The 144,179-nt window shown below is 42.8% G+C and overlaps 1 protein-coding gene across 1 annotated transcript; it reads left to right on the top strand.

Annotated features, from left to right (window-relative positions):
- Positions 1 to 55,149: 55,149 nt before the first annotated feature.
- Positions 55,150 to 138,844, top strand: GRXCR1 (glutaredoxin and cysteine rich domain containing 1; the record flags this gene model as incomplete). The annotated part of the gene is made up of 4 exons (XM_082249520.1): positions 55,150 to 55,548; positions 114,255 to 114,494; positions 130,506 to 130,571; positions 138,665 to 138,844. The coding sequence occupies 4 exons, from the start codon at positions 55,150 to 55,152 to the stop codon at positions 138,842 to 138,844; spliced, it is 885 nt and encodes a 294-aa protein (XP_082105646.1).
- Between the last annotated feature and the right edge of the window lie 5,335 nt (positions 138,845 to 144,179).

Here is a 144,179-nt window from a genome sequence, read left to right as displayed (position 1 = left end):
TTTACTCTGGTCAAGGTGAATAAAGAAATTTCTGTCATTTGTCATGTGACTCATAGCGCCTGAGTCAACACACTGCCTACAAAGATGAGGTGCGACTTTTGGATTGAGAAAAAAGTAATTAAATGAAGCAAAATCAGTTTCTTCCTTCACACTTTTGGTCTTTTGTAGTTTAGTTTTTTTTTTGCATTTTAGCTTTTAAGATTCTGCAATCTGCTTTTAAATTACCTTGTTTCTTGCATACAAAACATTCACGTGTTTTTTTTTCCAAGTTAGGCCCCTTTCACACGAACGATCCGATCAGATTTGCCTGTCAGTCTTTTAGGCGGGCCTGATTGGATCCTCCATGCATCCCTATGGGGCAGCGGATGTCAGTGGGGACATCTCCGTTGACACGCGCTGCTATCCGATTCCAATCCTGTCAGTGAAATCTGGACAGATGGAAACCCTATTTTCCATCCGTCCAGGGGATCAGATCGGATTAGATTGGATGAGAACGGACAGGCGGTCCCTTCTCATCCGATTCCCCCATGGAGGACAGCGGGGATCTGACAGCTCCGTCTCTGCACAGTGAGCGGAGATGGAGCTGTCAACTGCCTGCTCAGCGGGGATCGGTGGATCGATCCCCCCACTGAGCAGCACGGAGTCCGCCGATGGAGGCGGACTGTGTGAAAGGACCCTTACTGTTTTTATTCCTATTTTTATCTTTAACCACTTAGGACCAGGCATATTTCTGACACTTGTTGTTTACAAGTTAAAATCAGTATTTTTTCCTAGGAAATTACTTAGAACCCCAAAACATTAAATATTTTTTCTTTTAGCAGAGACCCTAGAGAATAAAATGGGGATTGTTGCAATACTTTATCTCACACAATATTTGCGCAGCGGTCTTACAAACGCAATTGTTTGTAGAAAAAACACACTTTAATTAAACATTAAGAAAACAGTACAGTTAGCCCATTTTTTTTCTATAATGTGGAAGATAGTGTTATGCCAAGTAAATAGATACCCAACATGTCATGCTTCAAAATTGCGCTCGTGGAATGGCGACAAGCATTGGTACTTAAAAATCTTCCCAGGCGACGCTTTAAAAATTTCTACAAGTTACCAGTTTAGAGTTACAGAGGAAGTCTAGGACTAGAATTATTGCTCTCGCTCTAACGATCGCAGCAATACCACACATGGGGGTTTGAACACCATTTACATATGTGGGCGCGACTAGTGCATGCTTTTGCGCGCAAGCTCAAAAGAAACAGGGCGCTTTAAATATTTTTTTTTCTTACTTATTTTTTTTTTACCTTGTATTTTTTATTTTTACACTGTCCTTTTTTAAAAAAAAAAAAATTGTAATCACTTTTTTCCTATTACAAGGAATGTAAACATCCCTTGTAATAGGAATAAGCATGACAGGACCTCTTTATTGCGAGATCTGGAGTCAAAAAGACCTCAGATCTCACACCTACCCTTAAAAGCAAATTAAAAAAAGTCCTTTTTTTTCTAGCCCTTTAAGGCTGTTGGGCGTAAGCGATGGGGTCATCGCTATGGTCTGGTCCTCCAAGGCCATAGAGTAGAGTGGAGGCAATCTTGCCCTCACTCGACTTCCTGCCCAGCACTTCAGAGGACCGGTGTAACGATAAAAAAACCATACCCCGTGGAGAAACCATACCCTCGTCACTTCCGGTCTGAAACAGCTGAGCAGCGCAGTAGTGCGCAGGCTCAGAGCCCCGGATACGTGATTGAAGAAGAAAGAATTTGAGAAGTGCGCATGCTCGGTGGGCATGAAATTATCACGGCACTGTCTCTAATGTTATACTTGCGGCGGGTACATTAAAACACTTCGGGTGCAACATAAATCATGTCCTCTCCTATCGCTGTAACTTCCCTCATCTCCGGTAATAAATATAAAAGCGGCGGCGGGTGTATGAGACGTAAATGTGACGGCGATCGCGGCTCCGTGATCCGCTTTTATATTTATTACCGGAGTTGAGGGATGTTACAGCGATAGGAGAGGACATGATTTATGTTGCACCCGAAGTGTTTTAATGTACCCGCCGCAAGTATAACTACCGTGAGAAATCCATACCCTCCGTAGCGGAACCGGAAGTGACGAGGGTATGGTTTTCTCACGGGTATGGTTTTTTCACGGAACACCGGATCATTTTCCCCGCCACTGACAGCTCCGGTAAGCAAGGAAAATGACTGGGAAACGAAGGGGGGGCACCTCTACCGCTGCCCATAAAAGTGATCTTGTGGCAAATCTGCCAATGGGACCACTTTTATGTAAAAGAGGACTGCCCGCCCTGTAAGAAAATACCAGGGTTATGTCAGCTATCTACTGCTATAACATCAATATTTAATGTCAAAGTAGTGACCTAAAACTGTGGCGGGCGGTCCGGAAATGGTTAAAGCAGACGCTGCGACAGAAGCACTTTCACTATTAACGCTTTCTGTATTATGTTTATATTCATCCACAAGTTTGTCCTTAGCATATTCCAATGTCAGTTCATCGTCTGAACGTGCATCAAGTGCTGTGACAAGCATTTCATAACTTTCTGGTAAGCCACTTAATAATAGTGCTGCGACATAAAAAGCTTTTATTTCTTCTCCTATGCATCCCAGGCCTTATGTAATCCTGCATATCCTGGCCTTTTATTAGCTTGGTTTGGTATAGCTTTCAGCTCAAATACAATTTATTGCAGAGATTAGCTCTTTTGTGTGCCTTTTGTAATCCTAACTATTCTTTAGAAGTTTCACAATTACATATATGTATAGTTTTATAGGTGTTCTGGCCTGACTTCATTTATACATTTTCACGTACCTTCTCTTATTAGCAGAATTTTCATCTTGAATTTACAAGACTTCTAGTTCTAGTTTGTCAGATTTGCAAATTAAAGATTTGTTTCAGCTGTGTTACTGGCCATTTTCTGTTATTCATGTTCAGTCTTCTTTCTGTTGCTGTATCTTGCACTGTTGCTGTAGCTGGCTATGACTAGGTTCTCACCTTTTCTCTGGGTGTCTGGTCCCATAAACTGTTAGAAATTTTGTATATAGCCCTACAGAACAGACAGACAGTACACAGTCCACATGGGCTTTGCTGCTTAACTGCAGACAGGAACAGGAACTTTATTCAGGGAAAAGACATAGCGTTTAACCAAAGAGCAGCTACAAAATTATAAACACTTCCATCTACTGGCTAGAATAGTTGTTGCACAAAATACATTAACAATGTATTCCAACACCAAGTCCATTCAGCTTGCAGTGTCAAGAACATGGGAGAGTGGTCTGGCCTGAATGTCCAAAGAGGAGCTCCAGTCAAGAACCTGTGGGCTAGAGAAAAAGTAATTCAGTCTACTAAAGGACTGGCATGCTGGGGAGAAATACATGTAGTTAAGGTCTTTACAATAAAGGGTCCACAACAGGTAAAGCAGTCGGTGGTCGAAAAGCTGTTTTGTGAGGGATTTAAGACTGCTTTAAGAGTGGTGGGAATGCTGGGAGTGTCTAGGTGTGGTTCCAGAACCAGGTAGAAATCATCACCTACAATAATTGTACCTTCCACAAAGTCAGCCAAAAGGTAGCAAGTCACAGCCACAAATTGGTCGTGATTTAGAATATAAAGGTTGGGTATCATGTAGCGTTTGTTCCATAGCTGGAACTTGAGGAAGAGAGAGTGTCCATTGGGATCGGCTACATGTTCCAAGGAGTGGGCAGGTAAATAATTATGGAGTGCAGTAGAAACACCCCTGGCTTTAGAGGGAGAAAGGGTACTATGGACTCATCTGGAATAATACCGACAAGAGCAAGTAGAGGTACGATTGGTAAACAAAATTGATCTTTTTGAAAAGCGCCATATCCACCTTAGATTCATGTAAGGTGAACATGGTTATTAAGACCATTCACATAGTAGGAACAAAGTATCAAAGCCGACATCCTGGGTGCCCTCTCTGGGACACAGTAGAAGCGAATAGGGAGGAAGACTAGATAAGGAGGGGGGTAAGAGGGATGAGAAAAAAGGGAGGGGGGAAGTTGGGGTTGGGGAGAGTAAGGGAGGGGGAAGTAAAGAGGTTACTCTCACCGGACCCTGAGCTACCCGAGGTCCAAAAATAGGGAGCAAAAAGCGAAAGAAAAGGAGAGGGGGAGTAGTGGAAACTATCCAACAAAAAACACTGATCCTTACCAGAGGGTTGGCGCTCCTACAGGAGAAAGTGGACACATATGTAGGACTCTCCCGGAAGAGATGTGGTGGCATGACAATACTATAAGCAATTGAACAACTTGACAAGCCAACCAACAAATGCGTAACAGTAAGTGCATCTCTAGGACCTCAGGAATTTGGGGTCATAGGGAGGAGGTATGCATACTTAGGAATGGTCCCTATAATGTATATGGGAAGGCTATCCAGGAAACCTTAAATAAAGTACATCAGACCGCCCAGCCCTATCACAGAAGGCATTTAAGTCGTACATGTAAAATGTAAATAAACTACTGAATACAACCACAAGCAAATGTGTACAATTTAAAAAGAAGTTAGAATGTGTAGTGGAGAACCCTGAGACCAAGCCTCTAATAAAAAAAGGGGTGACATACGGGGTAGGATACATGTTCTCAAAAAACACACATTCCTGTGCGAGGACAGAAAGATGGGGGGAGACCCCCCTGTGGGGAACAAAGAGAAGCGGCGACTGAACAATAACTCCATTGCCATAAGCCAAAACAAAATATGACAGGGCAGGTGGCATGTATCACACAATCGTTGGAGCATATGGCATCACGCCATATCCTAAGAAAAATAGAGGAGGGGATACTGCAGAACAGACCTTCATGGGGATTTTGAGAAGGAATAGGAATTCTTGCCATACAAGGGAAGTTAGTTCTCCAAGATGTTTGGAACAACCTATCTGCCAAGTTCTGTCAAACAATGTGTGCACAAGCACTATGTTTACCTAGAAGAATTCATTCTGGTTTGAAGCCAAAGAGCAGTTACACCAAATATTGATTTGATCTTGTTTTTTTCTTCTGTTCACTCACTTTACATTTTGTAAGCTGATAAAAATTTGAAAGCAGCCTTACTTTACAGCAATTCTTTACACACCTTGCACTCTGTGTGTATATATGTATATATATATATTGTGAGGGGGTTAGCTGGGCAGCGGGTTTGTGTGACCCCTGGATAAGTTCACTACACAAAATTAGGCACATCAAAACAGCATTGTAGGTGAAGAAAAGAAAGGTGCGGTTTATTTACATTATGTACAAGGAAAGAAATGGCAACAAAACAAAAAGAAATATGAAAAGAAACCCTTGCCAACTTGGCAACCTTTTACACACAGGTTCCCTGGCTATCAACTAGCTGTAACCTTGTGCTGCCCCCAGCACCTATCTCCCTGTTTAGGAGGATTTCTACAAAGGCTATGTCTCACTGCACAGGCAGGTATACAGCTCCCCAGTCTACACAGAAACAAAACTGGTTCCAGGATGGGGCAACTGTAAAAGCACGCTGGGAGTTTTTGAGGAAGCCCTACTGACTCTTAGCTCTTTCCCCTAACTGAACAAACAAACGGCTAGACACTCCTCCTCAATCGTGGCATAATTCACTTCGTAAGAATTCAATTTTCTGCTAAGGTAGATGAACAGGTGCTCTTCCCCCTTCCAAACCTGGAACAACGGTACAGATGGATCGGCGCTGGTTCAATGGCAATGAATAAAAAAGTCCTTATAAACTTGTAGTGTCCAGAAATTTTGGGCCACCATCAATGTATAAATCCACAAGTTCTTGGGCAGCCCCATCAGCAGGGGGGGGGGGGGGTAACAGAAGCGATTTTCCGAAAACATGAAAATGAAACAGATACAGAGGCGCCTCTAAATGCAGACTGTAAAATACACTTTAATGGTAAGTAGCAAGCTGATTAAAAATTCACATTTCCCATGTTTATGATAAGCCTTTTTAAAAACTATCCTAGAGGGACTATCCACACATTTTTTAAAAAGGCTTTTCATACACATGGGAAATGTGAGTTTTTAATCAGCTTGCTACTTACCATTAAAGTGTATTTTACAGTCTGCATTTAGAGGAGCCTCTGTATCTCTTTATTTTTCAAACCTGGAACAACACTGCTCCTAACCCAACATCTCATGCATTCATTTGTACAACACATTCCTTAGAGAAGTCAGGTGAGTACAACACTGGCTGGCTACATAAGGCTTTTTTTAAAGACTGGAATGCTGCTTTAGCCTCCGGGGACCATTTAACCATGCTACCCTCCTTCTCTTTTGTCAAGTTGGTTAGGGGCACAGCCAGAGGAGCAAAATCAGGCATGAATTGCCGATAATAGCCAGCAATTCCTAGAAATGCTGGTACCTGTTTCTTGCTGTTGGGACGTGGCGAACTCTGTATAACTTCAACTTTGTTGATTTGGGGTTTTATTACTCCCCTCCCAATAGTGTACCCAAGCTATCTGGTCTCTTCCTGTCCAATGGCAACACTTTGGTTTGGCCGTAAACCCAGCTTCCCGTAAAGAATCCAACAAGACTTGAACTTTAGGCAGATGTGAGGCCCAATCTGTGCTATGGACATTTACATCGTCCAGGTAAGCTGCAGCATACTTCTGATGGGGCCGCAGAATCGTATCCATTTTCTGCTGAAATGTTGCCACCACGTTCTGTAAACCAAAAGGTGTTCTTCTATACTGGAATGCCCCATCTGGGGGTTACAAATGCAGTTTTCTCCGTTGCCGACTTGGCTAGGGGAATTTGCCAATATCCTTTGGTCATATCGAGCGTAGTCATGTACTGGGCTGCTCCCAGTCGGAAGATCAATTCATCTATGCGTGGCATGGGATAGGTGTAAAATTTTGTAACTTTATTCAACTGTTGAAAATCGTTACACAATCGCCAGCTCCCATCAGGTTTGGGTACTAACACTATGGGACTGGACCAGTCACTATCACACCCAATTCAAACATTCTCTGTACTTCCTGTCATGGGTCTGCCACCTAAGGGTTAACTTAGTGCAGAGTCTGCAGACTAATTTCAGTGATTGGCAACAGGCTGCCATATTTAAACACCTCAGCAGCACTGTGTCTTTGCTGTCTGATCTGCAGCTTCCTGTGACCCCTGCTCCCCTTTACCTGCTTCTGTGATTGATCTCCTGGACCAGTCACTATCACACCCAATTCAAACATTCTCTGTACTTCCTGTCATGGGTCTGCCACCTAAGGGTTAACTTAGTGCAGAGTCTGCAGACTAATTTCAGTGATTGGCAACAGGCTGCCATATTTAAACACCTCATCAGCACTGTGTCTTTGCTGTCTGATCTGCAGCTTCCTGTGACCCCTGCTCCCATTTACCTGCTTCTGTGATTGATCTCCTGTACGATCCGGCTTGACTTTGGACTCCGCTTGCTTTCTGCATGCACCTGACCTCGGCTCCCCTCTGACCTTGAACCTGCCTGCTCCTTTGGATTCCACGCCGCCCGCCTGTTGTTGACCCAGCCTGTGAACTGATCCATTTGCCTGTGAGCCCCCAGAGTGAGTGTGGACTCCGGCATTCCGGCCTTCAGCTGACCCGCCAGGCCATCATACAATTCTGCTCTCCCATGCCACCTGTCTGCCAGGGGCAGTGAGTCAGATACGTAAGGGAGGCCTTCCTCTGCACTATCGGGCTCATCAGTCAGGTACATGAGAAGTTGACACTTCCCCACGGATTGCCTCCCGCTGGGACTCTGGTATTCGGGTTTTAGTTTCACCCTTTCACCTGGCGGGGTTATAATGTCATGCTCCACCCCCAGATGTTTGTCCTAGCAACTCAGAGAAAACCTCCTTGTTGAGGTGCACAACCTCTTTAACTTCCTGTTGTTGGGGTTTCGACAAGGTGACTACTATTTAAACCTCAGGAACCAAGCAATCAGACTGAGCTGGTGACAAACAGGTCTCTGTGACCAGGGATTCCCTATCTCTCCAGGCTTTCAACAAATTCATGTGGTATATTTGTTTGGGCTTTCGCCTTCCTGGTTGTCTGACCCTGTAGTTCATCTTACTCAGTTTTAAAATTATTTCATATGGGTCCTGCCATTTGGTTAGGAATTTGCTTTCAACTGTAGGGATTAGCACTTGTACCCTATCCCCTGGAGAAAATGTACAGGTCTGGGCCCCACGATTGTACACTCTGCTGAAATAACTGTGCTTGGGCCAAATGTTCTTTTACGATTGGCATTACCTGTGCAATTCTATCTTGTATCTGTGGGACATTCTCAATCACACTCCTGTGAGGAGAACTCTCACTTTCCCAAGTCTCCTTGGCGATGTCCAACAGCTCTCTTGGGTGTCTCCAATAGAGTAACTCAAAGGGTGAAAAACCCGTGGAGGATTGGGGTACCTCCCTAATGGCAAACATCAAATAGGGTATTAGACAGTCCCAATCCTTTCCATCTCTATCCACCACCTTCCAGCATTTGTTTTAGGGTTTTGTTGAACCTTTCAACCAACCTGTCTGTTTGGGGATGATACACGGATGTACGCTTTGAACAACTTGCACAGCTCTTTCTTAACCTGGGATATAAAGGGTGTACCTTGGTCCATAAGCAGTTCCTTAAAAATACCCACGCAACTAAAAACAAGAAATAGCTCTTTGGCTATTGTCATGGCAGAGGTATTTCGGAGAGGAACCGCTTATGGATAGCAGATGGCATAGGTGCCGACTTCTGACACACAGGGCAGGAGGAACAATAGTTTTCTATTTCCCTAATGACCCCAGGCCAATAGAATCTCTGCAATATTCTCTCTCTGTTTTTCTCTGCCCCCAAATGACCTCCAAGAATGTGCCCATGGGCCAACTCCAACACCAACTTCCTGTAAGTTTTGGGCACTACAAGTTGCTCAATGGTTTCTTCCGCCTTTTGAACAACTCGATACAAGAAACACAATAGATCCCTTTCCACAACGAAGTACGCGTAAGCACAAGTCTTATCTGGGTTCTCTAGTTTGCCATTGATTTTTACCACATTTTCCCATGCTCTTATCAGTATGGGGTCTTTTAACTGTTCAGTGACAAAGTTTTTCCTGTGAACCTCTAGGTCAGAAAACTCAACAGACAACATGTTTTCGTCTGATGATGTAGGCTCTTCCCCAGCTTCTGGAGTCTCCCCTGCTAATACTGACAAGGGGAATGCTGGAGAGTCCTCACCACTCTCAGAGGATTTCTGGGATTCACCGTCCTGGTTTAACAGGGCAACCGTGGGGTGGTCAGGACAATCCAGAGTTCCCAGAATTCGGAAAATCCCTCCACACAATGGCATCATGTGGTAAGTGAGACACCAACCCCACCTGATGAGATAGGTTACCTTTGGGGGTGTCAAAAGACACTGTAGCCACAGGATACTCTCTGGTGTCCCCATGCACACAAACAACAGCCTCCTTTTTATGCCCAGAGACCTCTGTTGTAACTAATTAAGCTTTTACCAATGTTACTAGGCTACCGGAATCCAGCAACACAACAACATTACTACCATTACTATACATTTGGCATAAATGTTTCTTAGTTCCCCGAATGGCAGTGCATGCAACTGTCGCAAACAGCAGCTGACCTCTGTCCCTTAGAAAGTCACATTGCATAGGTTCATCCACAACTGGGCAATTTGCTGCAATATGTCCCTCGGCAGCGGTAACAAATCTTTTTCGCTGCCTCTTGCGGCCTTGACTTCCCGGGCTGCTCCCTCCAGACATTAGGTAGAACCACCACCCTCTCACTATCTCCACCCTCACCTCATGGTATCATCTTACCAGCCGCTGGGGATGGTCTGGTCTTAGGGAGCAAAGTCCAAAAGTCCCTGGGAGAGGAAGACAGAATCTGTGTAACTAAGTACCTCTCAACCAGATCCACAAGCTTGTCTGCCATTTCTGGGTCTCCATGGCTTACCAACTTTTCGATGGCAGTAGGAAGAGATCTCAGGAACTGATCCATAACCACACATTCCACAATCTTTGGTGCGGTCAAAGTCTCTGGCTGCAGTCACTTCCTGCTCAGGTGAATGAGATCATACATCTGAGACCTGGGGGATTTCCCAAGCTGAAAAGTCCAGCTATGCACACGCTGAACCCGGACAGCAAAAGTTACACCCAGCTGTGTAAAATTTCTGTTTTCAGCACATTATAGTCTTTTGCGTGGTCAGGCTCCAAATCATAATAAGCTTTCTGTGATTCACCAGCTAATAATGGGGCCACCAGTTCAGCCCACTGATCCTTAGGCCAATTTTCCCTTTCAACAGTCCTTTCAAAGGTGGTCAAAACCCCCTCAGAATAATCCTCTCCAGTCATTTTTGGCAGTAAACGGCTCACAAAAAATGATGATGTATTAGTGGAACCACTTGCCTCACTGGTCTGCGGATGCTGTTGCATTAATGTCTCCACATGCTGTTGGAGTCCCAGCACCTGCTGCTGTAACAGGTTTTTGAAGCAAATCCTCAGATTGCTGCTGGGCTTGCCGCTGGGCTTCCAAAGTCTACTGGTGAGCTTGCTGCTGAGCCTCCAGACTCCGCTGCAACTGTTTATTTGCCTTTGACTGAGGTTTGCTTGTTGTTGATTGGCATTTGCCACAACAAGTTGTCTCATCAACTCTTCCATGCTGGTCTTTACTTACAAAACTTTCCCCGGCTTTCTCCACCAATTGTGAGAGGGTTAGCTCGGCAGCAGGTCTGTGTGACCCCCTGGATGAGTTCACTACATGAAATTAGGCACAACAAACTGCATTGCAGGTGAAAAAAAACAAAGGTGTGTTTTTTTTACACTATGTAAAAGGAAAAAATGGCAACAAAACAAAAAGAAACATGAAAATAAATCCTTGCCAACTTGGCAACTTACCACACACACAGGTTCCCTGACTATCAACTAGGTGCAGCCTTGTGCTGTCCTCAGCACCTATCTCCCTGTTTAACCACTTAAGCCCCGGAAGATTTTACCCCCTTCCTGACCAGGGGGTATTTTGCGATTCGGCACTGCGTGACTTTAACGGACAATTGCGCGGTCGTGCGACGCTGTACCTAAACGAATTTGACGTCCTTTTTTTCCCACAAACAGAGCTTTCTTTTGGTGGTATTTGATCACCTGTGCGATTTTTTGATCACGCGCTATAAACAAAAAAAGAGCGTCAATTTTGCAAAAATAACAATATTTTTCACATTTTTTTATATGAAATTCCCCCCCAAAAAAAAGTAAAAATCAAAATTTTTTAAAATTTTCGGCCAATTTGTTTTATGCTACATATGTTTGGTAAAAAAAAATTGCAAAAAGCGTATTTTGATTGGTTTGCGCAAAAGTTATCGCGTTTACTAACAAAGGGAAAGATTTTTGTCATTTTTGTTGTTTTTTTTTTAACGCGTAATGGCGGCGATCTGCGATTTTTTTTGCGGTACTGCGACATTGGGGCGGACAGATCGGACCCTTGACTGACATTTGTGACACTTTTGGGGTTACCAGTGACATTTCTACAGTAATCAGTGCTATACATATGCACTGTTACTGTAAAAATACACTGGTTGTGAAGGGGTTAACTTTATTTGGGAGGGAGGGGCTGTGTGTATCCCTAGGGGCGTGCTTTCTACTGTGATTGGCTGTGGCTTGAGCTGTAAGGACACTGATCAACGGATCTACATACTAGATCCGTTTGATCAGTGTCTTTACAGCGAGAAGAATGACAGGTGGCTTGTTTACACAAGCCGCCTGACATTCTCCCTCTCCCCCGCCGATCGCCGAGTGACCGGCGGACATCAGGTCCGCTGGTCACACGCGCGGGGGGTCCGTGACCACGCGGGAGCGGGAGCGCGCCTCCGGGGGCGCGCGCTGGCTCCCTAGACCCTCACAAGCTAGTGACGTAGCCCTACGTCACTTTGCCTTTGAGGGGCTGACTGCCGACGTAGATCGGAGTTAGGCAGTCGGCAAGTGGTTAAGAGGATTTCCCACACAGGCTGTCTCATCGCACAGGCAGGTATCAAGCTCCCCAGTCTACAGAGGCACAAAACTGGTTCCAGGATGGAGCAACTGTCTAAGTACACTGGGAGTTTTTGTAGAGGCCCTAATGAGCCAACTTACTTCAGCTGGGCTCATTACCTCTACCACTGAAGGACTCTCAGCACTTCCCCCTAGTGTAAAAAATCTGCATAGAGTCTGAATCCACAGAGTTTCTGCAACAAGGCTGTCACAATATATATATATATATATTGTGGCAGAGCGTTGCCCTGCCAGGGTCTAGAAAGCGATAGTGACCCAGAATTCTCAATCAGGCAGGTTGAGGGGCTCCAGGGAGCTTGTAACATGAAGAGGAAACTGGCTTTTCAGTTTCCTCTGTGTTTTAAAAAGTCCAGTTTGGGACCTGGAGCCTGGAGATTTCTAAGTGATCCGGGTGGGATGAAATCTCCACACCTGGGTCCAGATATTCAGAACAGCCAGCATAATAATTAGGCAGGTGTGTGCTGGGCCTTTAGTAGTAACCTGACCATGGTTCTGGGCTCCACCCCGGCAGACAGAAGGTCTGGCCCAGGAGTCAGGAGGGCTCCACGTGGGTGTCAGTGCGGCACGAGGCTGCTATCTGTGTGCACCCTGTTGGGTGAGCGAAGTCTGGAAGTCTGTGGGAGACAGACAAAGGCCTGGAGTTTGAGGCCACAGCAGCAGTGCTGCAAGTACAAGCCAGAAGGGCTGAATGATTGTTTATTTTGCTGAGGATTGAAATGCTGAAACCCCTGTGAGGGAAACCCTGTTATTTTTCTGCTCGATGAACTTTCCTTTAATAAACATGGGCGAGGAAAGCCCTTAAAAGAAAGAAAAAGTGAGTGGCAGTGTCCTTTTAATGCTCTACACTTGATGCGAGTCTCACAATATATATATATATATATATACAGTATCTCACAAAAGTGAGTACACCCCCCACATTTTTGTAAATATTTTTTTATATCTTTACATGGGACAACACTGTGAGTGACACTTTGCTACAATGTAAAGTAGTGAGTGTACAGCTTGTATAACAGTGTAAATTTGCTGTCCTCTAAAAATAACTCAACACAGTCAATAATGTGTAAACTGCTGGCAACAAAAGTGTGTACACCCCTAAATGGAAATGTCCAAATTGGGCCCAAAGTGTCAATATTTTGTGTGGCCACCATTATTTTTCAGCACTGCCTTAACTCTCTTGAGCATGGAGTTCACCAGAGATTCACAGGTTGCCACTGGAGTCCTCTTCCCCCTCCTCCGTGACAAAATCATAGAGCTGATGGATGTTAGAGACCTTGCACTCCTCCACCTTCCATTTGAGGATGCCCCACAGATGCTCAATAGGGTTTAGGTCTGGAGACATGCTTAACCAGTCCATCACCTTTACCCTCAGCTTCTTTAGCAAGGCAGTGGTCATCTTGGAGGTGTGTTTGGGGTCGTTATTATGTTGGAATACTGTCCTGGGGCCCAGTCTCCGAAGGGAGGGGATCATGCTCTTCTGCATGTCACAGTACACGTTGGTATTCATGGTTTCCTCAATGAACTGTAGCTCCCCAGTGCCAGCAGAAGTCATGCAGTCCCAGACCATGACACTCCCACCACCATGCTTAACTGTAGGCAAGACACACTTGCCTTTGTACTCCTCACCTGGTTGCTTCCACACACACTTGACACCATCTGAACCAAATATGTTTATCTTGGCCTCATCAGACCACAGGACATGGTTCCAGTAGTCCATGTCTTTAGTCTGCTCATCTTCAGCAAGCTGTTTGTGGGCTTTCTTGTGCATCGTCTTTAGAAGAGGCTTTCTTCTGGGACACAGCCATGCAGACCAATTTGATGCAGTATGGTCTGAGCACTGACCCCCCCACCCCTTCAACCTCTGAAGCAATGCTGGCAGCACTCATATGTCTATTTTCCAAAGACAACCTCTGGATATGATGCTGCGCACGTGCAATCAACTTCTTTGGTCAACCATGGCGAGGCCTGTTCTGAATGGAACCTGTCCTCGTAAACCGCTGTATGGTCTTGGCCACCGTGCTGCAAATCAGTTTCAAGGTCTTGGAAATCTTCGTATAGCCTAGGCAATCTTTATGTAGAGAACAATTATTTTTTTCAGCTCCTCAGAGAGTTCTTTGCCATGAAGTGCCATGTTGAACTTCCAGTGACCAGTATGAGAGAGTGAAAGCGATAACACCAAATTGAACACACCTGCTCTCTATTCACACCTGAGACCTTGTAACACTAACGAGCCACATGACACCGGGGAGGGAAATGGCTCTTTGGGCCCAATTTGGACATTTTCCCATAGGAGTGTACTCACTTTTGTTGCCAGCGGTTTAGACATTAATGGCTGTTTGTTGAGTTATTTTGAGGGGACAGCAAATTTACACTGTTATACAAGCTGTACACTCACTACTTTACATTGTAGCAAAGTGTAATTTCTACAGTGTTGTCACATGAACAGATATAATAAAATATTTACAAAGATGTGAGGGGTGTACTCACTTTTGTGAGATACTGTCCCGTGTGTGTGTATATATATATATATATATATATATATATATATATATATATACTGTGCATAGCATAATGGAGTACACTTCCTTTGAAAAGTAGGATTCTTATCAATAGCGCAATCAACACAAGAACAATTTCCGACAATTTTACAAAACAGCGTTTTATAGAACATTTGTTTAGCTCATTACATGAAAATAGTTAATATTATAACTTAGATTACAAAATCTTCAATTTTACTAAAATTAGTTAATGCAAAAATGAATATACCCCACAACAAAAACTGCTACATCTAGTGTTTTGTATGACCTCCATGATTTTTAAGAACAGCACCAAGTCTTCTAGGCATGGAATGAACAAGTTGGCGACATATTGCAACATCTATCTTTTTCCATTCTTCAAGAAATACCTCTTTTAGAACCTGTAATAAATGCGCTGATACTGTCCCCACACGGTGGCACTGTGGACAGCAAAATATGATGCACTATGCCATGTCCCTTAGATAGTCAGAAGCATTTGGAAATTGAAAAGAATGGACTTTATAGGCATGATTATATAAATGTATCATGTACAAATTGTATTTATAACAAAGATAATAGACATAGACAAATATATAAAAAACAGACATCAGTGAATGTAACTAAAAATACTGACCAGCCAACAGTCTAAGGGTCCTGTCAGACTCAATAAACTAGGCTGTGAGGACATAACATCCCTGAGTTTAGCAGTTTCCCCAATATAATGACATAGAAGGTAACCTGAATAGGCACAGTCCTAATTAGTGAGTCAAACACCCCCCCCCCCCCCCCCCGCGTTCGGTTTGCACCAGAACACTGCAAACAGAGGAAAAGTTTGTTCGAATAAACAAACCCCATTGAAGTCTATGGGACTCGAACCTCAAAAATCAAACTGCCTCATTTTGAAGGTTTAAATGCAAGTTATTGCCCCAAAAAGTGTATGGGGGCCTGGGTACTGATTTGGGGAACATGTAGCAATGAAAAAAAGTTTCTAAAAATGATTGTTTTTTAAAGGAGCACTGATTTACTGATTTTAATGAGGTTTAAAGTGAAACTATAAAAATGAAAAATTAGTTCAAATATCGTGCCTGGGGGGTCCCCTGAATGTGCCTCTAAAGTAGTGCATCTCTACGATGTATGTAGCCTGCTGCAGCAATACTGACATTTCTAAAGCAAAACATGTCATATACAAATATACATACAAATTTCAAATCACATGTACTTGTCATACGGGTGCAGAAAAATTGGGCCTTGGTTGTTAGTGGTGCCTGAACACCGTAACCCCTCACAGTTACTCTTGCTGGGCGCAGGAACGGGCCCTGCTGCTAAAAAATCCATACAAATTTCAAATTGCATGCACTTGTCATACAGGTGCCAAAAATTGGGCATTTGCTGTTGGTGGTGCCTAAACACCGTAACCAAGCCCTCGCAGTTACTCTTGCTGGGTGCAGGCACGAGACCTGCTGGTAAGAATTCCATGCAAATTTGAAATTGCATGTGCTTTACAGGTGCCAAAATTTGGGCCGTTTCTGTTGCTGGTGCCTGAACACCGTAAACCAAGCTCTCGCAGTTACTTTCACTGGGTGCAGGAACGGAACCTGCTGGTAAGAATACCATGCAAATTTGAAATTGCATGTGCTATACAGGTGCCAAAAATTGGGCCTTTGCTGTAGGTGGTGCCTGAACACCATAACCAAGCCCTCGCAGTTACTCTTGCTGGGTGCAGGAACGTGACCTGCTGGTAATAATTCCATGCAAATTTGAAAATTGCATGTGCTATGCAGGTGCCAAAAATTTGGCCTTTGCTGTTGGTAGTGCCTGAACACCGTAACCAAGCCCTCGCAGTTACTCTTGGTGGTGCCTGAACACCGTAACCCCTCACAGTTAATCTTCCTGAGCGCAGGAACAGGCCCTGCTGCTAAAAAAATCCATACAAATTTAAAATTGCATGTACTTGTCATACAGGTGCCAAAAATTGGGCCTTTGCTGTTGGTGGTGCCTGAACACCGTAACCAAGCCCTCACAGTTACTCTTGCTGGGGGCTGGCATGGGACCTGCTGGTAAGAATTCCATACAAATTTGAAATTGCATGTGCTTTACAGGTGCCAAAAATTGGGCCTTTGCTGTTGGTGGTGCCTGAACACCGTAACCATGCCCTCGCAGTTACTCTTGCTGGGTGCCGTAACGGGACCTGCTGGTAAGAATACCATACAAATTTGAAATTGCATGTGCTATACAGGTGCCAAAAATTGGGCCTTTGCTGTAGGTGGTGCCTGAACACCGTAACCAAGCCCTCGCAGTTACTTTTGCTGGGTGCAGGAACGTGACCTGCTGGTAAGAATTCCATGCAAATTTGAAATTGCATGTACTACACAGGTGCCAAAAATTGGGCCTTTGCTGTAGGTGGTGCCTGAACACCGTAACCAAGTCCTCACAATTACTCTTGCTGGGTGCAGGAACGGGACCTGCTGGTAAGAATTTCATACAAATTTGAAATTGCATATGCTATACAGGTGCCAAAAATTGGACCTTTGCTGTTGGTGGTGCCTGAACACTGTAACCAAGCCCTTGCAGTTACTCTTGCTGGGTGCAGGAACGGGACCTGCTGGTAAGAATACCATACAAATTTGAAATTGCATGTGCTTTACAGGTGCCAAAATTTGGCCTTTGCTATAGGTGGTGCCTGAACACCGTAACCCCTCACAGTTAGCAGGGCAGAGGGACAGGGCCTGCTGTTAAAAATTACATACGACATTTAAATTGCATGCACCTGTCATACAAGTGCAGAAAAATTAGGCCTTGCGGGTTGGTAGTGACTTAAACCAAGTAACAGAAAAATGGTCCCGGGACTTTAAATGAGGTGGACATATGTGGCCAGTGATATAGGATCAAAACAACAATATGAAATAGATTCCAGTTTATTGTGATAAAAGATGTAACATCATGCATAATAAACACATGAGAATGCCAAACTGATAAGTGTTATTACAGTACAAAATACCATCAGTAATGGGTTACATAATTGTATACATGATCCAATACATTTTAGTCTCAGAAGTATATACATAGTGACCTAAACCAAAAACATTTTTGGAAGCTAGCAGAATCAAGATAGAGGAATAGGATAGGCAGCATATGCAGTCTTCAAGGGATGGCAGACCCCTATCAAATTCAATCAGTTACATCAGCATCAGGGGCTTGATAGCTCTTGTTGATCCAGGACTGGTTCATTTTGATAAATGTCAGCTGGTCAACAGAGTCTTTGGCCAGACGCACTCTTTTGTCCGTCACAAAACCTCCAGCATCACTGAACGTCTGCTCGGAAAGAACGCTGGAAGCAGGACAGGCCAGTAGCTCCATTGCATATTGAGCAAGTTCTGGCCAGTGGTCCATCCTCAAAACCCAGTAACCCAGTGGATGCTCAGCTGGAAAGGTCTCCAAGTCTGCTCTTGCGCCTAGATAATCCTGCACCATATGATGGAGACGCTGCCAATGGTTGCTTAAACCTAATAGCCCTGGGTGCTGCTGAGGACAAAAGAACTGTTTGAAGGCATCGGTCAGCCAGCCGCCTTCTCCACAGCTCCTCCTTTAGCTGAGCGATGCCTCAGAAACATGTCCAGAGAATGTTGACCTCCCAGTGTCTGGAAAGGCAGTACACAATTTTCTTTTCAAGGCCTCCTTAAGATGTTTCATTCTTTGCTCCCTCTGCGAAAGACAGGATGAGCTCTGCAACTTTACCCTTGTAATGTGGATCAAGAAGGGTTGCCAACCAGTAATTATCGCTCTCCTTGATAGCACAAATCCTCTGGTCCTTTCGCAGGCATTGCAGAATCAGGGAGCCCATGCAATGTAAGTTGGAGGAGGCATGAGCTTCACTGGGTCACTAAGGATGACATTGTCAGCAGGAGCAACCTGTCCCCAACCACATACAACTCCTGGGGTTTCTGGGGAATCAAAACCATCCCTTCAAGACTGCTGTACTATGCTATGCTATGCTATGCTAAGACTATGCTATCCTCTTCCACTACATCCATGCTGCCAAAATCCTCCTCCTCCTCTTCCTCCTGTGTGTTTTGTGGCCCTGCAGGAATGATATCAGCATAAAGGGGGCCTTGTGAGGAAAGGAAGTCCTCCTCTTCCTCCCGCTGTTCTGCCTCAAGTGCCCTGTCCATGATTCCACGCAGCATATGCTCCAGCAGGTTGACTAGTGGGATAGTGTCACTGATGCATGCATCGTCCCGGCTCACCATCCTTGTGGCCTCCTCAAATGGTGACAGGACAATGCATGCATCCTTAATCAAAAGCCACTGGCGTGGCAAAAAAAAGCCAAGCTCCCCTGACCCTGTCCTTGTGCCATACTCACACAGGTACTGATTGATGGCCCTCTGCTGTGTGCGCAGCCGCTGCAGCATTGCCAATATTGAGTTCCACCTGGTGGGCATGTCACAAATGAGACGGTTGGTGGGCAGGTTGAATTCCCGTTAAATGTCAGATAGAGATGGCCTTGCGGTTTGCCCGGTGGTCGGTTCGCGGTGAACTTTGCTCATTCGCTGTCCACGGATCATGCGAACATATGGCGATGTTCACAGATATCGCATGTAATTCGGAGCGCACTGCTCCTAAAATTACATGCGATGTCTGTGCGGTGCAAATTCAGCCATACACTTTGTATGGCTGAATTCGCACCGCAATTGCAGTAAATACGCACAGGACCCTTTTTTTGGTCCGCAGCAGAATCGGATTGCATGGTGGTTCACACCAATGTGATCCGATTCTGTGCGAACTGTCAGATCGCACTGCGATATGCGATCTTAGCTGGGGGTGTCATTAACTTTGAATTGACACCGCCAGCGTACCGCATATGGCAGTGTGAACTGCCTGTGCTGCGGATGCGATGCGGGAACACGCAGATATATTCGCAGTGTTCCCACATCATATCAGTGTGACAAAAGTTACTAGAAAATATTTTTCATAACTGGTGTGATAAACCAGTGGCCCCCCAAAATGACAGATTGCAGCAGGGTGTTATACTTTCATAATAGTGTATTTGGGTACTGCAGAAGTGTTGCCTCTTTCACTGCGTTAACTCTGCTACACACAGTGACAAAAGTTACTAGAAAATATTTTTCATAACTGGTGTGATAAACCAGTGCCCCCCCAAAACGACAGATTGAAGCGGGGTGTTATACTTTCATAATAGTGTATTTGGGTACTGCAGAAATTTTGCCTCTTTCACTGCGTTAACTCTGCTACACACAGTGACAAAAGTTACTAGAAAATATTTTTCATAACTGGTGTGATAAGCCAGTGGCCCCCCAAAACGACAGATTGATGCGGGGTGTTATATACCTTCTTCCACATATACTGTGCTTCTCTAGAGACTTTTGTCACAGGGTAATTTAAAAAATGACAGGCAGAGGAAGAGGCAGGCCCTTCCGCAGGGGTGGTAGGGGTAGGGCAGAAGCACCAGGCCGGAGCCAAAGTGGGAAGTTGCAAAAGGTGTGTTTGATTACGTCAAAGGATGCACCAGACTTGGTAGAGTGGCTCACTCAGCCTTCCTCTTCTGCACCCTCCTCATCCTCTCTATCTGCACCCTCTTCACTCTCTGTTGTGTGAACCCCCAAAGACACCAACACCACCATATACCCCCCGCTTGAGTCACAGGAATTATTTTCCGATCCATCACAAGACATTTACGATGCGCAGCCATTCTTGGCATCGGATCAGGAAGAGGAGGTAGCAACAGCCGCCACTCAGCAGTCTGACGACAGTACCCAGATCAGACCAAGGAGGTTGGTCCCCTCTGTTGCTGCCTACTCCGAAATCTCTAATGTTAGTGGTTGGGAAGGTGACGTCGATGATGCAGAGGCAAAATTTCTGCAGTACCCAAATACACTATTATGAAAGCATATTGTTGTATAACACCCCCGCTTCAATCTGTCATTTTGGGGGGCCACTGGTCTATTACACCAGTTATAATACTTTTTTCTAATTGCGTTTGTCACTCTTTGTAGTTGTAGTATCGCTGCAGAACCACTCACCAGTCACAATGCTGCACAATACAAATCCACTATAATATGCTTTCTATATTCATCCAGCATTGCGACTTCCTCATCTTCCTTCTCCTGCTCCTCGACGGCTTGATCAATGACACAATGCAATGCACGCTCCAGAAAGAAGGGGTAAGGTACGATGTCACTGATGGCGCCTTGGCTGTGACTGACCAGTTTGGTGATCTCATCAAATGGCCGCAGAAGTCTGCATGTGTTGTGCATGAGCAACCACTGGTGCGGTGAAAAAAATCCAAGCTCCCCAGAACCTGTCCTGCCGCAGAGTTTGTACAGGTAGTCGTTAACTGCACGTTTCTGCTGGAGCAGCCTATCAAGCATATACAAGGTTGAGTTCCATTGCGTCTGGCAGTCACAAATAAGACGTATGATGGGCAGGTTGTGTCGCCGCTGAATGTCAGCAAGGCGAGCCATGGCTGTGTAAAATCTTCTGAAATGGGCCGAGATTTTCCTGGCCTGCCGCAAGATGTCTTGGACCCCAGGGTATTTGACAACGAATTGCTGCATGACAAAGTTCAGGACGTGTGCCATGCATGGCACGTGTGTAATTTTGCCCCGTTTCAGCGCGCTCAGCAGATTGGCACCATTGTCGCACACCACTTTACCAACTGTCAAATTGAGCGGTGTTAGCCACTGATCTGCCTGTGAACGCAAAGCTGTAAGGAGTGCAGGACCAGTGTGGCTTTTGGCTTCCAGGCACAACTGACGCAGCACAGCATGGCTATGTCTCACCTGACATGCCAATAGGTTCTGGGGATCTTGGGCGGCGCAGCGGAAGAGACGGTAGCAGCGGAAAAGGAGGAGTCAGCCGAGGAGAAGAGGGAGGATGGAGTAGGAGGAGGAGAAGAAGAGGCAGGCCTGCATGCAATCTGTGGTGGTAAAACCAAATCTACACGGGTTCCACGGGTTCCATGCTTGACGGTTGTCAGAAGGGTAATTTAGTGGGCAGTAAAAGTTATATACCTTCCCTGTCCGTGTTTGCTAGACCATGTGTCTGTGGTCAGATGTATCTTGGCACTGACACTGTGTGCCAGAGATACATTCACTTGCCGCTGAACATGGCCATATAGCTCTGGGATGCTCTTCTGTGAGAAATATTTCCTTCCTGGGACCTTCAATAGTGGTGTTCCAATGGCCACAAATTTTCGAAAGGCCTCCAAGTCCACCAGTTTATATGGCTGTAGTTGGCGGGCTATCAGTTCCGACAAGCCAGCGGTCAACCGTTGGGCAACAGGGTTATCCGGCATCATCATTTTTTTACCCCTGAACATTTGGGCCACGGAAGCCTGCCTTTTTCTAGAAAAACGTGAGGATGGCATGATGGAAGGTGGAGTGGAGGACAATTGTGAGGAGAGAGGAGAAGGAGAAGAGGCTGAACAGTGAGAGCCTGGAGTGTGGCTTTGTGGGTTCTGACGGCGTTGCTCCCACTGGGCTTGGTGATGGGAGTCCAGGTGCCTTCTTAGGCCCCTTTCACACAGGCATACCGTTCAGATCCGCCTGTCCGTTTTTTTGGCGGAACTGAACGGTCCCCCCATGCATGTCTATGGGGCATCGGATGTCAGCGGAGACATGTCCGCTAACATCCGATCCGTCAAATCTGGACGGATGGAAACCCTATTTTCCATCTGTCCAGTGGATCGTCCCTAGGTGAGTGTTGGGCTTACCGCGACTTATGCGTTGACTGCAAAGGCTCCAGCATCAGGGAACGCATAGACCGACAGGTGTCCGACTACATCGGGTTAAAGGCCGATGTGGACGCTCTGAAAAGTGATGAACCCCTGTAGTACTGGGTGGGCAGGCTTGACCTCTGGCCAGAGCTTGCACAGTTTGCAATGGAACTGTTGGCTTGCACCTTGTCCAGTGTCCGGTCCGAAAGGACGTTCAGCGCAGCAGGGGGGATCGTGACCGATAAGCTCAATCGCCTAGCTTACAGGGTTGACTACCCCACATTTCTAAAAATTAATGAGGCATGGAGGAATTCAACACATGTGACTAGTAGACCATGCTTGATTCAAATTCCTCATTAAGGGCCACAAATATCCGCCACTACCCATAACAATTCATGGTCCCTGCCTTAGGTAAATACAGCAGCATAAAAGGCCTTTTATGTCCATTGAATGCCTAATTGCTACAGTCTGTCCCAGCTCCACACAGCAACCTCTCCCTACACTGACAAAAGACTTTTGTGGACCTATTAGCTAGCGACTTGTGTCACTATACAGTCTGTCCCTGCTCCACACAGCAACCTCCAGCCACAGAATACAAAGTTGTTTGCTGTCAGGTGAACGCCTGTTGGCTAATTTTTGGGGCCTGTACTGGCCGACACTTACTTCTGTATCCTGTAAATGCCTAATGTATCTCCAGCCAGAGAATACAAAGTTCTTTGCTGTCAGGTGAATGCCTGTTGGCTAATTTTTGGTGCCTGTACTGGCCGACACTTACTTCTGTATCCTGTGAATACCTACGTTTTCAGACTGGAATTGAAAAGCAATGGGTCTGTAAACGTTCCGCTAAATTGTGGAATGGATGCAGACCTATTTTACAGACGTGTGAATGGACCCTATATGTATTTGACATGTATTTACCGGCTGCTGTCAGTTCTGGCTGATTTAGAAAAAAAAAATAATAATTTTTTGGCTAAAAAAAAAAATAGAAATTTATGGCAACTTTTCCAATAGCAATACTTCTGGTATGTCAGTGTCCATGTTGTGGGACTATGTGTGCACAGCTAGTAAGAAATGGCCACAGACTTTACTAGTCTGCCACAGGAGATATTGGAAGCCCGGGTATCTGCTCAAGAAATGCTGCACCACCAGATTCAGAAGATGTGCCAAGCATGGAACATGTGTCCCTGTCGGAGGGACAAAGGACATGGATTGCTGTAACCATGTCTACTGTTGTCTGATGAGACCAAGATAAATTTATTTGGCTTAGATAGTGTCAAGCGTGTCTGGTGGCAACCAGGTGAGGAGTCCAAAGACAAGTATGTCTTGCTTCAAGCATGGTGGTGGGAGTGCCATGGTCTGGGGTTGCATGAGTGCTGCTTGCACTGGAGAGCTACAGTTCATTGAGGGAACCATAAATGGCAACATGTACTGTGACATACTGAAGCAGAGCATGATCCCCTTCCTTTGGAGACTGGGCTGCAGGGCAGTATTCCAACATAACAACCCCAAACAGCTCCAAGATGAACACTGCCTTGCTAAAGAAGCTGAGAGTAAAGGTGATGGACTGACCAAGCATGTCTCCAGACCTAAACCCAATTGAGCATCTGTGGGGCATCCTCAAACGGAAGGTAAAGAAGCGCAAGGTCTCTAACATCTACCAGCTTCGTGATGTCGTCATGGAGGAGTGGAGGAAGACTCCAGTGGCAACCTATGAAGCTCTGGTGAACTCCATGCCGAAGAGGCTTAAGGCTGTGCTGGAAAATAATGGTGGCCACACAAAATAATGACACTTTGGGCTCAATTTGGACACGTTTTGCTTGGGGTTTACGCACTTTTGTTGCCAGCGGTTTACACATTAATGGCTGTGTGTTGAATTATTTTGAGGGGACAGTAAATTTACAACGTTATACAAGCTGTACACTCACTACTTTACATTTTAGCAAAGTGTAATTTCTTTAGTGTTGTCACATAAAAAGATATAATAAAATATTTTCAAAAATGTGAGGGGTGTACTCACTTTTTTGAGATATTGTAGATGTGTATATATATATATATATATATATATATATACAGTATATATATATATATATATATATATATATATTGCACTACCTAACTTTTTTTGTAGTATTTTTTTTTCTCTCTCTCTCTTTTTTTTTTTTTGCTTACGGCTGCATGGATTGCTTTACATAGGTATATGTATACTGTGTGCTATTTAGGAGCTTTCAATCAGCAGCTATGTTATCAAAAAATAAATCACCTCTTTTTATATAAAATAAATTACTACACAAGATTTTATTAAAAATTCTGAGAATGGGGGTTGTCTGTGACCCAATTTTAAAGGAGCATCAGTACTTTTTTTTTTTTTTTATCAGGCTCTGTTTTAGGTTATTTCTCTGCCCAATACCCTTTTCCAAAAGGCTAAATGTATGTTCCTGATGTTTAAAATAAAATGTCTTCATTATTATCCTGTTTTCTGACACAGGTCTTACGCTAACGTTTTCATAAAATAGCTTTATCAAGGAAGGCTAATAGTTCTGCCTATAGATGAGATCTTCACACTGGGAGCAAATGATCAGCAAGATAGCAAAGAACGGAATATTCCCCACATGCTGACAAACACTAATGTCCCACAGAGTCCAGGAAATGAGTTGTCAGTGAGACTTTCTATGTGCTATCACTGAAGTTTAAATATCACACAGAAACGACTGAAGATCAAACTGATTTGGTCCGCCTGACATGACACATGAGTAAGAACATTCTTAATAGTTTTTTTCCAAATCTGCATCTTTATTTATCAGCAGAACCCCAGACAACCAATGCACCTTTAATATCATGACTTATTATGTTTTTTGTCAGGATCAAATCACAATTTATATGCTTGTTTGTGCTATTCTGATGGCATGTTAGTTTAGTAGGTATAGCTCAATAGATCAGTGCTTTCAAGAGCTGCCATTCTGGCAATTGTTTGCATGACAGACAGCTACTGCCTCAGACCCCATGCACTAAAAACTTACATATCGCAAGGTAAGTTATAGGACTCATATTTTATGGTGCTGAGGCTGCAGGATCTGCCCGTATGCTGCTAAATGAGTTAAGCAAATGTTAAGTGATGGGAAATACAAATTTTTGCAGTTGTCACTGGTATCTAGGTGAAGGGAATTCATCCAATTTGGATACATGTACAGGTGACAGTTGCTTAAGATATGATATCTTTTCACTTGACCTGTCACCAGAAAAGAAGATGAAGGCAAACTTCTCTAATGAAGAGAATGCTTATTTTTAAAAACATTTTTTACCTTAACCCTGTACAATTTGGACCTGGGTAAATACATACTTTCAGCACCATGGAGAGCTCCAGATAACATGGTTACTGTTCTAATCTAAGTTAGTATAGCAGTTTGCTGTGCTTGTTATGACGTTCAGCCAGTCAAAAAGTACATATTTGCCATAGTACAAATGTGGCTATATACTTTATACAGTGCCTTGAAATAGTATACATAACCCTTGAAATTGTCCACACTTTGTCATGTTACAACCAAAAACGTAAAGGTATTTTATTGGGATATTATGTGATAGACCAACACAAAGTGGCACATAATTGTGAAGTGAAAGGAAAATGAAAGGAAAATGATAAATGGTTTTCAAAATGTTTTACAAACAAATATCTGAAAACTGTGGCATGCATTTGTATTCAGTTCCCTTTACTCTGATACACCTAACTAAAACCCAGTGGAACCAACTTCAATCTGCACATGAAGCAATATATACTGTACCTTCCATCCGGGTCTAAAAAGAGGTCTAAGAGTTTAAAGGGAAGAGATTCGTGAATCAATACACTCACACTCCTTGCAAAATTTGAGTACGTGGAATGGTAATGGTGACCAATCCACGGTTTCTTCAGAGATAGTGTCTTATTACCCACTAAGTGGGTTTCTTGGAGCACGCATATATGAGGAGCATAAGCTTTGAGAAATTTAAACACCAGGGATCTTTTAACAGGGGAGGTCAATCCCCTGGTGTTCAAAGATAGAATGTTAAGGGTAAGCATCGAGGCATTCAAGTAGTACTCAGAAGTGGAGATCACATATGAAGGGAGGCAGTGTGTATACACCCGGATGGAGGAGACAGTAAAGCAGGACCCCGCCTCAAGACGGATCGTACAAGTATAGGGGCAAAACGCAGCGCATAAAACAGAAAAAAGATAAACAATCAAACATAAACCAACAAAAACTGAAGGAGGAGGGTCTTCATCCCAAACTTGTCGCTGATTCTACAGTCGTGCTTGGAGGCAGGTGAACAAGAGACACAAAACTACCTTTCCAACAGAGATTGTCCACAGTCAGAGTAGGCATTCTGGCTAGAAGTGGTGGTGTAGATCACCCAGCAATCCAGGGACACAAAACCTAGTAAAACAGTTAAACTGTAGCCACAATGACTGGTATATAGTGTTGAGCGAACACGGACTGTATTATTCGTGTTCGTACCGAATAATTGGATTTTTTGTACCCGAACACGGACACGGACACTTTACTGTATGTTCGGGTAAAAATCCGTGTTCGGTCGTTTTATTTCCGGGTTTTGCATGCTTTGGCGCTCTTTTCATGGCGGGCTTTCAACAGCCAATCAACAATCGTTTAACTGGTGTGCCTTAAGCCATCCCAGCCATGCCTGCAAATGTCTCAGTAGCTGTGATTGGCCGTCTGAAGCATGTGACCAAGTCTTTATAAGTTCGAGGCAGCCGCAGCGGCGTCATTATGCTGCTTAGATTCAGGGACAGAGCACACATCAACGTGCTGGCTGCTGATTAGGGAAAGATAGGCAGGAAAAAACCATTTGTGTCCGGATAGAATTGAGGGACAGGTCGGAGTGTTTAGGCAGGGCGAGTTGTAGGCATTTTAGGGATAGAGTCTGCTGAATTATATAGGGTCAGTGTCTTCTACAAACTACAATCGATATTGCTGTGTGGGGGGTGGGGTCTGCACTCAATCCTGATCTACGATCTCTTCTCAATCCTGTTAGGGACAGAGTCTGCTGAATTTTAGGGAAACTGTGTTCTACAAACTACAATCGATATTGCTGTGTGGTGTGGGATTGGAGATAGGCAGGTGTCAGTGATCCACATCCATTTTTCTGTGTGTGAGCTGCAGTGAACACAATCTTTTTGGGCTGCAGTGAACACAATCTTTTTGGGCTGCAGTGAACACAATCTTTTTGGGCTGCAGTGAACACAATCTTTTGGGCTGCAGTGAACACAATCTTTTTGGGCTGCAGTGAACACAATCTTTTTGGGGTGCAGTGAACAAAATCTTTTTGGGGTGCAGTGAACACAATCCTTTTTGGTGTGCAGTGAACACAATCTTTGTGGGGTGCAGTGAACAAAATCCTTTGTGGGGTGCAGTGAACACAATCTTTTTGGGGTGCAGTGAACAAAATCCTTTTTGGGGTGCAGTGAACAACATCCTTTTTGGGGTGCAGTGAACACAATCTTTTTGGGGTGCAGTGAACAAAATCCTTTGTGGGGTGCAGTGAACACAATCTTTTTGGGGTGCAGTGAACACAATCTTTTTGGGGTGGAGTGAACAACATCCTTTTTGGGGTGCAGTGAACAAAATCCTTTTTGGGGTGCAGTGAACAAAATCATTTTTGGGGTGCAGTGAACACAATCTTTTTGGGGTGCAGTGAACACAATCTTTGTGGGGTGCAGTGAACACAATCTTTTTGGGGTGGAGTTAACAACATCCTTTTTGGGGTGCAGTGAACAACATCCTTTTTGGGGTGCAGTGAACACAATCTTTTTGGGGTGCAGTGAACACAATCTTTGTGGGGTACAGTGAACAGAATCTTTGTGGGGTGCAGTGAACACAATCTTTGGGGGGTACAGTGAACACAATCTTTGTGAGGTGCAGTGAACACAATCTTTGTGGGGTGCAGTGAACACAATCATTGTGGGGTGCAGTGAACTCAATCTTTGTGGGGTACAGTGAACACAATCTCATACTGAAGGTTTGAGGGTGCTGCCTGTTCCATACTCCCCCTACTCCTCATCTAGCCTTTTAGGGGTACAAACAATAGTAATTGGGGCCTAGTGTGGTTGTGTACGTGTGATATACATACACTTTTTTGGGATCATATTTTCTATTCCGCTATTTAATCAAAAACCTTTGGGGATCAGTTAAATTGGGGGATAGTCTGTGTTGGTACGTGTGAGAGAGATCCACCTTTCCAAGTTGTTGGGGTTCATCTCATACTTCTGAAGGTTTGAGGGTGCTGCCTGTTCCATACTCCCCCTACTCCTAGCCTTTTAGGGGTACAAACAATAGTAATTGGGGCCTAGTGTGGTTGTGTACGTGTGATATACATACACTTTTTTGGGATCATATTTTCTATTCCGCTATTTAATCAAAAACCTTTGGGGATCAGTTAAATTGGGGGATAGTCTGTGTTGGTACGTGTGAGAGAGATCCACCTTTCCAAGTTGTTGGGGTTCATCTCATACTTCTGAAGGTTTGAGGGTGCTGCCTGTTCCATACTCCCCCTACTCCTAGCCTTTTAGGGGTACAAACAATAGTAATTGGGGCCTAGTGTGGTTGTGTACGTGTGATATACATACACTTTTTTGGGATCATATTTTCTATTCCGCTATTTAATCAAAAACCTTTGGGGATCAGTTAAATTGGGGGATAGTCTGTGTTGGTACGTGTGAGAGAGATCCACCTTTCCAAGTTGTTGAGGTTCATCTCATACTTCTGAAGGTTTGAGGGTGCTGCCTGTTCCATACTCCCCCTACTCCTAGCCTTTTAGGGGTACAAACAATAGTAATTGGGGCCTAGTGTGGTTGTGTACGTGTGATATACATACACTTTTTTGGGATCATATTTTCTATTCCGCTATTTAATCAAAAACCTTTGGGGATCAGTTAAATTGGGGGATAGTCTGTGTTGGTACGTGTGAGAGAGATCCACCTTTCCAAGTTGTTGGGGTTCATCTCATACTTCTGAAGGTTTGAGGGTGCTGCCTGTTCCATACTCCCCCTACTCCTAGCCTTTTAGGGGTACAAACAATAGTAATTGGGGCCTAGTGTGGTTGTGTACGTGTGATATACATACACTTTTTTGGGATCATATTTTCTATTCCGCTATTTAATCAAAAACCTTTGGGGATCAGTTAAATTGGGGGATAGTCTGTGTTGGTACGTGTGAGAGAGATCCACCTTTCCAAGTTGTTGGGGTTCATCTCATACTTCTGAAGGTTTGAGGGTGCTGCCTGTTCCATACTCCCCCTACTCCTAGCCTTTTAGGGGTACAAACAATAGTAATTGGGGCCTAGTGTGGTTGTGTACGTGTGATATACATACACTTTTTTGGGATCATATTTTCTATTCCGCTATTTAATCAAAAACCTCTGGGGATCAGTTAAATTGGGGGATAGTCTGTGTTGGTACGTGTGAGAGAGATCCACCTTTCCAAGTTGTTGGGGTTCATCTCATACTTCTGAAGGTTTGAGGGTGCTGCCTGTTCCATACTCCCCCTACTCCTAGCCTTTTAGGGGTACAAACAATAGTAATTGGGGCCTAGTGTGGTTGTGTACGTGTGATATACATACACTTTTTTGGGATCATATTTTCTATTCCGCTATTTAATCAAAAACCTTTGGGGATCAGTTAAATTGGGGGATAGTCTGTGTTGGTACGTGTGAGAGAGATCCACCTTTCCAAGTTGTTGGGGTTCATCTCATACTTCTGAAGGTTTGAGGGTGCTGCCTGTTCCATACTCCCCCTACTCCTAGCCTTTTAGGGGTACAAACAATAGTAATTGGGGCCTAGTGTGGTTGTGTACGTGTGATATACATACACTTTTTTGGGATCATATTTTCTATTCCGCTATTTAATCAAAAACCTCTGGGGATCAGTTAAATTGGGGGATAGTCTGTGTTGGTACGTGTGAGAGAGATCCACCTTTCCAAGTTGTTGAGGTTCATCTCATACTTCTGAAGGTTTGAGGGTGCTGCCTGTTCCATACTCCCCCTACTCCTAGCCTTTTAGGGGTACAAACAATAGTAATTGGGGCCTAGTGTGGTTGTGTACGTGTGATATACATACACTTTTTTGGGATCATATTTTCTATTCCGCTATTTAATCAAAAACCTTTGGGGATCAGTTAAATTGGGGGATAGTCTGTGTTGGTACGTGTGAGAGAGATCCACCTTTCCAAGTTGTTGGGGTTCATCTCATACTTCTGAAGGTTTGAGGGTGCTGCCTGTTCCATACTCCCCCTACTCCTAGCCTTTTAGGGGTACAAACAATAGTAATTGGGGCCTAGTGTGGTTGTGTACGTGTGATATACATACACTTTTTTGGGATCATATTTTCTATTCCGCTATTTAATCAAAAACCTTTGGGGATCAGTTAAATTGGGGGATAGTCTGTGTTGGTACGTGTGAGAGAGATCCACCTTTCCAAGTTGTTGGGGTTCATCTCATACTTCTGAAGGTTTGAGGGTGCTGCCTGTTCCATACTCCCCCTACTCCTAGCCTTTTAGGGGTACAAACAATAGTAATTGGGGCCTAGTGTGGTTGTGTACGTGTGATATACATACACTTTTTTGGGATCATATTTTCTATTCCGCTATTTAATCAAAAACCTTTGGGGATCAGTTAAATTGGGGGATAGTCTGTGTTGGTACGTGTGAGAGAGATCCACCTTTCCAAGTTGTTGGGGTTCATCTCATACTTCTGAAGGTTTGAGGGTGCTGCCTGTTCCATACTCCCCCTACTCCTAGCCTTTTAGGGGTACAAACAATAGTAATTGGGGCCTAGTGTGGTTGTGTACGTGTGATATACATACACTTTTTTGGGATCATATTTTCTATTCCGCTATTTAATCAAAAACCTTTGGGGATCAGTTAAATTGGGGGATAGTCTGTGTTGGTACGTGTGAGAGAGATCCACCTTTCCAAGTTGTTGAGGTTCATCTCATACTTCTGAAGGTTTGAGGGTGCTGCCTGTTCCATACTCCCCCTACTCCTAGCCTTTTAGGGGTACAAACAATAGTAATTGGGGCCTAGTGTGGTTGTGTACGTGTGATATACATACACTTTTTTGGGATCATATTTTCTATTCCGCTATTTAATCAAAAACCTTTGGGGATCAGTTAAATTGGGGGATAGTCTGTGTTGGTACGTGTGAGAGAGATCCACCTTTCCAAGTTGTTGGGGTTCATCTCATACTTCTGAAGGTTTGAGGGTGCTGCCTGTTCCATACTCCCCCTACTCCTAGCCTTTTAGGGGTACAAACAATAGTAATTGGGGCCTAGTGTGGTTGTGTACGTGTGATATACATACACTTTTTTGGGATCATATTTTCTATTCCGCTATTTAATCAAAAACCTTTGGGGATCAGTTAAATTGGGGGATAGTCTGTGTTGGTACGTGTGAGAGAGATCCACCTTTCCAAGTTGTTGGGGTTCATCTCATACTTCTGAAGGTTTGAGGGTGCTGCCTGTTCCATACTCCCCCTACTCCTAGCCTTTTAGGGGTACAAACAATAGTAATTGGGGCCTAGTGTGGTTGTGTACGTGTGATATACATACACTTTTTTGGGATCATATTTTCTATTCCGCTATTTAATCAAAAACCTTTGGGGATCAGTTAAATTGGGGGATAGTCTGTGTTGGTACGTGTGAGAGAGATCCACCTTTCCAAGTTGTTGGGGTTCATCTCATACTTCTGAAGGTTTGAGGGTGCTGCCTGTTCCATACTCCCCCTACTCCTAGCCTTTTAGGGGTACAAACAATAGTAATTGGGGCCTAGTGTGGTTGTGTACGTGTGATATACATACACTTTTTTGGGATCATATTTTCTATTCCGCTATTTAATCAAAAACCTTTGGGGATCAGTTAAATTGGGGGATAGTCTGTGTTGGTACGTGTGAGAGAGATCCACCTTTCCAAGTTGTTGGGGTTCATCTCATACTTCTGAAGGTTTGAGGGTGCTGCCTGTTCCATACTCCCCCTACTCCTAGCCTTTTAGGGGTACAAACAATAGTAATTGGGGCCTAGTGTGGTTGTGTACGTGTGATATACATACACTTTTTTGGGATCATATTTTCTATTCCGCTATTTAATCAAAAACCTCTGGGGATCAGTTAAATTGGGGGATAGTCTGTGTTGGTACGTGTGAGAGAGATCCACCTTTCCAAGTTGTTGGGGTTCATCTCATACTTCTGAAGGTTTGAGGGTGCTGCCTGTTCCATACTCCCCCTACTCCTAGCCTTTTAGGGGTACAAACAATAGTAATTGGGGCCTAGTGTGGTTGTGTACGTGTGATATACATACACTTTTTTGGGATCATATTTTCTATTCCGCTATTTAATCAAAAACCTTTGGGGATCAGTTAAATTGGGGGATAGTCTGTGTTGGTACGTGTGAGAGAGATCCACCTTTCCAAGTTGTTGGGGTTCATCTCATACTTCTGAAGGTTTGAGGGTGCTGCCTGTTCCATACTCCCCCTACTCCTAGCCTTTTAGGGGTACAAACAATAGTAATTGGGGCCTAGTGTGGTTGTGTACGTGTGATATACATACACTTTTTTGGGATCATATTTTCTATTCCGCTATTTAATCAAAAACCTCTGGGGATCAGTTAAATTGGGGGATAGTCTGTGTTGGTACGTGTGAGAGAGATCCACCTTTCCAAGTTGTTGGGGTTCATCTCATACTTCTGAAGGTTTGAGGGTGCTGCCTGTTCCATACTCCCCCTACTCCTAGCCTTTTAGGGGTACAAACAATAGTAATTGGGGCCTAGTGTGGTTGTGTACGTGTGATATACATACACTTTTTTGGGATCATATTTTCTATTCCGCTATTTAATCAAAAACCTTTGGGGATCAGTTAAATTGGGGGATAGTCTGTGTTGGTACGTGTGAGAGAGATCCACCTTTCCAAGTTGTTGAGGTTCATCTCATACTTCTGAAGGTTTGAGGGTGCTGCCTGTTCCATACTCCCCCTACTCCTAGCCTTTTAGGGGTACAAACAATAGTAATTGGGGCCTAGTGTGGTTGTGTACGTGTGATATACATACACTTTTTTGGGATCATATTTTCTATTCCGCTATTTAATCAAAAACCTTTGGGGATCAGTTAAATTGGGGGATAGTCTGTGTTGGTACGTGTGAGAGAGATCCACCTTTCCAAGTTGTTGGGGTTCATCTCATACTTCTGAAGGTTTGAGGGTGCTGCCTGTTCCATACTCCCCCTACTCCTAGCCTTTTAGGGGTACAAACAATAGTAATTGGGGCCTAGTGTGGTTGTGTACGTGTGATATACATACACTTTTTTGGGATCATATTTTCTATTCCGCTATTTAATCAAAAACCTTTGGGGATCAGTTAAATTGGGGGATAGTCTGTGTTGGTACGTGTGAGAGAGATCCACCTTTCCAAGTTGTTGGGGTTCATCTCATACTTCTGAAGGTTTGAGGGTGCTGCCTGTTCCATACTCCCCCTACTCCTAGCCTTTTAGGGGTACAAACAATAGTAATTGGGGCCTAGTGTGGTTGTGTACGTGTGATATACATACACTTTTTTGGGATCATATTTTCTATTCCGCTATTTAATCAAAAACCTTTGGGGATCAGTTAAATTGGGGGATAGTCTGTGTTGGTACGTGTGAGAGAGATCCACCTTTCCAAGTTGTTGGGGTTCATCTCATACTTCTGAAGGTTTGAGGGTGCTGCCTGTTCCATACTCCCCCTACTCCTAGCCTTTTAGGGGTACAAACAATAGTAATTGGGGCCTAGTGTGGTTGTGTACGTGTGATATACATACACTTTTTTGGGATCATATTTTCTATTCCGCTATTTAATCAAAAACCTTTGGGGATCAGTTAAATTGGGGGATAGTCTGTGTTGGTACGTGTGAGAGAGATCCACCTTTCCAAGTTGTTGGGGTTCATCTCATACTTCTGAAGGTTTGAGGGTGCTGCCTGTTCCATACTCCCCCTACTCCTAGCCTTTTAGGGGTACAAACAATAGTAATTGGGGCCTAGTGTGGTTGTGTACGTGTGATATACATACACTTTTTTGGGATCATATTTTCTATTCCGCTATTTAATCAAAAACCTTTGGGGATCAGTTAAATTGGGGGATAGTCTGTGTTGGTACGTGTGAGAGAGATCCACCTTTCCAAGTTGTTGGGGTTCATCTCATACTTCTGAAGGTTTGAGGGTGCTGCCTGTTCCATACTCCCCCTACTCCTAGCCTTTTAGGGGTACAAACAATAGTAATTGGGGCCTAGTGTGGTTGTGTACGTGTGATATACATACACTTTTTTGGGATCATATTTTCTATTCCGCTATTTAATCAAAAACCTTTGGGGATCAGTTAAATTGGGGGATAGTCTGTGTTGGTACGTGTGAGAGAGATCCACCTTTCCAAGTTGTTGAGGTTCATCTCATACTTCTGAAGGTTTGAGGGTGCTGCCTGTTCCATACTCCCCCTACTCCTAGCCTTTTAGGGGTACAAACAATAGTAATTGGGGCCTAGTGTGGTTGTGTACGTGTGATATACATACACTTTTTTGGGATCATATTTTCTATTCCGCTATTTAATCAAAAACCTTTGGGGATCAGTTATGGGGGATAGTCTGTGTTGGTACGTGTGAGAGAGATCCACCTTTCCAAGTTGTTGGGGTTCATCTCATACTTCTGAAGGTTTGAGGGTGCTGCCTGTTCCATACTCCCCCTACTCCTAGCCTTTTAGGGGTACAAACAATAGTAATTGGGGCCTAGTGTGGTTGTGTACGTGTGATATACATACACTTTTTTGGGATCATATTTTCTATTCCGCTATTTAATCAAAAACCTTTGGGGATCAGTTAAATTGGGGGATAGTCTGTGTTGGTACGTGTGAGAGAGATCCACCTTTCCAAGTTGTTGGGGTTCATCTCATACTTCTGAAGGTTTGAGGGTGCTGCCTGTTCCATACTCCCCCTACTCCTAGCCTTTTAGGGGTACAAACAATAGTAATTGGGGCCTAGTGTGGTTGTGTACGTGTGATATACATACACTTTTTTGGGATCATATTTTCTATTCCGCTATTTAATCAAAAACCTTTGGGGATCAGTTAAATTGGGGGATAGTCTGTGTTGGTACGTGTGAGAGAGATCCACCTTTCCAAGTTGTTGGGGTTCATCTCATACTTCTGAAGGTTTGAGGGTGCTGCCTGTTCCATACTCCCCCTACTCCTAGCCTTTTAGGGGTACAAACAATAGTAATTGGGGCCTAGTGTGGTTGTGTACGTGTGATATACATACACTTTTTTGGGATCATATTTTCTATTCCGCTATTTAATCAAAAACCTTTGGGGATCAGTTAAATTGGGGGATAGTCTGTGTTGGTACGTGTGAGAGAGATCCACCTTTCCAAGTTGTTGGGGTTCATCTCATACTTCTGAAGGTTTGAGGGTGCTGCCTGTTCCATACTCCCCCTACTCCTAGCCTTTTAGGGGTACAAACAATAGTAATTGGGGCCTAGTGTGGTTGTGTACGTGTGATATACATACACTTTTTTGGGATCATATTTTCTATTCCGCTATTTAATCAAAAACCTCTGGGGATCAGTTAAATTGGGGGATAGTCTGTGTTGGTACGTGTGAGAGAGATCCACCTTTCCAAGTTGTTGGGGTTCATCTCATACTTCTGAAGGTTTGAGGGTGCTGCCTGTTCCATACTCCCCCTACTCCTAGCCTTTTAGGGGTACAAACAATAGTAATTGGGGCCTAGTGTGGTTGTGTACGTGTGATATACATACACTTTTTTGGGATCATATTTTCTATTCCGCTATTTAATCAAAAACCTTTGGGGATCAGTTAAATTGGGGGATAGTCTGTGTTGGTACGTGTGAGAGAGATCCACCTTTCCAAGTTGTTGGGGTTCATCTCATACTTCTGAAGGTTTGAGGGTGCTGCCTGTTCCATACTCCCCCTACTCCTAGCCTTTTAGGGGTACAAACAATAGTAATTGGGGCCTAGTGTGGTTGTGTACGTGTGATATACATACACTTTTTTGGGATCATATTTTCTATTCCGCTATTTAATCAAAAACCTCTGGGGATCAGTTAAATTGGGGGATAGTCTGTGTTGGTACGTGTGAGAGAGATCCACCTTTCCAAGTTGTTGGGGTTCATCTCATACTTCTGAAGGTTTGAGGGTGCTGCCTGTTCCATACTCCCCCTACTCCTAGCCTTTTAGGGGTACAAACAATAGTAATTGGGGCCTAGTGTGGTTGTGTACGTGTGATATACATACACTTTTTTGGGATCATATTTTCTATTCCGCTATTTAATCAAAAACCTTTGGGGATCAGTTAAATTGGGGGATAGTCTGTGTTGGTACGTGTGAGAGAGATCCACCTTTCCAAGTTGTTGAGGTTCATCTCATACTTCTGAAGGTTTGAGGGTGCTGCCTGTTCCATACTCCCCCTACTCCTAGCCTTTTAGGGGTACAAACAATAGTAATTGGGGCCTAGTGTGGTTGTGTACGTGTGATATACATACACTTTTTTGGGATCATATTTTCTATTCCGCTATTTAATCAAAAACCTTTGGGGATCAGTTAAATTGGGGGATAGTCTGTGTTGGTACGTGTGAGAGAGATCCACCTTTCCAAGTTGTTGGGGTTCATCTCATACTTCTGAAGGTTTGAGGGTGCTGCCTGTTCCATACTCCCCCTACTCCTAGCCTTTTAGGGGTACAAACAATAGTAATTGGGGCCTAGTGTGGTTGTGTACGTGTGATATACATACACTTTTTTGGGATCATATTTTCTATTCCGCTATTTAATCAAAAACCTTTGGGGATCAGTTAAATTGGGGGATAGTCTGTGTTGGTACGTGTGAGAGAGATCCACCTTTCCAAGTTGTTGGGGTTCATCTCATACTTCTGAAGGTTTGAGGGTGCTGCCTGTTCCATACTCCCCCTACTCCTCATCTAGCCTTTTAGGGGTACAAACAATAGTAATTGGGGCCTAGTGTGGTTGTGTACGTGTGATATACATACACTTTTTTTGGATCATATTTTCTATTCCGCTATTTAATTTAACTGGGCCTCCATGCGAGACCTGTGTGCCTTGTTGCGCTGTTTTGAGTACTCCACCAACATGGCCAGTGGCAATGACGCCGTTCTCAGCTTAACTATCCCACTTCTATGCCTCCTTGAAAAAACAATTCGGGCGATGATGGAAGAGGATGTGGCACAGGATGAGGAGGAGGAGGAGGATGAAGAGGTAACATTTCCAAGGCTTTCAGGGCAGTCATTCGCAAGGGGCTCCGAGGGTGGGTTCCTGCACACGCAAACGCCAGGGACGCAATTGTCCAGCAGGGGCACAGTTCTGGAGGATGAGGAGGATGAGGAGGAGGAGGAGCTGGAGGAGGAGATGGAACCATGTTCACAGCAGGGTGGCACCCAGGCCAGCTCATGGCCATCACTGGTGCGTGGCTGGGGGGATACAGAGGACACGGACCATACACCTCCCACAGAGGACAGCCTTTCGTTGCCTCTGGGCAGCCTGGCACACATGAGCGATTACATGCTGCAGTGTCTCCACAACGACCGCCGAGTTGCCCACATTCTAACTTGTGCTGATTACTGGGTGGCCACGCTGCTGGATCCCCGTTACAAGGACAACGTACCGTCCTTAATTCACTCACTGGAGCGCGATCGCAAGATGCGCGAGTACAAGCGCACGCTGGTAGACGCCATGCTGCTGGCATTCCCATCTGACAGCGGGGCCACAGTGGAAGCACAAGGCAGAGGAGGAGGAGGAGGAGGTCGCCAACGCAACCAGGGCACCGCCAGCACCTCAGAAGGCAGGGTTAGCATGGCCGAAATGTGGAAAAGCTTTGTCAGCACGCCACAACAAACAGCAGCACCAGCAGCTCAGATGGAACGTCTTAGCAGGAGGCAGCATTTTACCAACATGGTGGAGCAGTATGTGTGCACACGCCTACATGTAGTGAATGACGGGTCTGCCCCCTTCAACTTCTGGGTCTCCAAATTGGGCACATGGCCTGAGCTTGCCCTTTACGCCTTGGAGGTGCTGGCGTGCCCTGCAGCCAGTGTATTATCTGAACGGGTATTTAGCACGGCTGGGGGCGTTATAACAGACAAGCGCAGCCGCCTGTCCAGAGACAATGTGGACAAGCTCACGTTTATTAAAATGAACCAGGCATGGATCCCACGGGACTTTTCCGTACCTTATGCAGAATAGCAATGGATACCGACCTTACCCACCCATTGTTCCATTTTTGCTCTTTCTCACTCTTTTGGGGTGTACCCTCATTTAAAATTTGTGAAAAGAAGCAGTGTTGGCTACCTCGTCCTCCTCCTCAGGGCCAGATTAATGTAGGGGCTATTGGAGCTGCAGCTCCAGGCCCCTACCTTTTATATAGGCCCCGGGTTGGCCATATTCACTGTTACCGCTCTTCTGTCACTTGTAAACACAGAAGTCTGGCTTCTATGCTCGCTTCCCCAGGCAGCACCCTCAGAACCTCCCCACACAGCGTGAAGGCCGGACAAGGAGGGACAGTTGGCGATGCATGGATGTGTTTATGGGCTTCAGAGACAGCATCCCATGTTGAATTAGGCATGCATGGCTGCACCCTTCCTCCTCTGGGTGCATGGCAAGGCACGGCCCTAAGGCCCTTCAAAATCCTCAGCACCAAGCCCATGATGCTGTTAATCCGGCCCTGGTCCTCCTCCACCGCCGCTTCCACCTACACCGCCCATAGGTGTGCGCAGCCTATTGCATTAAGGTGTGCACCCCAAAGTTGAAATACACATGCATGTGTTTGCCAGCAGGGAGAGTAATGTATCGGGGCCATGTACCTGTAGGCAAGGAGAAATAGAGCAGAGCAGGTCCCAGGGAGATCTTTCCCATCTCCTCACTGGCAATGCTATGTGCCCTAGGTGATTAGGGTGTGCCCAGGCACACCCAGCACACCCTGTGCGCACGCCTATGTCACCGCCACATCCACCACCACCTTAACCTCCCTCCTACTCCATATGGGCCTCGTCCTTCAGAGATGAAGAAGAACATTGTTTTATTTTTCTGTTTTTTTTTGTTGTTTTAAGTTATTTCCCTATCCACATTTGTTTGCAGAGCACTTGCCATGCTCTTAATTACGTTTTGCTGCCATTTGCAGCACTCTAGCCCTTTCCTTTGGTGTTTTAGAGCCATTTTAGTGCCTTAAAGTTCGGGTCCCCATTGACTTCAATGGGGTTCGGTGTCCGGGAAAAGTTCGGTAAAAGTCCGGGACACGGACCCGGACTTTTTTTTAAAGTTCGGCCGAACCCGTCGAACACGGACATCTAGGTGTTCGCTCAACCCTACTGGTATATTGTTCAGAAGGGGAGTCTAGATAAATCAGCGCCAACAAGTAGGAGCCTCCTCTGTAAACTCCACAGGGCAATATAGGACTCCCCTGGAATCTCCATAGTCTGTCATTGGCCCTGTCTAATAGTAAAGGAACAAACGGCTTCTTACAGAACATAGCAAAGAAGTAGAGCAAAGGACTCATCTGCGAAAGGATTCCACCCACGAGGCTGCATCTTTTGGAGAGGTGAAGAACTGCATGCATTCGCTATCTTGAAATTTCAACTTGGCGGGAAATAACATGCTGTTCTTTAGGCTTTTCTCCCTCAGTTTAGCATGAACATAATCAAACAACCTCCTTTGCCTCTGGGTCTCAACAGAGTAATCTGGGATTATCAACAGCTTGGTATTTTCATAGCGCAGTTCGCCTTGATGACGAGCTTCTCGGAGGACAGCATCGCGGTTACAGTTATGGAGGAGCTTAAAAGTAAAGATGCGGGGTGGAGCTCCCTGAGGGCCTCTAACCACCAGCATGCGATGAGCCTGTTCAACAGGGAAAAATTATGTAAAGTTTTCCCTGGGCAGCAACGTGTTAAGCAGCCGTTCAGCAAAAGCTATTGGATCAGTTCCTTCTGCCCCTTCAGGTAGGCCAATGATCCGCACATTACTACGGCGACTGCGGTTTTTCACATCCTCCGCTCTGGATTCCAAGTGTTTGACCTTGATCTTTAAAGTCTGGAGATCAGAATGGTGTTCTCGCTGACTATCCTCTATACTCTTTTTTCTGCCTCTGACACCCGCTTGGACATGATCTATTTTTGAGGTGAGAGCTGCTTGGCAAGCCAAGATAGCGTGCATTAGGGTGTCAAAGCTGGCAGCCGCCTCCAGAGCAGTGGCAGGGCCCTCCGTTTGAGTCACCATGTTGCGGCTCATCGGTCTGACACTTCTACCTCTAGTCATCACCTGGGGCATCTGCAGGGGGTCAGGATAGTAAGAAATCCAGGTTAGCGTGGGTCTTACACCAGGATAAAATACAGGATCAGGGCCAGAATCAGGAGCTCTCTCAAAACACGCTCCCAGTGCCATCTTGGACACGCCCCCTTTTTCTAACTTTAGTCTGCCATTTCAGGTGTACAGGCTGGTATCACCATAACAAGAGAGCCATCATTGTAATGGACTTCTGCTATACCCCCCTAGTCTATGTGCCCTTCAACATCAGACAGGTGCTTCTAGTTGGCAGGAGGGACTCAATACTTTTTACTGATAGGCATTGAGTAACTCTACACTTTTGGTGCCTCATTTAGAAGATAAGTAAATGTGGGTGCTTTACCTACCCCAGTTTAAAGGATAAGTTCACCTTAGGGAACATGGTAAATGTTCCACCCGATTTTAGGGTTGAACATAAAAAATGTTGCCAATGCTGCAGCCGCCGCCCGTTGCCCCCCCTCCCTGTGGTAGCAGAATGGGGAGAAGTTCCCCGTACTAGCTGCCACTGTTTAAAAAACAGCGTGGCCGGAATGGGACTCATTTTCAGCCCTGGAGTTTCATGCCTTAGACCGGCCCACTTTAGTTCACGACTGACTATATTAAAATAATGTAATTAGAACCTCAGTGTATAAGTTTGCAATGGAGTGGGACTGCAGTAAAATAATAAATAAAAGAGCGGGGCTGCGGTAAAATAATAAATAAAAAGAGTGGGATGTAGGCGACATATTGCATACTGTACAGTCCTTAGATGTAGGTGACATATTGCATACTGTACGGTCCTTAGATGTAGGTGACATATTGCATACAGTACGGTCCTTAGATGTAGGTGACATATTGCATACAGTACAGTCCTTAGATGTAGGTGACATATTGCATACTGTACAGTCCTTAGATGTAGGTGACATATTGCATACTGTACAGTCCTTAGATTTAGGTGACATATTGCATACAGTACAGTCCTTAGATGTAGGTGACATATTGCATACTGTGCAGTCCTTAGATGTAGGTGACATATTGCATACAGTACAGTCCTTAGATGTAGGTGACATATTGCATACAGTACAGTCCTTAGATGTAGGTGACATATTGCATACTGTACAGTCCTTAGTAGGGATGATCGAGCGGTTTGGGTCGACCATCGGTTTGGCCCGAACATTGGCTGTTCGAGGTTCGGCCGAATTTAGAACTTTTTGCCCAAAAAGTTTGGAATTCGGCAACCAGAACCTATTAAAATGCAATGGGACAGGAAATGGACTTTAAAAGCCCATGATTAGACCAGAACCATTAGCAAAAGCCAATTGAGGGGGCAGAAGAATACTAGGAATGTGATTGGAGTGACTAGGGGGTCCATAGACCAATCATTAGTGAATACGCCCCCCAGTATATAAGATAGCCCCCGCCAAATTCCTAGCATTCTTATACGGGACATGGAAGAGAGTGGAATGCTGTTCTGTTACTTCTGTTACAAAGTGTTACAAAGTGTCATTTAGCAATTTTTAGTATGAGGAAAGGGATATCTAGTGTAGTTAGAGTGCTCTTTTACACTTTAGTTAGCTTTAAGTTATTCAGTTTCTGTAGGGAAAGTGTTAAGTGTAAGGGGACCGTAGTGTAGTGTAGGGTTAACTGACAGTGACTGCTATGGCAGGGTGACAAAACCCTTCCATATCAGGGTGACCGCTATAGAGAAAAGCTATTTTCTCTGAAGTCACTTTCGCTGCAGTAATATGGCTTCGCCGCCTTCAGCATTCTTTTTGGCTGCAGGCGTCCATAGGGATCTTTTGAGCACATGTTTGGAGTCAGACATGACATCTGAACATGTGTATAGGGGGTATATATACACACCCATGTATGTATATATACACCTAGACATATATAGGTGTGAAAGGAGCAGAAAAAACTACTTGCGCTAATGAAATAATTAACACCAATATAGTTACGCTCCTATCACACCTATATATATCTAAGTGTAATATACATATAAGTATGTGTGTATATATACCACTATACACAAGTTCAGATGTTTTGCCTGTCTCCAAAAACCCCAAAAAAATGCCTGCAACAACACACCTGGGCGTTTTTTTTTTTACGCTAGCGTTTTTTTGGGCATTTTTTGGGGTTCTTTGGAGGCAGGCAAAACATCTGAACTTGTGTATAGTGGTATATATACCACTATACACAAGTTCAGATGTTTTGCCTGCCTCCAAAGAACCCCAAAAAATGCCCAAAAAAACGCCTGCTACTAAACCGGCAAGGTGTGAAAAGCGAGAAGCCAACAACCTGTTCTATAACTGACCTAATACAAACAATCTTTTTTTTTTATGGTTCTGGACATGCTTTAGAGATGAAACTTCACAGGTACACCTTTTAGACCCCCCAGAACTTGTGTATAGTGGTATATAGTGGTATATAGTGATATATGTGTCACCTACATCTAGGAACTATACTGTATTACCTATGGGTAGAGAGTGCACAGTGTCACTGACACCTAGGGACTGCCCCATGGACACTGTGTCATCCATGCACCTTCCACCATGTTATACGTTGTCCCTTTAGAACATAAGATGTGAGCACACAGCACTGCAGACTGCCCAGTCCTCCTCTCACTGACATGTAACCAGCAGACTAGGACACCAACCACTCACAGGGTTAAAGCTGATATCTCCTCTCGCGCTCCCTGCACTCCAATCCTCATGTGCTACAACTTCTAGTAGTCACGTGACGTCAGCCAGGTACAGGGTGCTGTAGGGGACAAAAAAGCTATAGAGTTTAGTAGGCATTACATCAGCCAAGTAGTGATATCAGAAGGGGCGTTTACATGTTAGTATATTGTATGTAGTGCTCGGCTCCTGGTACTCTATTGTCAGAACTCAACTAGAAATAGAGAAAATATGAGAGATCTAGCTCAGGCTGCCATGTGAGAGTATAAGCTTCCATATTTCGGCCCTCGCGTCCAAAAAACCGACCAGCCAACCGGGAATTCTTTTGGTGCTTCCGATTAGCCAATCCGGGCCTGCCACACAGCCATGCCATTCAGACACACAGCTCTATGTGTCTGAATAAAGTACAAGCCCTGACATCCTTAGTGACTGTCAGCTTGTAGTTGTCAATAAACTAACACAGCGCTGTGAAGCGCTGTGGTAGTTCATTGAATGTTCCTGTCAGGGAGTATCGGCTACTAGGATGTACGGGTAACCCGATACACTGACAGTGTGCAGGAGGACCTGCATGGCATCAGTGATCTTTCCCAGCAAGGAGTATTATCTCCAAGGGTTAGAAAGGCTGGATTCATCTCTTTTTCATGGATAGTGTAGGCCCCACTGATAATGGGGTACTTTGATGTAGTGGTGGGCTTGAGCACTATATGGCCATATGGTGGGACCAAATCCCCATTTTTATTTATGGATTGTCTTCAAATTTGGTAGTAATTTCTTTTGCATGTGTGCGCTATTCTTTTTTAATATATATATACACACACACTTATACGTATATATACACATACACATATATAGGTGTGAAAGTAGCAGAACACTATACTTGCGCTAATAAAATAATTAACACCCATATGGCTCCGCTCCTTTCACACCTATATGTGTGTAGGTGTATATAGACATACATGTGTGTGTATATTTACCCCTATACACATGTTCAGATGTCATGCCTGACTTCAAAGACCACAAAAAATACCCCAAAAAAAGCCTGCAATAACACACCTGGGCGTTTTTTTGGGCATTTTTTTGGGGTCTTTGGAGTCAGGCAAAACATCTGAACTTGTGTATAGGGGTATATATACACACACATGTATGTATATATATACCTACACACATATAGGTGTGAAAGGAGCGGAGCCATATGGGTGTTAATTATTTTATTAACGCAAGCATAGTGTTCTGCTATTTTCACACCTATATATGTGTAGGTGTATATAGACATACATGTGTGTGTATATATACCCATATACACAAGTTCAGATGTCATGCCTGACTCCAAAGACCACAAAAAATGCCCAAAAAAAAGCCTGCAATAACACACCTGGGCGTTTTTTTTTTTGACGCAAGCGTTTTTTTGGGCCTTTTTTTTGGGTCTTTGGAGGCAGGCAAAACATCTGAACTTGTGTATAGGGGTATATATACACACACATGTATGTACATATACACCTACACATATATAGGTGTGAAAATAGCAGAACACTATGCTTGTGCTAATGAAATAATTAACAGGCATATGGCTCCGCTCCTATAACACCTATATATGTGTATGTGTATATATACATACATGTGTGTGTATATATACCCCTATACAGAAGTTCAGATGTTTTGCCTGACTCCAAAGACCCCAAAAATATGCCCCCAAAAAAAGCCTGCAATAACACACCTGGGCGTTTTTTTTTTGGCGCAAGCGTTTTTTGGGGCATTTTTTTGGGGTCTTTGGAGGGAGGCAAAACATCTGAACTTCTGTATAGGGGGTATATATACACACACACTTTGTATGTATTATAACTATGTATTATACACATACACACATATAGGTATGATAGGAGCGGAGCCATATGCCTGTTAATTATTTCATTAGCGTAAGCATAGTGTTCTGCTCTTTTCACACCTATATATGTGTAGGTGTATATATACATACATGTGTGTGTATATATACCCCTATACACAAGTTCAGATGTCATGCCTGACTCCAAACTTGTCCTCAAAAAAGCCCTATAAACGCCTGCAGCAAAAAGCAGGCTGACCGGAGAGAAGCCATATCGCCGCTCTGAAAGTCACATAAGAGAAAACGATCTTTTCTCTATAGCGGTCACCCTGAAATGGAAGGGTTTGGTCACCCTGCCATAGCAGTCAGTGTCAGTTCACCCTACACTACACTACGGTCACCCTGGCACTTAACACTTTCCCTACAGAAACTTGATTTTTGAAGCTAACTAAAGTGGAAAATAGCACCCTAACTACACTTGATATCCCTTTCCTCACACTAATAATTGCTAAATGACACTTTGAAGCAGAAGTAACAGAACTGCTTCCACTCTCTTCCATGTCCCTGTATTAAAATGGTAGAAATTTGGCAGGGGCTATCTTATATACTGGGGGGCGTATTCACTAATGATTGGCCTCTGGACCCCCTAGTCACTCCAATCACATTCCTAGCATTCTCCTGCCCCCTCAATTGGCTTTTACTAATGGTTCTGGTCCAATCACAGGCTTTTAAAGCCCATTTCCTGGCCCATTGCATTTTGGTCGGTTCTGGTTGCCGAATTCCGAACTTTTTCAGCAAAAAGTTCTAAATTCGGCCGAACCTCGAACAGTCAATGCTCGGGTCGAACCGATGGTCGACCGGAACCGTTCGATCATCCCTAATAGGGAGTAGTAGTGTTTGACCATTTTTTTTTCTTTACAGGAAGGGAAGAAATCTACAAACAGATACATTATAGATAATTGCGTTTTTTTTTTTTCATTCTTTGCATACCTTCTTTTACTCTCCATCTTCTCCTGGTGGCCATTTTCACTAAGGGCGGATACATCCTTCTCCCTTTACTTCCTGAACTCTGGGTCTGCCTCCTGCAACATGTGATAGGAACTAACCAGGATGCAACTGTAAAGCCAGGATTACAATAACAGTGCCTCACTCAACCAGGAAGTGGAAAAACAGTATTTGTAAGTAAAAGCAAAAAATGTTTGTGCTGATGAATGTAAAATGATTTTTATCAGCATGTGGAGCTGTATGCTGCAGTATTTTTTAGTGAAATGAGGAAAAGTACACTTTAAGTACAAGTGTTACCACAGTATACCTTTGTAATTAATAAATCGTGATCACTTTAAAAGACTGTGTTTGGTTCATGTCTCTCAGACTGTGAGTCCTGATGAGAGTTCGTTCAGTAGTATGTGCAGAGAGTGGAAGAGTTTGTCAAGGGGCTGAGTTACATAAATAGCTCAGAGGCTTACAGAGTGCCTAAAAACTTTGTCTATATTTATTAAATAAATAAATAGGCTTTACTTTCTAATGATGCTTGTATATTACTTATAAGGTCTTTGTAGACAATGACCCTCTGCAATCTCTAACGACAAACACTCACAATGCCAGGGATGAATACATTTTTACTTAATGATCATTACATTTTTACATAGGTAGTTGACATGACTGAGTTGTGTTTTTTATTTATTGCAAGAAAAAAAATACTTTTTACTAAAATATATTAAATAATTTGCTAGTTTTGATATATACCCTATCAAATAATGGACACTATCATTTTTCTTTTTATTAATGACAGGTTCACTTTAAGCAAAATCCTTCAGGATTTTCATATACTATAGAAGGCCCTGAACTGATTAATGATGTATTTGGTGTTAGCATTTGATATCATGTTTGGCAGATTTCCTTTCATTTCTTGTTGGAGAATATACAGTATATTGCTGACTTCTTCTAGGGAGGTAATATCCGTTGTGTAGTGATTAATAAAGAAATATACTGCTCTTTCTGACAGACACCATGAATCGTATTTGAATGAGTAATTCCCTTTGTTTGAATCTAAATGAAAAATAATGCATTTTATGCATGTTCCCAAATAGAGCAGCGTAGGTAGACCTTTTTCTTTTGTCATGCTTTCAATTAATGGCTCCAGAAGAGTAAATGGAGTACAGGTCAGCAGGGCAGCCATCAGAAATTGTTGGGCCCCTTACACAGCTTTCGGCCTGCCGCACTCTAAAAATGGAAGAAAAAAAAAAACGCTCCGCCTCTTCAGACGTTGTTAAAGGGGGCTTCCAGATTTCGATAAGCCCCACACCCACAGATGCCCACAACCACAGTGCAGGGTTGTCGGGAAGAGACCCTTGTCCCCATTAACATGGAGACAAGGTGCTTTGGGGGGCACCCAAAGCACCCTCCCCATGTTGAGGGCAAGTGGCCTGGTATAGTTCAGGAGGAGGGGCGCTCGCTCATCCCCCCCCCATCCTGTCCAGCCAGGCTGCTTGCTCGGATAAGGGTATGGTATGGATTTTGGGGGGGACCCCACGCCATTTTTCTTTTCAATTTTGGCATGGGGTTCCCCTTAAAATCCATACCAGACACTTTGGGTCTGGTATGGACTGGGGGGGACCCGTCGCCATTTTTTAATGTTTTTTTATCTGTATTGCTGGGAGCCAACCATACCTGAAGAGGTCATACTGACGAAACGCGTAGAGCGTCATCACGTCAAATCTGCCTGGTTGGAACGCATATCCGGTCTGTGGAACGCACGGAAGTGCGCGACCGCAATAGTGTATACCTGCCGATTGTTTCTTGTATGATTGTGAGTACCATTCTTTTAATTTAATAAAGATTTATCAGACGGTACTACCCTATGTGAGCCCTTTATTCCCCATACATACCCGTGGATAAACCTAACCCTAAGGATAGTGTGACGAGGACCCGGGCTGGTTACCGGACAGCACTCGTGTCCATTGGACCATCCAGGGAGACCAGAGGGGGACCCAGAGAATAATATACCCAAGGCTCGGTACCCCTGTAGGGGTGACTAACTCTGGTGAGTGCGGTCCTGGGGGTGCGGGGAGCACGGAGTGATCACCTGAATTTGGGGACCCTTAAAGAAATACCTAGAAGCACCTGCACCGAAGTCACTTTTTTCTGAAAATTTATTGCACTAATCATTTATGGACTATTCATAATTGTGGGATTATCAATTTCTAAGACTATTTATGGACTATTTATTTATTTGAGGTTCTGATTATTGCTGCTACGTTCATCCATGGTTGTCTGATTCATTTACAATTTTCCATATACCTGTTGTAAGGTTTCATATACAGTTCCCTGTTGGTTTACTATGTGCCAGTGGATTATATTGTAATATTTATTTGGTTGATATAGCTGTTCACTTTTATATATTCATTACCTAATTTATTGTATTATACGTCACTACTGATTTTATTTTCTGTCACCCATCTGTGACAGGTTGTGGCATCACCATACACTTGCCATTAATTTCACTAGCCCAATTTTGCACATTTTGGTTACTACATTTTTGGACTTGGTATAACATTTCATTGCACATATTCTTATTGAATATAGTCACCTACTATTTATTTCACTTTATTTATTTATTCTATTCGATCACCAATTTTACCAATTATTAGGATACACACAGCACAGAATTGCTGCACTTTGGCACTTTAAAGGCGTTTATAATACAGTCACCTGCTATTTATATCAATTTATATATTACTTCATTCCAGTCATCAACTTATTAATTATTAAGAGACACACAGCACATTTTTATTGCACTTTTTGAGATGTGTACTGAATACTAAGAGCACATTGGCAGCGCCATACATCTTCTTTTATTTCTTACCTTTCACTATATATCTTCGGAATATAGTTTTACAGGTGGGCTGCAGCCATTGTCTGCAGTGGCGTCACTAGGGGAGTGCGGTCCGCACCGGGTGACACCCGCCAGAGGGGTGACACCACCTAAGCCTAAACCGAGTCCAAACATTCCTGAAATGCCCGCAGCGTGTGCGGGCAGCGGGTTGTCTACACGCCGAGATGTCTCTCCAGCTGCCTGCAGTCTTCTCTGTCACTGTGTGTACGGAGTACGGACTCGGAGTTCACTCACTGAATCCGCCCCTCCTCTTCTTGCTGTGATCATGTTTACTTCCTGACTGAGTGTACAGAGGAGGAGGGGGGAGGAGGCACACCACACCACGCTGCTTGAATGGCATTCAGACTCGTCAGGATAAGAGAAGCTGGGACGAGACAAATTGCAGGTAACCCTTCCACTGCTGGCACATTATCACTGGAAGGGATCATCCATGTTCTTTTTAACTTCAAAAAAATTGAACTTCAACAGTATTTTACGTTTTAGGAGAGTGCTGCTGTAATATGTCATCTACTATGTATCCAGTCTCTTGTATACTACAGAAGCATGTCCGCAATCTCCAACACCCCTGTATAATGTCCGCAATCTCCAACACCCCTGTATAATGTCCGCAATCTCCAACACCCCCTGTATAATGTCCGCAATCTCCAACACCCCCTGTATAATGTCCGCAATCTCCAACACCCCCTGTATAATGTCCGCAATCTCCAACACCCCCTGTATAATGTCCGCAATCTCCAACACCCCTGTATAATGTCCGCAATCTCCAACACCCCCTGTATAATGTCCGCAGTCTCCAACACCCCTGTATAATGTCCGCAATCTCCAACACCCCTGTATAATGTCCGCAGTCTCCAACACCCCCTGTATAATGTCCGCAGTCTCCAACACCCCCTGTATAATGTCCGCAATCTCCAACACCCCCTGTATAATGTCCGCAATCTCCAAGACCCCCTGTATAATGTCCGCAGTCTCCAACACCCCCTGTATAATGTCCGCAATCTCCAACACCCCCTGTATAATGTTTGCAATCTCCAACACCCCTGTATAATGTCCGCAATCTCCAACACCCCCTGTATAATGTCCGCAATCTCCAACACCCCCTGTATAATGTCCGCAATCTCCAACACCCCCTGTATAATGTCCGCAATCTCCAACACCCCCTGTATAATGTCCGCAATCTCCAACACCCCCTGTATAATGTCCGCAATCTCCAACACCCCCTGTATAATGTCCGCAGTCTCCAACACCCCCTGTATAATGTCCGCAATCTCCAACACGCCCTGTATAATGTCCGCAATCTCCAACACCCCCTGTATAATGTCCGCAATCTCCAACACCCCCTGTATAATGTTCGCAGTCTCCAACACCCCCTGTATAATGTCCGCAGTCTCCAACACCCCCTGTATAATGTCCGCAATCTCCAACACCCCCTGTATAATGTCCGCAATCTCCAACACCCCCTGTATAATGTCCGCAATCTCCAACACCCCCTGTATAATGTCCGCAATCTCCAACACCCCCTGTATAATGTCCGCAATCTCCAACACCCCTGTATAATGTCCGCAATCTCCAACACCCCCTGTATAATGTCCGCAATCTCCAACACCCCTGTATAATGTCCGCAGTCTCCAACACCCCCTGTATAATGTCCGCAATCTCCAACACCCCCTGTATAATGTCCGCAATCTCCAACACCCCCTGTATAATGTCCGCAATCTCCAACACCCCCTGTATAATGTCCGCAATCTCCAACACCCCCTGTATAATGTCCGCAATCTCCAACACCCCTGTATAATGTCCGCAATCTCCAACACCCCCTGTATAATGTCCGCAATCTCCAACACCCCTGTATAATGTCCGCAGTCTCCAACACCCCCTGTATAATGTCCGCAATCTCCAACACCCCCTGTATAATGTCCGCAATCTCCAACACCCCTGTATAATGTCCGCAATCTCCAACACCCCCTGTATAATGTCTGCAATCTCCAACACCCCCTGTATAATGTCCGCAATCTCCAACACCCCCTGTATAATGTCCGCAATCTCCAACACCCCCTGTATAATGTCCGCAATCTCCAACACCCCCTGTATAATGTCCGCAGTCTCTGACTGTCTCCTGTATAAGGTCCACAGTCTCTAACCGTCTCCTGAAAAATGTCAGCAGTCTCTGACTGTCTCCTGTATAATGTCCGCAGTCTCTGACCGTCTCCTGAAAAATGTCCGCAGTCTCTGACCGTCTCCTGGAAAATGTCCGCAGTCTCTGACCGTCTCCTGTATTATGTCTGCAGTCTCTGACCGTCTCCTGTACAATGTCCGCAGTCTCTGACCATCTCCTGTATAATGTCCGCAGTCTCTGGCAGTCTTTTGTATGATGTCTGCAGTCCCTGACAGTCTCTTGTATCATGTCCGCAGTCTCTGACCATCTCTTGTATTATTTCCACAGTCTCTGACCATCTCCTTTATCATGTCTGCAGTCTCTGACCATCTCTTGTATTATTTCCGCAGTCTCTGACCATCTCCTGTATCATGTCAGTAGTCTCTGACCATCTCTTGTATGTGGGAGGAATTTTGCCCTTTCCTTACCCCTACACTGTGAGTTACACACCCCTGTCTCCTGCACTCTTTTTGTTTTGTACTCCTAATTTTTTTTTTTATACATTACACACTCCTGGGCCCTGCGTTCTGTGCATTATGTACTCCTGGACATGCTCTCTGTGTGTATCATGTACTCCTAAACCTGGAACTGGCTATAGCCCTCTGTGCATTACATTCATCTAAATCTTGAACCCATTGCATTACACACCCTGGACCCCTGCAGCCTGCACTATGTATCCTAAACCCGTCACTGGCTGCAGCACTCCCCAACCCCTGTGCTCTGCTTTACACACTCCCGCACTATATACACAATACTGTACATTATATACTTCTCACCAAAGTCTTCATTGTCTCAACAGTTGCTGGTTGCTATGCAGTCGCTGACTATTTTATTGAATTTATTCTTTAGGTAGGCTCAGACAAAGCAATCAAAGCATATTTTATAGGTACAAGGACGCCTGGGTTTTGTTTAAACATATCCCTTAAGCCCCTCCCACAATTTACCGCAAGCTAACATGCCGCAGGTCTTTTTACTACTCCAGTGTCCCTCATTGTGAAGTTAAAAAGTAGGGAGGTATGATTAAGCGGTGACAGCAGGCTCTTTTCCTCGCTCAGTCCACCAGAGAACAGGTAGCGAGCTGCGGGCTGTCAGTTTATCTTCCCCACTTCCCCCCTCTTTTCTCCTGTCAGCAGTGCAGGAGAAGAGAGAGCGGCTCTCATCTGATTGCCGCCCAGCTTACTGCCCGGTCTGTTTCCCTTCCCGCTGGCCACCGCGGAGGGCCAATCAGAAGAGACTAGGGGGCATCATGGGACATGTAGTCCCGGAAGATTGGCGGCCCCATTTGTTGTCCACAGGGAGCAGACCACAGCCCCAGAATGCACTCTGCTAGGGGTAGAGATTGAGGACTGGGAACCTGGGAAAAAGCTGAGGGAGGGAGTGCTACACCATAGAGAGAGCCACACTGCCCAGCACCACCAGAGAGAGAAAGACTGTGACACTGCCAGGGTACAGACGGGCTACACTACTGACCAAAGTCAGCCTGGTTAACCCAGAGGGAGCGAACGGAGGGATCACTGCTGCAATTTTGCTGGGTCTGGCAGGATGGCCTGTCAGCCATTATCCGTTACTGCTCCTAGGGACTGAGCCATTAGGAAGTGCCTAATCTGCTATCCTGTAGGCCTTATTGACCGTCGCAACCTGCTTCAAAAAACGCCAACGCTGAGCTGCTGCCCGGCCCGAATATAGGGGGGGGGGGGGGGGTGACACCATGTTTTACCGCACCAGGTGACACCAACCCTAGTGACGCCACTGATTGTCTGTAGAGATTCTAATATATCCTAAGCGCGGATTTCTCCATAAACCACACATTACAGCCATGAGCAAGTTTAAATTACATTTTTTCCTTTAGAAATGTCAGTATTGCTACAGCAGGCTACATACATCGCACAAATGTGCCACTTTACAGGCACATTAACCACTTGCCGACTGCTCACAGTATATTTACTGCGGCAGTCGGCCCCGGCCAGGCAGAGTGACGTAGGTCTACGTCGCTCGCCTGTCACTCCTTCTAGAGCCAACAGCGGGCGAGCATGCGCCCGCCGAGGCGCGCGCCCGCCTCGGCTCGTTCACGGAGGAGTGCGGGAGTGTGACTGGCGGACCCGCCTGTCAGTTCTCCCTGTGTAAAAATGAAGATCAGACGGTTCTACTATGTAGAACCGTTGATCTTTTTTTTTACACCAATAGGAATGTCCCACTACATTTAGAAGCACGCCCCTAGGACACACTTAACCCCTCCCTGTCCAATAAAGTTAACCCCTTCCCTGCCAGTGTCATTTTTGCAGTAACAGTGCATATATATAGCACTGATTACTGCAGTAATGTCACTGGTACCCCCAAAAGTGTCAAAAATGTCAGTCAAGGGTCCGATCTGTCCGCCGCAATGTCGCAGTACCGCAAAAAAAATCGCAGATCGCCGCCATTACTCGTTAAAAAAAAAACCACCAAAAATGACAAAAATCTTTCCCTTTGTTAGTAAACGCGATAACTTTTGCGCAAACCAATCAAAATACGCTTTTTGCAATTTTTTTTACCAAACATAGGTAGCGTAAAACAAATTGGCCGAAAATGTTAAAAAATTTTGATTTTTACATTTTTTTTTGGGGGAATTTTATATAAAAAAAAGTGAAAAATATTGTTATTTTTGCAAAAATTACGCTCTTTTTTTGTTTATAGCGCGTGATCAAAAAATCGCACAGGTGATCAAATACCACCAAAAGAAAGCTCTGTTTGTGGGAAAAAAAGAAGGTACAGCGTCGCACGACCGCGCAATTGCCCGTTAAAGTCACGCAGTAAAAAATTGCAAAAAACCCCCTGGTCTTTTAGCAGGAAAATCCTCCGGTGGTAAAGTGGTTAAGGGGACCCCCCAGGCACGATAGTTAAAGGAATTTTTCATTTTTTATTGTTTCACTTTAAGCAGCATTAAAAACACTGCTCCTGTAAAAACGATTGTTTTTAAAAAAATTTTTTTTGCATTTAAAACATTTCCCCCAGGGCAGTACCCAGACCTCCATACACTTTTTTTGGGCAATAACTTGCATTTAAGCCTTTAAAATAAGGACTTTTGATTTTTCATGTTCAATAGACTTTAATGGAGTTTGCATGTTCTAACAAACTTTTCCCCTGTTCGCGGGGGGTGTTCGGCTCATCACTACCAAGGACATATGTCTCATGGAGTCTGCACAGTCAGACCATGTTTTGGAGGGTTTTCACCAGCTGCTTCAGTTTACCTTCATAATCCGAAAAAATATATTGATAACATTAGTGTATGTGATTGGTTTATGTAAGCTCCTTAAGGATCACGTACTGTTAATAGTTTTATGGTCTTATTATGTTGGTAGCCTATCAAAGGAAGGTTAATAAAAATATTCTATGAGTTTATGTTTGCTTTACAACACAAACTACTACTACTACTACTAGTAATACTATTACTACTATTCTTACTACAATTCTACCTACCATATGTAAAAACTAATTTGCTAGTTTTTCATTTAGGATCACAATGCTACTTTGTAAATGTTCCCTTTTCCATTAGATTTGAAGGTTTGAGTGGATAAAAACACATAAAATACATTTTCATAACGATAAAACCAGAAAAAAATGTAATCTCCTCCTCTCTGCTTGTCATACTGCGCTTTTGACATACATAAAACTAAAGGTTTTTTTTATATAGTACAGCATACTTAATTCATGATCTTGTTGCAAAGCCAACTTTGTCTCCTGCTGTTTCATAATTCTGTCTGTTTTCCCAACTTAGCGTATATATTTTTCTAAGTCTTGCTTGCTTCCCTTTACCCTATCTGCCGTGAAAGTACACAAGAGTTCATACATTATTAATTGGCCATATTAATTTACAGGTTTTAGCTTAAGGGTAACCATAGCACACAGGAATTCATTATTTATCGCAGTTTCTGAGTAAGCTAGACATTTCCTTAGTAGACTTTATTTCCTTATGGGTGCTGATGTCATTAGTGGCAATAGGAAAGGAGTCCAGGAAACAAGGTGACACTCTGGCCCTGGACAATGTTTTGCTTTTACCCATGGATGGAGATTTGTTAAACATGGACATGAAGTCGGAAGGGGACAGGCAACCAAGGAAAGTCAGGTTCAGGATAGCGTCATCCTATAGTGGGAGAGTGTTGAAAGAGGTCTACACGGATGGGGATTCTGTGGATTCTGAATGTGCCAGCAGCTCGGAGACTGACCAAAACAGCATACCAAGTGAGACAGATGGGCACCACAATGGATTTTTAGGTTCAGAATTTGATGAAAGTGAAAATGAGCCAGACGATTTGTTAGTTCTAGCAAGAGCCACTAAGGACAGGGGATTTGCAACAAAACGAGTAAACATACTGAGTAAAAATGGAACAGTCAGAGGCGTCAAACATAAAGTCAGTGCTGGCCAAGCCTTGTTTGACAACTTGGCAAAAGTATTCCAGGTAAGCAAATAAATACTTTTATAGTTATTTATGCAGTTGAACTCCATTTATTTCACAGTTAATGCAGATATTGACTACAAACCTGAGTACTGGCCTAACCATTAAAAATAAACTCCTCCTTTTGGACAAAAACATACACAAATAACAGATTACACATGAATAAAGCAACAAACATGTATTTACCATTTTTGGAATAATTTGTACTATTCTGAACTAAATTACCTGTTGCCAGAATAGCAGATTTGGGAACTACTTATCACTGTATTGAATGTATTTTTAACTCAATTGGAGCATTAGATGTTCTCTCCCCCCTTGCCTTAAGTTACCAGTCAGGACACAGACATACTACTTGTTTCTACAATCATTTTAAAGCTTTGAAGTAGTTAATTGTAAGTGCAGAAAATCTCATTTTCAGCAGTTTATAGAGAGTGGATATCTATGATGTCTTTAGAACAGCAATGTAAATGGTACACCTTGGAAGGTGGGAGATCTAACCAAGATGTTTGACACAGGGAAAATCATCAACACCAAATATGAATCCTTTTGATTGTTTTTGTTATGGTTTAATATATATGTTGCAAAAAGAATATGTTTTATGATCACATGGTGGACTGTTATAACTTAACTTAGTGGTTCCTATATAAATTAAATAAAATACAAACGACCTGATATTGAAGCTTATAACAGCAATCACAATTGTTAGTACACCGTGCTTATTATTTTTGATTAATTCATATTTCTATAGCATTTTAACTCTCTAGGGACCTACAGCACTTTATCTGCTGCTAGGACAGATGGTGAGGCAGCCATCTTGGGCATACTTAGTATAATATTATAATAGGGCCAAATTTAGACAGGAGACAATTAACCTTCCAGCATGTCTCTGGAGTGGGGGAATAAACTGGAATACTAATAGGAAACCCATGGACGTTCAATGAGGATATGCAAACTACATGTAGATAGTGTCCCAACTATGACTTGAGCTGCAGACCTTAGTGCTGCACACTGGATACACTTCACGTTTTGATTTTTGCAATGTGCTATGGTAATACATGAGGTCACAGCAGCCCTGTACCATTTGATAGCTGTGTCCAATCACAGTAATCACAATGACATCACAAATGGATGCCAAACACAGTAATGACAGATTGCTTATACAGTGATCATCACTGTATAAGCAGTCAAAGTGTAAAAAAAAAAAAAAAAAAATCTTAATCAGTACATTGTCACTAAGATTACACTGCACCTCTCTGGTGATAGTATATATTCATAAAATATTCATACCCCCTTCACTTTTCTTATGTTATGCAGCCCGATAGTACAGTTCGTTTTTTTTCTCATGAATGTACACTTAGAACCTCATAATGACAAAAGGAAAACAGAATTTTAGAAATGTTTACAAATGTACGAAAAAGAAAAAATTGAAATTACACATTGTAATAAGTATTTAGACCCTGTGTAACAACCCCTAAAAATTAGCTCAGGTGCCCCCCATTTCTCTTTATTGTTGCTGAGATGTTTCTACACCTTAATTGGAGTCCACCTATGGTAGACCATTTTTGAAATAATTTGTACTGTTTTGAGTCAAGTTACCTGTTGCCAGAATAGCAGATTTTGGAACTGCTTATGACTGTATTGAATGTATTGCTAACACAACTGGAGGGTTATGTTTCCCCCATTGTCTGTACAAGCATTGACAGATGAGTTATCAGTCAGGAAACAGACATAATACTTGTTTTCCACATTTATTTTCAAGCTTTGAAGTAGTCCATTCTAAGGGCAGAACATGTCATTTTGGGGAGTTTATAAAGAGTAGACCCCTATGATGTCTTTAGAACAGCAATGTATATAGTACACCTTAGAAGGTGGGAGGTATAGCTGTGTTAAAAATAAATTGATTGGACATGATTTGGAAAGGCACACAACACTCTATAAAAGGCCTCACAGCTTACAATGCATACTGTATCAGAGCAAAAGCCATGTGGCCAAAGGAACTGCCTGCATAGCTCAGAGACAGGATTATTGCAAGACACAGATCTGGGAAAGGCTACGAAAAATTTTCTGCTGCACTGAAGGTTCCCAAGAGCACAATGGCCTCCATAATTTTCAAAAAGAAGAAATTTGTCATAACCAGGACACTTCCAAAATCTGGTTGCCCAGCCAGACTAAACAATCGGGGAGAAGGGCCTTAGTAAGAGAGGTAACTAAGAACCTGATGGTCACTCTGACTGAGATCTAGAGATCCTGTGTGGAGATGGGACAACGTTCCAGAAGGCCATCCCTGCAGCCCTTCACTGATCTGGACTTAATGGCATATTTCAAATGGCAACAAGATTCTCAGACTGGGCCGAAGGTTCACGTTTAATATGGCAATGATCCTTAGCACACAGCCAAGACAACACAGGAGTGGCTTAGGGACAGCTCTGTGAAAATTTCTTTCAGTGGCCCAGCCAGAGCCTTGACTTGAACCCTAAACATCTCTGGAGAGAGCTGAAAATGGCTGTCCAGCGACATTCCCCATCCAACCTGACCCACAAATCCAGGTGTGCAAAACTTCTCGCTTCATACCCAACAAGACTTAAGGCTGTAATTGCTGCCAAAAGTGCTTTAACCACTTACCGCCCGCCTGTCGTTAATTTACGTCGGTACTTTGACGCAGATAGCTGCCATAACCCCATTATTTTTCAAAATGGCGGACGGTCCTCTTTAAGATAAGGGTGGTCCCAGCGGCGGATTCGCCGCGGGATCACCCTGACGGTGCGGCGGAAGAGGTGCCCCTCCCTCCCGCCGTATCCCAGCAATTTTTTTTTTCTTTTTTAGTGTAGTTGTGAGGTCTGAGGTCCTGTCATGCTTATTTCTATTACAAGGGATGTTTACATTTCTTGTAATAGGAATAAAAATGATCAAAACATTTAAAAAAAAAAAACTGTGTAAATATAAAAAATAATAAATAAAATAAATAGAAAAAAAATAATTAAAACGTCCTGTCCCCGTTAGCTCCCGCGCAGAAGCGAACGCATACGCAAGTCCCACCCACATATGTAAACAGTGTTCAAACCACACATGTGAGGTATCGCTGCGATTGTTAGTAACTCTAAACTGGTAACCTGTAGAAATGTTTAAAATGTCGCCCATGGAGATTTTTAAGTACCAATGTTTGTCGCCATTCCATGAGCGTGCGCAATTTTGAAGCATGACATGTTGGGTATCTATTTACTTGGCGTAACATTATATTTCTCCTTATAGAAAAAAGTGGGCTAACTTTACTGTTTTCTTATTTTTTAATTGAAAAAAGTGAAATTTTCCCAAAAAAATTGCGTTTGGAAGACCGCTGCGCAAATACGGTGTGATAAAAAATATCGCAACGATCTCCATTTTATTCTCTAGGATCTCTGCTAAAAAAAAAATATATATATATATATATATATATATATATATATATATATAATGTTTGGGGTTTTTAAGTAGTTTTCTAGCAAAAAATAACTGATTTTAGCTTGCAAACACCAAGTGTCAGATATAGGCCCAGCCCTTAAGTGGTTAACAAAGTACTTGTGAAATTTCTGCTTTTTATTTTTAATAAATTCAGATATTTCTAAAATTCTATTTTCACTTTGTCATTATGGGGTACTGAGTGTAGAACATTTAAACAACTGTAGTATCAGGCTGCAACATAACAAAATTAAAAAAAGTTAAAGCGGAGTTAAAGCCTGGGAGGAAAAAAATTAAAAGTAAGCAACTACAAATGATAAAATAAATATTGCTAAATATAAAGTTGCACTCAACCAAAGTACACTAAATAGATAAACCAGAAAATAGTATAATAAATATAAATATAAAGTGCATAAGTGAAAATAAATTAAATAAAGTAAAATTGCAAATATGAATGCAAATAAATATATGTGACTTATGCAAATATGTGATCCACAATAAATATAAATAAATAAAAAATGACAGTCCACAGTATATATATGTGACTTATACACATGTGTGATCCACGGTGAATGTGAATAATTATGACAGTCCACATATTATATTAATTCAGTAGATGACAATCCATGGGATGAAATCCAATACCGGGTATTATGGATTGACAAAAAGACCAACTCTTGATGTGGATCTCCAACACCTCCACCAGAAAACCAAAAACACCCGGTGCACACTAGAGGCTTACCAGATGGAGCAGACCCCTTAGTTATAGGGGGTCAGTTCAGGCAGGGAATCACAGACCATCGATACCAGGTTTAAAATTGGCACCTCCTATACACCTCCAGATATGCCTCCTTATCGCTGATGATGGATTTCTCAAACACCGTAACCAGGAAAAACAATAAGGACTCTCATAGTGAAGTATGTAATAGGAACCAAATTTATTCAAAATCAGATGCACTTATATATATGGAAGACTTGTTTCAAGCATGAAAAATGCAAAGCCGCGGTCTCCGAGCGAAAACGCCGCTTCCGCGTTCCACCTGCATTTCTTCGGGACCCGGAAGTGACGAGGTAGCGTGATTGCAGTCCAACGTCCCTTTGGAACGCAGGTGGAACACGGAAGCAGCGTTTTCACTCGGAGACCGTGGCTTTGTATTTCTCATGCTTGAAACAAATCTTCCATATGCAAGAACACTTACCTGTACAGGGAGCCCACGATGTCGGCACCTGAAGCCGACCCATCCATCGGCTCCGGGTGCAGGTGACGGCATCCTTACTAAGGGAAACAGGAAGTGAATCTTTGCGACTTCACAGCCTGTTTCCTAATGCGCATGTGTGAGTCGTGCTGCACTTTCTGAATGGTCCTGCTGTCTTCTGGGACCTGTGTGTGTCTCCCAGAAGGCAGCGGGAGGAAGGAGGAGGGGCTGCAAATGATGTAGGTCTCCACGGCACCCTTATATGGAAGTGGGAGCAGGTACCTGTTTTTGACAGGTATCCGCTCCCCCCTGAAATGTGGCACCAGAGGAGGGGAGGAAGCACTTTTGGGTGGAACTCCGCTTTAAAATGGGTCTGAATACTTTATAAATGAACTGTATATAAACCATGCCTTGAAAAAGTATACATACCCTTTGAAATTTTCCACATTTTCTCATGTTACAACCAAAAAAGTAAATGTATTTTATTGTGATAGACCAACACAAAGTGGCACATAATTGTAACATGAAAGGAAAATGATAAATGGTTTTCAGAATTTTTTACAAAAAGTGTGACATGCATTTATATTCAGGCCCCTTTACCCTGATACCCCTAACTAAAATCTAGTGGAACCAATTGCCTTCAGTAGCCACCTAATTAGTAAATAGAGTCCACGTGTGTATAATTCAATCTCAGTATAAATACAGCTGTTCTGGGAAGTCCTGAGAGGTTTGTTAAAGAACCTTAGTGAACAAACAGCATCATGAACGCCAAGGAACACACCAGACAGGTAAGGGATAAAGTTGTGGAGACTTTAAAGCAGCGTTAGGTTATAAAAAAATATCCCATGCTTTGAACATCTCACGGAGCACTGTTCAATCCATCATCCAAAAATGGAAAGAGTGTGGCACAGCTGCAAACCTATAATGACATGGCCGTCCCCCTAAACTGACAGGCCGGGCAAGATGAGTATTAATCAGAGAAGCAGTCAAGAGGCCTATAGTAACTCTGGAGGAGCTGCAGAGATCCACAGCTCAGGTGGGAGAATCTGTCCACAGGACAACTATTAGTCATGCACTCCACAAATCTGGCCTTTATGGAAGAGTGGCAAGAAGAAAGCCATTTTTGAAAGAAATCCATAAGAAGTCTCACTTGCAGTTTGCGAGAAGCCATGTGGGGGACACAGCAAACATGTGGGGAACACAGCAAACATGTGGAAGAAGGTGCTCTGGTCAGATGAGACCAAAATTTAACTTTTTGACCTAAAAGCAAAATGCTATGTTGGTGTTATATGTGGTGTAAAACTAACACTGCACATCACCCTGAACACACCATTCCCACCATGAAACCTGGTGGTGGCAGCATCATTTTGTGGAGATGCTTTCCTTCAGCAGGGACAGGGAAGCTGGTCACAGTTAATGGGGAAATGGATGTAGCAAAATACAGGGTAATCTTAGAAGAAAACCTGTTAGAGTCTGCAAAAGACTTAAGACTGGGGCAAAGGTTCACCTTCCAGCAGGACAACAAACCTTAAAATACAGCCAGAACTACAATAGAGTGGTTTAGATCAAAGCATATTCATATGTTAGAATGGTCAGGCCAAAGTCCAGAACTAAATCCAATTGAGAATCTGGGGCAAGACTTGAAAATTGCTGTTCACAGATGCTCTCCATCCAATCCGACAGAGCTTGAGCTATATTAAAAAGAGGAAAGGGCAAAAATGTCATTCTCCAGGTGGGCAAAGTTGGTAGAGACATACCTAAAAAAACTTGCAGCTGGGGCTGAATAAAAATGCATGCCACACTTTTCACATATTTATTTGTAAACAATTTTGAAAACCATTTATCAATTTCCTTCCACTTCACAATTATGTGCCACTTAAAATTCAATAAAATAAATTTACGTTTTTGGTTGTACCATGACAAAACGTGGAAAATGTCAAGGAGTATGAATACTTTTTCAAGGCACTGTATATATATATATATATATATATATATATATATATATATATATATATATATATATTGTGGCAGGTCGAGTCTGTGTCACTACTTAAAATGGCAGTCTAGGCCAGATTTTGCAGGAAACAGGCACACTAATGATGTAGGTGTGTGTTGGGATTATGTTAGAGACAGAGTTAACCCCCGTACACACGATCAGATTATCGAATGATCTGTCGTCCGTTTTTTGTGGCATGCTAGTCTGATGTGGAAAGTGAAGAGGTTATTTTCATATGAATTTTCCCCTACGACAGAATTCTACTTTAGAAGTGATGTCATGTGTTGGATTGTTTTGTATGTGTTCTTTCGTCTCTGAGCATGCCTAGTCTTGCTCTTAAGAAAATCGGACGTTGTTTTGACGGACGACAAAAATTATATAGTCTGAACATCAGGATTTTGTCAGCCGAAAAGTCGGAGTCGGCTGTCGAAAGCACCATACTAACTATCCGAAAATCGACAGATTGGTCATCGGGCGAATTTTCCCTACAGATTTTCTTATCGTGTGTACGGGCCTTTAGAGGTGAGTGGCCTCACCCTCTCGAGGGGGTCAGTATGTGAAGGGAGCTGTAAGGTGCACACCGCATCATACTGTCCAGGCCAAGTCAGGTGCGAGCCTGTGAGGATGTAGCAGCTTGGAGCTGCAGGAGAAACAGTCACCCTGACAGAGGTACAGTATTTTGTGCACAAGCACTGGGACTGTGTGTTTGACGGTCTGGAGGACCAAGGCAGGAAGCCTGAGCAGTGAAGCTGCAAAAAGAGCCACGAGGCTGAATATTGTTTATCACATTATTGGTGAGATCCCGATGCGTGAGAAGACATCCATGTGAACTTTTGTGTTTCTTTTTGCTTTTTTTTTTTTACATAAAAGTGGGCAGAAAAAGCCCTGAAATGTACTTATCACCACCGCACCAGTCAGTGTCCCTAATCATAAAAGATAGAGGAAAGGCAGCCAGCGCTAAATAAAACCAATGTTGAAGCTGTTAGCAAAATAAGTGCAATAGACTAACATTCAAAAAAAAACATAAATCTATAAAGTGCAAATGTGCAAAATAGGGTTGCCACCTCCTCCCTTTAAACCAGGATACACAATAATTACACAGGTTCTGTGGCTGATTAAGGTGGTAATTAAACTCACTTAGTGCCTCATGTGCATTATATTAGCCTCAGAACCTGTGTAATTACCGTATTTATCGGCGTATAACACGCACCAACGTATAACACACACCTCAATTTTAGGAGAAACATTTCAGGAAAAAAGCTTAAATTTGAAATAAACAGCTTTGAACTCAGAACATTTTTTTTTAATCAAATGACGTCTCACCAGTGCCCATGAATGCAGCCTCATCAGCGCAGTGCCATGAATGCAGCCTTGCCAGCGCAGTGTCCATAAATGCAGCCAGGGCAGTGTCCAGCAATGCAGCCTCGCCAGCGCAGTGTCCATAAATGCAGCCTCGCCAGCGCAGTGTCCAGCAATACAGCCTCACCAGCGCAGTGTCCAGTAATGCAGCCTCACCAGCGCAGTGTCCAGCAATGCGGCCTCACCAGTGCAGTGTCCAGCAATACAGCATTGCCAGCGCAGTGTCCAGCAATGCAGCCTCGCCAGCACAGTGTCCAGAAATGCAGCCTTAAATGAAAGCTCTATTTGTCACAAAAAAATGATGAAAATTGAATTTGTGTACAGCGTTACGTGACTGATTAAATGTAATTCAAATTCTGAAAAATGGCCTTGACTGGAAGGAGGTGAAACAGTCTGGACTTGAATTGGTTAAAGCGTATTTCCCCCTTCCTCTTCAGTTTAGGAGTAAAATGTAAGATCAAGTATAAAGTCAAGCAGCAATTTTTTTTTTTTTAAACTTATGCTGTGAATGAAGACATGTTAAAATATAAAGTATGTGTTATCCCAATTTGGCTTCAAAAGTGTATATACACTTTAAAGGTTAAAAATGTTAAAGTAATATTTTTTCACTATTTATACAAAATATATAGTGTACAAATAAACAATTCCTACAGAATTCCTACAACACAGAATTCAGAGAGTACTATGGGATTTTAAAAGCATCCATAGCAGGAATGGTTTACTTTTAGACTCTCATTTTTTAATTGAAACTACTTACAGAGCCCATTTACAATAGCAGCAGAGAGGCGCAAGAATGCAGATAAGTCATTCCTCTGCTTAGAGCAGACCTTCAGTCATTTTTTTATCTTTCCATCTATTAAATCTTCTGCCCTTTTTTTTACTTTGGATAGTAAAACATTTTTTTTTCTGCCAGTAAATACCTTATATAGCCCACTTCCTCTTTATTGTCTGGTAATTAGCCTAGGCTAATGACATTATGCACAGCTCTCTCTCTCACTCTCGTGAGAGTTTGCCAGCAAGGGAGGAGGGATGAATCATAGGAGAGTCAAGAAGAGCTGCAGAGCTGGACGAGGGCAGAGATAACAGGAGACTGCAGAAATCCACAAATATTCATCAAGAGACGGCAAGCAGTGGTGTGAGTGTGTTTACCTGTCTGTATATATGTGTGTGTGAGTAGTATATATCTGTGTGTGTGTGTGTGTGTGTGTGTGTGTGTGTGCGTGCCTCTGTGTGTCTGTGTAAATCCAGGAAGTGAACAGGCAGCAGCTTCAGCTGCCCACAGTTAAAATGGCTGCAGCCAGACTTAGTGGAAGGAGAATTCTGCAGCATATTTGGCAAGTACAGAATCACAGTATATATAAAATAATATGCAAAGTGGTTGGAGGGAAGCTTCAGAATGGAAAATACATTTTTATTACAAATGATGTGAGCAGACTGAAGTTCCTCTTTAATTCAGTTGTGCGTGTGTGTAAATCTCAGATTTAGCTATTGAGATTTGTAAACAACATTTTTTTCAGTGACGCACAAAAGGAAATTCACTATGCTCAAGATTCTTACAACCTGCTTCACAAATGCATGTACAAAGTGAAACCCAAAACTGCATGTCAAAACATATGACGTTTATCTAGCCTTTAAAAATACATTGGCATTATAATAAAAATACGAACAAAGTTAACTTCGGACAATTCAATACAAACTTACTTGAACATCTCCTTCCATGTTGAGTGCTGCCTGTCTGTTGGCTGTCTATTCCTACAACTTTCTGTATTCCCTGCATGCTTTCTAGCTTCTCCTCTTCTGTTTACTTTCAATGTCTAAGGACTTCATATCCCATGGAACCTTGCTGCCTGCAAGCAGTAATTCCTATACTGACTCCTCCATCTGAAGCTCCTCCTCCCAGCACCCCTGTAGTTCAGAAGGCAGGCTCTGTGAAATGTGTGACACTGCAGTGCCAAACTCACAGGACATTGTAAATATGTATCAAAGAATTCAAGGAAGAAAATATCTTTGTATCTTCACAAAGTAAGTTAACCACTTGCTGCCCGCCAGCAGTACATATACTGCGGAAGGCTGGCTCTATTGCACGAATTGACGTACCTCCTGTACTTCATTTTGTGCAATAGCCAGTGGGGGGCGCGGGGGAGTCAATCAGCGGGCCAACCCCAAATACTCCCCAGAGACAGAATGGCAGTCTGCCTATGTAAACAAGGCAGACTGCTGTTCTGTCAGAGATGAACACGGGGATCTTGGGACACACTTAACCCTTTGATCGCCCCCTGGTGTTAACCCCTTCCCTGCCAGTATCATTAGTACAGTAACAGTGCATATTTTTAGCATTGATTACTGTAGTATTATCACTGGTCCCCTCAAAAGTGCCAAAAGTGTAAGTTAGGTGTCCGATCTGTCCGCCGCAATGTTGCAGTCCCGCTAAAAATCGCTGATCGCCGCATCACTAGTAAAAAAATAAATAAATAAATAAAAATGCCATAAATCTATCCAATAGTTTGTAGATGTCATAACTTTTGCGCAAACCAATCAATATACTCTTATTGGTAGCAGAATTGAGTCTAAATTGATGAAAAAATTCGATTTTTAAATTTTTTTTATTGGCTGTTTTTTTATAGCAGAAAGTAAAAAATATTGTTTTTTTTTTTTCCAGAATCGTCACTAGTTTTTTTTTTTTGTTTTATAGCGCAAAAAATAAAAACCACAGAGGTGTTCAAATACCACCAAAAGAAAGCTCTATTTGTGGGGGGGAAAAAAAGAACATCAATTTTATTTTGGGTACAGCGTCGCACAACCGTGCAATTGTCAGTTAAATAACTCAGTGCCCTATCACAAAAAATGGCCTGGTCATTAAGGAGGTAAAACCTTCTAGGCCAAAGTGGTTAACCACTTCTGGACCACCCACTGCATATATACTGTGGCTCAGCTGCGCAAAATCACATACATGTACGTGTTTTTGTGCAGGGGTTTTTGGGGGCGCACGCGCAATGCCCGAGTGCCGCTTCCGCTGTGATTGGACACAGAAGGAACCAATAAGCAGGTCTAGTGGGCCGCATTGGTCGCTGGAACCCGCCGATCGTTTGGCAGAATGACAGAACACTGATCTGCCTATGTAAAAAAAGGGGGACTGCTGTTTTGTCACATTGGAGAAGAGAGATCTTGTGTGTCAGCTAAGCTGAAACACAGATCTCCCTTTTCCTCTAGTAAATTCAGTCCCCCTACAGTTAGAAATCACACCCTAGGAGCACCCTTAACCCCTCGATTACCCCTAGTGTTAACCAATTTTATTTTGGTACAGCATCGCACAACAGCGCAATTGTCAGTTAAAGCAACGCGCTGCTGTATCCCAAAAAATGGCCTGGTCATTTACATGGTAAAAACTTTCGGAGCTGAAGTGGTTAGCAAACTTCAAGACTGTTCAAATTAACCACTTCTGGACCGGAAGGTTTTACCCCCTTAATGACTAGGCCATTTTTTGAAATTCGACATTGCTTTACTTTAATGGACTTTTGCGCAAACGTGCAAATCTGAACCCAAATAAAATTGATGTCCTTTTTTTCACACAAATAAAGCTTTCTTTTGGTGGTATTTGATCTCCTCTGCGATTTCTATTTTTTGCGCTATAAACATAAAAAGAGCGACAATTCTGAAAAAAAAACAATATTTTTCACATTCTGCTATATAACATTCCCAATAAAAAAAAAATGTAAAAATCAAATTATTCATCATTTTAGGCCAATTTGTATTCTGCTTCATATTTTTGGTAAAAAAAAAAAAAAAAAATCACAACAAGCGTATTTTGATTGGTTTGCGCAAAAATTATCGAGTCTACAAACTAGTGGAAAGAGTTATGTCATTTTTATTTTATTTTTATTATTTTTACTAGTAATGATGGCGATCTGTGATTTTTAGCGGGACTGTGACATTGCGGCGGACAGATCGGCCCCTAACATTTTTGGGGGGATTATAGATATGCTTTAAAACTCAATTTAACAGCTAAATATCTTCCAGGAACAAAAAAAAAAAAAAAAAGGTGTTTAACGTTTTTCTAATTGATTTTCTTTAGAAAGTAGTCACATCCTGAGTAAGAAAAAAATATGTCCCCTGCTGTAGAGAAGATATGTCCCCTTCTGTACTTTCCCTCAGTGGGGAAGTAGCGGCCTCTCTTCGGTGGTCCAACATGCCCCTGCTGTGACAACCCATATATAGCACCTCTGGCATAGAACCCTGCTCTACGGTCGTTCCTAAAGAAGCATGTGGCGGGAAACGCCCGTAGGGCAGGGTTATATGCCAGAGGTCCAGAAGCCACCATTCTTTTCAGTCTGGTGGCTTTATATGTAAGTGCTATATATGCGTTGTTGCACTGTATGGATCTCCATTTGTTTTTTTGAACATTGTTTTAATTATTTTGGTTATTTTAATAAATACTACACCATGAGGAGATCTTTTTTGTCTCTTGCCTGTTAATTCGCCATACTGGTTTTCTGGATTCAACATCTGAGGAAAGTATGTCCGGTGAAGGGATAAGAAGATCATTCCCTGCTTAATTTGTCTGGCTTCACCCTACATGCTTTCAGCTGTCCTGATAAGACAGCTAATGGGTCTGGTGAGTGTTCACTTTTTACTTTGGTGGAGGAACACTAGCTGGTGTCGGTATTGAATTACATTGACACAGAATATCGTCATCCGTTTGAATTTATGGTTCGATTGGACTTTTTGTTTCATTGATGGACTGGATTTTCACACACTTTTCATAATATTGGTTTAGCGCTGCAACCTTTATTTATATTGTAGATCCTTATGTGCCTATTTTCATATGCTTTATGTTAAGTTTTATTACTTCCTTTAATTATTAAATTATTTACAGTCTACATTTAGAGGCGCCTGTTCTCTTTCTAAAGCCTCGTACACACGCAACGAATTTCCGCCGACCGGTCGCCCGTCTTTTGTCCAGAGTGTGTGTCTGTTGGTTGGAATGTGCTCTAGACTGCACACAAATTTTCCCGTACGACAGAATTCTATTTTAGAAGTGATGTCATGTGTTGGATTGCTTTCTATGTGTTCTTTCATCTCTGAGCATGCCTAGTCTTGCTCATAAGATTTTTCCCCGTCGAAATCTGTACTAATGAGACGAAAATCGGACGTGTGTTGACGGACGACAAAAATTATATAGCCTGCACACCAGAATTTTTTTGGCCGAAAAGTCGGAGTCGGTTGTCAGAAGCACCATACTAACAAGCCGAAAATCGGCAGATCGGTCATCGAATGAAATTTCCCGGCCGAAAAGTTTCACCCTCTCCAGTAAACTTTGCAAATGTAAAACAGGGATTTTTTGTTCACACATATTGCAATACATGTTTAAGCTGCAACAAAGTAATCCCTCTTCTGACCAGTTCTACACTTTATGGGCTATAGTCTAATCTGGGAAGAAGAATAACAGCCAATCAAAGCTTTGAGAAAGATGAATCATGGTGTGGGTACATTTTGAGGGTCCCATACACTGTGGTGCGTTATAGCTGTTATGTTTACTGTTGAGTTTTATTCATCATGAGTTTTTAATGGGACATTTCTTCAGCTGCTCTTTTCGTCCAAACCTGATCTATTGCTGGATTCTATTCCTGTAGCACAAATGCCACCTAAAGACTTCTCTGAAATCTTTAACCACCTGTTGTCTATAGGCCTTTTATAAACAGCCTAAACTTTAAGACAAACAAGCTCTTAGCTTTTCAGTAAAAGTGATTCATTTTTATGGTGATAAGTAAGTGAGCCACCTACTGCCCCCCCCTCTTCCGCCACCTGTTGTGTTCCTATGCTTTCCTGTTCCTCCAGGGAACCCAGGAGTGTGGTAAAATCTGTCAGGATGCTAATCTCAGGGTACATTCCATGCCCAATCTTCCCTGTGACTAATGTGTGGGCAGATGCCTACTTTTCTGTATTGTATATGCTATGCCATGTACAGATGTTTTTTCTTTAAAATCTGTTTCATGCACTGTGTATGGCTGCCCCTGGTGCACAAAGAGTTCATATTTCCACTTTCTGTTGCTTAGTCATGTGGATCTCCAGTATTTACATGTTCTAGCTTTGGGAGGTTGTAAAAAAAGGAGATCGGCATAGGTAGGGGTTGTCAGGCTGTCAGTGGTAAGAGGACAAGTTTTGCAGAATGTAAGACATTTTTGTTCTACAAGGTACCTCCAGCAGGAATCCAGTTGGGGTTCTGAAGTATGGACTAAGCCACATATGGACTTTGCTAGTTTGAAGCATGATGGGCCAGGGCCACCAGGGGCACCACAGCCGTTTTTCGATGCAGTATTGACAAGTGGATATATTGGAGAGCCTATGTTTCTCATATGCTATGTTTAGAAGAAATTCTTTAATTAAATTAAGTGTTAAGTCTTTGTCTGGTGGTGTATGCAAGGTCTATCACAGAACACAGTATATAACGGTATGAGGTGTCCTAGGGACCTAGCCTGAGAGTTTTGGAAGAGAGAGGCCTTATTGATTAAAGTACAGTGCTGGGCTTCATGAAGTACACAGCAGTGCAATGCTAAACTAAAGAATAGAAGTGAGAAAACCAAGAGTCAGAGTCAAGTGTAATTATTAGTGTCAAAGGGAGAAGCAATGGGCAATAACTGGCGGAGTCCAGTGCAAGCTAGGCAGCATAGCCTCAGAAATGCTGAAGTCAAAGATGTTCTGCCGAAGTGTAAAACAAGTGGAGTGCAAAGATTTAAAGAGTTAAACTAAATGTCCATACAAAAATAGGTGTCGTCCATTACCTGAGAGTACCACCTTAATGCTGTTTAGGTAAACACCTCTGTTGGCCTCTAGGGGCATGAGCACACACATCTTCTGTCTCCACCTGAACCTGCTTACAGTTTGACCTGAAAGTGACAAGTTACTTCCAGGTTCAGAGCTGACATTCCTCAGTTACTGTGGCCAGGGAAGCAGTTATTTGAGTAATAGAATTCTATGGGAAAGCGTGGGTAACCCACACAAAAACTGCAGGTACACTGTGCTGCACCTGTGATGAGGCCAAACCACAGTGTGGCAGTGTGAAAGTGCTCCTAAAGGAGAGTGGTAGGGGTATGAAATTCTGTATTATATAGCAAAAGCTGACTACTTACATATACTGTATAATGCAAATTTAGACACCTAGGACTTTACTTAAAACTGCACAGTTTTCATTTACTTCACAATGTTCTTTGCATACTACTTTCTGACTGGATGAGCGCTATGTCAATGGCTTTGACAGGTCATCTGACCAAGTTTTTCTCCTTTTCCTCATCAGCTAAAATGTATTTAGCGTTGTTTGTTTTGGGACTTAGTGTATTTAGTTACCTCCAATCCCAGTTGACACATTCTGAGGGGAAACTCGTAGGGCGGAGTCAGCGGTGATGTCAGTGCATACAGACCGCACTTCAGGTGGCCGTACGACTACAATTCTCTGTTCTATTATACAAGAAAATAGTCTGTAAGTGCAATCTTTTTTATTAAAGTTTTTGTTTTAAACTACACATAGAAGAGCACTTCCACAACTCTGATCCCAGACGCATGTGGAAAGGCATCCAGTCAATCACAGACTATAAACCTACAGCTCAACTAACCAGCAGTGCCTTCCAACCGAACGAACTTAATCACTTTTTTGCTCGTTTTGACCAATGCATAGGACATTTTACACCAACCACGGACTCTGCTACTGCTTTTAGCTCACTTTCACTCTCAACAACGGATGTCTATTCAGTGTTTAGCAGAGTGTATGCACGCAAGGCAGCTGGCCCGGATGGCATACCGGGACGTGTTCTCAGAGCATGCGCTGGACAATTGGCACATGTTTTTTCTGACATTTTCAATCTGTCACTGGCCCAAGCCACAGTACCAACATGCCTGAAGACCACTACTATCATACCAGTGCCTAAGCACTCAGCTGCTGAGCACCTGAACGACTTTCGCCCAGTTGCACTCACCCCTATTGTTATGAAATGCTTTGAGAAACTGGTCCTGAATCACCTCACTGCGGGCCTACCACCTACACTGGACCCACACCAGTATGCCTATCACCCGAATAGGTCAACTGAGGATGCAGTTTCCACAGCTCTTCATTCTGCTCTCACCCACCTGGATAAGAGCAACACATACATCAGAATGCTGTTCATTGACTTTAGCTCTGCATTTAATACAGTTCTCCACACTGTACTGATCACTATGCTCAGTGAACTGTGTATCTGCACCTCCATTTGCAGATGGATTCTGGACTTTCTCACCAACAGACCTCAATCTGGTATCCTCAACCCTCATTCTGAACACTGGCATACCGCAGGGCTGTGTTCTGAGCCCACTGCTCTACTCCCTGTTCACCCACGATTGTGCTCCTCTGTATAAGTCTAACATCTTCATCAAGTATGCGGATGACACCACCGTGGTCGGCCAGATCGAAAACAATGACGAATCGGCCTACAGGGAAGAGATCCGTAATCTGGCAGTATGGTGTGCCACCAATAACCTGACTCTCAACGCCACAAAGACCAAAGAGCTCATTGTGGACTTCTGGAAATCCAACAGCGGGAGACATCTACCAGTCAACATCAATGGAACCGAGGTAGAGCGAGTCTCCAGCTTTAAGTTTCTGGGAGTTCACATCTCTGAGGATCTGTCCTGGCAGCAGAATACGTCAGCTCTGGTAAAAAAAAGCACAACAACGTCTGTATTTCTTGAGAAGTCTCAAGAAATCTCATCTGTCCCCGGGGATTTTAACGAGCTTCTACCGCTGCATCATTGAGAGCATCCTGACCAATTCCATCACTGTATGGTACGGAGGCTCCACTGTGTGTGAACGTAAAGCACTGCAAAGGGTGGTTAAAACCGCTCAACGCATCAATGGCACCCAACTATCTGCCATTGAGCACCTTCACCACAGTAGATGTCTGCGCAGAGCTCACAACATCATCAAGGATTCTTCGCATCCCAGTCATAAACTGTTTAACCTCCTTCCGTCAGGAAGGAGATACAGAAACTTGCGCACTAGAACCAGCAGGTTCAGGGACAGCTTTTTTCCATCTACCATCATATTATTGAACTCAAAACTACACCGTTAATCATTACAAAACAAACGCAAACAAAAGACTGTATGTAACCTCTGTCAGTACATTTGCACTATTTATATCTGTATTTTTATCATTACTGTACATTCTGTCCAACATTTCACACTCATTTGTGTATATAATGAATGTGTATGTATATATGTATATATATATATAATGTATATATATTTTTTAATCATGCTAGATGGTTATTTGCACTGTAAATATGCTAGATATTTATCTGCACTTTTGCACGACCGCTACATTTTGCACTTCTGGTAGATGCCAAACTGCATCTCGTTGCTGTTTACCTGTACTATGCAATGACAATAAAGTTGTATCTATCTATCTATCTATCTATATGGTAATGCACTATTCAGTCCTCCTTTCATTTTTACATCCACCTGTGAGCCGGGAGTCTGTGAGTTCCATACAGGCAGAAACACAGATCAGTGTTCTTCTTAGTTATAATCAGCATATATGTGCATTGAACCTTGGGATCTGGTAAGCGGCTATTTCATTACTTGAGCACGAAGGTGATGCACTGGGCATTTTGAAAGCTATTGAATGTCATAATTTCAGCACCAATTCAATACTATTTGGGACAGTTTGACTGGTTTTTACCAATCACCAATATACAGTAGCTCATTTGGGACTTTTTTTCTTGCTTTCACTTAATACTTTATACTATTTTTTATTTTATATTCATTGTGATGTTTACATGTAAGAATATTTGCATACAATTATGTTTTTGCATAACAGTTTCGTTAACATTGTGGAATCTTATTTGTGTTTTCTATGCACATTTTTTTAAATGTATCACTGATAGGAAGTGTGGTTTCTTCAAGGCACACGCTTCATTTATCTAACATTGTCTATAAGCCTTGGTCAGCTTGGCAGTGTGCAAATACTGAAGCAGCGCACTTTATTTTCATTTATCTTTTCATCTCTCTCCTGGTGTTCAGGGAGTTTCTGGTGCAGTGGTCTCTATATTTAATTGGCCAGTGCACCCTTAATCCATTTTTCCCATGTGTTTAGGCACATCGGTAAAGCCCAGCTCTGTCCTGGATATAGTAGTTTAGTCCTGTAAGGCCATATTGCTGATTTAGAAATCATCCCCAGATTATTATTACCATTGTTAAACATAAATAGATCCTTATAGCTTCTTAACTATAAATTGTTTTATTTTGGTGGCTTTTTTGTTTTTGCTCTAATATATAGGTGCAAAGTATCACTTGCTCTACAGAGAAAAAAAAAACAAAATAATTCACTTTGCAGATACATTATTTATGTAGATATTTACTTGAGACAGCAGGAGTAAAGGCAGCAGACAGTGATATGGTAATTTATCAGATTCTGTTGAACATATGTTGTCCTATCCTTGTAAATATTCATGAATGTAAACTCTGCATTCAGTTTGACAAATGCCATACAATTATAATTCCCTGGTTTGGAGGTCTGCATTGGGCCATGTTACCTGACACCCCTTAGAAAGATGAATAGAACCATCTCTCTCACTGACTATGCTGTATTTCCTCAGTACATACATATATTTTCACGCTGAGCACTAATTGGCTTTCTTTTGCCAGTTTAAAATAGTGGAATGTATTCAGCTACTAACATTATTAACATTTTGCAAACTGCATGCTGTATATCAACAAGCATTTATGAAGGGGTTAAGTTAAAGGATTGCAAAATATTCATCAGAAGTCAGTACTCTGATGATCCGATTATGCTGAATGCATGATAAATGTTCTGCACATTCTGTAGGACATAAACACAAGCTTTGATAATTATATGGTGGTGTATTTGCACAATGCCCAGCACCTTGTTGAATAGTACTGCTTGACTTTTCTGACAATTTTCATAATGAAAAGTGGGGCAGTGAGAAATAAAATTAATGTTGTAAACAATATTAGTACATATAGGAGATATGTGATGAGAAATACACTATATTGTCAAAAGCATTGGGACGCCTTCCTTTACATGCACATTAACTTTAATGGCATCCCAGTCTTAGTGCATAGGGTTGCAGGAGTAGCAAATTAAGTATTGCTTGGAAAGGGGAGCAAGGCGAAGTAGGAATGGGTGGAGGTAAGGGAGTGGGAAAATTCAATGGCAGAGTTCAGGGTTCCAAGGTGTCTGAAAGGGAAAGACATGTCTTTGATGTCTGCTAGTGGAGCATTGGTATTTGGTTAGCTTTCCAAAACTTTCACACCCAAGCGCTCACTCCAATGGGAAGAACAGGCATGCTGCTCTCCTCAGGCGGGGAACTCCAATCAGAAGTGCATAGGAAAGGAAGAAAGAAAGAAGGTGCAAACACCTGGTGCATTACCCTTGGACACCTTTTAAAAGTTTTAATTAAAAAGAGCTCTGAGGAAGGGAGTGTGTCTCCCAAAACGCGTTAGCGGTCCAACAACAGGGATGAATACCTCCACATGTGGTGGACTCATTCAATGCGATCTATGCTCTTCATGTCTGTGAGTATGTTTTTGGCTTTTTAATTAAAAGTTTTAAAAGGTGTCCAAGGGTAATGCACCAGGTGTTTGACCCTTCTTTCCTTCTTTCCTATGCATTTGGTTAGATTTGTAGGACCAGTACTCTGGTTTGGACATATAGGTGATCCAATAATACCAGGTGTTTCTGAATCTCTCCTCATGATGCTGAAGTGACTAGGTTAGGTCCTCCATACGCATCAGATTGTTGATTTGTATGAACCATTCACATATTGTTGGTTGTGGAGTGTGCTTCCAAAGGACTGGCTGCATTGACGAAATGGATCAGCATGTTTTTTTTTTCGTGTCTGGAGTTAGTTTTTAATCTACTTCTGTAAATGTAATCACTTGAAAGATATGTCTTCATCCATTTTGAGTCTATTTACATCACAGTACATGTGTGCGCATAGTACCCCATGCGATACTTTTCATGCGTTGGAGCGAATGCAATCTTATTGTTTAAAAACATATTAAGTTATAGCACACGGATGTGAATCATAAAAAAAAGCATGACATTTACAGGCAGTAAAGTGTGTGTGTTTTACTGCAGAAAAACAAACAACCGTGAATAGGTCCTAAAGGGAACTTGTGCCAAGTAAGCTTTTCAGTTGCCATTGTTGATCTCCCTATGAAAATACTAGCCTGATGGTTTTGTTGGTCCTGTGGCATCAATGTCGTTGAGTTGAACAAGTACATCACAGAAAACCTAGAGTTAATGTGTTTCTACACTTTCAGTGCAGTTACACTTAAGCTGGCAATACATGGATCAAAATTCATCCTAACCCTTCTGAACCGGCCAAATCTTGCTCCATGTACAGTGGTTAAACAGAAACAGAAAGGCTACAGGATCTGTTTCAACTTGATGTGCCACATCTAAAGAAATCATATAAACTTTTTTTTTTTGTAAATATAGAGGGCTTTTTTATGCACCCAAAAAGACACAAGAACCATAATTATAAAATGTTTTTTTTTTTATAGCAAAGACCAAAAAAATCATCAGAAGTAGTGCAAGGGCTAATCATGAAACATTGGGTCAAAGATGGAGAGTTAATGATCTCACAATACATAAACAGAATATACTTGATTTGACACTGTAATCCCGAAGATCACTGATGGGTACACCCATCCATCAAAATAAACCACTTTTACATGTAAAAACTATATAAATGTAGCACTGCTGAGAATTACACTTTCTGGATTACGCTGGGTTACCCTTATCAACCGACAGCAGATAAACAGCAATGAAAGTTCTTGGCTCAGGCTCGGTTCACACTATTGCGATGCGGGAAGGCTGCGAATTCGCAGCCTGTTCCCGCATCGCACACGCACCCCCGGCAGTTCACACTGCCATATGCGATCCGCTGGGGGTGTCAATGTAATCTTAACGACACCCCCAGTTTGATCGCATATCGCAGTGCGATCGTGCAGTTCGCACAGGATCGGATCGCACAAGTGTGAACCGCTGTGCGATCCGATCCTGATGCGGCAGCAAAAATGCCTCCTGTGCGTCTTTGCTGCGGGTGCGGTGCGAATTTAGCCATAAAAACTGTATGGCTAAACTCGCACCGCACAGCTGATCGCATGTCATGTCGGAGCAGTGCGCTCCGACATGACATGCGAACCCGGCACACGCAGTAGTGTGAACTTAGCCTTTGTTAGTATTCAATCCAGGGGATGTTGTTTTTGTGTTTTTATTTGGAACTGGGACAGGAGAAGGGATGAGTGGGATACTCCAACTATTAACTATTCACAGTCTGAAGGACAGCTTACTGTAGAATCTGGCAAGGCCGCTGCTTCACCTTCTCACTAAGTGAAGATACTTTAAATATTCCTGTGTAAACATTCTCTTCAGGGTTCTGAAACTGGCACCCCCTTTACTCTCAATGCTTGTGTGCTGACACCCATCTGCTGACCCTAGCTTCTGGACTGGTCTCCTTCCCGGCAGACCCCTGGGCAAGTTCCTCTGTACTCATGGACACTGTTTTTCCAGAGTCACCGTTGCCTCCAAACTCCACCTGTCAGCATCCACTGGACCTCTAGGTTCAGCCACACTTTCCAGTTCACCATGCCGAATGCCTGTGACCACCTTCCACAACTTCAGGAGAGGATACAGCCGTCACCCTCCTTCTGGGACTTGGCTTCCCACCCAAAGACACCCTACCACATGTGCCCTTGGCTTTTATAGCCCATTCCAGGATGCACCACTGTCTGTGTCATCCCACTGGGACAGCTACAAAAGCCTGTGTGTCACTAGTTGGGTTTCCTCCACTGTCCAAGAAGCCCCCCTATTGGACACAGTGGGGACACCCCTCAGCCCAGATGAATCACAAATGGATACATATAACAGGCCTAACTAGAAATCCTGCTCCCTGATAAGCAGAAAGAGCAACTAGGTTTTTCCTGCTTCTTTCCTGTTAAGCAGAAAGAGCCAAACTATGTCTGCTATCTAGCACCTGACTAGGAGGGTGCTACATAAACACCACTGACTAATCAGCAGATACAAATTGGACGAAATAACAATGTCATATAAGATGAATGTTACATTATGGATGCCTAATATAGGATCACAGCAGATATTACATACTGTATATACACACTTACATATACTGTGTCCATCCATCAGTTCATTGCAATACATATTCACTCAGCCAATACTAAAAATACAGAGGTCCCGGAGTAAGTGACAACCCTGCAAAGGTTACCCACCAAAGATAAACCACACAGGAATCCACATAAAACATCAACATAAATAGAGCAAAATTTAAGAAGTATAGTCAAAGCTTTTTTGGCTCTACTTCTATGGATCAAAGGATTGAAGCTCAATCTGCACTCCTGTGATCCATTTTCAGCCAGCCACAGGCTAAAACCCATTGTCTGCTGATGTCACTTTACAGTCAGGATCCACCAAAATGCCTGGACTGCCAGCTGGCTCAGCTCAATACTCTAGTGTGCACTGGAGGGGTAGAGCAGAGAGCTGGTGACTGACAGTCACTGCTCTCTGCTCGGAGCAGAGGGGAGAACTGAGCGATCAGTGGTCTTTGATCACTCGGCCAGGAATAGATGCAGCACAGGTTTTTTTTTTTGTCTTCTTGTAAACCTCTTATTTCTCGTTTAATACAATACCACAAAATGAAAACGAATGAAGCAAGCCATTGCAATATGCCACACCCTCTGTTGGAGTGGAGTGATCAAAAAACCAAACTGCAAATAATAGCTGCCAGCACAGCACCTTTCATAAGCCCAATATGCAAGAGGAGCTTACTCTAGTGAAGCCAAAATGGTGCCCAGAGCATGTAAGCCATGTTCAGCAAACAGGATGTGGGGAAGTCAACAACTTCCCTTAATGGTGGCGATCCATCCCTACTTCAGGCATCATGACATCACTTCCTTGCGCAACTGCTTAGTGGTGAGCACAGAGTGGTGAGGGTGCCAACATAACATGCGGTCCAATCCACCCGCCCAAAATGGGTGGAAGGGATCCGCCCTGGGAAAAAAGGCAACAGGTGATGGGGGGGCAAGCAAGCATGCTTTACTACAGCCCAGCTCTCACCATCCCACCCTAGGGCAAATGGACCACTAATGCCTGTCCCAATAGAACCATGAGGTGGGCCCATGTGTGTCGGGTGTGATCGTGCACATCAGAGAACCAGCTCAGAGTCCCCCTCAGTGTCCGGAACCCTGCAAGAGAAACAAAAACCTCTAAAAATCAAAGTAGACAATTATAAACCATTGGCACACATTTAAAGGGCTAGATACAGATAATCAAAAACCCAATTTACAACATACAACGGAAACATACAACACGCAGTAAGCAATAATATAAAGTGTGTCAAAAGACATTAACCATTGGGAAGAGCACAGATGGTTAGAAATTTAAAGGACTGTACACATAAATGTGCATATGCGTGTAAACGCACAGTAAACAGTAACAGGAACTATGTCAAACAACATTACTCAATAGAGAGAGTCCAAGAGGCTGGAAATTTGAAGAACCATGCACAAAAATATGCACATGTGTGTAGGTAAACGCACGCATGCAGGGGATTTAACATGTGCATCATTTACTCAGGTTTCTCAAATTAAACAGACACGAAACCCTCCAGATATGATTTGAAACTCATGGTCTCATTAATGCCTGGGGAATTTTGGCTTTTAACCTATATTTCCACTGAAATTCTCTCTGATTATTCCAATCATAATTGTGTTCAATCACCACATGTCTCCTGATGGGGTAATATCTATTTCCAATTTTCATGGCATGTGTGTGATCATTTATGTGGTGCCCAAATTGGAATTTACTCTAGTCAATATAAAAGACTCAACAAGAACATACAATCGGATATACAACACCTTTGATATTGCAATTGACAAAATGCTTTGCAATGAATAGTCTCCCATTCAATAATATCTGGGTCTTGTCTGTGCAGATATTTTGACAGAATTGCTAATCCCACATTTAATAGCTCCCATATCTTTGCAGGGATCCATATCACAATTTCTTTTAAAAGTGCTTTTTACCAGCCTGTTTCATAGAGATTAGGCTCTCCTAAACGTGATCTGCGGAGTTTCTGAAATAAATTGCCTTACCTTAGGGTCAATAATCAAAATTTCGAAGGATTTGAGTAAAAAACATTTCTCACATCAGCATGTTAATCAAAGTAATGATCCAAATAGAAACTTTCTCATTGCTTTAACCTTTATGATTAAAACATAAATAACGAGAGTGACCGGTTGCCCATTGAAAAGCCTTTTTAGAAAAAGTCTTGCTAGAGGCGATATCTGAGTGCATCAGCTGCTTCAACAATTTTTTTTTTTTTATCATCCTGACTCTTCCTTTTTAACAATTGGTACAGAATCAATCTTGTTAAAGGCTTGGGATGGAAACGATATTACCTCAATTTTGTTTGCCTAGCTGTGGGTTTGCGATGGAGAATACTTGACAGTGTACCATTTGATAGAAATCCAACGTCAACATCCAAAAAAGTAATCTTCTGTGAACTGTAGGACATAGTAAATTTTAGAATATACTCCTTGGCATTCAAAAAAGCCAAACAACTGTAAAGCAAGTTGGTGGAACCCTCCCACAGTTGAAAAATGTTGTCAATATAGCACAGCCAAGGGGCAGTGTGGGGCATGAATGTAGATGCTTCCTCACATAGCAAGAAAGCCAGATCCCACTTTCCCAGGTACAGGTTTGTGTAGGATGGAACACAACAATATGCTGCTGTGGAGAGGGGGGGGGGGGGCAGGCTGCTCTAGCTCCAGTGGCTAAATGACATGGTGGGGAAGTGAGGAAAGGTGAGTATATGCTGCTGTGGAGGGGGGTAGGCTTTTTTACTTTGCTCTGCAGGAGCAAATTAAGGTTCACTTTAATGTACTGGTACATGAATTGTAAGTGGCCTGCGCCTCTCTTGTCATCTGCATATGGTACAGTACAATCTCTGCCAAGCCCAGAGAGAGTGTTGATGGAACATAACAGTTTTGGATGCAACATAAGCATTATAAAAATATCCTCTATTTATTAGCAGGTATTTCAAAACAATTTAGGTTGACAATAAACCCTTACATAAGCCCACTGAAGTTACTAGCATCAGGTGATACACAGTGATCAATTCAATCCTCCAACACAGGCTGAATCTGTTTATCTGCACCTTTCTCTCCTCCACAGCCTTCCAAAGTACATATATTGATGGTATTTCTCAGATCCCAGGAGGTACTGTGCCTTGAAAAATCATTCATACAGTACCCCTTGAAACTTTTCACATTTTGTCATGTTACAACCAAAAATGTAAATGTATTTTTTTGGGATTTTATGTGATAGACTAACACAAAGTGACACATAATTGTGAACTTGAAGTAGAAGATAAATGATAAATGGTTTTCCCATTTTTTTTTTTTTTTTACAAATAAATATCTGAAAAGTGTGGCTTGCATTTGTATTCTTCCCCTGAGTCAATACTTTGTAGAACCACCTTTCACTGCAATTACTGCTGCAAGTCTTTTTGGGTATATCTCTACAAACTTTGTACATCTGGAGAGTGATATTTTTGCCCATTCTTCTCTGCAAAATAGCTCAAGCTCTGTCAGATTGTATGGAGAACATCTTTGAAAAGCAATTTTCAAGTCTTGCCACATATTCTCAATTGGATTTAGGTCTGGACTTTGACTGGGCCATTTTAACACATAAATATGCTTTGATGTAAACCATTCCATTGTAGCTCTGAACCTCTGCCCCAGTCTTAATTCTTTTGCAGACTAACAGGTTTTCTTCTTGGATTGCCCTGTATTTGGCTTTATCCATCTTCCCATCAACTCTGGTCAGCTTCCCTGTCCCTGCTGAAGAAAAGCATCCCCAAAACATGATGCCGCCACCACCAAGTCTCACAATGGGGATGTGTGTTCAGGGTGAAGTGCAGTGTTAGTTTTCCGCCACACATAGCATTTTGCTTTTAGGCCAAAAAGTAAACTTTTGGTCTCATCTGACCAGAGCACCTTCACATGTTTGCTGTGTCCCCCACATGGCTTCTCGCAAACTACAAACGGGACTTCTTATGGTTTTCTTTTAACAATGGCTTTCTTCTTGCCACTCTTCCGCAAAGGCCAGATTTGTGGAGTTCCATGCCTAATAGTTGTCCTGTGGACAGATTCTCCCACCTGAGCTGTGGATCTCTGCAGCTCCCCCAGAGTTACCATGGAGCTCTTGGCTGCTTCTTAACTTAATGCTCTCCTTGCCCGGCCTGTCAGTTTAGGTGGATGGCCATGTCTTGGTAGGATTTGCAGTCGTGCCATACTCTTTCCAGTTTTAAGTGATGGAATGAACAGTGCTCTGTGAGATGTTCAAAGCTTGGGGTATTTTTTTATAACCTAACCGTGCTTTAAACTTCTCCACAACTTTATCACTGACCTGACTTGTGTGTTCCTTGGCCTTCATGATGCTGTTTGTTCACTAAGTTTCTCTAAAAAACCTCCGAGGGCTTCACAGAACAGCTGTATTTTTACTGAGATTAAATTACACACAGGTGGACTCTATTTACTAATTAGGTGACTTCTGAAGTTCTGCAATTGGTTCCAATAGATTTTAGTTGGGGTCAGATTGAAGGGGGCTAAATACAAATGCACGCCACACCTTTCAGGTATTTATTTGTAAAAAAATTTAAAAACCATTTATCATTTTCTTTCAACTTCACAATTATGTGCCACTTTGTGTTGGTCTATCACATAAAATTCCAATAAAATACATTTACGTTTTTGGTTGTAACATGACAAAATGTGGAACATTTCAAGAGATATGAATACTTTTTCAAGGCACTGTAGGGGAGGTGGGGATCTGACATCACACACTGTACCACACAGAGCGTAGGGCTGAGTGTAACCTGAGGCCTGAGTGGAAGGAAAGGGCATAGCCCCCTCTGTACAGTCTCACAGAGAAACATGCACATCTGAGGATGTCAGTCACCTCCTGGGGAAATTTTATCCCCAAAGATTGCCTGGTGTCTGGAAAAACTGTCAGAATTAGCTTATGCAGATAGCAGAGAAATAACAGAAAAGACAGAAACCCAACTATAGAAGTATACACTATAGAAGAATATGCTTTGTTCATGTTTCATTTCAGAGGTTTACTACCACTTTAACCGCTTGCCGACTGCTCACAGCATATTTACTGCGGCAGTCAGCCCCTCACAGGCAGAGCGACGTAGGTCTGCGTCGCTAGCCTGTGAGGCTCTAGGGAGCGAGCGCGCGCCCGCGGAGGCGCGCTCCCGCTCCCGCGCCGTCACGGACCCCCCCGCGCGTGTAACCGGCGGACCCGATGTCCGCCGGTCACTCGGCGATCGTCGGGGGAGAGGGAGAAAGTCAGACGGCTTGTGTAAACAAGCCACCTGTCATTCTCCTCGGTGTAAAAACACTGATCACATGGTTCTACAATGTAGAACCGGTGATCAGTGTCCCTAGAGCTCAAGCCACAGCCAATGACAGTAAGAATCACGCCCCTAGGGACACACACAGCCCCTCCCTCTCAAATAAAGTTAACCCCTTCACTACCAGTGTATTTTTACAGTAACAGTGCATATGTATAGCACTGATTACTGTAGAAATGTCACTGGTAACCCCAAAAGTGTCAAAAATGTCAGTCAAGGGTCCGATCTGTCTGCCGCAATGTCGCAGTACCGCAAAAAAATCGCAGATCGCCGCCATTACGCGTTAAAAAAAAAACAATAAAAATGACAAAAATCTTTCCCTTTGTTAGTAAACACGATAACTTTTGCGCAAACCAATAAAAATACGCTTTTTGCGATTTTTTTTTTACCAAACATAGGTAGCATAAAACAAATTGGCCGAAAATGTTAAAAAATTTTGATTTTTACATTTTTTTTGGGGAATTTCATATAAAAAAATGTGAAAAATATTGTTATTTTTGCAAAATTGACCCTTTTTTTTTGTTTATAGCGCGTGATCAAAAAATCGCATAGGTGATCAAATACCACCAAAAGAAAGCTCTGTTTGTGGGAAAAAAAGGACGTCAAATTCGTTTAGGTACAGCGTCGCACGACCGTGCAATTGTCCGTTAAAATCACGCAGTGCCGAATCGCAAAATACCCCCCGGTCGTTTAGCAGCCAAATCCTCCGGGGCTTAAGTGGTTAACGATATGTTTTACAGGACAGAAAAATGTCAGCTGCCAATTCTGATGTATTTTTAGGTACATAGCATAGGGTTGTCATTCTTACCTTTCCTTCACCTCCTGGTAAATTTCTGACACAGAAAAGGCAGCAACACCCAATGTACACATACATGTTGCAGGTCAGTGACTTACCAAGCAGTGAAGGATAAGGATGACAGTCTTGGAGTGTCCAAATATGTCCGCAAAGACCATAATTCTTGCCTGAAAGGTTGATTTTAATTTTTCCCTTTCAGTTATCGGTCTTTTGTGTTCCTTGGCATCTTCTCTCTGTACACATAGAACAACTTAAACCAATACTTTTTTTGTGAAAATAATCTGTAAGGGTCAGCTGAAGTCACGTTTACTATCGAGTGTTTGAGATCAGACAGACAGGCGTATTGGATTACATCCCGAAGCACACACACTTTATTTTCAGGCATGGCACAAGGCTGAACCGATAATGGCTTTTGAGTAACTATAATACAAGAACAAAGACTCTCTTCGTAGAAAGCAACCGTGCTACTTACACACAATGTATGAGTTTAACTGAATAATACATATTGTGGGGATTAAGAACACAAAGCAGTGCACTACTTAGCATGCATCTGTTTGTCACACAAGCTAATATTTCTGGTAAGAAAAATGTTTCTCATTTATTATAATGACCTAATCTTTGAACTAAAGCAAAAAATACTGTAGGTCCAACTAGAAAGAACGGAACGTCTTCAGAAGGGCCAGTGGCTTGATGATTGGTTTTACATAAACCTTATAATGTTCTTTTTTATGTCATTGGATTAACAGGTTAATATTATATCTCTGCAGATATAATGCAACACTTTGTTTTTGTGCATTTTTCTTATAAAGAAGTGTTTTTTGATGGAGATGAGGAGTTTTTTTTGTTTTTTTTTATGGAGGTTATGACAAACGGCCCTCCCCAAGCAGGACATTGTGCTAAACATGTATTGTAGGTACAGTGCCTTGCTAAAGTATTCGGCCCCCTTGAACTTTGCGACCTTTTGCCACATTTCAGGCTTCAAACATAAAGATATAAAACTGTAATTTTTTGTGAAGAATCAACAAGTGGGACACAATCATGAAGTGGAACGAAATTTATTGGATACTTCAAACTTTTTTAACAAATAAAAAACTGAAAAATTGGGCGTGCAAAATTACTCAGCCCCCTTAAGTTAATACTTTGTAGCGCCACCTTTTGCTGCGATTACAGCTGTAAGTCGCTTGGGGTATGTCTTTATCAGTTTTGCACATCGAGAGACTGAAATTTTTGCCCATTCCTCCTTGCAAAACAGCTTGAGCTCAGTGAGGTTGGATGGAGAGCGTTTGTGAACAGCAGTTTTCAGTTCTTTCCACAGATTCTCGATTGGATTCAGGTCTGGACTTTGACTTGGCCATTCTAACACCTGGATATGTTTATTTGTGAACCATTCCATTGTAGACTTTGCTTTATGTTTTGGATCATTGTCTTGTTGGAAGACAAATCTCCGTCCCAGCCTCAGGTCTTTTGCAGACTCCATCAGGTTTTCTTCCAGAATGGTCCTGTATGTGGCTCCATCCATCTTCCCATCAATTTTAACCATCTTCCCTGTCCCTGCTGAAGAAAAGCAGGCCCAAACCATGATGCTGCCACCACCATGTTTGACAGTGGGGATGGTGTGTTCAGGGTGATGAGCTGTGTTGCTTTTATGCCAAACATAATGTTTTGCATTTTTGACAAAAAGTTTGATTTTGGTTTCATCTGACCAGAGCACCTTCTTCCACATGTTTGGTGTGTCTCCCAGGTGGCTTGTGGCAAACTTTAAACGACACTTTTTATGGTTATCTTTAAGAAATGGCTTTCTTCTTGCCACTCTTCCATAAAGGCCAGATTTGTGCAGTATACGACTGATTGTTGTCCTATGGACAGAGTCTCCCACCTCAGCTGTAGATCTCTGCAGTTCATCCAGAGTGATCATGGGCCTCTTGGCTGCATCTCTGATCAGTCTTCTCCTTGTATGAGCTGAAAGTTTAGAGGGACGGCCAGGTCTTCGTAGATTTGCAGTGGTCTGATACTCCTTCCATTTCAATATTATCGCTTGCATAGTACTCCTTGGGATGTTTAAAGCGTGGGAAATCTTTTTGTATCCAAATCCGGCTTTAAACATCTCCACAACAGTATCTCAGACCTGCTTGGTGTGTTCCTTGTTCATCATGATGCTCTCTGCGCTTTAAACGGACCTCTGAGACTATCACAGTGCAGGTGCATTTATACGGAGACTTGATTACACACAGGTGGATTCTATTTATCATCATTAGTCATTTAGGTCAACATTGGATCATTCAGAGATCCTCACTGAACTTCTGGAGAGAGTTTGCTGCACTGAAAGTTAAGGGGCTGAATAATTTTGCACGCCCAATTTTTCAGTTTTTTATTTGTTAACAAAGTTTGAAATATCCAATAAATTTCGTTCCACTTCATGATTGTGTCCCACTTGTTGTTGATTCTTCACAAAAAATTACAGTTTTATATCTTTATGTTTGAAGCCTGAAATGTGGCAAAAGGTTGCAAAGTTCAAGGGGGCCGAATACTTTTGCAAGGCACTGTAAATATTAGAACCAGAACCTTAACTGGATCAGTGGGTTTCATAATAAAGTTGGCAGTGCCTCCACCCAGGACATGGCCTCTGTGAACCTGGAAAAGTAGCCAGTAATATATTTAAAATAATTGTGAGCAGATAAACTACTTTAACCAGCATATAACATTAACCATTATTTTAAAGATGCACAAAAGTATGGCAATAATACAAGCTTCTATAACAAAAAAGATTAATAATAGTTCATACATCTGTAGCACCCTACAGGGTAGGTGCTAGGTAAAGTGTAGTAGGCCCTGTCTGCTTATCAGCAGGGCAAAGATTTTCAGCTAGGTTGTCATGGTTCCCAGGAGTGGCTGTTGAGACTAGGGAGTCTCCCCACTGTGCTCAATGAGGGCTCTCATTGGACAGTGGAGGAAACCCGGTCAATGGCACACCCAGGCTTATATCTACCCCAGAAAGGCAGATTCTACCACACAGCATTCTGGGAGTGGGTATAAGTTTGAGGGGAGCAAATGACGCAGCGTCTTTGGCGGGAAGCAGAGTCCCAGGAAGGAGAGCACGGCTGTCTCTCCTCCTGTCAAGAGGAATCAGGTGTCCCAGGCGGCTGGCCTGAGGGGACAGAGGGCTGAGCTGAGCTGCAGAGAGGATCCGGTGTTTAGAGGACCAGCGGAGCTGAGAGGGGTCGAGTTTCAGGAAAGCATTGCCAGTTGTGAGTAATGCAAACTGCCCCTGGGGGGTCTGCCTAGTGAGAGGGGACCACTCCGGAGAAGGTCAGAGGGATCCAGGAGCTAGCTAGCCAGTGCAGGAGCAAAAGGAAAGGGAATTACAGTGTTGACTCTGAAGAGTAAAAGGGGGTGCCAGTGTGGACCCTGAGGAGTAGAGAGGGTGCCAGCGGTTGGGCCCAGAAGTGTTAAGAGTACAGCATGCAGTGTACAGTAGAGTAAAGGGGGTGCCAGCGGTTGGGCCCTGAAGTGTTAAATGTACAGCGTGCAGTGTGCAGTGTTGAGAGTTGCAGCAGAATCAGTTTACAAAGGCTACCTAAGTCAGGAAGGACTGGACTGGAGGGAACAGTGCTAGACTTTTGAGCTAACCAGAGTGTCAGAAGTCAGTCTTCAGTACAGTGCTTGACTTTTGAGCACACCAGAAGTGTCAGAAGTTACACTCAAGTTCACAGACAGCAAGTCAGATTCACAAGTGCCAACGGGCATTGACCGGCATTCAGCCAATGTCAAGGCAGCGTCAGTAGGCATTTTTCTTCAAGAGTCCCAATTTGTACCTTGTTGAGCCAGAGAAGTATCCCACTCATTCCCTTCTCCTATCCTCATACAAAATAAATACAACAAAACAAAGATGCCGAACTTTACATCTCTGTATCAGACCTGACACTTGGGTATTCAGCTTAAATGGGCGGCTGGCGCTTCCGGTAACCATGGCAGACCCACATCAGGCCCAATGCCTTGAAATTCTGCTACACATCTAATGTACAAACAGGTATTATCAGCAAAAGGTCCAACAAGAGTCCTGGTGGAATTGTGCACATATACCTGGTGTGACGGTATGAGAGATAAGGTAGTAGTAATTGGTATATTTCACCTCGCATATGTTCTGTAGTAAGAGACTGAACTGAAATCTGGCCCGGGTTTTTCCAGCCTCTGTGACTGGCTAGGTTCCGGTCCGGAGATTGTGGGTCACTTGAGTCCATGCTCAGGTGGACTTCAAATGAATAGGAAGAGAGCACATGAATGCTCTGGCTTGAGACTCAAAAGTGAATCTGATAGAGGAGCTCTGTTTGGACTTTAAAAGAAAAGGTTTGCTTGACCATATGTTTTGTGGGTGATGGGGACCAGCCCCACACTGTATAGTGAGGAAAACTGCTGTATAGTTTAGCACCGGACGGCAAGGATTTACTTTACTGTTTTGTTGTTTTTTCATATTTCCAAACCTCTGCTAAATAAAGCTGGCAACCCACCAGACTTTAACCACTTTACCACCGGAGGATTTTGCTGTCTTCCGTCCAGGCCACTTTTTGCGATTCGGCGCTGTGCGACTTCAACTGACAATTGCGCGGTCGTGCGACGCCGTACCCAAACGAAATTTACGTCCTTTTTTTCCCACAAACAGAGCTTTCTTTTGGTGGTATTTGATCACCTGTGCGATTTTTACTTTTTGACCTATAAACAAAAAAAGAGCGTTTATTTTGAAAAAATAACAATATTTTTAACATTTTTTTATATGAAATTCCCCCCAAAAAAGATGTAAAAACCAATTTTTTTAAAAATTTTTGGCCAATTTGTTTTATGCTACATATGTTTGGTAAAAAAAATCGCAATAAGCGTATTTTGATTGGTTTGTGCAAAAGTTATTGCGTTTACTAACAAAGGGAAAGATTTCTGTCATTTTTGGTGGTTTTTTTTAACGCGTAATGGCGGCGATCTGCGATTTTTTTGCGGGACTGCGACATTGCGGCGGACAGATCGGACCCTTGACTGACGTTTTTGACACTTTTGGGGGTACCAGTGACATTACTGCAGTAATCAGTGCTATAAATATGCACTGTTACTGTAAAAATGACACTGGCAGGGAAGGGGTTAATTTTATTGGAGAGGGAGGGGTTAATGTATGCCTGGTGCTTACTGACGTGTAGGGGGGGAGGTGACTGTGTGAGTCATGGACAGATCGGATGTCCAGCTATGCTGAACAGTCCGATCTGTCACTCCCTGTCACTATGGAGATCCGCCCGCTGTGTTTACACACAGCGGGCGGATCTCCAGACTCGATCCCCGACGATCGGGTAAGAGCAGCGGCGATCGCCGCTGCTCCTCCCCTGGCCCGGCTCCCGCTGTGAATGAAAACAGCGGGATCGAGCCTCCGGCGGCGCGCAAGCGCCGCCCAGAAGGGGGAGTGTCTAACGACGTTAATACTACGTCGCTGGACGATAACGAACCACTCTGCCGCAGTAGTATTACTGTGAGCGGTTCTAAAGTGGTTAAAGAAATTACCTGCATGCTGGCCTTATTTTCCTGGAAAAGGTGATGCCTGTAAACGAATCTCCCACACTGGGTATATATAGTTATCATTAAAGAGACCGCCATATGAATTTTGCAGCATAATCCAGTTGCAGGGGCCCCTGAGGACAATCATGATTCAACGTTTGGTGTCGGAGACCTGAAGACAAGATCTGAATTGATAGGGAGACCCTCCTGCCATTGTCCAGGAAGTTCCATGAGGTACGAAGTAGTGAGGAGACATTACTGGAAGACACAGCAGAGGAGCCTACATAAAGGAGAAAGTACCCCCCATACTGTGGATCTCAAGCCACATCCAGCGGACCCCTGAGGCACAGAGGAACCCGGATATATATAAAAAACAAAGCGCAAGTTGATTCCTGCTGGCGTATGCCGCTAGGAATCTACAACATCTGGTAAGTGAGTTTTCTTACCATAATCAGCACGCAAGGTGATCGGTGAAGGGTCACAATTTTGGCATTGAAGCACGTTAATTAGATGAAAGACTTCTGCACTACAGCACTTTCCTTTTTCCACCAAGAAAAATAGGCTTCTGTGGAGACACAAGCCCACGTGAAATATAGAGGACTGTTTGGACAGCTATATTTATATATTTATATATTTCTATAGGCACTGTGAATCATTTCATGTTACATATGTGAATGTTTATTTATATTTATCCACCCATCCAATATGATATTAGCCAGTTTTTAAGGAATATATAGAGCATATTTGAACCTTTTATGCAAGTTATTTATATAATCACTGTATGCACTTTATTATGAAGGGTTAGCGCAGTTACATATTCTACACATTGTCCAACCAGCCTAGAAACTGTGATGTGACTCTGAAATTCAGACTATCTACTCTATGCTTAGTCCCTAGTAGCATCTAATCTGTTATGCAAACAGACCTCTACCTACCAAGTGGCTATCAATGCCTAATCTTACTCTAGCCTATGCTGGTAACTAAGCCCTGAGCTAAATTTAGCTATAGAATCCCAGACCAAAAGGGACAGGGTTAACTAGACTTAAAGGAGCTGCATATAAACCCTATTGAAAAAAAAAAAAAAAAAAGGTTCACCTACTTACATACAGCAAGGTGACCACCACACACACACACACTCGATCACACACCGAACTATCTGGTATATTGCATGTAAGATAACAACAAGGGAACAGATATACTTATGTCACCAGTCATTAAACTCATACATACAGTATATACACCCAGAAGCTATGGGCAATGATAGTAAATTATTAACATAGGAACACATGCCTAATAACCCCAAATTCTGTTTTGGAATAGCAACAGTTCCTCTATGGGGATATGTGATCTCAGCTCCTCTCTCTCTTCACTTTCTCCTTTTGGGGATTCTAACCCAGCTATGCAGAGACAGGAAATGATGTACATAAACAACTTTGTCATATTAAGAGTTATTTACAAATATAGACAGCAGAGGTAATGAATCCTGAGTGCCGGTTCACACTGATGCGGGTGCGCCGATCACATGTAATGTTGGAGAGAAAAATCCAAAGTCAGGGGTTTCTTCAATCCTTCAGCTCGGCGAAAAACACGTTGGGAGTTGCCTCCCTCAAGATGTATAAAACTGCAAGGCTCAAGCAGAAAGATATGGGACCCCAATAGCATAGCAATCCATAAGAAATACAATAGCAAGTGCAGAGTGACTTACAGTTCGGACCGATCACATCAGCCATAGACAGGACGCCGGGACGCTTCCACGTTCCATGGCTCCGAACCACTCAGACCGGAAGTGACGTATGGCTTACGCAGCTCCGCCCTACGCGTTTCATCATCAGACGTCAACTGGAGCGGAGGAAGCCTCCCCCAGGTTCAGGCACTGGGGGTAGGATACTGGTCTCTGGGGACAGGTAAGTAACTCCTCCGGTGACAAGGGTTTCTCTCTCCTTCCTCCTGGCTCTCTATAGCTGTAAGGTTCCCTCAGGCTGCTGGGGTCACGGATGCGCTGTTTTGGGGTGAAATTCAAGGAAGACAGAAGAGAGATGATCGGCAGGGCGGCTGCCCAGTTCCAAGATGACATAGAGTGACTTCCGGCAGCCGTGTGGCAGACTACCCTATCCAAAATGGTGCCTGGCCGACTTCCGGTCGGCGGAGTTGCATTAGGATGGCCCCAAGTGACTTCCGGTTCGCCGTTGGTGGCTGGGAAGCTCTGGGAGATGCTCAGGCAGCAATTGGGGGACACATGGAGAGTGGGCAGGACCCCTTCTCACTCCCTTTATAGTGGGGAGTACGAGACAAGCCAGGTGCACAGAACAGGAGAAGGTTCAAGCAGCTGAGGCCAGGTAAGGGGAGAGGATCCAGGGTTGCTGGGTGGTATGAAATGTGTGGTATGCGGGCTGTAAGAATCTTCCTTGTTTTAACAGCTTGTGCCTGTTTTGTGCCATTCCTGTTCAGAGCTCCTGTGGGGGTAAAACATGTCCTATTGATTACATGCAGGTGTGGAGATAATATGCTTAGTACAAAATGCAAACAGAGAGAGCAGTGCTACTACCCTTACAGCTCACAAATAAACAAACTCCCTGGTGCCCGATCCACAGCCGTTTAACTGAGTACATATGTAGAAAGGTGATCTGCACATCAGTAGTTGCTATTAAAAAATCTTCATCTTTATTCAGGAACCACAGAACACAACTGCTGATAAGATCAGTTGATGTGTTTCAGCCTATAAGGCCTTAGTCATAACTACATTTAGACACAAAACTTTGAAATATATAGTGACTCTACATTTCACAGGTTCCACCCATTCATTATCTCAATTAATTGCAGACAATTAGCAAAAAATTTGAATCAGTAATAGTATATACTAAGGAAACCCATGTATGTGCCACTTAATATCCACAAACTTCACAATGATAGTATACATAGATAAAAATAAAAATGAAAAAAATCTATAAAAATAATAAAGAAAAGTTATAAAGAGACCAGGAGGAAAGAGAGACACTGGAGAGAGACAGTTTAATGTATGTGCAGATCTAGATCCCATCTCAGGTTTAACCCCCAAGGTGATCTTGAATTAAGTCTAAAATTCCACCATGCCTCTCTTCCTAGTAACCTTCTCTCCCTATCACCTCCTCTAGGTGAGTGAGACAGCCGTTCTATTCTAAAAAAAGCTGGGTGATAAAGCATTTCCTAATGTAGGTGCTCTCCTGGAAAAATGACAGCCTGCTTTTTAAAATTACATTTAAACCTTTATCTACAGTATATGCAAAATAGGCAAATTCCTTTTTATTATTTTGATTATTTGTTGATATTCTTTAGAAAATGTAGTTATAAAGGTAACGGGTTGACCTGTTACATTGTTTCTAAAAGTATAAGGTTTATTTCTATTACCTTTTCTATTTCTGGGCATGTCTGCTAGCAATTCCTCTCTATTCTTCATTAGAGATCTTTCTAATCCCTGATATAGGTTGGGAAAACTATACCCTTTCTCCAAACGGCGATGATGAATGACCCTACACTCCTGTTCAAAGGCTGAATCTGCTGAGCAATTGTGTCAAGCTCGAATAAACTCCCCATAAGGGATGGCATTGATGGTGTGGGATGGATGACAACTATATGCAAACAGAGTAGTATTGCCGGAACATGACTTTCTGTAAGTACATGTAGATACATTGCCTGTAGTGGAATCACCCTGCAGTGTAATGTCAAAAAAGTGAATACCAAAAATGTTGTGTTCGATTGAAAAATATAGATTTAACTGGTTGTCATTAAGATACTCACAGAAATCATGTAATCCTACAGGGTCGCCATCCCACACCATCAGGAGGTCATCAATATAGCGAACCATAACACACAATCAGTCTGGAAAAACGATTGCTGGAGGAGAACAAAAAACATTCCTCCCACCAGCCCATATAAAGGTTCGCCATTGTACAACCTTTTGTTGCTGATTCTTAAAGGCATACCATGAGCCCTACCAGAGATCAGGCACACAATATAAGGTGAGAGTCAGGTAAGTAGGTATTAAATCCATTAAAAAAGAGCGCATGGTTAATGAAATGTAAATCTCTCTGGCCCTCACAGCCAGCACCGTTCCTTAAGACGTGCAGACAGAAGCCCTTCTATGGCTGCAAGCCATTCAAAAGCCCCCCCAAGAAGGCCGGAAAGGAATGGCGGAGACACAGGCTGAGGAAGGGGTGGAGGCTCAATGTTTGGGCAGCAGCCTAAAGGCATTACCTAGGAAGATATTAGGAAGATATTATGTGGTCTTGTCTGCTAGAAGCAGCAACGGATAAGGAAGCGGAAAAGGCAGATATGATTTCCCTAATTAAACAAACAGTTAAAGGTTCCCTACAAGAAATGGCGATTAAACCCAGCCAACCAGAGGCAGCAGGAGCCAGCCCACCATTAGCTAAGAGAAGCTCCTTAAGGGAATCATCAGCAACATCTGGTAAGAGCAAAAAGAGAAGTTCTTGAATGGGAGGAGGAAATCACGCAACCCGCAAAAACTAGAAAATATTATCCACAATTTAAAAAGTCGGTACTCTAATTTCCATTGATTGAGGAGGTGAAGGATATTATCTATAATGAATGGAAGAAGACAAAGAGAAAACCATCCTTATCCAACAGATTTGAGAAAATGCATCCCTTCAAGAGGTCCATGCACTGAAAGTGCCCCCACTAGTGGATGCAGCTGTCATTAGATTGGCCAGACATGTCACATTACCTATGGATGATGCAGTTTCCTTTCAAGGATGTTTCAGAAAGGAAGATAGACATAGAGCTAAAGAAAATATATGCATCGGCAGGAAGTGCCTGCAAGCCATCATTAGCACTGACATCAGTAGCCAAGGCAATAACAACATGGGCAGAGAGTGCAGAAGCAGAGTTATCCACAGAAACTGGAGGTGCCTCCGTACTGAAAAAACTGAAGAAAATCAAACTGGTGGGCGATTTTGTAGGTGATGCAACAATCGACACACTGCTGTGTTCAGCCAGAGTAATGCTATCATCAGTGATGGCGAGAAGCGCATTATGGCTCAAGCCCTGAACAGCAGACGGATTGTCAAAATCCAGCTGGTGCTGTATCCCCTTTGACGGAGCAGCCTTGTTTGGCAGCAAATTGGAAACCATTATTTCGAAGGTGACAGGGGGCAAGTCAGGGTTTCGTCATCAAGATTTGAGACCCAAACACCAGCACAGCCAGAAAGGAGACAATTTATGAGTAAGATAAGGGACACAAGATCCTTTAGAACAAACAACGATACCAAGAGAAGGTGGAAGAACCACCAGATATCGGTGGCTCGGCTGAACAAATCAAGATAGTGCACAACGCAGAAACCCTTTTAAAGGCCCCTCAGTCCAGACTGGTCTGGTTGGTGCCTGACTACGCCATTTTGTGCCAGTCTGGGCGGAGCAAATCAAGGACCCTTGGGCCATAAAGATAATCTGGGAAGGTCATCACTGGGAGTTTGTGGCTCCCCAGAGGTTTCCCACTTTACACTCACAAAGCTCCCTCAGTGTTGACAGAAGATACAGATAATCTTTGAATGTGTCCAATCGCTCCTACAAAAAAAGAGCCATATAACCAGTCCCTATGCGAGAAAGACATCAAGGATTCTATTCTCCTCTTTTCCTAATAAAAAAAAAAACAGGCGATCTAAGACCAGTATTAGACCTTCAGAAGTTGAATAAGTACATCCAAGTGCAAAGCTTTCGAATGGAGTCATGGCAGTCAGTCATACAAACCATCAGACAGGGGGAGCGGATGTTATCTTTAGATTTATAAGATGCTTACTTACATGTCCCAGTTCATCAAAAATTTCACAAATATTTATGCTTTGCTAGAATGGAAAACAATTTTAACTCATCTGCCTACCATTTAGCCTGTCAAAGTCACCGACGATATTCTCCGGTCATAGCAATGTTGCGCAGACAAGGTCTACAAGTGTTCCACTATTTGGATGATGTCCTCCTAGTAGCCCAAAACCTGCAAATTCTGACAGAACATCGGGGGATTCTGGTCCAAACCCTACTGAGCCTAGGATGGATAATCAAGTGGCAAAAGCGTGAGCCAGTGCCCACACAGAGAAAGCTGTTTCTGGGGGCAATCCTAGATACCTGCAGGAACACAGTAGACCTACCTCCAGAAAAGGCAACGGTGCTTGTCTCTCAACTATAAAGGATATCAACACTCTCATACCTCTTGGCTTCCCAATGTCTCTGACTGTTAGGATCGCTAGCGGCTACAATACCCATGGTGGGCATCCGCAAGTGGGCCCACTGGTAGTGATCAGATGCATCAACAATAGGCTGAGGAGCATATTGCAACAGGCATCTAGCCCAGAGCCTGGTGGAGAAAGGAGGAAGTCTCCAATGTATTAAAACTGAAGGCAGCCTTTCAAGCTCTAAAAGCATTTCAAGACCAAGTCAGAGGGACCAGGGTAATACTCCAGATGGACAACAGGGCAGCAGTCGCCTATGTATGCCGCAAAGGAGGAACGAGGAGTCAAGCCCTACTAGCAGAGATCACACCATTATGAACTGAGCTTAACAGAATGTGTCAAGTCTATAAGCCACTTACATCCCAGCACAACAGAATTACTTGGTGGATGCACTAAAACGGAAAACATTGCACAACAAGGAATGGGCACTGAACCAGTCAGTCTTCCAGTGGATTTGTAGTCAGAGGGGTCATCCAAACCTCAACTTAATGGCATCACCGACCAACAGGAAATTCAGACTCTTCTTAGCGAGGGCAAAATTCCCACAGGCGGAAGCGGTGGATGCACTCAGCTCCAAGTGGATCTGTACCCTAGCATACGTATTCCTGCTAACATCTATAATTCCCAGGTTACTGTACAGAATATGCAAACACCCAGGGGTGGTGATAGCATGGTGATAGCAATCATTCCAGGCCGTAATTCCCACTACTACAGTCTTTGGTGTTCGAACCCCCAATCCTACTACCCGGGATACCAGATCTCCTCCAGCAAGGTCAGTTTTGTCATGCAAATCCTACCAGGCTTTATCTTGCACCATGGAGATTGAGAGGAGAAGGCCAGGGGAAGCAGGTTGCTAGGCCTCAGTTATCGAAACCTTGCTGAAAGCAAGAGCGGAAACAACGAACAGTACCTTCTTGAGGATATGGGAAAAAATTGCCACCTTCGCTGAGTCCAGAGGATTCGACCCATTAGTGCCACGGGAATCACAAGTGCTAGAATTCCTTCATACAGGCCTTGAAGTAGGCCTACAGGCAAACACACTCAGAGTCCAAGTCTCAGCCTTGTCAGGTGTAAGATGGGCTACCCAGCAGTTAGTACACCAATTCCTGAAAGCTTGTAGTAGAGTTCGTCCTCAAAGAAGGTCGTTTTTTTTTCTCCATGGGAGTTACAGGTGGTATTGCAGATGTTGTCTCAACCTCCTTTTTCAGGTGACCAAGCAACCTCCTTGTGGAATATAAGGATGAAAGCAGTTTTTCTCACTGCCATTACATCAGGGAGAAGAATATTGGACATTCAGGTCTTGGGACACAAACCTTCTTATTGTTGCCACTTACCAGATAGAGTGATATTAAGAACTCTGCCACAACATCTGCCAAAGGTAAACAAACCATTTAATCGGAAACAAGGCATCGTTCTCCCATTGTTCTCCTAACAATGCGGAGAGGCACATCTAACCAGACACACGAGTTAGATATTGGGTCTATCTTGGAAGTATACATACAGAGAACAGCCCCTTTCAGAAGAATATAAAACCTGTTCGTCACCCCAGGTGGGACAAGAAAAGGGCTGGCAGCATCTACCAGAACACTGGCGTTGTGGCTGGCCAAGACCATCAAGAGGGCTTATGAGGCAAGAAGTTTAGAACCTTCAACTGATGTGAGGGCTCACTCGACGAGAAGCCTAGGGGCATCCTGGGTAGAATTCAAGGGTGTATCCCCAGAAATAATATGTAAAGCCACAACATGGTCTACATATAGCACTTTTTTGACTCAATATAAAGTACATCCGGCAGCCTTAACTACTGTAGAGTTTGTTCTGTACTGACTGGAGTTAACAATGAATAAAATACTTCTTCATACCCTCCCTTGTGTTTTTTTTTTGGGCGTGCTAAATTCCATACGTGTATGCGGTCATGCTTGTGTCAGGAAAATGGAACATTTTATACTTATCTGACGGTAATTTTTTCCTCTCCTGATGCATAAGCATGACAGCATACAGGTCTCTCCCTTGGGGGCTTCACATTATTTGAGTCTAATTATGAGAATGCCGCCTTGGGGGAGGTGATTTATTTATACAGTATACCCAGTCCTGATTGGGTGAGGGATGGAGCCTATACCCATACGTGTATGCTGTCATGCTTATGCATCAGGAAAGGGAAAAAACGTCAGGTAAGTATAGCATTTTCCATTTTCTGTCTTAGGGTATATCCACTCCACTGGAGGAGCAACAGAGACACCCTTGGATAGCAGCAATCTCAACCTGATGGACTTGACTCAGTGGCGTACCAATGGGGGGGGCGGGGGTGCGGCCTGCCCCGGGTGCTACACTCTGGGGGGTGTCAGCCGGTGTCCTGCCCGGTGTGTTCAGACAGATCCCGGAGTGTGAAGGCAGCTGCAGTGGCAGCTCCTTCAGTCTGCTGCTAGCGGGGGAATAAGGGGGCGGAGCCACGGCGGGAAGAAGGTGAGTGCCCATTGCCCAAGTGTGTGTGCTGGATAGGAGGGGGATGGGGCTGCTGCATATAGAGGAATTCATCTTTCTCTGTTCTTCCTGCAGCTGCCTGCTGAATAACTGATTCTCCTCTCCAACCCCTGGTTTTCCCTGCTCGCCCCCCATGTGCTCCCTGTCCCCCCAGTGCTCTCCACCCCCTGCACCTTCCAACCCCTCTACAATGCTTTCCAAACCTCCTCTTAATTCTCTCCAGCCCCCCCCCCCCACGTGCCCTTCTTCAGCTCCTCCAGTGCTCTCTGCTTCGTCTGTGCTCTCCGGCCCCCCTAGTGCTGTTCTATCTTCTATGATGTCCTCACTCCTCAGTCTCTGAGCATCTCTTGTATCATGTCTGTAGTCTCTGACCATCTACTGTATCATGTCTGCAGTGTCTGACCATCTACTGTATCATGTCCTCAGTCTCTGACCATCTACTGTATCATGTCTGCAGTCTCTGACCATCTCCTGTATCATGTCTGCAGTCTCTGACCATCTCCTGTATCATGTCTGTAGTCTCTGACCATCTCCTGTATCATGTCTGTAGTCTCTGACCATCTACTGTATCATGTCTGCAGTCTCTGACCATCTCCTGTATCATGTCTGCAGTCTCTGGCCATCTTCTGTATCATGTCTGCAGTCTCTGACCATCTCCTGTATCACATCTGCAGTCTCTGACCATCTACTGTATCATGTCCTCAGTCTCTGACCATCTCCTGTATCATGTCCTCAGTCTCTGACCATCTCTTGTATCATGTCTTCAGTCTCTGACCATCTCCTGTATCATGTCCTCAGTCTCTGACCATCTCTTGTATCATGTCTGTAGTCTCTGACCATCTCCTGTATCATATCTTCAGTCTCTGACCATCTCCTGTATCATGTCTTCAGTCTCTGACTATCTCCTGTATCATGCCCTTAGTCTCTGAGCATCTCCTGTATCATGTCTGCAGTCTCTGACCATCTGTTGTAATATGTCTGCAGTCTCTGAGCATCTCCTGTATCATGTCTGCAGTCTCTGACCATCACTTGTAGCACGTCTGCAGTCTCTGACCATCTACTGTATCATGTCCTCAGTCTCTGACCATCTACTGTATCACGTCTGCAGTCTCTGACCATCTCTTGTATCACGTCTGCAGTCTCTGACCATCTACTGTATCATGTCCTCAGTCTCTGACCATCTACTGTATCATGTCCTCAGTCTCTGACCATCTCCTGTATCATGTCCTCAGTCTCTGACCATCTCTTGTATCATGTCTTCAGTCTCTGACCATCTCCTGTATCATGTCCTCAGTCTCTGACCATCTCTTGTATCATGTCTGTAGTCTCTGACCATCTCCTGTATCATATCTTCAGTCTCTGACCATCTCCTGTATCATGTCTTCAGTCTCTGACTATCTCCTGTATCATGCCCTTAGTCTCTGACCATCTCCTGTATCATGTCTGCAGTCTCTGACCATCTCCTGTATCATGTCTGTAGTCTCTGACCATCTCCTGTATCATGTCTGTAGTCTCTGAATATCTCCTTTAGCAAGTCTCCAATCTCTTACTCAAACTTAAACACATTGCTAATATTAGCTATCTATATATGCTGAAGGTAGGACTGTGCAAGGGAGACAGAGAGTGCAAAAGGGGGAACTGTGATTAGAGAGATGGAGGGCAGACTGCAAGGGGCACTGTGATGGGGGCTGTGAAATTTGTGCAAAAAATATTCTTGAACACATTACAATTTTTTTGTGGGTGTTTTTACATTTTAAAGTTGGGGGGGGGGGGGTACCAGATATCGGATCCGCCCCGGGTGCCAGATGCTGTAGGTACGCCACTGACTTGACTAACACATTAAAGTCGAAATCCAGCTTACTCTTTTTAATCAGTTGCATCAATAGTTATTTTGTTTCTTTTGGGATAAAGGTTTTACATAAATGAATAAAAGCTGACCATTATATCAGCCATCGGTGGTAAATGTTTTGTCTCAACCCTCTAACTGCCCAGCCTGGTCTATTAAAAGAAGTTGAAAAATAACAGATTTACTGACCAGATCACCAGGTGAAAATAAAGAGAGAGAAGAAAACAAATGAAGCCACATCTAAGATTTGGTAAGTTATGATAACATCTTACGTTTTTGCTTTTGGGTTTGGATAGTCTTTAAACATCTATGTGTCTGTTTCTTTCAAGGAGTTGTAAAGTCAGGTTTGTTTTATCCTAATGCATTCTATGCATTAAGATAAAAAGCCTTCTGTGTGTAGCACCCTCTAATACTTATTTGAGCCCTATCTCTGTCCAGCAATGTCCACGAGTCCCTTGGCTATCCGGGACTCTCCCTCCTGACTGACTGAGACACAGCCATGCCCCCATTGGCTCCCACGGCTATCAAAGTCAGTTAGCCAATCAGGAGAGAGACGGGCAGGGCCAAACTTTCGAAGTAGTCCTTTCGATGACATCAGAAATACTATCTGTCTCTGCACTGCTAGCTCAGTCTATGATGAGAGACTCCACTTCAGGATTGCACCTGGCTGAAAGGTCACAGGTGCCTGATAAAGTTTGGGGCCTCTCAGTGTGTGTGAGAGAGTGCCATTCAAGGGATGCAGTTGGAGGCAGCAAAGGAGCAAGCCACACTAACTGGAATGGCCATGAGAGCACAGATGGAACTGTTGTATAAAAAAACACCTTGTGCTTGGTGAAAATGAAATTAGTGAAATAATGCAAAATGAATACATTCAAAGCGTGTAGTGGATGATGCCCACTAAAAAGTGTAAGGATACCAAAACACAAAAAAAAAAAAGTACAGTTAAACCTTGGATTGCCAGCATAATTCACATAAAGCAATCATTTATCAAAGTGAATTTCCCCATAAGAAATAATGGAAACTCAGAATATTCATCCCACAACCATTTATCCTTCAGTCTATAGTCCATATAAAATAGTATAAGTGTTAGAAGGATGCGCTACCCTATCTGATAGATGGCAGAACCTACGATTTCCTGAACACTGGGAGATAAGTAATTGTAAATAAGAAAGAAAACGAGTGCGCTATCTATACCAAATATGTAACACAATGAAAATGAGAATCTATGTGTCCATGCACACTATAGGCATTTACAGGAGAATGTATGTGTCCATGCACACTATAGGCATTTACAGGAGAATCTATGTGTCCATGCACACTATATGCATTTACAGGAGAATCTATGTGTCCATGTACACTATAGGCATTTACAGGAGAACCTATGTGTCCATGTGCACTATAGGCATTTACAGGAGAATCTATGTGTCCATGCACACTATAGGCATTTACAGGAGAATCTATGTGTCCATGCACACTATAGGCATTTACAGGAGAACCTATGTGTCCATGTGCACTATAGGCATTTACAGGAGAATCTATGTGTCCATGCACACTATAGGCATTTACAGGAGAATCTATGTGTCCATGCACACTATAGGCATTTACAGGAGAACCTATGTGTCCATGCACACTATAGGCATTTACAGGAGAATCTATCTGTCCATGCACACTATAGACATTTACAGGAGAATCTATGTGTCCATGCACACTATAGGCATTTACAGGAGAATCTATGTGTCCATGCACACTATAGGCATTTACAGGAGAATCTATGTGTCCATGCACACTATAGGCATTTGCAGGAGAATCTATGTGTCCATGCACACTATATGCATTTACAGGAGAATCTATGTGTCCATGCACTCTATAGGCATTTACAGGAGAATCTATGTGTCCATGCAAACTATAGGCATTTACAGGAGAATCTATGTGTCCATGCACACTATAGGCATTTGCAGGAGAATCTATGTGTCCATGCACACTATAGGCATTTACAGGAGAATCTATGTGTCCATGCACTCTATAGGCATTTACAGGAGAATCTATGTGTCCATGCACACTATAGGCATTTACAGGAGAATCTATGTGTCCATGTACACTATAGGCATTTACAGGAGAATCTATGTGTCCATGCACACTATAGGCATTTACAGGAGAATCTATCTGTCCATGCACACTATAGGCATTTACAGGAGAATCTATGTGTCCATACACACTATAGGCATTTATAGAAGAATCTATGTGTCCATGCACACTATAGGCATTTATAGAAGAATCTATGTGTCCATGCACACTATAGGCATTTATAGAAGAATCTATGTGTCCATGCACACTATGGCTTTTTCAGGAGTTTACAGGCATATGCTCTTACAGGCAGAAAAAAAACCCCACCAAACTTGTGTTTTTGAGAGAGGAGCTTTCGAACAGAAAAGACGCCTAAGTGCCCCAAAAAAAGTGCGAAATAGAACAAAAACGAGCGAAAGAGCATGAAAAAGCTGAAAGAAGCTGGAAAACACACAAAGAAAAAAATAGGAAAAATTAGCTGAGGGGAAGATTTGTGAAAAAAAAAAAAACGCTTATGCTCAAAAAAGCTCAAGGGATCACGAAGATTCTAAAAAAAGCTCAAAAATATTGGCAAAAGAGCCCAAAAAGTACAAACTTCTTCAAGCTGAAATAAAAGCTCAATTGCCTGTAAAAGCAGCTTTTTTTTTAGCTACAGTGTGCAGGATCCCTAAAGTCTATGGGCACAATTTGGATAGAAGTCACCTTGAAGTTGTACAGGAAACTAGTGCTAAATAAGACAGCGCTCATTGACTAAAATGGGACATGACCCTACCCATATTGCAAGACCTCGCTCATTTATGAAGGTAAAATTTAAACAAATATTTTGCTCATCTTGTAAAACACTCACAGACCAAGTTACTCGCAATCCAAGTTTTTACATTATAATAAAAAAAATAGATGCGCTGTCCCTTTAAATCATGCCAAACAACTTTTGACAAATATAGTGACATCATTCAGTGATATAACTGCTCAAACACAAAACAAAATAATAATAATTAGCATATAAATGCAATCTAATATTGTGAGTCTTTCTAATATGAGTACTTTAAGTGCCAGCAATCCACGATGCAGATCCAGTGCTACACCTCCAAAGACAAACCGCACCTACTTACCAGATTGAGTGACCTGAAAACCAAGAGGTCAACAGCACATGAGTAGCAGTCAGATCCTCTGCTCTCCAGCCTCAGGCACAATATCTGTGGCTCTTTTTTCAAATTTTTCTATGTCTTGTATTGTTTCTCCTCTTTCATACCTCCCACAATTCATCCTCACAGCACTGTCATAGGAACATACCTTTTACCCGAACTCAGAATTTAATTACAATCAGATATTTGCCAAAGATCAAGTTTTTGCTTCACTAGATCAACCAAAAATGTTCAGTAATGCTGCACCATATCATTTATTAACCAGTTCTGGACTGGAAGGATTTGTCCCCTTAATGACCAGGACATTTTTTGCAATTCGGCACTGCGTTACTTTAATGGAAAATTGCGCGGTCGTGCGAAGCTGTACCTAAATAAAATTGATATATTTTTCCCCCACAAATAGAGCTTTCTTTTGGTGGTATTTGATCACAAGCGCGTTTTTTTTTTATTGTTTGCGCTATAAACAAAAAAAGAGGGACAATTCTGGAAAAAACAAACAAACAATATTTTTCACATTCTGCTATATAACATTCCCCCCCAAAAAATTAAAAATCAATTGTTTTCATCCTTTTAGGCCAATTTGTATTCTGCTACTTATTTTTGGTAAAAAAAAAATCCCATTAAGCGTATTTTGATTGGTTTGCGCAAAAGTTATCGCGTCTAAAATCTAAGGGAAAGATTTATGTCATTTTTATTTATGTATTTATTTTTTTACTAGTAATGGCGACGATCTGTGATTTTTAGCGGGAATGCGACATTGCGGTGGACAGATCGGACCCCTAACTGACATTTTTGACACTTTTGGGGGGATCAGTGACAATACTACAGTAATCAGTGCTAAAAAATATGCACTGTTACTGTACTAATGACACTGGCAGGGAAAGGGTTAACCTAGGGGTGATCAAAGTGTTAGGTGTGAGCCTAGGGGAGTGTTTTCTAACTGTGGGGGGGGAGGGACTTGTGAAATGATCACAGAGACTTGTGTTCTTATATAGGAGGATCACATGAGCTCTGTGATCATTTCAGAAACAACAACGGTCTGCTGTGTTTACAACAGCTGACCGGTGTTCTCTCTCAGCGGGGAGCGATCGCGGGTGCCCGGCGGCAGTGGTAGCCATCAGTCCTGTGGATCGGCATCCCTGATGCCTAGTGGGGGTGGGAGCGTGCCACCGGGAGTGCGTTTGCCCCCAGAAGCGCTCTCGCGGTTCACCGTACAGGTATGGCGATTCGCGTGGCCGAGCCAGCCTGCTGCAGTATATATGCAGTGGGCAGTCGGCAAGTGGTTAAGATCAACCAAACTGTTTGGGAACTGATAAAGCTGTTCTTTGGATTCCTTACCAATTTACTTCCTCCATGCAGAACTTGCAGCAGATCCTCTCACATCCTGTGCATAGCTGCCAACTGTCCCTAATTTCGAGGGACAGTCCCTGATTCAGAACAAAATCCCTCTGTCCCTCTTTCTGACTTGTATCTTAGGCAAACTTCTGGGAAAATCAGTGAGCCAATCACACAAGCAGGAAATTATGTTTCTGGGGGATGGTAAGTTCACATTCTGTGTACAGAGCACCTCCAGATAGCCATATTATATTGCACTTTACAGAAAATTACAGCGACTGCAGATTGAAAAGGAAAGGTCATTTTTATTAACATTCAATGACCCCCATGGACTACATTTTTGGGGGATTGAAAGGGTTACCCCCTCTTGGAGGGGTGCAAACTGGGTGAGGGAACTATCCAAGTGTGAAACCAAGTGGATTTTCCTCACCCAGGCCCTGGACCCCAAAGGGCTGAACATTGACCTCAACTGTTTCATTAGTGATCAGTAGTACATTAAGACTCAGTTCACACTGGGGCGGCATGACTCTGTACTACTTCGGGGGCTACTTGTGCATTCCCATGCACCACAACTTCGGAGCGACTTGCATGGACTTCACATAATGGAAGTCTATGCAAGTCGCTCCGAGGTCGCCCCGAAATAGTACAGGACCCTTTTTCTAAGTCTGAGCGACTTGTGTCGCTCCTATTAGAGCGGGTCCTGTAGCAGTCAATGGACCGCGAGGGAGCGCGACTTGTCAGGCTGACAAATCGCCTGACAAGTCGGGCTGGTGTGAATGGAGTTTCAGGATGAACAGTGGTGGTCCTACTGTTGTGTAAACGAATTATGGTGCCATTTATATTATTCTTATTTAATGTTTGCAATCCAATATATGGGTTTGTAATAGGTTCCTTGTCTATTTATTTATTGTTTATATAATTTTTATATTTTATATTTAATTTTTTACTAAAATCTTTTAACTATATTTATGGAATTTCAGTTTGTTAGAACTGAGATTAATTAATTTATATCTTAATATGTGGTTTTACAATTAATAATCTATCACCATGGCAACATATTTATGTAGTGTTTTGATTATTTTTTGTATATGTAAAATTAGTTGATACACATTATGTATTAGTATTTAATATTGTTAGCTCATTTACGTCAGGAGGCAATTGCAAGATGATTTTGCATTTAGGTCCCGGACCTAAGACCCTTCAGTTCTAACTCCCCTGTGTAGTGAATTTTCCTTCTGCTGGCCAGGAGATGTAAAGACATACAGCACTTAAGCTTCATGAGGATACATCTGATTTATTTCATTTCGGCTCACATATTTATGGGACATTTGAGAGGGAAAAACCAGTTCAAACTAGTGTACAATCCATGGGTCAGTTTAACAATAGAATATATCTACTAAAACAATACATGAAAAGGCTTTTGTTTTTCCTAACATATTGCTGTAAATGTGGGGTGTAGTGTGTCTGAAATTGCTTTTGTGGAAGGGCCGTTCCGTCTCTGCTCAGCTGTCTGATGTGTTAATATGTAAGTAATTGTCAATGTGTCTGTAATCCATATGCAAAAGTTAAGTGTCCAGGATGAATGAGATGTGTTAAATATGTAAACACTTACCAATGTGTCTGTAATCTGTATGCGGAACCTAACTGTTAAGTGTCCAGGATGAATGAGATGTGTTTAATATGTAATTGCAAGGGACCACATTCCATTGGAAAGTGGGCACTAGCTGAAATGTATCATGAAATTTAATATTTCATTAAGGCACATTGATACACTCTTTCAAATATATAATTGTGTTTACTGGATGTGGCATATAAATACTGACACGCTGAAGGAGTCTGCTGAAAATGCACAATCTCCCTAGTTCTCACATATTAATAGCACAATTTTTGTCAGTGGACCTCAGGATTGGGCTCCTTTAATTGAATATTTTAATATTGACACGTATCTTGGTTATTATATTCTGCCCTTGTCATTTCCTTGCTGGGGCGGAAGTAACTCTGTCTATCCATACGCCTTAGGATATTAGCTTAAGGGGGCGTGCTATGCGAGAAATTAAACAGCAGCAGTGTCAGTACCTGCCTACAAGTTTCTGGACGCCACGCCGTGGGTTCACGCCCTTTGACAAAGTCGGAAATGACGAAACGCGTCAGTGCGTGAACCTACGGCGTACCAGAAGTCACTGGGGGACACGAGCGGAGCAACTCCAGAAGCCTATCATCAGCGCGGAGAGGGTGAGGGTTGGCGGTATCGCCCGCAACAGTGCTCCTTAGTGACCATGATGCTGTGCAATGCTGCATATGAAACAGGAGTTTGTTTGTGAGTGCATTTCTTATTGTTTGGTGTGATGAATAAATGTATTTGTTTTTAAGCAATATCACACTAGTGCGTCCTTTATCTTTTCTTGCTGCTGAGCCATTTATGGATGGTCGGATGAGCATGGACGTATAAAGGTGCAAGGATCCTCTGGCTGTTAAGATCCAGGGTTGAGACGGGCGAATAAGAGTATAACCGGCTTTTTGATTATCAGCATCCATACGCTTGTTAGCCTTACTTGTGAGAGCGGGTGGGCCACTATATCCGGTGAGTTGCCATCCTCACTTAATGTCACGGCGGTGGATGAATCAACTTTTCTGGTGTTTCTGGTCACACATCGGTGTCTAGTATTTTGGTGGATTGGGCTTTTGAAGTGATCTTGCTCATATGAACTTTTACAAGCATCTTTATTTTTGGAAATGTCATTTTATATGATCGACTGTTTTTTATAAATGAAGTGTATCATATGCTATCATTTGTGTCTGCGCTACTAATACTTTATTCTGAATTCCATTTGGGATTTGAGTGGAGTGTTGTGTTTGTTATATTCAATTACAATATGATTTGTGTCGCAATTGTACATGCTATATTATTATTATTTATTTATTTTTCCTATTTTTTTTTCTTCACATGAAAGTGGAGTTACTTTTCAAAGTAGAACTGAATGCAACATTTTTTCACTGTGGATCGAGTCCCATTTGGAAGACTTACCTTCACTTCCTGTCCCATAGCCATAACAGGAAGTGAGAGGAAATCCCTCCAAACTGAAAAAATCCCTGATAGTCACCAGGGTCAATTGATATATGTAATATTCATTCAGAACAAAGTCCCTCTTTCCTCACCATTAGTCCCTCATTTGGTTTGATCTGTATAGTTGTATATAAAATGCACTATTCATCTTTCAAAAAGTGTTTCCAAGTGCTAAACCTTTCATCCAATTTCTCAATTGCTGCATTTGTAAATTCCAAAATCCAATATAAATGAATAGTATTGATAAAGAAAAAGCACTTGTGGGTTTAAACAATCATTTTTTTTTTCTTTATATAATTCTCCTTTACGGGGGGGGGGGGGGGGGGACACAACATTTTTTATTGTGGATAAAGTCACATTTGGAAGACTTCCCTTTACTTCCTGTCCCATAGCCTTAACAGGAAGTGAGGGGAAATCCCCCCAAACTTAGGGAAATTCCTGATAGTCACTTGATATATGTAATTTTTCCTGTTCTGATGGCCACACAAAATCTCAATTTCTTTTTTACTTTCACCCCTGACACATTTTTGTGCTTAAAATTATTTTTTCGATATATAGCAGGTCTTTAAAGTGTGTCTATAAGTACAGACTAGCCAGATTTAACCATTGCGCAGTCGTGCGATGCTGTACCCAAATCAAATTGATGTCCTTTTTGTTCCCACAAATAGAGCTTTCTTTTGGTGTAATTTGATCACCTGTTTTTATTTTTTTGCGCTATAAACAAAAAAGAGCAACAATTCTGAAAAAAAAAAACATTATTTCTCACATTCTGCTATATAACATTCCCAATAATAAAAATTTAAAAATCATATTTTTTCACCATTTTAGGCCAATTTGTATTCTGCTACACATTTTTGGTAAAAAAAAATCCCAATAAGCGTATTTTGATCGGTACGTGCGAAAGTTATTGCGTCTACAAACTAGGGTAAAGATTTATGTCATTTTTTTTTTCAACTAGTAGTGGCGGCGATCTGCGATTTTTAGCGGGACTGCGAAATTGCGGACAGATCAGACCCCTAACTGACATTTTTTACACTTTTGGGGGGACCAGTGTAATTACAGTACTACAGTAATCGGTGCTAAAAATATGCACTGCTATTGTAATAATGACACTGGCGGGGAAGGGGTTAAGTAGTAAAAACCCCTTCTTTTTCTTTTTTGTCTTTTCTACCAGGGGAAGGGGTTAACCCAGGGGTCATCAAAGGGTTAAATGTGAGCCTAGGAGGTATTTTCTAACTGTATGGGGGATGGGACTTGTGGAATCAACACAGAGACCTGTGATCCTAAAGAGGAGGATCACAGGCTCTCTGTGTTTATTTCAGAGAGAACAACGGTCTGCTGTGTTTACAACAGCAGACTGTTATTCTCTCTCAGCGGGGAGCGATCTCGGGTGTCGGCAGCAGTCGCGGCCGCCGGTCCCGTGGATCAGCTTCCACGCTTCCTTATGATGTGGGGGGTAACTCATACGTTGGTTCGCACAGCCGAGCCAGCCTGCCGCCGTATATCTGCGGTAGGTTGTTGGCAAGTGGTTAAAGTTTAACTGAAGATAGAGGAGAATGAAAAGGGATAAGAACAGGTTTAAATTGCTGCCTGTGTCCCTGTTAGGGAGATTCACCTTCCCTATTTGTCTTTTTTTATGCATTCTTTATTTTTATTTTTTTGTTATGAAAAGGCTTTTTATGGTTTTTACATAGGGGCAAACTACCAAAATCAAAATACATTACAGGCCACCCGAAAAGTGGGTGTACAAAAAGTATGAACATAGAATCAGGGAGAAAAAAGCACCTTATATACAGGTGTAGCAGGATTCCCAGCCGTCGTGCTGGATATGGGTCCCCCTTGGCCATTGGGTGCAACAAAAGTACCCTAGTGCATGCTCCTTCAAGTGTGAGTGCTGAGACAATGATCAGTCCAGTATCTTTGGGTTTTTAGGTTTATTTGAGAACTTGGATGGGAGAAGGGAATGAGTGGAATACTCCTCTGGCTCAACTATGCACAATTTTCTAGGGGCAACTGAAAACACTTCTTGGCGCTGACTTGACGCTGACTAGATGCCAGTCAACGCCGGTTGACGCTGGTTAACGCTGGCTTGCTGCCTGTTAACTCCAAACCGACCTTGAACTGCTTTCTCACAAAGAAGTCCTTTTTTTTTAGCTCCCTAAGCACTCCTTGCTGAGTCAGCTACTTGTACTGCTGCTGCACTGCTAAACACTTCAGGGCCCACACTGGCACCCCCTTTCTCTCTCTTATCTTCAGGGATTCAACACTGGCACCCCCTTTCTCTAAACCTTCTCTTCAGGTTAGCTGGCTCCTGGATCCTGGACCCTTGACCTTCTGGAGTGGTCCTCTCTCCTAGGCAGACCCCTGGGCAGTCTCAAGTACTCACGATACTGCTTTCCCCAAAACTTCTGCTCAGCAGCTCCACTCGGTCTACAGCACTCTGGATCCCTCTCTGCAGCCCAGCTCAACCTTCGTCCTCTAGGCCGACCACCCAGGACACTCTCACTTGAGCTGACAGGAGGCGAGACAGCCGTCACCCTCCTCCTGGGACTCTGCTTCCTGCCAAAGACGCTCTGTCATGTGCCCCCCTCAGACTTATACCCCATCCCAGGATGCATTGCGGCAGAATCTGCCTTCTGGGATAGATACAAGCCCTGGTGTACTATTGGCTAGGTTTCCTCGACTGTCCAATAAGAACCCTCATTGGACACAGTGGGGAGACTACCTAGACTAGACTAGCAGACACCATGGAAAGCACATGACAGCCTAACAGATGATCAGACCCTCCTGATATGCAGACAGGGCCACCCATATGCTTCCCCCTAGCACCTACCTAGGAGGGTGCTACACAGGCAATTATGAAAATAATGTTAACACGGAACAATTAGCACCCGCCCAGTAGTGTAAATAACCAGTCTAGTCACCACCCACAACAGCAAGCTGTGAGGATGGTTCCACTTGTGTCTCCCAATGGTGACCACTTCCCTGTACCTTTCACCCATCTAAAGCAAAACTCAACATGTCACTCCTAGGTCCACAAACAAACAAAAAAGGAAAAACTAAATGGGAGGGGTATTGTTTTGGGTTGGGGTTGTGGTTGGGGTTGGGGTGGGGGGGTGGGGGAGGTTATTGGGCAGACTTCAGTGTCCACCTGTCAACAAACGGCTGGTATTCTCAAATCTGCTTACATGTCTGAATGGACCTCATAGCCCATTGTAAAAGAAGAAGACTGCCCTGAAAAAAATACATCCAAATTCGTTAGTGCAGGTATATTCAAGCCAGTAGAATCAGGTCCTATTATACCTATTTGTCTCGATGACCATTATCACCAAAGCAAAAGTGAAAAAGAATTTGAGATTTTAAGTTGCCACCAGAACAGGAAAAATTACATATAAGTGAAAAAGTGCATAAACTGTGCTAACCAATCCGTATATAAGCTGCTAGCACAAACAACTGACAAATAGGTTGATGAAAATATAAAAAGTGAAAAAAAGTGCAGCGCTATGATATAAAGGAACTGCAACAGTTCTCAATACAAAGGAAAATAACAAATAAGGTTAATAGACATTCAAGTCTGTAAATGAATGCAATTAAAAGTTCATAATGAAGTTCCAATGGTAAGTGCAAGTTTGATAATCCAAAACGAGAAGGTGAATCCTGATAATGATGTCCCGTCACCAACACCAAATAAAAAATGCGCTCACCAGACATTGTTGACCCAAAATACCATATAGCATGAGGGTCAAAAGAGCTCTTAGGTTGATGTAGGATTCCTTAAAGCGAACTGCAACCACGGATGTCTCCCAGGTGTGTATCCAGCAGGGTGAATGGAAAGGATGACTCACAATTATCCAGACCCATATGGAAGTAAACAAAAGGAAACAAACATAGTGTAAAACCCCAATAATAAATTTATTAAAAAAGGGAAGAAACACTCACAAACATTCCAGTGGTAGAGGCAGAAAAAAATGCAAGTCTGGCTATACAAGCACGATCCTGATGCATTTCGTCCCACAGGACATTCTCAAAGGATTTGACCAGCCTTTTTCTGCCTCTACCACTGGAATGTTTGTGAGTGTTTCTTCCCTTTTTTAATAAATTCATTTTAAGGAATCCTACATCACCCTAAGAGCTCTTTTGACCCTCATGCTATATGGTATTTTGGGTCAACAACGTCTGGTGAGCGCATTTTTTATTTGGTGTTGGTGACGGGACATCATTATCAGGATTCACCTTCTCGTTTTGGATTATCCAACTTGCACTTACCGTTGGAACTTCATTATGAACTTTTAATTGCATTCATTTACAGAATTGAATGTCTATTTACCTTATTTGTTCTTTTCCTTTGTATTGAGAACTGTTGCAGTTCCTTTATATCATAGCATTGCACTTTTTTTCACTTTTAACATTACATATATCAAGTGACCCTAGTGACTATCAAGGATTTCCCTCAGTTTGGAGTGATTTCCGCTCAATTCCTGTTATGGCTATGGGACAGGAAGTGAAGGGAAGCCTTCCAAATGGGACTGTATCCACAATGAAAAATGTTATGTTCAGTATTACCTTAAGTGCTTTATTCCTCATCATATGATGTAGCCATTTACTAATAAATGATGTTTCCAAAAATTTAAAATACTGAAAATTGTGACAGGTTAATAATTAAAGTGTTTGTAGCCCTTAAAAAACCCCCCAAAAAAACAGATCCTGTTCCCTTAAGCATAAATAACAGCATAGTGCTTGTGCTGTGTAATTTGACCCCTTCTATCACCTAAAAAACTTGGCTGATCCTGCCTGGCTTTACACTCCCCCCTGTAAACTGACCATGGTTTATCCTGGCTGCTGAGTCCTGACATCATGGTCAGATTATGTTCCTCAATCATCCGCAGCCCTGCTCTGTCCTCTCCTCCCCCCTCCCCCCCTGCCCTTCCCTCCCTGCTCGTCTGCTCTGTGTCAGAGCCGCCCCCTCCCGTCCTGCTGCTAAAATAACTACAATAAAAACATCCCAACCCCTACATTTATCTGACACTGCAGACTTATTCTCTGCGCTCAGACTGTCTCTGTGCTCCCCTAGTGTTGGTCTTGGATCTTCATGCATCATACTCCTGAGACTGGAAGAGAGCATTGTGGGAACTGTAGTGTTCTAAAAGATATTACTGCACTGCTAAACTGTTTGTGGACTACGCCTCCCAGCAGGCCATTCGCTCCAGGGGAGAATTGTGAGAGAAACTATAAGGGGATCTGCTAACCAGGCCCGCGCTCTCTTGCTTCCCGGGATCCATCATGTGTGCATCGGTCCCCCGCAGAGAGAGAGAGGACTGTGGCCTACTGCACGCCACCCAGCCACCTGCAGACTCAACCCAGGTGGGGCAGACGCTACGTCGTGGACATCCCTGAAGCATCACTGATCAGAGTCGCTGAGACTAACTGAATCAGCAGAGCACAGCCATCTCAGTGTCTCACAGCGTGAAGAGGTGACTTTGCTTGTTCTTCCAGGAGTTATAAGAGGGTCATTAGGATTGGTGAGAGAGCACCTGCTCAAAGTCTAGTTATCAATTGCTACAGCATCTCTTGAACACTGTATACAGACACCATACATTTGGATCAGTTAGTGGATTATGATTAATTAGAACCAGCTATCTTGCCTTGCCTGTCTCACGCTGTGCTACACTTGGGAATCATTTGTTCTTTGAGCTCCAACTGCCGGGTAAGATAATAGCAAGGCCTTGCATTGTGAACATTGATATTTTATTGCTTTCATAGGGGATACACTACTGGTATCTAGATTACCTCATCTCTGATTAGGATACAGGTACTATAGGCCAGCCTGGGGTTCCCCTCTAGTAGGAGTATTTCTTCTAGCAATTCATAGTTTTCTGAGAGATTCATTCACTTACTGTCTGATACTGTGTATATCGGTGTTATTTGCTTGTTACTATAACTGGTTATTTAACTGCTCTCTTAGTATTATTTCAACTAAGTCCTGGTGGTTTACCTAGAGCCTAGTTAAATAATATCTCATTTAAACCTTCCTTTTGAGTAAAGTAAATCTAAAGAGTTAAAACAGATTTGCATTGTGTCATTCAAAGGTATACACAACACGTCTGAATCTAGAGTGTCAGGAGAGCTGGACAGTTTACAGGGTCAAAGCGGCACAGAAGAACATGCAACTACAAGCAACCCCCAAGAGGGCAGTGCTACATATAAAAAATATGCCGATCTGTACCTTTATTAGAGCATCTCCCAGCGCTCATGCGACTCCTCGGCTCTCTCTCCTCCCCTCCTCTCCAGCTGATGTCAGCATGAGTGCTCCTCCCCACCAGCTATAGCTGTCAGCCGGGCAGAGGAGAGAGCCGAGGAGTCAAGTGAGTGCCGGGAGACACTCCTAGATAGGTACAGATTGGCATATTTATTTACAGTATATAACACAGACACAGGGGCACATAACGTTATGTTACAGAGGGGATTGGATGTTTTTATTATGTTAACACCACTTTAAGGTGAACTACACCTTGAATACAGAATAATAAAATGCCATGCCTAGAGCATATCCAGCCTATGCAGGCTATTAAATCATAATTTTGCATTTACTGACAATAGACATTAGCCTATACATTTTCCCCTTTTACTGGGTTAGAGCAGTTGAATAAACGCAAGATGGTTGACTATTGGCTACTGTGTTTTGTGCGTTATTCTTCTCTCTTATTGCATATACAGCATGTGTACTGTTCCTGACATTAGTATTGTTGATGTCTTGCAGGCCTCTACCACACTGGAATATGGGCGGATAGTGATCTACACTACCAGTCTGCGTGTGGTGAGAAACACATTTGAAAGGTGTGAAATGGTGAGGAAGATCTTTCAGAATCACAGAGTAAAGTTTGAAGAGAAGAATATTGCTCTGAATGGTGATTATGGAAAAGAGCTGGATGATAGATGTCGCCGGGTATCGGAATTGCCATCTCTGCCCGTTGTATTCATTGATGGTCATTATCTCGGGGTGAGTTGCTATAATGATAGTATGATTTTTGTTACGTTTTATGGCTTTTAAACTTTTTCACCCAACACAAGACAGAACAAATCAATGTATTTAAATTAAACTTTAACTATGTTAACCCTTGGAGCCGGTGCCTCCAGGCCCTTTAAGGGGTTTATAATCCCGGGAGGCAGGGCGGGGTTTATGATCATGGCACATGATTGGCTGTCTGTTAGCTTTCTGCTAGCCACCGGTACCTGTGTCGGGAGCCCGCAGGAAGCGCGCTCTCATAACAGCTGTATTTGCACTAATGCATGCAAATATACAGCCGCTCTGCGACACGGCCCACCCACCCACGGAGAAGCCTCATATTTGTGTGCGGTGGGTGCCAGGGGGGTTAGGCATTAAATAACATTTTTGAATGGTTTCGTTTTTTTTTTTATTTATTAAAAGGGACAGTGATAAGAAAGTTTGTAGGAGTAGGTTGAAACTATTTTTTCTAATTTCCAACAGTGTTCATCTTTTTTGTTCAGTAAAGTCCATTCATTTTCAAACTTGAATGGTATAAACAAAATTTTGAAGTACTTTTAAATAACATACGTCAAGTTATCGAATATTCGCAAAATCTATTTAAAGCAGAAGTACAGCCTAATACCTTAAATTTTTACCCTGCAATCATTCTTGTCAGCTGAGTTCAGCCTTATTTGTAAAATAAAAAAATCCCAGTTTTTCTACCTTTATTTTGCAGTATTTAGTGCTGTCACATGACTTCAATTCCTCTTCCTGCTGAGTCCAAAAGCAGCAAGTGGGTGTGGTTACTGAAAGCTAGTGATATCACTTCCAGTGATGCAACTGTCAGTGTAGCTGGAAGTGCTCCGGGGGCTCAGTTTGCAGTCTACAATGATCACTATACATTAAAGGAATAGTACATGCAACCACACTTACAGTATGCTGGCCATACACTAGCCAAAAAATCATTCGAAAATCTGTAATTTGTTCCGTTCGTTCATTTTTCGTCCAGTAAATGGGCACAAATATAAAATTGGTTTTAACTTTTTAGAGCTGAAAAATCAAAGGTTATTGTGTTTCTTGCCCAAACTGTTTGCACTAGGTATATGAGACAAAACAAATGAAACAAAAGTTTATAAGCTTTATCGCTAAATTAACCTGTTTCTGGATGAGCCGTCATAATATTTTGTGTGCATACAGTACATGGAAGTTATTGACACACACAAGTACTTTATATGCAGTTCTTCAAGATTTACTGTATGTGATTGTGGAGGTAGTATATTATCTAGAGGAGTTTTTACTGGTTGGTGAATCTGTTAGCCGCTTTTACAGTTTTGAAATTTAGAAATTGAAGGTTAATCCTTGAAAATGCAATCCTTGCAATTTCCTAAACTTATTCTGAGGGGTGCATTGCAGCAGAGAGAGAGACTTGGGACAGCACGATATTAGGAACAGTTTATGTGAGTTCTGAAATCAGTTAAAGAGATTCTGTGTGCCCAGAGGTTCCTGCACATGCCTACTGCATTCCTCTGTATCTTTGCATCTGGGAAATTACCTAAAGTTCCTGCACTATTATAATGACACAGTAAAGTATCTGGAATGGGGTGCACCACATTATCTAAGCCGTTAGAGTGAAAAAGAAACTAGCGCAGCTCTGCTTCTAATTAACAGAGGGAATACAAAAGTTATCCATATAGAAAACTGTCATAGATTTCCGCCAGGTGTGACCCCGGCATATGAGATGCAAGCTATAAGAAGACAGCTCCCACCCCTCTCTCTTTTTGTGCAGCAATTACACTACACAGGCAGAGTCTGCAGGGTTAACAATACTCTTCTGCCCTTCTACTCTGAGCCCAGCAGGGTTGGAGACCGCAGAGAGATTGGAGCATGCAACTCCAGCTCTCATGTTCTCTTTGCTGTCCATCACAGTTAGGTGGGATCAGAGAACTGATCACTACTAAATAAGAAAAGGGGGCTTCTCCCCTCTTTTGTTAAATAATATCAGCATCTGTTCAGTTTTTATGTTTGGAAGCATGGAGCAAGAATTTTCCATACCTTCTAATTGGCCAGTGAGGCCAAGGCCCCTTTCACATGGGCTTTCCAATCAGATCCGCCTGTCAGTTTTTCAGACCTGATCGGATGCTCCATGCACCTCTATAGGGCAGCGGATGTCAGCGGTGATGTTGGCTGACACCCGCTGTCCTCTGATCCGATCCTGTCCGTGAAATCCAGACAGATAGAAACCCTATTTTCCATCCGTCTGGAGCAGGCCCGGACTGGGACAAAAAATAGGCCCGGGCATTTTAGACAGCCTTTTTGTTTTTTTTATTTAAACCAAATTACAAATAATGACAGCTAACGGTTCCTCACTGTCTTTTAGTTCTATTTAGCCTGTTACAGTCACTGATTAATTGCAGTCACTGCTCACTGATTGCTAGAGGTTACTGCACATTTTTACCGCTAACCCATTGGTGACTGGGGAGGGGGGGGGTGTGATCAGTGGCAGTACTGGGGGGATGAATCGAGTGGCTGTGCTGGGGGGGAGGGGTGAATTCAGTGGCAGTGCTGGGGGGGAAGGAATGAGTGGCAGTGCTGGGGGAGGGGGTGTGAATTGAGTGGCAGTGCTGGGGAGAGGGTGTGTGAATTGAGTGGCAGTGCTGGGGGGGGAAGGAATGAGTGGCAGTGCTGAGGAGGGGGTGTGAATTGAGTGGCAGTGCTGGGGAGGGGTTGTGTGAATTAAGTGTCAATGCTGGGGGGGGAGGGGTGGTAAGGAATGAGTGGCAGTGCTGGAGTAGGGGGGGGGGGATTGGATGGGATCAGTGGCAGTGTGGAAGGAGGGTGGGATAAGTGGCAGTGAGGGGAGATGGGATGAGTGGCATTGCTGGTGGTTTGTTGGGATGAGTGGCAGTGCTGGGGGGGGGGGGGGTTTGATGGGATCAGTGACAGGGTGGGATCAGTGGCAGTGTGGGGGGTGGGGTGAGTGGCAGTGATGGGGGGATAAGTTGAGTGGCAGTGCAAGCCAGTAGTTGGGATGATTAGCAGTGCTGGTGGGGGTGATGGGATCAGTGGCAGTGCTGGGGGGGTGAAATCAGTGGCAGTACTGGGGGGGGGGTTGGATGGGATCAGTGGCAGTGTGAAGAGAGGGTGAAATTAGTGGCAGTGTAGGGGGGATAGTATGAGCGACAGTACAAGAGGAGGGTAGGATGACTGGTAGTGCTGGTGGCATGTTGGGATGAGTGGCAGTGCTGAGGGGGGTGAGATCAGTGGCAGTAATGGGGGGGATTGAATAAGTGGCAGTGTTGGGGGGGATGGAATTAATGGCAGTCCTGGGGGGGAGGAGGTTGGATGGGATCAGTGGCAGTGTGAAGGGATGGTGGGATAGGTTTAGTTCTGCTTTAACATATGTTTTTATATACAAAATGTTTCTGTGTAGATCACAGAAAAAAAGGAGGTTAATTAGTCAGCAATGACATGACAGGCTATTAATGTGGTGAACATAGACAACCGTGCAAGGTAAAAATGTTGGTAAATACAATCAGTGCAGTGACAAGAAACAAGACAAACAAGACATAAACCTAAAGTGACAAAAAAACGGTCGGTATGAATTAAATTACTTCAAGTAGTATTAATATACAATCAAGTGCTTTTTCCAGCGTAAATGTTCTTGAAGGGACTCCTTTATGGGCAATCGGTCGCCAATTAAAGTTGGTAACTGTGTATGGGTAATTAATGTTATCTGGTTGCTCCAGAAAAGCCACTTAAAGTGGTGTTGTTGATATATTCATCGTGAAGGAAGGGATGGGGGTTATTCCGCCCGAAATGTTCTTAGGTGGGACAGAAAGATTGTTTATAATGTTGCCGTATGGTAATGTGACATTCATAGGATAGTGTGCCTTAGCGGGGACTTATGCAGTGATCATGTATCAGTGCCTTGATCACTGACGGTGTGTTACCGTTGTTTCACCCCTAGGTGGTCGGATGTTGCTTTACAGATATGTGATGAATGTCATTTGAATGTAGGGGTACAAGCACAAGCTACCTTATTCATCGGTGGAGCAAACACACACCTACCAATCCGGGGACTATGCAATGATTTGACTACGGTGTCTAACTCATTGACGGCATGATGCCGTTTCTTCACCCCTATTTGGTAAGATGCTGCTCAGAGTTATGCGTGGTGTGGAGGATACAAGGTAGTGCTGGGGACTTGTGCAGAGCTGTCTTTATGTTTCCCGCTGACCGCACTTGAGGTATGTCGGTTCAGTACGGTTAAATGGGAAGTTTTTGCTCTGACGGCTTAAAGCCGTTTCTTCACCCCTGTAAAACAAGTGCTCGTTTACCTTCTGTAGAGCAGTGCATCCACCTCCGCCGTCTGTCTCCGCCGTCTGTTTCGTTCCCCCTTCGGTCTCCACTTTCCTTGGCAGTTCTGGGCGTTCTGGGCGTCCGGTGCTTGATTGGAGTGGTGGAGGAATGTGCCGCCGGGCTGTGACGTTGACGCGTTTCGCTTCTCTTGCATAGCTTCGTCTGGACGTCTTTTTATGCTTTTACTTTCCTTTACTTTCTCCATAAGTCAATAGTATATGCATAGCAAACACATGGTAAATGAATTAAAAGGCCAATGCAATCACAAATCTTTATGAAACATTTGTGCACACCAGCCCATAATAGAGAGGCAGCAATCTTCCCTTTGTTTCAACGTTTGTTCATAAAACTTTCTTATGTATGTCTTAAGGGAGAAAAAAGGGAGAAAATCAACCTTTTAACACATTTTTAAATAAAATCTAGCCCTGGTCATAAAATAAAAATGGTTTATTAGCCCACTGAAGTGCAAATAGTGTGCTTTTCCAACAGACCTGAAAGTCACTAACCCAGAATGGATCTGTTGTCACTTACTAAATGTCACAATGTCATCTGGACAATGACAAGTCAAATCTGGTGTATTCTGAAATGAAGCAGCCTTAGCTAGCAAACCATGAGGCTGCCACAGATATTTGTCCAAATTCTATTACATTTTAGATTGGTAAAGCAATTGAAACACTGCAGATGATTTAAGTATTTTATGATGTGCTATAGTGGGTAGCTTCTGAGTTCTGGCCTATAATGTCCTGCATGGATACACAGCACCACCTGCCTTTTAAACAAGATTAGTGTATGTGATGAATCACAGTTGAAATACTGGCAATAACGATGACAAATTATTAGGTATATATATGTACGCTTTATGTCTGTACATCACAAGCTACCTTAGAATGAAGACAATGAAAGGTGCCAGGACCATGTGTTTGTTGTCCTTTCCTGGTATCAGCATTTTGCCCAATGTACTTTAGAAGTTCAGCTCGCTGTAATATAATACCATTTAACAGATTTGCCCATAAGTCTGTACTGTAAAAACTGTAAGGTGAGGGGATTTGGAAACAAAGATTAACTTAATATACAGTATGTTGACCATATATAAAATAAAATAAATAACTAAATAACAGTTAGCAACTGAAAGCCTCCTCAAAATACATTCAATTTTTTAAAGTTATAATGACAGGTAACAGTCATTGTTTCTTATTGTAGTAATTTTATTTCTCATTTTTAAAGACTCCTTAATGACTGTTTTGGTACCAGAGCATTGGTGCAAGGCTAATGTGGTGCCTATTTATGAAAAGGGACCGAGGTCTTCACTGTAAGCTTAAGTCCCGGTTCACACTTGTGCGATGCGGGAAGGCTGCGAATTCGCAGCCTGTTCCCGCATTGCAAACGCACATCTGCCAGTTCACACTGCCATATGCGATACGCAGGGGGTGTCAATGAAATGTTAACGACACCCCCAGTTTGATCGCATATGGCAGTGCGATCTGACAGTTTGCATAGGATCGGATCGCACAAGTGTGAACCACTGTGCGATCCGATCCTGATGTGGCTGGAAAAAAGGGTCCTGTGCGTCTTTTGTGCGGGTGCAGTGCGAATTTCAGCCATACAAAGTGTATGGCTGAATTCGCAACCGCACATCCAATCGCATGTAATGAAGGAGCAGTGCGCTCCGAATTACATGCGATCGCCGCACTCGTAAGAGTGTGAACTGGCCCTGAAGCGGTTGTATCCTCAAAAAAAAAAACAAAAATAAAAAACAAACAAACCCTGCAGGCCAAAGGCATAATGAGCTACTATGCACCGCATACTAGCTCAACATGAAATACTTACCATAGAATGAAGCCCCGGCACGGTCACCCGGACATCGCTGAGACAGCTGACATCTTCCCTCTGCGTCTCTTCCGGGTTCAGCGACTCCGGCCCTGTGAGTGGCCAGAGCCGCGATGGCGTCACTCCCGCGCATGCGCACTGGAGTTCACTTTCCGGCAAGGAGCCGGAAAGGAGCTCTGAAGGTCCGCCGGACCTTCAGAGCACATGCGCTGCTGGTGTCAGCGGCTGCATGCAGGGCAAATATCTCCTAAACCGTGCAGGTTTAGGAGATATTAATTTTACCTACAGGTAAGCCTTATTCTAGGCTTAACAGTAGGTAAAAGTTAAAAAGCGGAGTATACTACCGCTTTAACTTATATAGTAGGGAAAATTTAAGGGGTTTGATAAACATACAAGAGTATCTGCTAGAAAACTATATCATAGGCAAAGGTTAGCATGGATATACAAAAGATAGAGGTTGCAAACAAATCTTTTTAATGAGCAAGAAAGCAAAATATTAGACAAAGGAGTGGCTGTGGATGAATTTAGCTAAAGCATTTAACACCATTTCCCACAGGTGGCTAATGTGTAAGTTGAGAACTATAGGCTTATCAAACTTAGTCTATAACCACTAGCCGACCAGCCGCCACAGATATACGGTGGCAGATCAGCAGGTTCCCGCAAATTGCCGTACCCATACAGGGCTTCGTGGGAGCAATCGTGGGCACCCATTCGCCAGCAGGGAAGCTGATCTGCGGGGCTGGCCACCACGATTGCCGCCAGGCACCCATGATCGCTCCCCATGGAGACAGAACGGCGGTCTGCTGTTGTAAACACAGGAGACCGTTGTTCCGTCAGCAGTCAACACAGGGCTCCTGTGTTCCTCCCATTTAAGAACACAGGTCCTTGTATTGATTCCATGAGCCCCCCCCCCCGCAGTTAGAAAACACCCCCTAGGCATTCATTTAACCCTTTGATCGCCCCTGGTGTTAACCCCTTCCCTGCCAGTGTCATTAGTACAGTAACAGTGCACATTTTTAGCGCTGATTACTGTAGTAATGTCACTGGTCCCCCCCAAAAGTGTCAAAAATGTCAATTAGGTGTCCGATCTGTCCGCTGCAATGTCGCCTTCCAGCTAAAAATCGCAGATCGCTCCCATTACTAGTAAAAAAATAAATAAATAAAAATTACATAAATCTTTCCCCTAATTTATAGACGCTATAACTTTTGCACAAACCAATCAAAATGCGCTTATTGGAATTTTTTTTTTACCAAAAATATGTAGCAGAATACATATTGGCCTAAAATGATGAAAAAATTTTGTTTTTTAATTTTTTTTTTTTACTGGGAATGTGATATAGCAGAAATTGAAAAATATTGTTTTCTTTTTCAGAATTGATGCTCTTTTTTGTTTATAGCGCAAAAAAATTAAAATCGCAGAGGTGGTAAAATACCACCAAAACAAAGCTCTATTTGTGGGAAGTAAAGGACATCAATTTTATTTGGGTACAGCGATGTACGACCGCGCAATTGTCAGTTAAAATATCGCAGTGCTAAATTGCAAGAAATGGCCTGGTCATTAACCACTTTAACACTGCTCACTGTGCTGCTACTGCGGCACAGTGGCTCATTACCAGACATTCCCCTCGCTCCCGCTGTATTCAGTCACAGCGGGAGTCGGGCCAGAAACCTGCGATCTGTGTCTGTGTCACACAATCCCCTCCCCCCACACACGTTAAGGCATACATTAACCCCTTGATCACCAATAAAAGTTAACCCCTTCCCTGCCAGTGTCATTTTTAAAGTAACAGTGCATATTTATAGCACTGATTTATGTAGTAATATCACTGGTACCCCCAAAAGTGTCAAAAATGTCAGTCAAGGGTCCGATCTGTCCGCCGCTATGTCGCAGACCCGCAAAAAAAATCGCAGATCGCCACCATTACTAGTTAAAAAAAAAAACAATAAAAATGACATAAATTTCCCGTAGTTAGTAGCTACGATAACTTTTGCGCAAACCAATCAAAATACGCTTATTGCAATTTTTTTTACCAAACATATGTAGCAGAAAACAAATTGGCCTAAAATGTTAAAAAATTTAGATTTTTACATTTTTTGGGGGGGGGGGGGATTTCATATAAAAAAATGTGAAAAATATTGTTATTTTTTCAAAATTGTAGCTGTTTTTTTGTTTATAGCGCAAAAATAAAAAATCGCACAGGTGATAAAATACCACCAAAAGAAAGCTCTATTTGTGGGGAAAAAAAAGAACGTCAATTTAATTTGGGTACAGCGTCGCACCACCGCGCAATTCTCCGTTAAAGTAACGCAGTGCCGAATCGCAAAATATGGCCTGGTCAGGAATGGGGCAAAATCCTCTGGTCTTAAAGCGGTTAAAAATATACTCATTGAGAATTTTCTTGTCAAAGACATGTAGCTAAATACATTTTGGCCTAAATATATGACAAAAATTGAATATATTGGATATTTTTTAACTGTCAAAGTTGAAAAATATTGTTATTTTTTTCAAAATTGTCGCATTTTTTTATTAATATCGCAAAAAATAAAAATCACAGAGATGATCAAATACCACCAAAAGAAAGCTCTGTTTGTGGGGAAAAAAGGATGTAAATTTTGTTTGGGTACGGCATTGTATGACCGCGCAATTGTCAGTTAAATTCGCACAGTGCCGAATCGCAAAAAGTGGCCCAGAGTGGCCAATCCTCCGGTGGTAAAGTGGCTAAGGGAAAAATCTTCTGGTCCAGAAGTGGTTAAATAGATACTTCCACAAAAATTACATACCTGTAATAGAGGACTGTCAGTACTAACCTTTCCTTCTGCCCCTACCTTTGGAATGCTGCTGTATTCATGAGAAAACCAGTACTTCCGGGACTGTTGATACTCTTGGTCGATCATAACGTTTTTTTTCCTACTTCTGCATAAAAGACTAGTATCTAGGAATGGCCCAAACAGGGGAACTGTTTTAACCCCAACGGCGAACCCCATTGAAGTCTATAGAAGCCGAACAGGAAAAATCAAAAGTGCCCATTTTACAGGCTTATATGCAAGTAATTGACCATAAGAGGGGTATGGGGGTCTGGGTACTGCCCTGGGGGACATGTATCAATAAAAATGTTTTAAAAATAAAGTGTTTTTTCAGGAGCAGTGATATTAACCAGTTCTGGACCGGTAGGATTTGCCCCTTAATGACCAGGCCATTTTTTGTGATTCGGCACTGCGTTACTTTACCGGAAAATTGCACGGTCGTGCAACACCATACTGAAATAAAATGAATGTCCTTTTTTTCCCACAAATAGAGCTTTCTTTTGGTGGTATTTGATCACCTGTGCGATTTTTATTTTTTGCGCAATAAACAAAAAAAGAGCGACAATTCTGAAAAAAAACAAACAATTTTTTTCCCTTTCTGCTATATAACTAGCTACAGCTATAGCTATATCTGCTATACAACAAATAACCCTTTTGTTGAGGAGAAAACATTCCCCTCTGGGTGATGTACATTGCACGAATTATAACAACCTTTGTTGCAGATTCCTACCTTTTGTTATTCTGAAGAAATCCCTGTTTGTTCCTCTGTGCCTCTGTGCTGAGTGGGTCTAATGGGAGGGGTTTCATAATTATCAATCAGCTGTGCAGCTGCAGGAAACTAATGAGGAAATCTGCTGCGTCTGCATCCCTTTAGGCGTGTTCCTATTGGGAGTGCAAAATATAAGAAAACGAGGACCAGTGCGCTACTCAGAGGGGTCTGATTCTATAAAAAGTGAGAATAAACACGAAAAAGCTGCCAATCTTAATCGGTGTCCCCACCGTGAAATAGCAATGTGTATTGTGAACAAGATCGGCGCTAATTCAAATAAATATGGTGTAGAATGAATGTGCTAGTGAACAAAATCCACACTGGTAAACACAATGACAAACTGCTGAAAAAAACTGAAAATCACTCAAATCCAAATGTGTATATAAACCCAATGTGAAACTTCTGAAGATATAGCTGAAAATGGCTCAAATCAAATAGTGCTGTATTCAAAACAATGTGAACCCATAATACTGACAATAAACGTGACACAATCCAAATCAATACATATGTAGTGTCAGTGAAGAATATTAAATGAATAAATGCGAATGAAAGTCCAAAAAATTATGTGCTGAAACACAAATCCTATATGAGTGTAGAAGTCTTCAATATGGCATCAAACTAGGTGGTCAATTGAATAAATACAATAAAACAATCTTCTTATCGTTCCAATATCGATAGGTGTGTAGTGGCCGCTTACCTCAATACACACCAAAGAGCGCGTGTGTGTAATCCAAAAGGCTCTATAAACACTCTCTCAGGACGGATGGATGATAGACTCCCTGAGGCAAGTGGTCACAGATCTCCTCCACTATCCAGCCAAATGTGGGTCCTCCGCTGTGCAGGCGTATATCAAAAGCACCAATCTAGCCTCATGGGGATATAAAACAGGACGCTCATGGTGCAGTAACTTCCAATAGAGTTTAATGAAAAAAAGTAATGCACTTACACTTAAACGAAAAAGAACAAGCAAACACCGCTGAGAGCGGTACACTGTTGGACTTCTTAGCATACTACTGTGCTTGGAAAACACACCCAAAACATCAAACAAGGATTTTCCAAGCACAGTGTTTCTAAACACTTCGCTGAAAAACATAATAAAGATCCAAAGCTTTTGAAATTTTGGGGGGGTTGAGAAATATAAAGTGCACTGGAGGGGTAGCAACAAGATCAGAACCCTTAGTCAAGCTGAATCCAGATGGATATTTGAGATTCAGAGTTTTATCCCGCAAGGTCTTAACATCAAATTTGACCTAAATTGTTTTATTTCTGATTTTTATTATAATATCTTATATTTATGACCACGTCCTTTTTTTTTTTGCACAACATCTCGGTGTATTTAGACATCCTTGTAGACACATTTTTAATATTGTATTTTTATCTATTTTATTAATTATAGGTATTTTATTGGTGTTTTATTCATTTATTGTATATACACTGTTCCCCTGCTGATATGACTATTTATTTATCATTATTTATTCATTGGCCGTCCGCTCCAATTGCACCAAGAAAAACGTTGTATATAGGATTTGGATATACAAGTGTCAGATTGTGGCATTATGTATGATATTCGATTGCATCAAGTGTCCTTCAATGAGACATCTATATTGTTAATTCGATTGGATGGAGAGCGAAAGATCGGCTGAGAAATAACCTATGTATTCAGCCTAGGGCTTTCATTCCAATGTTAATTTAAATAGGTGTCCAATATCGGCAGTGCAACGGTTAATCAAATCTAGCTTGAGGTTCCTATGGTAACCGCTATGCTATGAATATCGGCAACCAGCCACCCACGCTCCTATCCCTTGAGAAAGTCACATGCGTAGTGATGCAACGCGTCGGGAGGAGCCGGGTGACGTCACTTCCGTGTTCACGGCCGTAACCGGAAGTCCAACAGTGTACCGCACTCAGCGGTGTTTGCTTGTTCTTTTTCGTTTAAGTGTAAGTGCATTACTTTTTTTCATTAAACTCTATAGGAAGTTACTGCACCATGAGCGTCCTGTTTTATATCCCCATGAGGCTAGATTGGTGCTTTTGATATACGCCTGCACAGCGGAGGACCCACATTTGGCTGGATAGTGGAGGAGATCTGTGACCACTTGCCTCAGGGAGTCTATCATCCATCCGTCCTGAGAGAGTGTTTATAGAGCCTTTTGGATTACACACACGCGCTCTTTGGTGTGTATTGAGGTAAGCGGCAACTACGCACCTATCGATATTGGAACGATAAGAAGATTGTTTTATTGCATTTATTCAATTGACCACCTAGTTTGATGCCATATTGAAGACTTCTACACTCATATAGGATTTGTGTTTCAGCACATAATTTTTTGGACTTTCATTCGCATTTATTCATTTAATATTCTTCACTGACACTACATATGTATTGATTTGGATTGTGTCACGTTTATTGTCAGTATTATGGGTTCACATTGTTTTGAATACAGCACTATTTCATTTGAGCCATTTTCAGCTATATCTTCAGAAGTTTCACATTGGGTTTATATACACATTTGGATTTTAGTGATTTTCATTTTTTTTTTCAGCAGTTTTTCATTGTGTTTACCAGTGTGGATTTTGTTCACTAGCACATTCATTCTACACCATATTTATTTGAATAAGCGCCGATCTTGTTCACCATACACATTCCTATTGGGAGTATCTCACCAAAAAAATGACATTTTTGGTGCAAGAGATGCCTGAAATCTGATTTTTATCTTAGACAGACTTCTGGGAAAATCAGTGAGCCAATCACACAAGCAGGAAATGATGTTTCTGGGGGGTGGTCAGTACACATTCTGTGTAGAAAACAACTCCAGGAAGCCATTTTACATTGCATTTTCAGAAAATGACAACAGCTGCAGATTGAAAAGGAAAGGTAATTTATAATAACATTCAATTACAATATGATTTGTGTCGGAATTGTATACGCTATATTGTTTTTTCTTTATTTACTATTTTTTCCCCCACAAAAGTTGAGTTACCCTTTAAATATAGTGCCTGGGGGGTCCCTAATGTGCCTGTAAAGTGGCACATATGTAGCATGCATACAAAATGACATTTCTAAAGAAGAAAAAAGCGAGTCAAATCCCATGTAAAATGACTCGCAGTTACAATTGCCGGCACACAGCTATTGAAAAAATAAAGAAAAAAATGGCCCCCCAAAATCTATACCAGACTAGGGATGATCGAACTTTTGAAAAGTTCGGTTCGACCAGAACACCTGAATTTCCCAAAAGTTCGGTTCGGATTCCAGAACCCTATTGAAAGCAATGGAACCCGAACTTCTGGAATAAAAAAACACCATTTTGAAGCCCTAAAACCCAATAAATGCCCCATAAAAAGTGCCTAGGGTTCTGGGTCATGCCCCAGGGACTATTAATCACACAAAAAAAAGTTCTTAAAAATTGTCGTTTTTGATAGAGAGCCAATTATTGAAAAAATTATTGAAAAAAAATGAGATTTATTTGGATTTAGTGTCTGGGGGGTCTAAAAAGTGTACCTGTGAAGTTTCAGCTCTGTAGCATGTGCAGAACCAGAAAAAAAAGAAAATTTGTCTTAGAATTTCAGTAGCGCAGGGATGGGGTTACGCTCCTTTCACACCTGGGCGTTTTTGTTTCAGGCGTTTATTGGGCGTCTTTGGAGGCAGGCATGACATCTGAACTTCTATATAGGGGTATGTATATATATATATATATATATATATATATATATATATGTGTGTGTGTGTATATATATATGTATATATATATATATATATATATATATATATATATAATCAAAAAACACAATTTTGAAGCCCTAAAACCCAATAAATGCCCCTAAAAAGGGCCTAGGGTTCTGGGTCATGCCCAAGGGACTATTAATCACACAAAAAAAGTTCTTACAAATTGTCGTTTTTGATAGAGATATATATATATAAATATATGTGTGTGTGTGTATATATATATATATATGTATACAGTATATATGGAATAGAAAAACACCATTTTGAAGCCCTAAAACCCAATAAATGCCCCTAAAAAGTGCTTAGGGTTCTGGGTCATGCCCCAGGGACTATTAATCACACAAAAAAAGTTCTTAAAAATTGTCATTTTTGATAGAGAGCCAATTATTGAAAAAATTATTGAAAAAAAAAAGAGATTTCTTTGGTTTAGTGTCTGGGGGGTCTAAAAAGTGTACCTGTGTAAGCTCTGTAGCATGTCCAGAACCAGAAAAAAAGATAATTTTTCAGTAGCGCAGGGATGGTGTTACGCTCCTTTCACACCTACTGTATATGTGTGTATGTGTATATATACATGTGTGTATATATATATATATGTGTGTGTGTGTGTGTGTATATATACCCCTATACAGAAGTTCAGATGTCATGCCTGCCTCCAAAGACGCCCAAATAACGCCCAATAAACGCCTGAAACAAAAACTCCCAGGTGTGAAAGGAGCGTAACCCTATCCCTGCGCTACTGAAATTCTAAGAAAAATGATCTTTTTTTGTGGTTCTGGACATGCTACAGAGCTGAAACTTCACAGATACACCTTTTAGACCCCCCAGACACTAAATCCAAAGAAATCTCATTTTTTTTCCCATAATTTTTTCAATAATTGGCTCTCTATCAAAAACGACAATTTTTAGGAACTTTTTTTGTGTGGAAAAATAGTCCCTGGGGCATGACTCAGAACCCTAGGCACTTTTTAGGGACATTTATTGGGTTTTAGGGCTTCAAAATGGTGTTTTTTGATTCCATATATTACGGTCACCCTGACACAGAAGAGTTCAGTCACCCTGGCATAGCAGAGTCAGTTCACCCTAAACTACACTACGGTTACCCTGACACTAAAACTTTCCCTACAAAAACTTGATTATTGAATCTAACTATAGTGGTATATAGTACCCTAACTACACTGCATATCCCTTTCCTCACACTAATGATTGCAAAATGACACTGGAGCAGCAGGAGTAACAGAAATGCTTCCACTCTATTGCACAGCCTCTCTATTACAGTGCTAGAGATTTGGCAGGGCTATGTTATATACTGGAGGGCGTATGGGGGGCGTATTCACTCCTGATTGGCCTCTGGACCCCCTAGTCACTCCAATGGGCTTTTACTGATGTTTCTGGGCCAATCACGGGCTTTTAAAGCCCAGTTCCTGTCCCATTGCATTTTGGGCGGTTCTGGTGGCCGAATTCCGAACTTTTACCGCAAAAAGTTCGGAATTCGGCCGAATTTCGAACAGCCAATGTTCGGGTCGAACCGATGGTCGACCCGAACCGTTCGATCATCCCTATACCAGAGCCTTACATGGGTATGCGGTCTGGCAAGTCAGGAAAGGAGGGGGGGCGAGCAAGCCAAATACCCCCAGCAGGCCACCTGCTCTCAACATATGGGGTGGGTGCTTTGGGGCAGGGGGGTTCTGCCCCCCTACCCCAAAGCACCTTGTCCCTGTGTTGATGAAGACAAGGGCCTCTTCCTGACAACCCTTCTGGTTGTCAGGGTCTGCAGGCGGGGGGCTTTTCGGAATCTGGAAGCTCCCTTTACTATAGGGGGCCCCTAGATCCCGCCCCCCCATCTGAATGGGTATCAGGTACCCCTACCGATTCACCAAAAAAGTGTACAAAAGTAATAACCACATGAGACTTTTTTGACCAATCCTTTATTAAAAAATAAAAAATAGTGTCCCTCAATGTAAATCCATCGTCAATCACTCCGCCCACCGACCCAAAAAATAGAAAAAATGAAAAACGCTTTGCATCCTGGGAGGCCTGTTGCCGTATGCCTGCTCTGGGCTTTGACATTTCTTATATAGGCAAAGAACGGGGCCACCTGGCTACGTCATCTTATGGCACTGCCCCCTTCTGACGAGATGTCAGAAGAGGGGAAACCAATTGATGGAGAAACCTATCGACAGCTAATGACTCGGTTGTTAGGGACACCATGGCCGGGTTCCTGGCCCCACTCCTTAACAACCAGCTTACACTGCGCCTTGACTGGGCAAAGCTTTGTCCAATCAGGGCGCAGAATGCGCACTGTACAGCGCTCAGTGTATTGCAAGGTGTTTGTCAGGGCGAACACCCTGCATATTCGGGTGTTCGGCGAACGGCCCGACAGGCAGATGTTCGAGCCGGAACTTATGCTTGGGCGGACCCATTCACCCATCCTTACTAGTAACACGTGAAATTTTAATTTGCAGGCTTCAATAACTTACAAGTCAGTATTTGACCATATATACTGCAATTACCAGAATTTCATGGTTATGTTCTATTACAGGGTGCTGAAAAGATACTGTCAATGAATGAATCTGGAGAACTTCAAGATCTCCTAATGAAGATTGAGGTAAATAATCCTTTCAAAAATAATCTTTGTATTAATTGTTGAATGAAAATTATTGTATGTGAACGAAATGCACATGTACTGATTTAACATAGATTTAGATATGTAGCGACCCCCTGGTGGAAAAGAAAACCCCCCAGAGTCAATACATTGCTGAAATGAAGAATTGAAAAAACATATGGCACCAGTCTCTTTCTTGTCTTTTTGAAAGAATTTAGGTTCCAGATATCTCCAGCAGCAATTCCAGACTCTGGTCCCACTCTCACTATCACAGTGCCTAAAAAGTAAAAGGGACCACGGTGCAATGCAAAAAAGGACCATACAGCAAACACTGGCAGCACTGTCTTTAGAACTCCACAACAAGGCAGTATGTGCCTCCATGCTTCCTCTCCAAGGAAGTACCAGGTTTCTCTGAGGGTCTGACTTATTCCCTATGGGAGGCAATCCTCTGCTCGCTCGGCACCTTGGATGCTGTGTTCCCCTTAACCAAACAGGACAGTTTCAGGATTCTGTGCTAGACCCTATGGACAGCACATCCTATTACACAAACCTCTCAATACCAAAACAACCCCTCACCCAGCTAGTCCCCAAATATACTTAGCCCTCCCCTACATGCACCCTTGGCAAAAATACTTCCTAGTGGTTGGGAAGGGGGGACATTCATATTCATGACCCAGCATTGATGCAACTTCCCTACAGTATACAGTATCTCACAAAAGTGAGTACACCCCTCACATTTTTGTAAATATTTTATTATATCTTTTCATGTGACAACACTGAAGAAATGACACTTTGCTACAATGTAAAGTAGTGGGTGTACAGCTTGTATAACAGTGTAAATTTACTGTCCCCTCAAAATAACTCAATACACAGCCAATAATGTCTAAACCGCTTGCAACAAAAGTGAGTACACCCCTAAGTGAATATGTCCAAATTGAGCCCAATTAGCCATTTTCCCTCCCCATTGTCATGTGACTGGTTAGTGTTACAAGGTCCCAGGTATGAATGGGGAGCAGGTGTGTTAAATTTGATGTTATCACTCTCACTCTCTCATACTGGTCACTGGAAGTTTAACATGGAACCTCATGGCAAAGAACTCTCTGAAGATCTGAAAAAAATAATTTTTGCTCTACATAAAGATGGCCTAGGCCAGTGATGGCAAACCTTGGCACCCCAAATGTTTTGGAACTATATTTCCCATGATGCTCAACTACACTGCAGAGTGCATGAGCATCATGGGAAATGTTGTTCCAAAACATCTGGGGTGCCAAGGTTCGCCATCACTGGCCTAGGCTATAAGAAGATTGCCAAGACCCCAATCAGACCTGCAGCACGGTGGCAAAGACCATACATCCGTTAACCAGGACAGGTTCAACTCAGAACAGGCCTCGCCATGGTCGACCAAAGCAGTTGAGTGCACATGCTCAGCGTCATATCCAGAGGTTGTCTTTGGGAAATAGACGTATGAATGCTGCCAGCATTGTTGCAGAGGTTGACGGGTTGGGGGGTCAGCCTATCAGTGCTTAGACCATGCGCTGCACACTGCATTAAATTGGTCTGCATGGCTGTCATCCCAAAACGAAGCCTTTTCTAAAGATGATTAACAAGAAAGCCCACAAAACAATTTGCTGAAGACAAGCAGACTAAGGACATGGATTACTGGAACCATGTCCTGTGGTCTGATGAGACCAAGATAAACGTATTTGGTTCAGATGGTGTCAAGCGTGTGTGGCAGCAACCAGGTGAGGAGTACAAAGACAAGTGTGTCTTGCCTACAGTCAAGCATGGCGGTGGGAGTGACATGGTCTGGGACTGCATGAGTTCTGCTGGCACTAGGGAGCTACAGTTCATTGAGGGAACCATGAATGCCAACATGTACTGTGACCTACTGAAGCAGAGCATGATCCCCTCCCTTCAGGAAACTGGGCCACAGGGCAGTATTCCAACATGATAACGACCCCCAAAACACCTCCAAGATGACCCCTGCCTTGCTAAAGAAGCTGAGGGTAAAGGTGATGGACTGGCCAAGCATGTCTCTAGACCTAACCCTATTGAGCATCTGTTGGGCATCCTCAAACGGAAGGTGGAGGAGTGCAAGGTCTCTAACATCCACCAGCTCAGTGATGTAGTCATGAAGGAGTGGAAGAGGACTCCAGTTGAAACCTGTGTAGCTCTGTTGAACTCCATGCCCAAAAAGGCAGTGCTGGAAAATAATGGTGGACACACGAAATATTGACACTTTGGGGACACTTTGGACATTTTTACTTAGGGGTGTACTCGCTTTTGTTGCCAGCGGTTTAGACATTAATGGCTGTGTGTTTAAATGATTTTGAGGGAACAGAACATTTACACTGTTATACAAGATGTACAACCACTATTTTACATTGTAGCAAAGTGTCATTTCTTCAGTGTTGTCACATGAAAAGATATAATAAAATATTTACAAAAATGAGGGGTGTACTCACTTTTGTGAGATACTGTATATTGTCAAAGGCCTGAAAAATTGACACATAATGACAGCAGCCTGGGACATCAGCAACACTGAGCCTATGGGAAAACCAGTGAGATGCTACAAATTAGCTTGGGCCGATTACTACTTGGCAGAACTAAAATTGCCCAGTCTCTACTGCCTAGGACACGGGGGCTACAGATAGAAAGAAAAATAGAAGGAAAGAGTGTAAGAAGGGGGACCAAAGAAACTATGTTTATGACTTTTGTGCTGAAAATACTGTGTGAGCCTCATGACTTGTGGCATTCAGGGGTAAGTCTCGAGGGAATGTAGGTTGTTGTAATTTTTTAGGTGCCTGCAAGGAGTAACCAAGGACCACTACAATACCCCCAAAATTAATTCTCTTAGTCACTTCCACAGACAGGTTTCAGGACTTAATGAGGTGTTCACTAGAGCGGGCAGATCACATGAAACATGTTGAGGATTATGAGAACTCCTCCCCTCTTTTGTCTGCAAGGATTTTGTGCTAGTTTATGAGTTGTAAGATTTTATGCCAAAAATGCCCTCATGTCATTGAAATGTGAACTGATAAAGGTTTTTTTCTATCATTTTGGTGGGGTGAGGTAATTTTTCAAAACAATTTTTCATTTGCAATAAAATAAATCTAGGTGACACAGTTGCAATTCCTGTTTTTTAAGAAACATTGTCAATACTACACCAGTTACCTCTAAAATTCTTTTTGTACCCATACTGCATAGCAATAAGGAGTATTACACATAGAAGTCACAGTCAAAAGACAAATCCATTCATAGATTTTAAACCTGATTGGTTGCTGTGGTACAGTAAAGACTATCTAAGACTGTTAATTCCCCCCAAAGCATTCATAAGCAGGGCATCTGTGTGGTATTTGTGTAGTATGTTAAAGTGTTAAGTGTTAAAGATATCGTGGCTGCAAACATATTTTTTTTTAGGTCTTTCTCCTTTATTGTCACCTTGGGATCCTGCCAGCAACACACTTCCTGTCCTTAGGTGATAACACTCACTCAGTGTAATGTATCTATGACGGACGGACGGCTGCTGCTTCGTCTTCCTCTCTTTTATCTCAAACATCCCCTCTTTTATTTCAAGCTTCTTTTTCATCTTAATTACATGGTGGGGGGTTAGTAAGTCATTGTAGTAATTGTTGATTTAGAGAAATCCTTTGGATGGAATAATATCATTAATTGGGATTTCAGTTCAATTCACAAATTCTAAAAAATGGAACTGTTGGTTTTAGGATGGCTTAGCTCCTAAAAAAGACTGTATATAGTTGAGAAAACAATGGAAATACCACAAACTGAAAGTGGAGTTCCAGTTTTTTTAAAAAAACACCTATGTGATGTTCGCACAGAATCATATACATAGCGGTATGATTACTAAGTGTATATGTTCGCATTCCTTTTCCTTTTTAAAAGCTTACTCAGCTCTCCCCAGTGAGCATGCTCCAATCTACAGTGTGGGCATCTGAAACCCACTCATTTCTTCCAGGATACGGTGCTGCTGGCTACCCAGCATGCACCTCCTGATCTCGTGCATGCGCATATGTTGTATAACGGTTACGTGATAGTTTAAGTTCTTTTAAAGTTTTTTTTTTTCAATATGTGCAAAGAGTGATTACACAAATACTTAAAAGTATAACATTTATTAAAGATAATGACAGATACAAATAAAGAAAATATGACAAGAATTCTTAACTAAAGATACTGTTTCCGCCATGGAGTTCCATTTGCTGTTACGCAACATGGCCAGATGATCAGATCGGACGGTTGCATGATTGCATCTTACCAGGTGGGCTGTGATAATATGGAACTTGAATGTAAGGAAAAGACCACCCCCAGCCAACTACCTTTGCAATATGACCCCTCAAGGACTTTGTCAGTTAACAATAACATTCTTTTGGTATAATGTAAAGCTATGCTTATGTCCTTATATGGCTTCCTTAACCAGGATATTAGAGGCTTTATTAGATATTTGTGATGCCAACTTTAATAAGGAATATGAAATATGCAATTTGCCTATCACTATATTGTAAAAATTGAAGCGCACAAATTGTGTTGCAGACGCTGCAATCCTACTATATTAATGAAATCCCAAGACTGCTCTTGCCACTGCTGCCGCCACCAATCCGATCCCTTCACCACAGACGCTGGTAACAATGGCGACAACAAACTGGTTGCCCTTTTTAAAAATGGAGCTTATCCCTGCCTTGCATCGTATCATTTTCTGTTAGGAAATACCACAATGCTACAAGTGGAGGATGCCCATTGACTCTTGGGATTGATGAACCTTATATACCAGGAGCCAATGTGCAGCCAGACATGCCGTATCTCGGGCAGGCGTTCCCCTGTGCAAATAAGGTACATTGATTACTGAAAATTGTAAAGCAATCACGAATGGGGAAGAGGGCGGGGGGGGGGGGGGTTGGGTGGTTAAGCGCAAAATTTGAAATATGGATGGAACTCTGCTTTAAGATTAGTTATTTCAAAGACAGCAGCTCAGGTTTTGGTAAATGCTTATAACTCCCTGTGAATTGAACTGCAATATCAATTAATGATATCTTCCTTCCAATCTATCTTCTGTCCTTCAGTATCTATATTCCATGGACGATATCTTTTATTTAAGGTTTCAGGATAGGAAGTTACAAGCTTCTACTGAAAACTGAACTTTTGGCTTTATAATAACTAAATGCTTAAGCTTTTGTTATTTCCATTGTTTTCTCTATTACATCCAGTCTTTTTCACCGTCTTCCCCTGATTCAGTGTTGACATTAACATATTCCAATAAGATTTTACTGAAGTAAAAAGACCCAGGTATGGTGATATTGGTCTGGCAGATAGCATCTGCTATTATTGGTATTGGAGGTGTTGTTTGGCTGATGATCAGCCTTTGTATTTGTTGACATACGTATATGTTGGGGGACAGGCTTTATATAGTAGTTAAAAAAAAAAACAGGGTGCAACTGGCCATGTAATGTAGTGTGAGGACAGTGGCTGGTATATTTAAGAATGTTTGATTCAGTAGTATACATAATCAATGGTAATGGCAAAGTACATGAAAAGTATTATTGTTGTTATTTTTATTATTATTATACAGGATTTATATAGCGCAAACAGGTTACGCAGTGCTTTACAATATAAAAGGGAGACAGTACAGTAACAATACAATAAAATACAAGAGGGTTAAGAGGGCCCTGCTCACAAGATCTTACAATCAAATAGGGTGGGGCAAGTGGTACAGAAAGTTGTAACTGTGGGGGATAAGCTGATGGAAGTGATAAAAGATTAGCTGGAGGCATGATAGGCTTCCATAAAGAGTTGCGTTTCAGGGGTCACCTAAAGACAGCCAGATTAGGAGATAGCCAGACAAATTGTAGAGAGTTCCAGAGAATGGGGGAGGCTCTGGGGAAGTCTTGGAGATGAGCATGTGAGGAGGAGACAAGGAAGCCTGAGAGCAGGAGGTCTTGAGATGAGCAGAGAGGACGGTTTGGATAAAATTTTGAGACAAGATCACTGATGTAGCTCGGGGCAGAGTTGAGAACGACTTTGTATGTTGTTGTTAATATTTTGAATTTAATTTGATGGGTGATCAGAAGCCAGTGTCGGGATTGGCGGAGAGTTGTGGCAGACACTGAGTGCTTGGTAAGGTAGATAAGTCTGGCAGCAGCACTCAGGATAGACTAAAGAGGGGATAGCCTATGGAGAGTCAGGCCTATGAGAAGGAAGCTGCAATAGTGAAGGCGAGAGATAACAAGGTAGTGAATGAGTAGCTTGGTGGTTTAATTAGGTAAAAAAGGGCAAATTTTAGAGATGTTATGGAGGTGAAGTCTACAAGCTTTTGACAACAACTAGATTTGGGGCTGAAAGGACAGGTCAGAGTCTAAGATTACACCTAGTACTCTAGCGTGAGGGGAGGGATTGATGGTTGCATTATTGACCGCAATATAAAAGTCATGGAAGGGGGCACAGGCAGGGGGGAAAGTTATTAGCTCAGTTTTAGAGAGTTTTAGCTTGAGGAAGTGGTTTGACATTCATTCTGATATGTCCATTAGTAAGTTAGTAGTGCGAGAGGAGACTGAAGGAGTGAGGTGAGGACTGAGGAGTAGACAGGTAGATTTGGGTGTCATCGGCATAGAGATGGTATTGGAAGCCATGGGAGATTATTAAGTGACCGAGGGAGGAGGTGTAGATAGAGAAGAAAAGGGGTCCAAGAACAAAGCCTTGGCGGACTCCTACAGAAAGAGGAAATGGAGAGGAGGAGACAAAGTTGTAGATAACACTGAAGGAGCTCTGTGATGGGTAGGAGGAGAACCAGGATAGAGCAGAATCTTGGAGGCCAAGGGAACAGAGTTTATTGGGAAGGAGCGGGTGAACAACACTATCAAAGGCCACAAGGTCAAGTAGTAGGAGTATGGAGTAATAAAGATGGAATGACTTGTGGTACTATGGTAAATAATATCACCTTGGGCTTTACCTGGATTAATCCAGAATATAGAATACTGTTTAGACAGTGCTATGAAATCATTTAACTCATTTGCAGGTCCTTTTTTTTGAAAAGGATGATCTATTTATTGATACCATACACATACAAAGCAAATTGGCTTTGAGAATGTCATAGTTTTTTCCTTTTCTAGTTTTGTTTGCTGATCATTCCGAAAAGCAGCAATCAACATTTATTACTCAACTAGTTAAAGCTTTATAGTCACCCATAAAGTATTTGTAGCGTTCAGTTCAGATAAACATTCACACATTATGTTATTCAGGGTTATGAATTATCCATGTCATTTGATGGCTTTTTATCCATGGCATGGTGACTTCAGATTACGTAACACTGCTGTTACAATGAGCTGACATAATGGCTTGCTGTCCTGCATTATTGTTTGTTCTAGTTGCTCTTCAGAGAATCGTTAGCGCTGATGGAGGCTCATGCACAATTGTGAAGATGTTATGCTAAACAATTGGATTCATGCCAAGTGAGCAATTCTGCTGGTTCACATATTGCCTTCGAGAACACACCATACTTCAGAAGAGGAATATGCAGCTGTTTTACAGAAAGATCTCCTGAACATCTGCAGATTACAGAGTAAAATCTGAATTACAAAATTCAGTTCAGTTGAACTGTACTGGGGCTCTACATTTGGCTACTGTACTGTTCACTGGACCTCTTCTGCTGTTGGTTGTGATAAACACTGGCTTCTTTTGTAAATCATTTATTAAAAAGCATGGAGACAGATACAGGAAGGTAGTTGCAATGCGTAGTTGCTCAGTAGCACAGCCAGCCATCAATGTAGTGGTGCACTTGCATGTTGTGTACTATATATATGCAAGCAATCCATGATTGACTGAAATCTGGTCAACCTGTAGCAGATATGGCCATTAAGGAAGGCCAAATAAAGGAGATATGGACATCTATATTTTGTGTGTGTGTGGAGGGGATATGAAATAAGTCATATGGGGACCAAAAAGTAGTGATGCAGCTATCATATAACCACATCCTCCATTTAATATCCTTATTTGGAAATAAGGTGGAGGGCAGCCCAATTTAAAATATTTATATAGCCAGCCCAACAGCATAATATAATAATGTGTGTTTCTTTGTTTTTTTCCTGCAGAGAGTTCAGCACCCCCATGCATGTGCCTCCTGTGGGGGTTTTGGCTTTGTCCCTTGTCTAGTGTGCCATGGAAGCAAGATGTCAGTGTTCCGGAACTGCTTCACGGACTCTTTTAAAGCTTTAAAGTGCACAGCCTGCAATGAGAATGGCCTACAGCGCTGTAAAAGGTGTACTGTATAAGACAAGCAAAGCTTCTTTGTAAAGCCTCATTTTACAATTGATTATTTCTTGCACATTTTTTAAGGTGACATTTGCATCAATAAAATGAATTTCTACATACCTTGACCTCTTTAAATTTAATTTTATCGTAAGATGCAGTGCTAGTATATAGAAAGGTTAAACACAATACAAATTAGCCATATTGATCCCCAATTGCTTACATTTAAGGGAGCTTTTGATTGGCTGTGTGTTTGCGCCAAGGGCACAAGTCCCTTCCACACTTCTTCCAGACAGAAAAACAACCCTCCTGCTTGAGGTCTCACACCTCAGCCATTGTGTGCGCATTTCCATGACAGAGTGTCACATACCTAGTCGGAGGCTGAAGTGCTGAGAGGGCTTCCATTGCAGCTGAGTGCAGGACACCCCTGAAGGTGGTGACAGGGAGTGCCATGCCAAAAGAAGCAGGGGTTGCCAGCTGCGACAAGCTGAAGTGGTGAGATTTTTGTTGGATGGTGGCTGGATGAGCAGGATGCACTGCTGGGCAGGAGTTCCTCAAATGTATTAGATGAGACTTGGCAGAAGGGAGAGCCAGGAGCAGAGTCAGGAGCCAGGACAGTAGTCATGCATGGAATATCAGGCAGGAGTAAGGCAGCAAGCAGAGTCAGAAGTCAGCTGGGGACATACATTGGGAATCAGGCAGTAGTGGAGTCAGAAGAGGAAGCCAAAGGTCATTCATGGATCAGCAGGCAAAAGCAGAGTCATTGTAGCAAAGCCAGGGTCAAAGCCAGGAATGGAGACAAGACAGGTCAAAGGCAATCCGGGTTGGTAACAGGGAATCCAGAAATAACAGAGACAGGAACACACAGGGAAGCTGAAGATCATCCAGCAACTTGTGGTTTAGCCTGCTGGCTTTAAACAGGGCAGTGGACACCAGGATCTGTCAGGCCATGGCGATTACACATCAATGTTTGCCACTGTTTGCGACTGAGCACACATTCGCACTGGCAAATGCCTGAGTGCCTATAATCTGAGAACTTGCTGATTATTATTATTATTAGATGTGCCCTTTCTTCTTTGAACGATTCTCTGACACAGAGGCCTTCCGATGACATTCCTGGCCATTAACCTTTATATCTCAAGGAAGGAAGATCCACACAAAAAGATATGGATTATATGGATTTTACTGATGTTACATTAAGATGGCAATTACAGTCAAATCACGCAGATTTACTATCCTGAATCATTTGATAGCATTTTGTCAATAACTCACAGTCACATGTGAAAGCAGCACACAGTACATTTCCAGCCATCTATTCTTGCTCACTCTTTCTCCACCCATAGTCATTAGTACTCAGAGGGCTCCGGTGTGCCTTAGGCATTCTATGTCCAGCTCACAACTTCTTACTTGTAGCCTCCTGAGACAGGATCACTGCAATTCCCCTCTGCCTTGGGTACACTTCTCCCAGATCCTCCAGAGGGATAGCTTCACTTCAGGGAACATTTGGCCTGGCCTAGTCGTCAACATCATAAGAGACAGGATGACTACAGCCTAAGTTCAGCTCTACCTCTCCCTGTCCTCCAGCCCTTTCTAGGGCTTCCTCTTGGCTGGCTACACCTGCATGCTGGTGGAAATTCTGATTCCCATGCCCCAAATGCACTAGGGCTCCTCCCAAACTGGTTTATATGTGAGCACTGACTTAATCATGACATCACTACAGGAGGACTCTAACTAAAAGGGACATAGCACCTGATTACTCTATTCTCTGTTGCCAACACTTTTCTTGGGCACAGCCACCTAGTGGCATACTAGCTAACTGTGCCTGCTTACATAAATTTATATTTAACAATCAGTAAAAGTGTTCATGCTGAATAAAAGAAAATGTTCAACTGAAAAAGCGTATATTATAACAAGCAGGCTATGTAACATTCAAGCTGACAGGCTCCACCCATGTTTTGCCAACTAAACTACCATGATTACTGAGAAGACAAGAAAGAAAAATCAATGCACCATTGCAGTATATGCAGAAATACTATTGAAATGTACAGTTCAACAGGAAAAGCCAAGCCGTAAAGAAGAAGATGAAAGCATTTTATTAGAGCTTCAGATAGGCTTGTGAATCCCCGTGGCAATCCCTTCAGCTCCACTGCAAAATTTTTTATTTTTTTGCAAATATAAATTTTTATTGAGAACATCCAGATACAGGTAAAATAGAATACATATCAAAGAAGTACAACCTGGTCATACAAAAATCAGTGACATTGGGAAATCACAAATCGGTGCCGCCATCAATGTAAGTCTCAGAAGACATAGCTACAAACTTCCCCCAACGAAGGGATAGGAGCATGGCAGTACTCCAGGTAAGTGCTATTAAAGAAACCCTCTGCGGACCGTTACACTGTAATGGTTTTTGTACAGCTGGTCTCTTCGGAGACCCCAAGAGAGAAGAAAATAAAGCAGAAGGATAAAAAGGAATATAGAGAGGGAGAAGGGGGGGGGGAGTAGGGAAGGGCAGGGGAGGTAAGTAAAAGGGAAAACAAGGGGGGAGTGTAGGAGGGAGGGATTCCACTGCAAAATGTATACAAATGTGTACAGAAGTGTATTGGCAAGACAAACATAACTCAAAATGAGATGCTCCCCCTCTGAGCATGCCATCTAGTCCTCGTGCCATATAATAAATATAGATCCAGTATACTTGTCACTTAGTTCACTTGCCCTTAGTCACTCTCTCCATTTCTTGACAGCATATGACACTTTTATCAAATACACAAACTGAAGCAAGAGGCAGGAAGGGGGTATGTTGAGCCTACTGTAAATAAATGGGTGACAGGGACTCAAGACAATATTGAATTTTTGTTGCCTCTTTTTCCAACTTTTAACTAATATAATGGGTATTTTCAAAATAAATATTTATGTAACTCAGGATAAATGTGGATAAACAAAATAAATATTTTCATTTCTGCTTTTTGTAGACAATAGAAAAGTGTGCCTATTTCAGAATGAGCAAGGTCACACAGTCTATTTAGGTCTACCAATAGAAAAATAAAAATAAAATAGAAAACCTTCATATACAGAACCCTATACACACAGTTGATCCAGAAAAAGATACTAAAAGTAGTGATGGGCTCGGGCGTGCTCGGATTGAGCCCACCAGGAAGTCGGCACTGCACACCGCCAATCATAGGCAGTGTTTGTATGTGCAGCTGCCAGTTGGGAAATGCCTCACTGCCTATGATTGGCGGTGTGCAGTGAGGGCTCGATCTGAACACGCCTGAGCCCATCAATACCTATAAGCAAGGTCCAATTTGCTACAGTGGGGGAAAAAAATCCTCTCTGATCCCCTGAAGACAATCAGATATTCCCTGGATCAAACTCTGATGTTCTTATCTATAAATGTCAATATACAGTTATACTTTGTGCATTTAGGAATGCATACAATTTTTTTTTAAATAATTTCCAGAGCTGGCCAATCTTTTCCACATTTTCACAGCCTTTATATAAGTGAAGGTTAAATATCTTTACCTACAGACATAAAGAGTTCCTCCTTGTCTTTTGTAATGACCTTAAAGTGAATAATTTTGTACCAAGTTCACTATATGAACCACTTGTTTTTATTTATGGTGATCATATACCCTCTTAATCGCCTCTTCTCAACAGAGAATAAATTAAAGTGCTACCAAACCCAGGACCCGGCATTCACTATATCTGGTCTACAGCAGTACACAGAACATGGAAATGCAATTATTTTAGTAAATATAAACTGATAAATACCTTTTCTCATCAGCAATATAAAACGCAATATAAAACGACGGTGACTTGTATCAGTCTATGTTTAAAACTTGAAGGAGTAGTTTTCATTCTCCCCTAATCCTCTGTCTGGACAGTGCTGATTGGCCGTGTGCTAATTACATGCACTCTTCCAAGAAACTCTCTAGCAATGCACATCCAACTGAGCATGTGCAGCCTGACACCTAATGCTCTGTTCTATCACAAGATGGGTTGGATGCAGTTAATGAAGTGGAGGATCAGAGAGACAGGAACACACAACCTTTATACACAATGCAGAGGATTAACCCCTTAGGTTCCACAGTGAGTATAACAAGCATGCTTTACTGCATAAACACACTGATTTTACTGTTGTGGGTTTAGTAACACTTTAAAGGAATTGTAAAGTCTAAACGTTTTTCACCTTAATGCATTCTATGCAATAAGGTTAAAAAAATGGATTTTTGTAAGATCTTACCGTAAAATCCTTTTCTCTTAAGCTCATTGACAGACGTAGTCTTCTTGATTCTCAAGAGCTGGGTTATGTTGTCTCCGCAGGAGTAGGACTAGGCAGAGGCGTAACTAGAACCTTCAGGGCTCCGATGCAAGAAACCATGAAGGGCCCCCCAGACCCCTGGCCGGGGCCCTTCCCTTCAAGCCCGGGGCTCTTCCCACTAATCCTGGGGCTCTTTAATCTCATTGCATGGCCTTTTATTATGGTCCCGCATCAGGATCCTTTCACAAGTTCTGCAGTGGGCCCCCTTCCTGAAATCTTGGGGCCTCCCCACAGTGGTGAAATGCCAGGGCCCGGTCGCAAGTGTGACCTTTGAGATCCTAGAAGTTCACCCACTGGTTTGCTACCGGGCCCCCTGGAGCATGGGGCCCGGTAGCGATTGCAACCCCTGCAACCCCTGTAGTTACGCCCCTGGGACTAGGCAGAAAGACAAAACGTTCTGGCTCCACCTTAAGGGGAGTCCCTGAGGGTATATCCTCCCTCTCTCTGCTACAGGGAATCAGTTCTGTTCTAAAGCAGTAACAGAGAATTTAACCCAACCCAACTCAATGATAGAGGGGCGGGTACTACGTCTGTCAATGAGCTTAAGAGAAAAGGATTTTACGGTAAGATCTTACAAAAATCAATTTTTCTCTATCGCTCATTGACAGACGTAGTCTTCTTGATTCTCAAGAGCTGGGACATCCAGAAGCAGTGCCACAAATGAGGGGTGGGATTGACAAAAATCAAAATCCAATCTAGAAGGCCCAACCGGTGCCAAACTAGAAGTTTTAAAGGCTCATTATAAACAAAGAATGAGACTCAAAAGAAAAAATTTCCAACGGAAAAAACCCTCGAGGCAGACCACTGGTCTCCTCAAATGGCGGCCTGCAAAACTTTGCGGCCAAACACGGCATCAGATGATGCCATTACATCAACTTTATAATGTTTTGTAAAGGTATGCACCGACGACCAGGTAGCCGCCTTGCACACCTGGACCACTGACGCCTGATGGCGAAAGGCCCATGACGCACTAAGTGCCCGAGTGGAGTGCGCCTTAACAGGGAACGGGGGCTCCCGACCCTTAATAGAATAAGCCT

Source organism: Pelophylax lessonae, assembly GCF_965119305.1.
Source record: "Pelophylax lessonae genome assembly, chromosome: 1".
Lineage (NCBI taxonomy): Eukaryota > Metazoa > Chordata > Amphibia > Anura > Ranidae > Pelophylax > Pelophylax lessonae.
Note: the sequence above shows the minus strand (reverse complement) of the source record. Positions and strands in the feature narration are given on the sequence as shown.